A 144,179-nucleotide genomic window follows, 5' to 3' on the forward strand; every position below is an offset into this window, starting at 1 on the left:
GAAAGCCCCCCATAGTCATCACGGCCAGAGTGGGAACCAGCCTCGTCAAGCGCATCCTCGTAGACACCGGGGCTGACTCGAATATCATGTTCCGCAATGTGTTCGATGCCTTGGGTCTGCGGGATGCCGATTTAAAGACCCACCAGCACGGTGTTGTAGGATTAGGTGACCACTTCATCAAGCCAGATGGGATAATCTCCCTTCCGATATCAGTAGGACTGGGACGGGGGCGAAGATCGGTAATGGCTGAGTTCGTGGTTCTGCGAGACTCCACAGCCTACAACGTCATCCTAGGAAGGAAGACCATCAATGATCTCGGGGCAGTAATCAGTACAAAGATGTTGGTAATGAAGTTCGTCGCTGATGACGGATCCGTGGGATCCATAAAACGAGATTTGGAAATGGCAGTCGCTTGCGATAATGCCAGTCTCTCCTTAAGGAAGAAGTCCAAGGAAGCATCGGGAGTATTCTTTGCCGACCTAGACGCTAGAATCGAAGACAAACCCAGACCCGAGCCAGAAGGGAACCTAGAGAAATTCAAAGTCGGTGACACAGAGGAGAAGTTCACCTTCGTGAATAGAAACCTCCCACACGACCTGAAGGAACCTCTAATGGAAATGATCAGGGCTAACGGTAACCTGTTTGCTTGGACGCCAGCCGACAAGCCAGGGATAGACCCCCAACTCATGTCACACCACTTGGCCGTCAAGGCGGAAGCCAAACCGGTGGCTCAGAGAAGAAGGAAAATGTCACAAGAAAGAGCAGAGGAGGTGGCCAGGTAGACGGCCAGCCTCCTCGAAGCGGGATTTATTCGAGAACTCGACTACTCGACATGGCTGTCGAATGTAGTTCTAGTGAAAAAGCACAATGAAAAATGGAGGATGTGTGTAGATTACTCCGATCTCAACAAAGCATACCCCAAGGACTGCCACCCCCTACCCAACATTGATGCACTAGTCGACGCAGCGGCAGGATATCGGTACCTCAGCTTTATGGATGCTTATTCTGGCTATAATCAGATACCGATGCACCGGCCTGACGAAGAGAAAACAGCGTTCATAACGCCGGGAGGGACATATTGCTACAAGGTAATGCCGTTCGGCCTAAAGAACGCTGGGGCCACGTACCAAAGGTTAATGAACAAGATATTTAGTGACCTCATAGGCAAAACGGTGGAGGTGTATGTGGATGATATCCTTGCAAAGACCACCCGGCCTGAGGACCTCATAAGCGACCTGGAAAATGTGTTCGCTTCCCTCCGACAACACGGCATGAGGCTCAACCCACTCAAGTGTGCCTTTGCCATGGAAGCAGGAAAGTTCCTAGGGTTTATGATAACCCAAAGAGGGGTGGAGGCCAACCCTAAAAAGTGTCAAGCAATACTCCAAATGAAGAGCCCGGGCTGTGTCAAGGATGTTCAGAGGTTATCAGGAAGGCTCACCGCCCTATCCCGTTTCCTCGAAGCGTCGGCTGTTAGGGCTCTACCATTTTTCAACCTTATGAAAAAGGGGATAACGTTTGAATGGACCCCGGCGTGTGAGGAAGCATTCAAGCATTTCAAAGAGATCCTCGCAACACCATCCGTTCTCGGGAAGCCCAAGGTCGGAGAACCGCTCTACCTCTACTTAGCCATAACGGATGAAGCGATGGCAGCGGTTTTGGTGCGAGAGGAAGGAAAGGTTCAGCAACCAATTTACTTCATGAGCAAAGCACTGCAAGGAGCAGAATTGAGATACATCAAACTAGAAAAGTTGGCACTTGCACTCCTAACCTCTTCCTGTAGATTACGACAATACTTCCAAGGTCACCAGGTAGTCGTGAGGACAGACCAAAGAATCCGCCAGATACTCCAAAAACCCGACCTATCGGGAAGAATGATGACTTGGACCATTGAGCTGTCCCAGTATGACTTGCAATATGAGCCCAGGCATGTGATTAAGGCACAGGCCATGGCCGACTTCTTGGTAGAAGTAACAGAGGACCCCGCCGAGACAACGAGCATACGGTGGAGGCTCCATGTAGATGGGGCCTCCAACCAGACGTTCGGAGGTGCCTGGATCATCTTGGAGGGTCCCGCTGGAGTCATATATGAACAGTCGATCAAGTTCGAGTTCCCGGTATCAAACAATCAAGCAGAGTATGAGGCCCTTCTGGGCGGCTTAATTTTAGCGCGGGAAGTTGGCGTTACCAGGCTAGAAGTATGCAGCGATTCACAGGTCGTCACTTCACAAGTCAACGGGACCTACCAGGCTAGAGACTCCTTGTTACAGAAGTATCTGGAGAAGGTCAAAGAGTTGAGCAAACAATTCGAGGAGGTCGTGATCCAACACGTTCCGAGAGAAAGGAACATACGGGCGAACCTCCTGTCCAAGTTAGCGAGCACAAAACCGGGGGCGGGCAACCGGTCTCTGATCCAGAGCTTGGTAAAGGAACCAGCAGTCACCCTCCACTTGATGAAGATAAACCCCTCCTGGATGGACCCGATAACCGATTTCTTAGAAAGCGGCAAGCTCCCTGACGACGAGAAGGCGGCCAAAGCGTTGAGAAGGGAGGCGGCCAAATACGTGACCATACAAGGGCAGTTGTTTTGAAAGGGACTCAGTCAACCTTTGTTGAAGTGCCTACACCCCGACCAAACGGACTATGTGCTTAGAGACGTCCATGAGGGGTGCTGCGGGCATCACATCGGGGGCAAAGCCGTAGCAAGAAAGCTCATCAGAGCCGGTTAGTACTGGCCATCAATGATGAGGGACTCCAAAGAATTCGTAAGGAAATGCATCAAGTGCCAGGAGAACGCTAATTTTCATAAAGCGCCGGCTTCCGAGCTAAATCTGCTGACGTCTTCCCGACCTTTCTCACAGTGGGGAGTCGACCTCTTGGGCCCCTTCCCGGTTGGTCCAGGGCAAGTCAAGTACCTCATAGTTGCTATTGACTACTACACCAAGTGGATAGAGGCTGAACCACTAGCCAGTATATCCTCATCCAATTGTCGAAAGTTTATGTGGAGACAGGTGATAACTCGATTCGGCATCCCACAAGTCGTTATCTCTGATAACGGGATGCAGTTCACTGACAAGAAGTTCGTAGAGTTCCTTGCCGGTTTGGGCGTAAAGCAAAAGTTCTCATCTGTAGAGCATCCCCAGACAAACGGCCAAGTTGAGGCCGCAAACAAGGTCATCCTGATAGGTCTCAAGAAGCGGCTTGATAATAAAAAGGGAGCATGGGCTGACGAACTCGCCTCAGTTCTCTGGTCGTACTGAACAACCGAGCAATCGTCCACAGGAGAAACCCCTTTCCGCCTGACATATCGTGAGTAAGGGTCGATCCCACGAGGATTGATGGATTAAGCAACAGTAGTGTTTGATAGGCTTAGTTAGATAAACAAAAAATAGTGTTTGAATATTCAAAGAGCATTAATTAATAAATTTAGATGTTTGAAGACAAGCAGGTGAATAAGTTAGGTGTAAAATATTGAGAAAGCAGTTAAGGTTTCAGAGTTATCTATTTTTCCGGATTAACTTTTCTTACTAACTATTTTAATTATGTAGGATTTAATTTATGGAAAACTATATGTGACTAGACCCTAATTCCTTAGACCTTTCTAGTCTCCTCTAAAATTTATCAACTGCCAATTCCTTGGTCAGTTAATTCCAATTAGAAGCTGCATGATCAAATTCCAGTTTATATGCCACAAAAACTCTAATTACCCAAAAATAAAAGGATTATATGTCACGTATTCTGTTAAATCCAGATAATTAAAATTTATGAGAATATGTTTTCAAGCTGTTGTTCAAGTAAAGAGCTTTTCCAAGTTTTACAAGAACTCAAATAGAAAGAGGGTCATACTTCCGTTCCACCCAAATTCCTAAGATGAAGAGCGAAAATAATTCTTAAATTGTAAATCCATACATTAATTAAAATAGAAAAAGCAATAAAATCAATCCATACAAATAGACAGGGCTCCTAACCTTAACAATGGAGGATTAGTTGCTCATGGTTCAGAGTAGAAAACTATGATTACGGAATGTAAATTTGTATAGAATTGAAAGTCTGGAATCGAATAATGTTGAGGTGGTATCCCCCTATTTATACTAATCCTAATTAATTTAAAATCTATCTTTAAAACTAAAATAATATATTTTCCTATTTTTAAAATTTGAATTTAAATTAGAATTAATTATAGCAATCAGCAAATCTTTAATTGATGAATGGGGACCACTTGGCTTCACTAGGATCCACGCCTAACTTGGGCTTGGAAGCATGAATTGGAGTTTAGTTGAGTAAAGCTGCACCTAAATTAGGCTTTAGTATGCCTAACTTGGGCTTTAGTGCGCCTAACTTGAAGTGGGCAGGACCAATCTCGCGTATTGTTGTTGTGTCTTGCACCTAACTTGAGAAATCTCAAGTTAGGCGCAGCCTTGGCAGCAAGTTCGAAGAAGAAGTATGGACTATTATATATTGTTAGAAAGTTCTGAAAGTTAGCTTTCCAACGCCACTAGAATCACGTCCATTGGACCTCTGTAGCTCGAGTTATTTAGGTTTGAGTGCAGAGAGGTCAAGGTTGACAGCATCATTCGCCTTCATCTCTTCTTCTGCAGAAACTCCATCAAATCCAGCTGAATGCTACCTAAAATAAACAGAATTGCACAAGATTCAAAGTAGCATCCATATTGGCTAAAAGATAATTAATTCTTTATTAAACTCAACAATTTAGATGCAAATTCACTAGGAAAAGATAGGAAAGATGCTCACGCATCACAACACCAAACTTGAACTGTTGCTTGACCTCAAGCAACCAGAACTAATATAAGCTTATGATGTGAATTTGCATGAGAATGAGAGTTAGATTAAGCTCATGTCTCTTCTTATAGTGGGGTTTACAACTGCAATCCTGAATAGTTTTGGCATCTCACTTTATCCTTTGAAGTTCAGAATGATTGGCATCCATAGGAACTCAGAATTCAGATAGTGTTATTGATTCTCCTAGTTCAGTATGTTGATTCTTGAACACAGCTACTTTATGAGTCTTGACCGTGACCCTAAGCATTTTATTTTTCAGTATTACCACCGGATACATAAATGCCACAGACACATAACTGGGTGAACCTTTTCAGATTGTGACTCAGCTTTGCTAGAGTCCCCAGTTAGAGGTGCCCAGAGTTCTTAAGCACACTCGTTTTGCTTTGGACTACGAATTTAACCGCTCAGTCTCAAGCTTTTTACTTGACATCTTCACGCCACAAGCACATGGTTAAGGACGGCTTGATTTAGCCGCTTAGGCCAGGATTTTATTCCTTTGGGCTCTCCTATCCATTAATGCTCAAAGCCTTGGATCCTTTTTACCCTTTGCCTTTTAGTTTAAAGGGTTATTGGCTTTTTCTGCTTGCTTTTTTTCTTTTTTTCTTTCTTTTTCTTTATTTTATATATTATTTTTATATATTTTTTTTCGCAAGCTTCGTATTTTTCACTGCTTTTTCTTGCTTCAAAAATCAATTTTATGATTTTTCAGATTATCAATAATATTTCTCTTTTTTCATCATTCTTTCAAGAGCCAACAATTTTAACATTCATAAACTTCACTATAAAAAATATGCACTGTTCAAGCATTCATTTAGAAAACAAAAAGTATTGCCACCACATCTAAGTAAATAAGACTACTCTTAAAATTAACTCAATTTCTCATGCAATATATCACTTCTGTATTTTTTATTTGAATTCAAGCTCAGTGAGTAATACGTGAGACATCTTTTAAGGCAATTAAGAGAAAACTAAACTAGACCTAGGATTCTAACTAATAAAGGATCATGCAACAAACAAAGCAAAATAGCAGAAAACCGGAACATAATATAGAAAAAGAGGGGAGGAATAAAAAATGAAAAGAACTCAACCACCTTAGTTATCCTAGCGGTCGTTTTATTCTTCAGGTTGTGCTCCTCAGTAAAGATGATTCGCCTCCCTTTTGGTGCCATAGAAATAAACAGAAAACCCGTGAGCGAAGCGTCAACACCAAACTTAAAGATTTGCTTGTCCTAAAGCAAGGAAGAACTGAAAATAGAAAGAGATAAATATTACGATGAAAGCAAAAGAAAAGGATAAAAGAACAAGAGAGAATTAGGATTGGGAGAGGGAGAAAGAAAGTTAAAACTAGGCAGCGAACTAGCGTAGTTGTGCGGCGCAGGCGACGCGTACGCGTACGGCACGCGTATGCGTGGGTCGCGAAATTTACTTAATGACGCGTAAGCGTCAGGCACGCGTCCGCGTGCCCTGGATTTTGTGCGATTCGCGCGAAGCCAACCGCGCGCATGCACAACCCTCTGTTCATTTTTATTTTTCACGCACACCCATCTGACGCGTACGCGTCATCGACGCTTGCGCGTCGGGTGCTCTCCCTCTTTTTTATTTTGTTATTTTATTTTTTTATTTTTTTCTGAAGTGTTTGGTTCCTATGATAAAATAGCTGCATGATCAGAGAAACAGTAAAAACTTAGTGAAAATCAAATAAGGAAGAAAATCACTACTACGAAAACTAACTAAGGATACGAAATTATCGGGCTGCCTCCCGACAAGCGCTTCTTTAACATCACTAGCTTGACACTTGATTATTGAAGTTTCTTCCTCTTCTTCCAGTTGGTTAAAAGAAATGTCTTTAAGGGGGAAGAGGTGAAGATTAGTGCCCCCTGATATGAAGTCCTCCTAACAAGCTTTCTTTTTGTTGTGATTAGCTTGATTCACCTTGCTTGTTGGGGGTAGAGGTTGGATTGCTTTTTGTTGACCTTTTCTTCTTCATGGATATTTTCTTCTATTTCTTGGTCACAATCCCTTTTTCAGTGCTTTCCTTGGTTATCTTCACTTCTTTGATTTCAACATGTGGGTGTTGTGTGATGGCTAGAGTGTACCCTTCATCAAGAACTTCTTGAATTGGTGGTTCAATAAACTCACCCTCTATGTCACTCTCTGCTTCATTGGGGTGTAGATTCCCATAATTATTTTCATCTCTTACAACCTCCTTTGTTTGTGCATCTTCCTCCTTTGTTGGTGCATCTTCCTCCTTTATTTTTGTATTTTCCTCTTCTTCCATGTGTGAGGAAGAAAAGTTCTCTAATTCACTGGAGTATGAACTCCTTTGATTGATTTCCTCACTTTCTCTATAGGATCTTGTATTATATCTCTTGGAAAGGAATTTGCTTGCTCCTCTTCTTGTGACTTGATAATCGACTACACATGTTTCTCTACATTTTTTGACACTCGTCTTTATATCATGTAAGAATTCTTTCATGAGAAGCTCAAGATATGATGGTATTTGAGATGAATAAGGAGGAGGTGATGGTTCTTGATAACAATAAGAAGGAGGTGATGATTCTTGATAAGAGTAAAAAGAGGATGGTTCTTGGTAAGAATAGGTAGATGGTGGCTCTTGATATGGGTAGAAAAATAATGGTTCTTGGTATGTATATGGAGATAGTGGTTCTTGATATGAATAGGGAGGTGGTGACTCTTGATAGTTGGAACATGGAGCACTGAAGTTTCTTTGGTTTTGACCTTGCCAACCAAAATTTGGGTAGTTTCCCCATTCATAATGATATGAATCACTACTCGGGTGTGAGTAGTAACCCATATGATCTCTCTCCATTATTTTTCTTTAGCACAAAACACCAAAAAGGATTAAATGCACCATATGGTAAACAGGAAATCAAAGAAGAAAGAACAGAATTCTAAAAATTAAAATAAGAAAAATTAAAATAAAACTAACTAGGAAACACCAAACTTAATTTCAGAAATTAAGAAAAATATTAATGCTATTTATTTGTTTATATATTTTTTTTCTTAAATTTTTTTTTTTGAAATTAAAAACAGAAATAAAATAAAACTAATAAAATATAAAAAAAATTTAATAATGAACAGAAACAAAATGAAATAAAAAAAATAAAAATAAAAATAGAAAGGAAAAAAAAGAAACGACGTAAAGTTTTGAAAAGAAAAAAAAAATTAAAAGGAAGTGAAACCAAACTCAGGGACAAGGGAAACAAAATGAAAAGTAAGAGAAAAAAAATAAAGAAAAAAAATTTGAAAATAGAAATTAATAATATTAAAATAAAACTAATTAAAAGAAAAATTATCTAATCTAAGCAATCAAACAATGAGTAGTTGTCAATCACAATCAATCCCCGGCAACGGCGCCAAAAACTTGGTGCGGAATTTATAACCCACAAACTAACCGACAAGTGCACCGGGTCGTACCAAGTAATACCTTACGTGAGTAAGGGTCGATCCCACGAGGATTGATGGATTAAGCAACAGTAGTGTTTGATAGGCTTAGTGTAAACCCCGCTAAAATCGGTAAATTATTAGTTAATATATTGAATTTTAATTAGGAAAGTTAAAAATACAAAACTAATATTAAAATAGGATAGAGCTCGTCGAAACGAAAATTTTGATACCAATTTCGATAATTTGGCCCAAAATCAGACCGGAAGGGCCGAACCGGTTGAACCGGGGCCCAAACCGGAACCATGGGTTCAACCGGGCCCCTAACATAAATGAAGCAGCAGCTTCATCTTCTCCATTTCACCACAGCAACGAAAAACACAGCAAGGGGGAGAAGAGAAGAAACCTAACCCTCACCATTCCTTCCAACTACCATAACTTCCTCATCCGGGCTCCGATTGCCGCACCGTTCGCGGCCACGCGCTCAGCGCGTCGAGCTCTACCTTTCTATCCAAACAATTTCTCTGGTAAGCCTTCTATTGAGTTCAGAATCTCTATCCCTCTTTCTTTGGTAAACTTGAAAACCTATAGTGAATCTTGTCCAATTTTTGTGTTCTAGGTTCAAGTTAGATTCCGGAACTTGTGGGCTCAAGCTATTGAGCATATGGGTATGGTAAGAACACCCTAACCCTAGCTCAATCTTGTTTTTGGTAATAGAGAACTGAATTGGAACATATATATGTGTATTAGGTGTAGTTTAAGAGGGTGTTTATGCATTGAACTTGAATTTGGATTACTTGGAGCTTTGTTGGTGACAAGGCTTGCTTTGGGGCTGTTTGATTGAGCTTGGAGGGGCTGTGATTTTATGTTGAGAAGCTGCCTTGGGTGAATTAAGTGATCGGCCAAGGTATGGTTTAAGTTTCGCACGTTTAATATTTACGGTGTTGTGAAAACTTAGGTTAGAGGAACCATAGAATAAGTTGGATTGTTTGTTGTATTTAATGATTAGCCTTGTAATGTTGTTAGAATAGATTTGTTAGTGAATTTATATATTAGAATTATGAGGTGTGAAAGCTATTAATGGTGTGCTCTTATATTTATTTATGATGGATTAGAATTGGTGTTTGTTAATAAGGATGTAGAGTTGTGTTGTGGTGGTATTGTATATGCTGTAACTAATTATGTAATGATCGGAATTGCATGAGACCAAGTTTGGGCTAAACTTGGGAATATAAGGAACTAAACTGGAAATTTTGGGACTTTTTTGTTAAATATACAATTTATGGCAAATTTTTAAAGTTAGGTTGTTAAATCTGTCCAGCAGCAGAAAAGATCAAATAGGCAGCAACTTGTTTGTCTTGCTGCGACTTTTACGAGTTGAGTTTTGGAGCGAAACCAATTTTGTTATAAAATTTGATTAACTTTCTTTAGTTCTCTAAAATTTCAGAATTTTAAGAGTTGAGGATTGGGAGCTGTGAATTTTTGAATATTGGTGGTCAAAACTAAAAAGAAACAGATTTCAGCAAGCTATGCATCAACTTCCAATGCTTGTAACTCTTAGAATTAAATAGAAATTGGGTTGCAACCAAGACACACTTGTTTTTAGATGAGCAAGGGGTTCTCAAATCAAAATTTAGCTTAATTGGAGTTTTGTAATAAAAGTTATTCCAATTGAAAGGTACTAAGCTTGTTGGTTTTTAAAACAGATTTTGTCTCATTTTTACTTAACTTCCAGGTAATGTAACTTTTTCATTAAAAATGGTATTGACTCAGAACCAATTGAGAAAGAAACCTAGATGAGTAAATTTTAACTACATTAATTTTCAAAGTCATTGGATTTAACTTGGATTTTATATTGAATTTTGAATATCACATGCTGCTGCTATTTTTCTGGTTTTATGCACTGCAGAGCAGTCACGGTTTTTCCTTTATTCCTGAGGCTAGAAAAATCAGAAAATTATGATATTTAGTTTGTTAGAAAGCTTATTTCAATATGAACGCCTGGACATAAAGTTTGTGCAATTCCGAGTTCATTTGCTATATTAAAAACAGAAAAGAAAATAGAGTGTCGAGGATGTCTTAGTGATAGTCATGAGTTCGAGAAGTTAAAGTTCAATCCTCGTGTGATGTGATTGATTTAATGTTAGAGTTGGGTTGATTTTAAGATTATTCGATATTAAGAAGGATGAGAAGAGTTTGATAAAAAGTTTGGTCAGGACCCGGAAAGGGTAATCAAGTTGAATTATAAGGGAATGACGATGAAAAATGTGAAAGGGAGGTTGTTAATAAAAGGAGTTAATATGCCATGGCTTGATGAATGATTAAATAATGATTATGACTATGAAATGGCTTATGAATAATGCTATCTGAGATACGAGTTCCCTGGGTAAGAGCCGTGGCTCGCCACCACGTGTTCCAGGTTGAATCTCGATACTCTGTTGACCCTACGTCGTAAGGGTGACCGGGCACGTATAAATTCCCGGGTATGGATAGCCCCCATTGAGTGATTATATGATGATTGAATGTGAACTCTATGCATAGACTCTTGGGGATGCGCGACGGGGGACAGTCTAAGGTTTTCGGACTTGTCGGGTTGGCTGGATAACCGACAGATGGGCCCCATCAGCCATAGGACAGGCATGCATCATATGCATTTGTTTGTATTGATTGCTATGCATTTTTTTGGGTATGCCTAATTGATATATATTATCTGCTATTTGTTATACTTGTTATTTGTACTATTTGATCATTACTTGTGCGTGAACTTGTTTGGTTGCTTGTTTCTGTTACATTCTGAATGATGAAAGGATGGAGAAAACGGAGGAAATGGTTTGATGTTAGGTTAAGCTTGAACTTGAGTAAGTTAGGCAGATTTAGAATACCTACCCCTGTTTATGGCTTCTGTTTAGTACTTAAGTTGGATAATTGAATAACGGAGTTCTAGGATTGCCTATGGCATTCTCAGGACCGTATTTCTTATACGCGTGGCACTTTTACCATGCTGAGAACCTCCGGTTCTCATTCCATATTGTATTGTTGTTTTTCAGATGCAGGTCGAGAGGCTCCTCGCTAGGCGTCTGGATTCTGGAAAGCGAAGTAGTCCTTGGGTATATTTTGGTTTCTATTTGTATATATGTATGTATATGTGTAGCTTACTCTCCAAGTAACTTATGTATGATGCTCCTCTTAGAGGTTGAGGGAGAGATAGGAGTTTACTTTGGTATTTTGGTATATTTTGGGGACACTTATGTATGTTTATATGTATATATGTATCCTCCGGCCAGCCTTAGCTTCGCAGGCTGAGTCAGAGGCTAGTTATGCTGTTCCTTGGCTTTTCTTTATCCCTTCGTTTATTGTTTTATCATGTTCCTATTAGGTTTCTTAGCACGCAAGTAATCCTATTCCTTGAGCGTTGCGCTTTTTATTTTGCGATTTTTGTTTACCCGCTCTGTTTCAAGGCTCCTAGTATATTATTTCTTTCAGTATTATATGTATATCCTTACTATTAAAGGTCTGTAATACCACACTACCTCTGTTCTATGACTTAAGCATAAAACACTGTGTAGTAGGGTGTTACACTTAGCTAGACAAATAGAAAAGAGTGTTTGAATATTCAAAGAGTATTAATTAATAAATTTAGATGTTTGAAGACAGGCAGGTGAATAAGTTGGGAGTAAAATATTGAGAAAGCAGTTAAGGTTTCAGAGTTATCTATTTTTCCGGATTAACTTTTCTTACTAACTATTTTAATTATGTAGGATTTAATTTATGGCAAACTATATGTGACTAGACCCTAATTCCTTAGATCTTTCTAGTCTCCTCTAAAATTTATCAACTGCCAATTCCTTGGTCAGTTAATTCCAATTAGAAGCTGCATGATCAAATTCCAATTTATATGCCACAAAAACTCTAATTACCCAAAAATAAAAGGATTATATGTCACATATCCTGTTAAATCCAGATAATTAAAATTTAGGAGAATATGTTTTCAAGCTGTTGTTCAAGTAAAGAACTTTTCCAAGTTTTACAAGAACTCAAATAGAAAGAGGGTCATACTTTCGTTCCATCCAAATTCATAAGATGAAGAGCGAAAATAATTCTTAAATTGTAAATCCATACATGAATTAAAATAGAAAAAGCAATAAAATCAATCCATACAAATAGACAGAGCTCCTAACCTTAACAATGGAGGATTAGTTGCTCATGGTTCAGAGTAGAAAACTATGATTACGGAATGTAAATTTGTATAGAATTGAAAGTCTGGAATCGAATAATGTTGAGGTGGTATCCCCCTATTTATATCTAATCCTAATTAATTTAAAATCTATCTTTAAAACTAAAATAATATATTTTCCTATTTTTAAAATTTGAATTTAAATTAGAATTAATTATAGCAATCAGCAAATCTTCAATTGATGGATGGGGACCACTTGGCTTCACTAGGATCCACGCCTAACTTGGGCTTGGCAGCATGAATTAGAGTTTAGTTGAGTGAAGCTGTGCCTAACTTGGGCTTTAGTGCGCCTAACTTGAAGTGGGCAGGACCAATCTCGCATATTGTTGTTGTGTCTTGCGCCTAACTTGAGAAATCTCAACTTAGGCGCAGCCTTGGCAGCGAGTTCGGAGAAGAAGTATAGACTATTATATATCGTTAGAAAGATCTAGAAGTTATCTTTTCAACGCCACTAGAATCACATCCATTGGACCTCTGTAGCTCGAGTTATTCAGGTTTGAGTGCAGAGAGGTCAGGGTTGACAGCATCATTCGCCTTCATCTCTTCTTTTGCAGAAACTCCATCAAATCCAGCTGAATGCTACCTAAAATAAACAGAATTATACAAGATTCAAAGTAGCATCTATATTGGCTAAAAGATCATTAATTCTTTATTAAACTCAACAATTTAGATGCAAATTCACTAGGAAAAGATGGGAAAGATGCTCACGCATCAACATACGGGGTGGATGCTATGATACTCGTGGAGGTCGGTGAGCCGAGCCCACGATTACTTCTGCAGGGAGTGGAAGAAGTAGTAGAGAAGGACCTAGTAGATGAGGCTAGGGAGATTGCCCATTTGTCAGAGGTAGCACTAAAGCAAAGAATGGCCCTGCGCTACAACGCCAAAGTACTCAGGAGAGAATTTGAACAAAACGACCTAGTTCTGTGGCGCAACGACATCGGGCTACCGACTCAAGAGGAAGGCAAGCTAGCAACAAACTGGGAAGGCCCTACAGGGTCAAAGAAGTGATCAGCAAGGGCGCCTACAAATTGGAGGGGCTCGACGGCAAGGAAGTCCCGAGAACCTGGAACGCAGGTAACTTAAGAAGATTTTACTCTTAGTTCAAACACGCCGAGTAGGCAATTTGACGAACTCAAATAATTTACTATCAAATAAGTTACCTTTGTTAAGAACTTATCATTGCAATAGACTTGTTCAACTGTCGATTAATGTTCACTTGTCAAATTTGCTTTTCCCCTTTTATACGTCCCACGACAACAAATTTCTTATAATACATGTTAAACGGGACAACGACACGGTACCCCGAGACTGATCACCCTGGAAACCGACCAAGTTAACGCCATAACAAACGGCTACAGCGATAGTGAAGCCACGACTTAGCTTCGTCAAAATTACCAACATGACGGTAAACAAACGCAAGCGACAAGCCAATACCAACAAAACGATAATAAAATGGAACGAAAATACACTGCCAAATAAACAAAAAAGGCAGTAATTATAAGCCGACCTGGCAGCTATCAAAGCAGTTTAGATACAAGTCCTACAAAGTTCATCAAACTCCGCGACAAGTTCTACAACAAAACCACAAATCTACAAAGTTCATCATTTCTTCGGCATATCAACAATCTTGCCATCTTTGATCGTTTTGAAAACCCCGATTGCCGACGTGTCGAAGTCAGGAGCCACAATTTTCACTTGAGTCTTAAGGGCCTCTTCAGTCATCAGGATCGCACTCTTTCCCTACTTCACGGTCTCTTTATGCTTCTTCTTAAACTCTTCAGCTTCAGCTTGAGTGGTCTTAGCCGACGAGACAGCCACATCACGTTCCTTCTCCAAAGAGACCACCCGACCTTGCGCGGCATTGAGCTGGCTCTCCAAAGTCATCTCCCGCTCGGTTAGACGGCAGACGGTAGCATCAGAAGTCTTCAATTTTTCCTCGGCAGCTTTAAGCTTCTCCTCTGCCTTGGACAGCTGCTTCCGAAGTGTTTCAACTTGAGTCTTGAATTGATTATTGGCCTTAGCAGCAGATTCGAGCTTCCTATGCAGCGACTGCATCCCTGACAGCTCAAACTCGACCTTCCGAGCTATGGAAGCACCGCGGAGAAAGGTACGGTACATCCACCTCGCCTGCCCCGCAAGATCGGAGCCATGGAAGTGTTCTTCCATGCCGGGAAGCAGTTGGGAGTCTATGAAGGTCCCGGCATCGAAGTTCCTCTCCATCACGGTAAGGACTCCTTCAGGGCTGGAGGATGACTGTTGAGTTAAGAAATTAATTAATAAAATTGATGATGACAAACATTTGATTAGTAGGCTAATCACCCAATTAGTTTTGATTATTTTTGATAAGTGATGCAGGCTAAAAACAAGTGTTGTAGCAGCCCAACATCAAACAAAAGATATATGCTAATGGGCTGAATGGTAAGTGAAAATAAAGACAAGCCCAAGTCATTCATCTCAAGCAAAAAAAAATCTTCAAAGAAGCAAAGCAAGGCACCAACGGGTTGTTTAATGGAAAACCAATCCAAGCCCGTATCCATCCCACAAAGCTTCTCTTGTAAGATTGAAGTCTTCTCTCTTTCAAAGTGCAACGTTCATCTCTCTATGACCAAGTCAAATCAGCTTCAGAAAAGTAAGAAAGAGAAAGAGAGAAAGAGCTTCTTCACCAAGATAGTCACCAAAGAAGCAAGAAAGAGAAACTAAGCTTGAAAGGCAGAAGTCATCTCAACAAATCCAAACCAAATCAAGCTTAGGTTATAGGTAAATCTTTTCCTCATACATGCAACTTGGTTACATCTCTTCTTCCCAACTCTCTGCTCTATCCGAAATGGGACACAAGGGAAAGAGGATTTCTGTTCTTCCCTGTTGTGTATCTACGGTCTTAAACAAGACTTGGGGACCAAGTTAGTTTTCAAGGGCTCAGATCAAGTTGACCTTTGGAAGATTTCTATGGTTGCTGTTTCATGTATTTCGGTCAAGATGAGGAAGTCAAAAGGAAAGTTTCCTCTCTAAGGATTAAGGTGAAAAAGTGATTCTGTGGGTTAGTGAAGCTCAAGGCTCAAGGTGTTGACCTTGGAAGAAGAACCAAGCAACATGCAAGGAGATAAAAGAAGCTTGCTGCTCATTCAGAAGGCAAGGAGAGAAAACCAGAGTGTGTAAATAGTGTTATGTTTAGAAGTTCCTCTACTTGGATAATGCTTTCTTTCAAAGAAGCATTCGGCCAATACTGAAGAACTGCATCTGAGGTTTGCGAATCTGGTTTTGCACATAGCAAAGAGGTTGCTGATGAAGTCAATCTCCTTCATGTTTTACTGATTGTAATGTACTTTTCTAAGTTTATCTTTCTGTAATTTCTTGAGAGAAAAGGCATTGTGAGAAAGCTTAAGAAAAAGCCATGAGTGGAAAAAGGTTGAGAGATACACTTAAGAGAAAAGCCTAGAGTTATTTTCTGATTTCTTTAGGTTGGTTACGTGTCTTGTATCTTGTACCTGTAAGGTATCCCTTTCTTAGTTGGGTTAGCACTAAGAGGAATAGTTAGGTATTAGCATAGCCAATGTCAAGTTAGGTTAGAACTTGAGTGTGAAAGGATTGGGTCAATCCTGTGAAATTGGTGTATGTAATACTGTTAACTATAGTGAAATTCTTCCATAGTTGTGGAGGAGACTGGATGTAGGTTGCATAGCACAAGGCAACCGAACCAGGATACATGCTGGTGTTAGCTTTTCTCTTATCTACTGAGTTTTGTTTTCTGATATTCATGAGACAAAAATAAATTGTCTCATAAATTTCTGCTGCTGAGTTCAAACAGAACCTGAATTGAAAGTTCATTTTAAAAGGGTAACAACAGAAACTTAAAAGGAAGGCATAGATTCAACCCCCCTTCTCTAAGCCTACCACAACCTTCAATTGGTATCAGGAGCTAAGGTCTCAAGAATCAAGCTTAACCGCTTGGAGCAAAGATCCAATGGCGAACAACTTGGGCACAACCACAGTTGCCTACACCCTCACTGAAGGCCAGTCAAACAACCGGCCACCTTTCTTCAACGGGAAGAAATACTCCTACTGGAAAGAAAGGATAAGAATTTTCATCAAATCCATTGACTACATATGGAAGATTGTTGTGAGCGGAACCAAGATCCCAACAAAAACAAGTGCTGATGGAGTGATGACTCCAAAAGAAGAAACTGAATAGAATGAAGATGATAAGAAGAAGATAGAGCTGAATGCCAAAGCAATCAACCTTCTTCACTGTGCTATCAGCTTTGAAGAGTACCAGAAGGTATCTAGATGCAAGACAGCCAAAGAAATCTGGGAAAAACTCTAGGTTACACACGAAGGCACTAAACAAGTCAAAGAAACGAGGATTGATATGCTGCGAAAAGAGTATGAGATGTTTAGCATGAAGGATGGAGAAAGCATTGATGAAGCGTTTGAGAGATTCTCAATCATAATCAACAACCTTGATGCTATGGGTACAAACTATGCAGAACAAACCTTGGTGAGAAAACTCCTTAGAAGCCTCACAAAAGAATGGGAAACCACTGCCACTGTCCTAACCGAAAGTAACAACCTAAGTCCCATAACCTATGATGAGCTGAGAGGAAAACTCCTTGCCTATGAAGTCACACACACAAACACAGACTAAAAAAAAAGGGAATAGCCCTCAAGTCACAAATAGAACTGAAAGAGAGTGAGTCTAGTGATGGTATTTCAGATGACAAGCTTTTGTTTTTTACTAGGATATTTAGAAGGATGATGAAGAACAAGGGCAAATACAAAGGTTCAAGTTCAAAGGAGCACAAGATTGACTTGAGCAAAGTGACGTGCCATCACTGCAAGGAGGCTGGACACTTCAAGCTAAACTGTCCAAAGCTCAAAAAGGAGGACAAAGGAAAGAAGGAAAGGAAGAGAGTACTTATGGCAGCTTGGAAGGATCTTGAGAATGACTCAAATGAAGAAGAAGAATCTGAAGGAGATGACAAATACTGCTTCATGGCTGGAAACAACAATCTTGATGAGGTAAACTATTATGATCTGACCATTGAGGACTTGCATGCTATTATTGATGATCTCACTTTAAACACATCAAAACTGCTTGATAAATACAATGAATGCAGATCTGAAAGAGATGTGTTAAGAGCTGAAAATGAATTTTTAAAAGAAAAGGTGAAGGAAACTGAATATGCTTTGGACATCATTGAAGAAAACAGATTTCTAAAATCTGAACTTGAAAAATTAAAAGGAAAGCACATTGTGGATCCTTCTCATGAGTTAATTGCTGAAAATAAAAGATTAAATGATATGATTAAAAGGCTTAATGGTGACTTAGCAAAGTTTGCTCAAGGTTCTAGTAACTTGGACAAATTACTTGCAAGCCAAAAACCATTGTTTGAAAAATCTGGTTTAGGCTACATAGCCAAGGAAGATGCAGTTTCTAATATTTCCTCTATAAAGTTTGTGGCTTCTTCATCAAATACCAAAACCATACCAAACAAATCTGGTATTGAAAATGCTCAAACATTTGAAGAAAAATTTGATGAAGTATACACAAGTGAAACTGAACCTTCACCAAGAACTGAACCAAGTTCAAACCGGCCAGGTTTGGGTTACATTTCAAAAAATGAGGCTGTTTTCAAGAAACCACCATTTTACAACAAAACCTCATATTCGAAAGGTAAAAATGTTCAAAGAAATTCTGGTGAAAATGCTTTTGCAAAGAGGAACAACTTTAATAAAAATCAGTTTGTCAAAAGAAATGCATCTCCTCCAAAAACCAGAAAATTTCAACACTTTAATCATTTCAAGCAATATAACTCACCTCAATTTCAGCGACACACATCTGAAATCATTGTGTCAATTGCAAGAAATTTGGTCACTCATATGAACAATGTTTCATTAAAAAAAGAGTTGTTGGAAACAAAGTTTACAATGTTGTTTGTGATTTCAATGCACTTGGGCAACCAAGATGGATTAACTTCAAAGGATCCAAATCAATTTGGATACCTAAGGCTACTTGAAGCTCTTCATGCAGATTTGCCTAGCATCCAAGAACAAAAAGGACATGTGGTACATGGATAGTGGATGTTCAAGGCACATGACTGGAAGGTCAACCTACTTTATCAAACTAAATAAGTACGATGGAGGTTTTGTGACCTTTGGAGATGATGGTAAAGGTAAAATCATTGCTGTTGGAAAAGTAGGTAATGAGCAATCTACTTTCATTGATGATGTACTTTTGGTATGTGGTTTAAAGCACAATCTTTTGAGTATAAGTCAGCTGTGTGATTTAGGATATTTAGTTGTTTTCAAAAGGCTTGAATGCTGTGTTGTTAATGAAAAGACAAATGAAGTGATGTTTGTTGCCAAGCGTTTCAATAATATGTATGGACTTACTCTTGATGAACTAAAGGATCAAAATGTAGCTTGTCTTCACTCTAAAGAATCTGAAAAGTGGTTATGGCACAAGAGATTGGGCCATGCAAGTATGTTTCAAATAAACAAACTTGTAAAGAAAGAATTAGTAAGAGGTCTTCCTTTGATAAAGTTTGACAAAGACATCACTTGTGATGCTTGCCAAATGGGAAAACAAACAAAAAGTTCTTTTAAACCAAAGGAAGACATCTCTACTAAAAGACCACTTGAGTTGCTACACATTGATTTATTTGGTCCAACAAGAACTCAAAGCCTAGGTGGTAAACATTATGGTTTAGTAATTGTGGATGACTACACTAGGTTTGGTTGGGTTTTATTTCTTGCACACAAAAATGAAGCATTTTCGGTCTTTGAACCTTTTTTCAAGAAAATTCAAAATGAAAAGGATTTGAAAATCTCTTCTATAAGAAGCGATCATGGAACTGAATTTGAAAATAATTTGTTTGAATCCTTTTGTGAGGAATTTGGAATATCTCACAGCTTCTCTTGTCCAAGAACACCACAACAAAATGGTGTTGTGGAAAGAAGAAATAGAAGCATACAAGAGATGACAAGAACTATGCTTTGTGAGAGTAATGTTCCAAAATTCCTTTGGGCTGAAGCGGTTAACACAACCTGCCACATTTTGAATAGAACAATCATAAGAAAATTTTTGAAGAAAACCCCTTATGAACTTTGGAAAGGCTACCCACCAAACTTAGATTACTTACACATCTTTGGATGCAAATGTTTTGTCTTAAATAACAAAGAAAATTTGGGTAAATTTGATCCAAAGGCTTATGAGTGTTTGTTTGTAGGATATTCCACAACTAGTAAAGCATATAGGGTTTATCATCAAGATGCTAGGATTATTGAGGAGTCCATACATGTTACATTTTGTGATACTAACTTGGTACAAAGCATTTTGGAAGATTGTGATGTAGAAAATCAATCTCAAAAGGAAGATGAAGCTTCTCAAAATCATAAAAAAGAAAATTCTGGACAAGCTGAACCAAAAACTGCTAATGCTGAAAATTCAAGAGACAATTCCATTTTGTCTCATGAATCTGAAGGAAATCCTGCAGCCAGCAGCGTTCAGAATCCCTTAATGACTGAATCTGCCTCCAAGTCCACCAGACCTCGTGAATGGAGATTCTTGAAGAATTATCCTGAGGAATTTGTCATTGGGGACGTATCTCATGGAGTGCAAACAAGGTATTCCACTAGAAAGGCAAATGAAGGATCAAACATTGTCCTTCTTTCACAAATAGAGCCTCAAAACATCAAGGAAGCACTTAATGACCCTTCTTGGGTTAAAGCTATGGAGGATGAGCTTCTTGAGTTTGAAAAGAACCAAGTATGGACTTTGGTTCCAAGGCCAAGTGGAAAGAAAGTGACCGGCACCAAGTGGATTTTTCAGAACAAGTTGGGAGAAGATGGTAGCATTGCAAGAAACAAGGCAAGGCTAATGGCACAAGGATATGACCAAGAAGAAGGAATAGACTTTGATGAATCCTTTGTCCCTGTTGCCCGAATGGAAGCCATAAGACTTCTCTTAGCTTATGCTGCATTTTGTGGTTTTAAATTATATCAAATGGATGTGAAATGTGCATTTTTGAATGGAGTAATAGATAGAGAAGTGTATGTGGATCAGCCTCCTAGTTTTAAAAATAAAGAGCATTTTAATCATGTTTTCAAATTATCTAAAGCTCTCTATGGTTTAAGACAAGCTCCTAGAGCTTGGTATGAGAGACTTAGCTATTTTCTGTTGAAAAATGGTTTTCAAAGAGGCACCACTGACACAACTCTATTTATTAAGAACTCTAATGATTCTTTTATTCTAGTCCAAATATATGTTGATGGCATTATTTTTGGATCAGCCAATGAATCCCTTTGTTCTAAATTTGGAAAACTCATGACAAGTAAATTTGACATGAGTATGATGGGTGAACTTAATTTCTTCCTTGGGCTGCAAATTAAACAAACTGAAAAAGGTATTTTCATTCATCAAGAAAAGTATGCCAAGGAATTAGTTAAGAAATTTGGTATGGATAATGCCAAACCCATGGGAACTCCCATGCATCCTAGTTCTAAATTAGATAAGGGAGAAACTGAGAAAGATGTTGATGAGACTAGGTATAGAGGAATGATTGGTTCTCTTATGTACTTAACTTCCTCTAGACCCGACATTGTGCAAAGTGTTGGATTGTGTTCTAGGTTCCAATCCAAACATAAAGAGTCACATCTTTCTGCAGTTAAAAGGATCATTAGATATGTTCATGGCACATCCAATTTTAGTCTATGGTATCCTAAGATTGATGATTTTTCTGTAGTTGGTTATTGTGATGCAGATTTTGCTGGTGATAGAGTTGATAGAAGGAGCACTTCAGGCCTATGTTGCTTCCTTGGAAAGTCCTTAAATGTCTGGTCAAGTAAGAAGCAACCAACAGTGGCCTTATCCACTGCAGAGGCTGAGTATATAGCTGCTTCTTCTTGTTGTTCTCAGCTTTTATGGTTAAAAACACAGCTTGCTGATTACAAATTAAATGCTAAAAATATTCTCTTGATGTGTGATAATATGAGTGCCATTAATATTTCTAAAAATCCAGTTTTGCACTCTAGAACTAAGCATATTGAAGTAAAATTTCACTCAATAAGAGAACATGTCTAAAAAGGGGATATTTGCATTCAATTTGTTAAATCAGAGGAGCAATTAGCAGATACTTTTACAAAACCATTAGCTGAGGATAGATTCTGCATGCTTAGGGATAGTCTAGGAATTCTGAGTTATGATTCTTTGTTTGAAAAATGATGATGTATTTGCTGGAGCTTTTTGTCTCATAAACAGGCATGAGACAATTCTGGGCAGGTGATGAACGTTTCCCTCAAGTCAGCGTGTTCTGGGCTTGTTTCAAGTGAAACTCAATCGGGGCCAACTTCAAAATTCAGATCAAGAATGGTCCAAATGTGTTTCATTAAATCCATATCACCTCAAGGCCCAAATATGAATGTTACAATTCTTTGCTAAAATTTTTTTTGGTTGGCCTGTGTGTTTAATTTTGTTTAAGGGTTCTTTTAATATTTTTGTCCAAAAAAATTTTCAGTTTGATTTATTTTTAATTTTAAGGATTTCGAAAATTTAAAATTAAAAATTTCCTTGTTTTTAAAATCAAATCAAATCTTTCTTTTATGAGATCATGTCTTTTCAAGTCTTTTCAAATGGTGATGCATTTGCATGGTTTTGGAAATCCACTTTTAGGTACGGTTACCAACACTCCCTCTCTTCCCTCCATAACTTCTCCTCACACTCTTCGGTTTCTTCCCACTCACTTTACTGCTTCTCTTCCTTCAAAAGACTGAACCTAACCAAATGAGGAAGAAAACCATTGCTAAAAGGCCTCCTCGTGAAAAAGTTTACAAACTTCCCTCAAAACCTTCCACTCGCTCCCAAGACCGGACCTTTACTCCATCTCTTTCTCCTCCTACCTCTCCTCCTCGCTCTGTTCCCATGGCGCGAACCAAAACCACTCCAAGGTACCCTGCTCCTGCCAAGCCGACGCCACCACCTAAGACGACGCCCTCCAAACCAAGCTCTTCAAAATCTGGCTCATCCAAGGGGAAGCGTCCTGCTGTTGAAGAACCTGATCCTGAGACAGCAAAACCTAAGTCAAGGTCTGTCCCTGTTCGATCACAAAGAGGTAACCCTCATCGCCCTCTCAAATCTGTTAGAGAACCAGACATTGATCCTTTTGCTCATAAATCACACTACATGACTTCTCACTCAGACTATAACCCCCATCGTTTCAAATCTGCTATGAACCACGATTTTTATGAGGGAGTTATTCAGTATCGTACTTTATGTCCCTCTTTTCTTGCGGATTTACCTGAATTGAAAAAGAAAGGTTTTCCTTTTGTTGAAAATTTAGAATTTTTAGACTGGAATCACCTTTTCAAAATCAAAAAACCTATATATCCTCAGTTGGTCAAAGAATTTTATGCAAACATGACTAACCATGAAGGAAGTGTGCATTCTTATGTTAAGGGCAGAGGCATTATCTTGAAAAATGAAACTATCAGTGATTCCTTGAAGTACACTGATGTTGGGCCGTGTGCTTATACATCTGTGAAGTAGGATGAAGGTGTTGGTATCTCTTACCATGATGCTCTGGCTCACATTTCTGAACATGTTTCCTTAATTGATGGCATCACACCCACTCACAAAGCCCTAGGATATGAACGTGCTCAGTTGCACCGAATTGTTAATCACATCTTGATTCCTCAAAGTGGTTCATATCAAAGGGGCTCTTACACAGACACACTTGTTTTGTATGCCCTAATCACTAAAACAGAAATCTCTTTTGCCTATTTGATGGCTAGATACATGTTTGATTCTGTTAGAAGTGTGAAAGATAAAGCACTACCTTATGGCATGTTTTTTAACTTGCATATTTGAGAATTTTGGTGTTGATCTGTCAAATGAGGCTTATGAAAATAGACATTCATGCCTAAAAGGGGGTGGTTCAGTGAAACAGCAAAAAGGACCAACTAGATCTGAGAGAGTGGTTCTAGATGATGATGATGAAGAGTTCATTCCAGATGACTCTCCTCCTCCTTCCACCGAGGGTACTTCCATCTCCACTGGAAAGAAATATGCTCTGCTGAATGTGGTCAAGGATGTCGCTCAAGAGTTTGTTTCCCAATCAAATCACATGATTGCCATGAGCAAGGAACAAAGGAAGCTAGCTAGCAAGCATGAGAACTTTCTGAGAAAATCAAGGGACAGGGTGGCTGTGCTCATGACCTTCACTGATAACCTTCACAATGATGAAGACATTGCCACTGATGTTGAAGAGGAAGCTGCTTTGGAGGGGAATGGTTCTGATGCCTAGGATTTGTCTCATAAAAACTGCTGCTGCTACTCTTTTTTTGTCTCATGAATTCTGTTTCTTTAGCTACTTTTGAACTGTTTCATTTTGGATGACTGTAATAACTCTAGATATTGCTGCACCTTTGGTAGTTTAGTCAGTACTTTGCAGTATGGACTAACTCTTTTCTGCAGGATGCAAGACTTTGTTTTTGTTGATCTTACTTATTATCCACCCTTGATGACAAAAGGGGGAGTAATAGCAATAGGATAATAGATCCTAGTACTTCTTTTGGGATTTTTGCTGCATTAATACTTGAAGTTTGCATGCTGAATCAGATTGCTGATGGTATTAGCTTGATGTTGGGTTGATTATGTGATGTTGTTTGTTTGATATCCCTTAGACAAGATAATTGTGAATAGCTCTCTATTGTGTTATCTTTTAGTACAATGTAAAACAGGAATAAAGCAGAAAGCATAATTTCAGGGGGAGCTAATCTTGAAAAGGAAAGGGGGAGCAACACTAAAGCAAGAAACATCAAAGGGAAGTTTTCTAACCTTACTAAAAATTTTAATTCCTTTGATCATTGATTGATTGTGTTTGTCATCAAGGGGGAGATTGTTGAGTTAAGAAATTAATTAATAGAATTGATGATGACAAACATTTGATTAGTAGGCTAATCACCCAATTAGTTTTGATTATTTTTGATAAGTGATGCAGGCTAAAAACAAGTGTTGCAGCAGCCCAACATCAAACAAAAGATATATGCTAATGGGCTGAATGGTAAGTGAAAATAAAGACAAGCCCAAGTCATTCATCTCAAGCAAAAAAAAATCTTCAAAGAAGCAAAGCAAGGCACCAACGGGTTGTTTAATGGAAAACCAATCCAAGCCCGTATCCATCCCACAAAGCTTCTCTTGTAAGATTGAAGTCTTCTCTCTTTCAAAGTGCAACGTTCATCTCTCTATGACCAAGTCAAATCAGCTTCAGAAAAGTAAGAAAGAGAAAGAGAGAAAGAGCTTCTTCACCAAGATAGTCACCAAAGAAGCAAGAAAGAGAAACTAAGCTTGAAAGGCAGAAGTCATCTCAACAAATCCAAACCAAATCAAGCTTAGGTTATAGGTAAATCTTTTCCTCATACATGCAACTTAGTTACATCTCTTCTTCCCAACTCTCTGCTCTATCCGAAATGGGATACAAGGGAAAGAGAATTTCTGTTCTTCCCTGCTGCGTATCTACGGTCTTAAACAAGACTTGGGGACCAAGTTAGTTTTCAAGGGCTCAGATCAAGTTGACCTTTGGAAGATTTCTATGGTTGCTGTTTCATGGATTTCGGTCAAGATGAGGAAGTCAAAAGGAAAGTTTCCTCTCTAAGGATTAAGGTGAAAAAGTGATTCTGTGGGTTAGTGAAGCTCAAGGCTCAAGGTGTTGACCTTGGAAGAAGAACCAAGCAACATGCAAGGAGATAAAAGAATCTTGCTGCTCATTCAGAAGGCAAGGAGAGAAAACCAGAGTGTGTGAATAGTGTTATGTTTAGAAGTTCCTCTACTTGGATAATGCTTTCTTTCAAAGAAGCATTCGGCCAATACTGAAGAACTGCATCTGAGGTTTGCGAATCTGGTTTTGCACATAGCAAAGAGGTTGCTGATGAAGTCAATCTCCTTCATGTTTTACTGATTGTAATGTACTTTTCTAAGTTTATCTTTCTGTAATTTCTTGAGAGAAAAGGCATTGTGAGAAAGCTTAAGAAAAAGCCATGAGTGGAAAAAGGCTGAGAGATACACTTAAGAGAAAAGTCTAGAGTTATTTTCTGATTTCTTTAGGTTGGTTAAGTGTATTGTATCTTGTACCTGTAAGGTATCCCTTTCTTAGTTGGGTTAGCACTAAGAGGAATAGTTAGGTATTAGCATAGCCAACGTCAAGTTAGGTTAGAACTTGAGTGTGAAAGGATTTGGTCAATCCTGTGAAATTGGTGTATGTAATACTGTTAACTATAGTGAAATTCTTCCATAGTTGTGGAGGAGACTGGATGTAGGTTGCATAGCACAAGGCAACCGAACCAGGATACATACTGGTGTTAGCTTTTCTCTTCTCTGCTGAGTTTTGTTTTCTGATATTCATGAGACAAAAATAAATTGTCTCATAAATTTCCGCTGCTGAGTTCAAACAGAACCTGAATTGAAAGTTCATTTTAAAAGGGTAACAACAGCAACTTAAAAGGAAGGCATAGATTCAACCCCTCTTCTCTAAGCCTACCACAACCTTCAATGACTTCTGCCTCTTGGGATTGAGGATAACCTTCAAATCATCCTCCTCGACTTGTCGAGTGGAGGTTGAATCCCCAGTACCGGCCGCCTCCTCATGAATAGGAGAGATGCGTGCCCCATCAGAATTTTTGTCCGACATCTCGGTGTCACGAGGTGAAGGCACTGCCTGATCATCCTTATTCTCGGGATGGGTCTCCGGCTTCCCGTCAGCCTTCTCTTCATTGGTTTCCTCCAAAAAAGTCTTGTACAGACTCTCAAGGCCTGTCACCTCGGCAGACATTCCCACTTCAACAAATAAATAAATAAGTTAGCCGTGAAATCGGCATAGCCAATCAAAACAACAGTAATGCAAGGAATACAAGTTAGAGCTACTCACAAATATAATTTCTAACGACCTCCCGGTCACCCATCAGAAGGTGGGGATTCACATGATTTCTCCCAAAAGCGGCCAACAACACGTCGGCAATCTTTTTGTCCACAGCGAACATCCCTTGTAAGTCACCTTAATAAAGGTATTGGACCCCGCCCCGAAACTCCAATACGTCGGGATGAGGCGTTCCCCCTCTAACGACAGCCAGAAGGGATGGCGACCTTTGACTGGACGCACCTTAAAATACTTGTCCTTAAACCCATGGTAAGAGTCCTCGAACAAGCCAAAAATCCTCGGACCCTGGGCAGATCGGAAGGACATGAACCCTTTCCTCGCTTTCCCTTCTTTGGAAGGATTCGTGAGGTTGAAGAAATAAAGAAAAACATCGACGGACACCGGCAGCTCTAAGTATTCACACACCATCTCGAAACAGCGGATGGAAGCCCAACTGTTCGGATGCAGCTGCGACGGCGCCACGAAAATTCGGTTAAGGAGCGCCATTTGGAAAGAAGAAAAAGGAATGCGAACCCCCCACTTGGGTGAACATTGACTTATAGAACCAAATCCAATCGACAACCCGGGGAGAGTTAAAGTTGAGTTTGTATAGCCGCTCGCTGGGGGCGGGAACGAAAACGTCGTAGTTGGCCTCCTCATCAGTCCCGCCGCACAAGTACTCGGCTTGGCGGAACTCGGTAAGCTCCTCCTCGCCCATCTGGTTTGGGGAGTCTTTCACGTCGGAGGTCACCCAAGCGTACGGGTCGTAACCCATGCTTGAGGTGGAAGCTCGTGAGACGATGCGAGGCATACCTACAGTGGGGCACCACTCGGTTAGCCTACGAGGTCGGGAGTTCGAAAAAGGCCCAGAAACTACATTTAGCCTATTTCAACAACTAAAATTAAGCATGGCTGAAGTAGATTCCAAGTAAAGCCTAAAAAGCTAAATTCCCTGGGATGGTAACCCCCTAACGCACCTACTTAACACTAAGGTCATCTAGCGTACAAATCAAACTAGAAAAGCAGCATGCACACAGAAACAATAGTAATAAAGGAAAAATGAACATAAAGCAGAGAGCGAGGAGATGAGCGCTTACCTTATTGATTGTGATGGCGGGGAGGAAAGCAAGAAGGGGCGAATGCTCAAGGACCCAGAGATTACTGAAGGAAATTCGAGAGGAAGGAAGGAGAAAGCAAACAAATGGAATGAAAATGAAGCGTAAAACTAACTGGGGATTAAGAAACTGACTTGAAGCGCGAAAGGCAAGGGTAAAAGAGTCTTTACCCGCAGGATTTGAAATAACCCATTATGAGCATTAAATGTCCAGCGCGAAGAACGAGGCGACAAACGGTTATCCCCAGCAACGAACAAACACGCGCGCGAGAGGCACGTCCTCTCCACGAACGGCCGACCTAGCGACAACACACGAGAAAGGACATAACACGCCACCAATGGCCCTCACGATCATTGCTGGCGCGTTGGGGGCACTGTTATGGCCTGGCCCAAACAGCTTGCGGGCCGACCCGACCCATAGACCACCCGACCAGAACGGTCGGGTGCGAGCAACCCAACCACCGACCCGGACACGCGTCCTTGACAGCTCTCCACTACAGCTGTATGAGGAAGCTTCGAGGAAGGTCTGCTCTTGTGGGACCCACTTCTGACACAGTATATATAGGGAGGGTCCTACCCCTCCCCCAAGGTACGACACACATCACTTTACACCTTTTTCGCCTGTACACCTGACTGACTAGAGCGTCGGAGTGTCTTTGCAGGTGACACCCCTCTTCTCCGTACGAAGAGCTCGGAACGTCGGCTACTCCACCTCCAGTCCAGTAACTCGGAACTAGGCGACCCCGTCTCACCAACTGAAGCTTCACTCCGATCCGTCCGATATCCAAACTACCGAACAGTATATATTACGTACTGTTCAAACCTTTTACTGTTGAACTTTATAGACTAATTATAGTGGTTTTTTAGCTTTAATAAAAATGAGAATCAAATAATCTTAAATTAAAATATTAAATTTGACGGTGGAAAGAGATGTCAACAAACAAAGATAACAAATGGATGCAATGGTAATAATATTTTCAAATTAAATTCACATTCATTATTAAAATAGAATAGAATTAAAAAAAATTATAGTACTGGTTAATTTTTAATAGTTTTGAACATTTTGATTATTCTATAACAAAAAGTTAACACTAATTTTATTATGAAAAAATTATTTAAAACATATGTAAATATAGGTAGATGTATGATGACTAGTTTTTTCTACAGGTCATTATAAATTTATTATTAGTAAAAAAATTTAAATTTTTTTATTTAATATATATAAAATAAAGGGTGAATACCCACATCTCGATCCCTGATAATTTTTTTGAAGGATTATGAAGTTTTTAAGGAAAAAAAATCCATTTCGATCTCTGATAATTAACTTTGTAAGATTGATAATTTTTTCTGTCAATGATCTCTTTCCAGAACATGCTTATGTGACTCATTAATCATTAATATATCCTCCATTTAAATTTTATAAGTAAAAATAATTTAAAATTACTAATATTTCTTAGTTTTACAACAATAAATTTAATCTATGTATTTAAAAAAGATAACAAAAAAAAAAACTAACAATTATCCCTAAAAGATAACAAGATTTTCAACAAAAAAAATTATCAATCCTAGTTGACTCTTAACAGATAAATCAACAGTTTAACATGCTATATATGGACTTATTCTATTAATACACAGAGAAAATATTGACAGAAAGACTAATAAATCTCACACAAATAAAGTTTAAGGGTCGAAATGTTTAGGATCTTGTTGAGATAATTGTCATGGATCATTTAAAATTTTTTCTCTAAAATAAATGCATTTAAAATTTAAATTTTTTGTATTTTTAATAAAAAAAATTTTAATTTGTAGTATTAACGTATGGTATATGTTTTTAAGGTACAAAATAGATAAATTTTTCTTCTATTTATAAAACATTTTTATTTAACATTTAATAATGAGAAAAATAATAATTTCTTAAAGAGAAAGTATGAATAGTTAATGTATGTTTTATATAATGTGTACAATAGGTTAAATTAAAAATAAAATTAAATTATAGGCAACTAATTAATTTTAAATAATTTTCAATTTAAAATTTGAATCAAATTAGGATTACCGTCATTTATAGAAATAAAGAAACTACCTCCCTCTCTCAATACGGTGTGACCTTTTTCTCTCCCTTTCTCCTTGAATCTCGCCGGTACAGTGTCGCCACAGTTACCAACCGCCGTCGGACATCGCGCCGACATAATAACTGGATGTTCGATTCAACATGTATTTGGATGGTTAATTTATAAAAACAAAATGGATGGTCATTCTGAGTATATGATCCCACTTATTGATTATACGATTATCTCTAACCACAAATAATGGATGTTCGTGTCTACAATTAACCGGATGTTCAGTTGCGAACGGTGCGTCGGGATTATTTCCAGCGACTGGGTATTCGCACGGAGCAGCTCGCGTCGGAGGTGACGGCTGTGCCAGGTCGCGCGACAACGCACCTGGTCGGATGTTCAACGCCGACGGTGCAAATCCGGTGCTGCCAGCGACGGTGGACATTCGCAAAGACGGAAGGGCAAAGCAATTCTCGTCGAAACTAATGCACATTGCAGGACAGGCGGCGGCACAGCGAGGGGTTCTTGAGCAGCGACAGTGGCGTGTTTTGGGGTTAGGGTAACCGACGGTCAATAAAAGTGAATGGGGATAATTTGAATTAGAGGTTGAAATTAAGGTAAATGAAGGTTTATTGTCATTTTTAATTTAATATAGGCCAAATAAACCGTCTATTTTATATATTGTATAGATATCTCATTGTCTCGCTAACAGAATTCTTTTTTAAATATCAAATAAAAAGATCTTCGCAGAAACCAAGAACTAATATGGGCCGCAACCCACTTTATTACATTGAGTGATACAGGGAAGGTCTCCAAAGACCAAATCCCTTCTAGAAGCCTTCCCTACAATCGCGTTTGCATAGCGCCACGTCACCATGGTCAGTTTATTGTCACTCTCTTTTTCACCCCACGCAGCTACCTATCTCATCCTCCGTGGCATACAAAATGACACTTTTACCCCTACTCCTTTGACTACTATATAAACATAAACCCCTATACTTTTTCTTCGCTCATCCTTCATTTGCAAATAGCCAACACACTCTCATACAGTCCCAATATTTTCATTTTTCCCATTTTACCCCTCGCCGGAAAATCACAAACCTCAACATTTCTCCGATCTAACCCTCCGATGCCGGCAATACTCAGCCTATCCACCGTTCCCGCTGTCAACTTCTCCTTCGCTAGCAACAACCGAGCTTCCAACGAAAGATTCCGCCGCCGTAGTCCGATCCGCGCCGTCGCTTCTCCGGTGCCGGCCACATCGGCTAGCCTCTACAAGGTTTTGCGAGTCGAGCAGGATGCGTCGCTGACGGAGATCAAGTCTGCCTTCCGGAGTCTGGCGAAGCTCTACCACCCCGACGTTGCGGCCGTGAGGCGGTTGCCGGATTCTGACGGCAGTTCCGGCACGGACGACGGCGACTTCATCGTGATACGGAACGCATACGAGACGCTATCGGATTCTTCAGCGAGAGCTATGTACGATCTGTCTCTGGCCTCCCGGCGGCGGAGGTTTCCGGAGCCATTGAGCGTGAAACGGAATTCCGATCATTACTCGACCCGAAGATGGGAAACGGACCAATGCTGGTAGATAGAGTTAAAAAAATAAAAAAAGGAAAAAAAGATATTAGGTAACAGTTCAGCCGTTCAGGGGAAGGAGGGGGAATTGTCTTGTTATGGAATCCAAACTTGTCTTTTTTTTTGTTTTTCTTTTGGAGGGGAAAAACTTGGCTTTACTTCTGCTATGAACGAAAGAGAAGTAGTGGATTTCTTAAGGACAAAGAGAAGGTGTTCGTTGCTTTGAGAGAGTGATGGTGGTGGTAATGGATGTAACTAACGTTGTAAAAAGTTAAAAAGAAAAAATGGAATATAAATATTGTTTTGCCAATTTTGGCTTGCTTCTTTTTTCTTCCCCTGTGCGTGATATCTGCTGCTGTTTTGCATAAACCAACAAAATGGTAGAACGAATCTGAAGCACAAAAAGAAATTTTACAGTCACCCAAAAAAAGAAAAGGAAATTTTACACGAGATTAAAAAATTAAAATAATGAATTATTTATTGGGCTTTTTTCACTCCCCACTATATGATTCTAATTCATAATTTTTTTTGGATGGAGTTGAGTGAGCCTCCACTGCTCCCGCTACTCCATTGATACCTTTGTTGATGGATTTTATGTTTATTTAATTTAATCAGCTGCTGAAAACTTCTCAAGAAACATGAGATTTAGTTATATGATGGCTAAAATAGTTCTGATAACTTAAAAACAAAAAACTATACCCAATGAAACCAGAGATAAATCATAATAATAAGTTAAAAGTCTAGAAACTAATTCTTTATGCAATCAACCAGCCAATTTTTTAAAGACCGAATATCATATCCGACCCGTGACAATTATCTCGAAAGGATAATGAGGTCTCCAAAAAAAAAACACCTAATTTGGCTCCTGATGTTTTGTTTTGGGACTAATTAACCCGTGTGCAAAAAAAAATAACATTGACTTTTTTTTGGCACAAAAGTTTCGTTGTCCTTTCGAGGTAATTGTCAGAAGCCGGGTTGAAATTTTTTTTTGTCAAAGACTTCGTTGTCTTTCGAAATAATTGTCAGGGGTTGTTTTGGATTTTTCTCTTTTTTAAAAGATCTAATTTTAAAATTTTGAAAGCTAGTTTTATATTAAAAAACATGAGAGGATGCTCAATTTTAAGATGCGGGTTTTTTTAGCATAAAACTAATGTTTCAAATTTTTATATTTTTTGAACGTAAAACTGGTTTTTAAAATTTTAATATCATAATTTTTTAAAAAGTTGACTGTTTAGTTAGATATAGAGTTGATTTTCTAAATTTTTTTTTTTTTTTATCTTCGTCTTGATTTTAATAGGTCCCTCTAAAGTGTATATCGTTAATTCTCATTTAATCATTCATAATAGATGCAAGAGTTTAAGGCCTACATTTGAACTTTTAAACACTTGTATTGACAAAAATTGGTGGCTGTATAGTTACAGTTAGTATAAACAATACACCTTGATTGTTTTCCTAAATAAATTTAGGGCTTGAATGGTGTATGTTTTATGTTTAGATAAAAATTCAAACCAAATATGGCCTCTTTTTTTTTTCCGTTACAAATAAGAGCTGTTAGAAGCTTAGGATATGTCCCTAAACCTTGATAGAACATTTCAGTCTTTGCGTGAACTACAAGGTAAAACGTACAATTGTAAAAAATAACATTTTAATCTACTGTTTAGAATCCTATATCTCCGTGGGCTCTCCAAAATCTAAAGGATACATAAATTACTCTTCATGTAAAATTCGTGACACGATCATGTTCCGAACATTTTTACATTAGAAAAGGCACTTACAATGTGACTAATGAACCCCCTAATTGGGAAATATCACTACTTTCTACATGGAGGGTTAACCTTTTAATGATAACGAATACACAACATCACAGGTGCTGGTTCATACCAGATTTTGGCCTGATAAAAGGAGTAAATCTTCTTTTGAAATACAATATATAAGACGGAAGATGCATTGCCATTTTTTTTTACCTGTATGCATAATGAAGATTGAATTTTGTAACCATCATTTTGCTTTTGTTTTCTTTGTTTATTTTTATATAACTATGACTATTTTGTAGATTTATCATTTATACATATATCTACTACACTAATAATTTCGAAATGGCTATTATGGATAATGAACTTGGTGCTTTCGAACTGTAGAACTTACACAACTCTTATGTCGTTAACCATTAGATTATAGTTAATTTTTTTAATTTTTGTATCATAAAATATATATCTATATCTAAATATGCAACTTGATGGAGACACTGCTCAACAAGGTGCTTGTATTATATATATAATAATGATGCTTCTCTCTAATAGCAAAAGATATCAGAATTCTTTTATAAAGGAAGAAACTCGCGTCTTTAATGTAATTAATTATTCATGGATGCATTCAAAACAAATCCTAAAAGGAGGATTAAAACTACCCTTGTCTGTCAGATCATTATGAAGTTAATAACAAAAGGTACAGTACTGAGTACACATATAGTATATACACTCCTCTATATTTAACTAATGTTGGGAGGACAAAAAATAACCAGAATATTTTGAGCCCAAAAACAATTTCGTTGCTGCAGAAATTTTGATAGAAGAATCACCTCTTCAACACTACCTTGATTCACAGTCAACTACCTACCAATATGGATCCTTTAATGAAACTCACTGAGCTTTGTACAAAATTGCTGTAATATCTGAAAGTTCAAAAAGGCTAATTGCACACTTCCAGAAATGAGGAAAATCATTTACATGTCATGAGCATAGAGTTGATGACATGCAATAAAAGACGGATGCTTGAAAGATCAGGTCCAGTCATTGTAGGCAAGCTACGTTGATGATTCAGTATCTGATAAACTTGCTCAAATATGGGTCGCACATGCATCGCAATCATGGCGTCTGCGGGATTAATGGCGGCAGCCACATCCGTCATCCATGCAATCTTTCGTGAGGTATCATTGTTAATATCACATGCCAGTTGCTGCAGAAGTGAAAGCACTACTCCTTGGGTCAAAGGAAGAGGAACCATTGACAAAAGTCCATGTAAATCAACCTGCTTTGCAGAAATGGTGTGGTGCTGTTAATGCTCAATATTTTAATCCCCGACATCAACAGAAAGGAACTTTAGTTGAAGGCTAAAAATTTAGAATCTGGAAATAAGGTCCAATGAAACAACTTCATGACAAGATATTCTTGACATGTATCAAACGACCAATTCCAATGTTAGATTGAGCATCAGTGTAGAATTAAAGGTTTAAGGTGACTCTAATGATTCTGATGACAACTAGTCAACTAAGATAATATGCCCCTTTCTAATTCATACCATGGTATCAGTCACAAAGATCAATAGTCGGGTTCATAAAGTAAGCATAGTCTCTGGCATACCATATAGGAAATCCATTTCAACATTGCACCAGCTGAAGTACCACTTTTTTAGTTATACTTTTGAAGATATTTATAGAAATGTTTTTGGCATACCTGAGAACATAACCAAGATACAATCGACACATCACTTCTTTGTAGAGCCCCGGTGAAAGCTTCCTCAAACTTCCGTTCAGCTATCAACCTTGCTAGCTCTTGTTTGGGATCGAGAGGCACTTCAACCTTATATGCGACACAAATTGTAAGAAATGATTACGATGCAAACTCAAATATGAAAGTCAATCATCCTGCAAGTTAATAGGACTTTTACCCCACCTTTTCACGAAGCAGAGGTCCATTGTTCAGCTGAATGGGCAAAGGATTTAGTGTGCCAGAGTTAGCTCCTGCAGTTGCATATGCCATTAGCTTTCTCTGTCCCTCTAGCACTTCTCTACTCAAAGTTTGAGTAACTGATGAAGCTGAATTAATGGATTCCTGCAAATTGCATAACAGGGAACATCAACACTGGGAAACAAAGAGAGTGGGCAAAGCTAAACTAAGAGTAAAATATGGCATATCTGTAAATTTTCTTTTGAACTCACTACCAGTATGAATTAAGCAACAAAGATTTTTATCTCTGGTAAATATATTATCTACATTGACATAACATAAAAGCATACAGAATTACAATCGAGAAAAATACAAAAGTTTACAAGCTTCCTGCAGTAGGTTTGATGGTATGACCAAACTAGCGCACAGCAAGTGCGAGGTCCACACAGAGAACTTTAACTAGTATGTTAGGATCCAATTGCAAGGTAGATATTAATTGCTACAGGAAAACTCATCTACCCGAACCGTACACAATTTCAGTTTGGAACAGGTACGAGTGGTCTATTTGGGTTGAAGACTTTTAACCCTCTTACTCATCGGGTTGGGTATTGGGTATAAAAATGATAATCATTAACCAAATATATCACACAAACCCATTTTCTTTGAATACCCCGTGTTTTGCACCATTCAATCTCACGACTTACCAGTGAAATCCCCATCACTGCCTATATTTGCACTCACTTCCCTATTGCTACTGGCTAGCACCACCTCTTCCAACCTCCCTCTATTTCCTGCACCAAAAGCCACCAACCGTCGCCTCTCACTCCTACAGATGGTGTTCACCTCGAAGTGATTCATTCCACATTCACAGCAGCTGTATCATCAGATTACGATTCAGAGGTCTCCATTACTCCATCAGCCACAATCTTGCAGCTACACTCCTGAAAAACCTTGCTGCAGAACTTCCCCTTTCCCACTATGTTATAACCTACTAAGAGCAAATACTAACATGTACACTTGACACGACACGACACAACATGTAGACACAACTTTTAAAATAGCAGGTCACTGACACAAATATGAGGTTGCTCAGCTGTATCAGTTTCAAACACCTTGCAATGAGAGAGTCCCTCTGTTCAATATTCGACACAATTTTTACATCCATCCCTCATTACCTTACCAATGCTGATGTTTTTCTTTCACTAAATAATGTCAGTGATTCCTTTTCATGGCTACTTTGGATCTCCAGTGTAGGTTAATAGGGCTTTCGTATGCTGTTTTGTGGTTCATTATTGCATGCACAGGAAACTTTCATTGCCTTCATTGCATCACTTCCGGCCTTTACTGTTGGATCATTTAAGTTTAGTTTAAATGTTGTTTGGAGACTCTGTTGATATATGAGTGCCTCTTCTTCCAAATCATACGATTATCCAAGAACTGTTCAAGCTGAGGGTCACTCCAACTGGCTTGTAGTGCTGTCTTTTCCAGGCATATCCCTGATCCTAAGTTGACTTGATAATCTTAATGGAGGTCATTTTATATTTGTAACAGTTTACTTATAATAAGCTTAGGCTTAAAGCTATAGCTTGAGAGGAATTGTTACAATTATCATATATGGTATCTAAAAATATGAATGAATATATCTTAGGATCAGTTTGTTATAACCTTTATTTCCATAAATGTTTACTTATTTAATTAGGATTTGGACTTTGTTCAGCATGTTTTGCTTCAGTATCTAAAACATGAAATATAAAAATACGAGGTAACCCAAAAAAAAAAAAAAAAAAAGTACACGGCCAAACCCAACCTGTACAAAATTGATTGGGTTGGTTCTTATTTTACTCCATACCTAATCCAAACCAAAGGGCGAACACCACTCACATCAGATGTATGGGATTCCAATGTGGGTTTATATGCAAGGTGAACAATGGCTAGCTTTTGTTGTAGGGTTGTCCTAAGGTTTGTATCATACTATACTATCATAATACAACCATTGAAATCGTCCACAGGCAAAATTTTAGAATAAATAGCCATTTAAAAACTTAAGCTCATAAAATTAGAAAGCATTTTAGTAAGTGGATTCAGATCCTCTCCTAAGCATGACACATCCAAACAGGAGCCGATACAATTCCACTTAAAAGTAATTTAACTTTTTCGGGAATTCACAGGTACAGACAGAATGCATTTATGCAAAGGTCAACCCTAGATCTCTTTGAACAAACAAGCCCTTTATTTTAAAAATGTCGAAATGTTTGGTGATCCAAGTTAACTCTGTTTTCTCATACCATTATTCTCACTGATCCTAGATTCTTCAACTCTATATCAATAACTTTCTTGAATACTGCTGACCCTGAACTTTTTCCTTTAAAGAGAGTAGCAACACAATTTCGTCCAAATGCAAACGAGAATGTTGCTACAGAAGACCAAAGGAACAAGAGAATATCAATAAGTACACTTACCCTTAGAGTCATTGCCAGTGAAGTATGCCCAGATTCAAGGCGTTGTTGCACTGCAGTTGAATGTTCAACCATGCCCTTTTGAAATGTAGAATCAACTTGGTCAAACATTGCTTTGCATGATTTCTCAAATGCGGGAACCACTGATATTTCAAAACTGGATTTGAGTGCATCCTACAGAAGAAATTATTTTACAATGGTGAACATGATGAAAATTTTTTTTACAAAGAAAAATGCCAGATTGCCAGATTGAATGAATATACAACATAGTTCAAGTGAAAGCAAGTGAGACACCTGAAGCACTTGTTTTCCAGTCGTCTGAAACTGTGCTTGAATTTGCCTGGCAACAGTGGCTTCAAGTTTTGCATTGACTGATTTATCAAGTTGATTTACTGCCTTATCACCTACTCCTCTCTGGTAAAAAGTGTCTATTAGATCCACAATACAACTTCATTGAGTTCAATCTAACACCCAAGATATATATATAAACAATTCACTAACCTGGAAAGACTCTACAATGGCTGAAGATATTATTTTCTCAATAGTGGGGGTCATTGCACGGACTGCAGCTGGACCCACTGAAGCTATTTCCTTCTTTAGTATTTTCTCCAATATTGCTGGTAGATCCTTATTCATGAAGTTACTAATCAAACCTGTAACATGCTGAATACGATCTCGTAACAACTTTTCATTTTTTGCATTCTCCTCTTGAATTCGAGCCCACAAAGCATCCATGTTGGCCTTGACAGCTTTTTCCATAGTTCTCCCCAGGGCTGCCTCAAGCCTTCTACCTTCTTTTGTAACTGGAACTGTAACCATCATTGTCATTTGCTTCTGCATCTCTTTCTGCATAGTCAATAACTGCCAAGCAAGGAGAAAAAAATCTTCAGCAAGTAAAACTACCAAAATATACTAAGTACAATCCTGTAAAATACAATTTCTTGGCTTATCCTATATTGACTTGGTTAAAATTCAATAGGTGTACAAACATATACATCCTACATGCCCTTAAGCTCCTAATATATGAAAATATAAGCTTTAATTTAGACGGTCACTTTTCGATGAACATGTACTACAAAATCTTGGCATCGTGAGGCTTTTTCCTAAAAATATACAAAATGCATTACAACCTCCACATATTAATACATTGAATATAATACAGTATTAGTTATTCATGTGACCAGCACAAAACTCCTGAACGATACCTGATTAATTGATTCTTGCATTGCTAGAATTTGATGAAATGCATTTTCAGCAGATGGGAGGTTTGAACTTCCACCTAGTTCATTTGACAAATCAACTGAATTGCATGCACTTGGAGATGGGGAAGATGGACCAGATGCTTGAGAATTTTTTCCCTTCTGTCTCTTCCCTTTTGTGTTAGGTGCAGGTGAAGGTGGTACTGTCATGGATGCAGATGAGTCAGAAATCTTTTCGTGCACATCTTTTGTTGAGTCTTGCAGTCCATCCTCACCAGCATTAGAAGTTTGGGAAAGTGATTCCCCTAAACTAAGATCAACTTGCCCTGGTTCCCCTGTAATATAAGTTCCCCCTGATATTGCACAGCATTCTCGCGTCATCTCAATACCGAGATCTGAAGCCTGAGAGCAAAAGTATTTTTCTTTAGCATCAGAAACTAGGTTTTGTTGTGATCCCTGATGATTATACTCATCGCTTTGATCAGGTGGAGCCTCACCGACCACTTTCACTTCTACTTCAGCATTACCCAAATCAACCACATCTGGGATCTTTGTATCTCCTTCACTATTTCTATCAATTATATTTGTCTCAGGGGGAGAACCGGCCTTAATGATTTCAGAAGGAGTAACCAGGTGAGTTGGTTGCTTAAACATAACAGAGGGATTAAGTACGCTCGAAATATCATCCTGTTTGACTTTCTCATCATTCTTCAAATCATTATTCATAAGTGGTGCATCAGACAAGTTCCTATGAATAGTAGGCATTTGTCTGTCAACTGAATAATCATTAATGGATTGGTCCCCAACATGGTCACCCAAATTAGATTGTGAACTCCTGAAATCAGACAGTTTCCTAGACAACCTTGGGCTCAAAGGAAGAGGCGGAGATGGAACACAAACAATATCAGCATCACTACTGGATGGAGCCGAAGTAGGTCCCCCAATATAGCCAGAGCTTAAAGGGTATCTTCCAGCAAGTGCACTCTCAGTGCCACCAGCTTGTGACATTGTTTTGGGAGCAGAACTGGCTGACGACATTTCAGATGCTCTAACACCAGATGAGTCCACAGTACTGAATCCATCAGCATCACGGGAAACAGAGGAATCTGGCTTCTCTAGTCCCACATTTTCAAATGGTGGTGGCAGGCATTGGGCTAAATCCAAAGCATACTGCTGAATGGCCTGTGTTTGAACACAATAAACCTGAACAATATGTTCACCATGAGGTAATATATCACTTGTCCCAGTAAAACTCAGAATGGGCATGGTCACAGTAAACTCAGCTATATAATCCATGCGTGTTGATTCAGGATTAGAACCATATTCTAAGTGTACAGCATATATAGCATTCCTCTGAGCATTTGCAAGTAAAAGCAGACCTGCATGAGACAATGCTGCAACCTGGTTAAAGAATGAGTCCTTAACAGATGGTTGAGCTGAACTCCTCAACTCCAATGTCTGCGTGCATTTCCACGATTCAGCATCACTTGGAAGTAGCCAGCCTTCTTCACTTGCTGAGACCCAAAGCTTAACTTCCCGATTTTGAGGTCCCTACAAACAGTTCAAATAAAACCACATAATATAAATATAAGTAGATTAGAAATGTATAATAAAAATCACAACCACAATGTAAGTAAACTTTATATGCTTTTAGACAAAATAATATGAAGGTTCCCCTGAATGAAACTATATATTTTTCAAATAAATTGCATATCGCATACTTCTGGACATAGCAAAATCAGCAATACCTAATCAACATGTTAAAAAACTTGATGAAAGAACTTACACCAGTTATAAGAACAATATGATCAGGTCGGTGGGGAGCAGTGAAAAATGTAGCAGAAAAAACAGGATGCCCATCATGTGGTCTCATCACCGCAAGTGGCTGTGTCTTGCGATCTTCCCAGATCTTTATCTGTAGTATTTGACAATTGCAAAAAAATAAAACTAAGACATACTACAAACTAAACAAAAATATAAACTGAGTACGACATAGGAATAATGAGGATGGTGCACTCAATTGTTTTGTCATCTATGCAAAAGTATCTCGTTATGTATAAATGTTCCTCAACACAAACATAAAAAATTAGTAAATCACAAAGAGAAAGAAATAGAACTGAAAGAAACAACACATAGTAGTTAATTAAGGCAAGAAAATACAAACCGTGCCATCATGTGATGCAGATACCAGACGATTTCTCATCCATTGGCACATTGACAAATCAGTCACCTCTCCATCATGAGTCCCCACCAGCTGAACACCATCTATGAGCTTGTCAAGAGGACACCTCAGAGTGTCCTCTGTCACAAAGGCCTCACCATTTCCAACTTTTGTGGTGTCAATTCTTAGAACATGTCTTCCCATACCAATTATCAAAATTTCCTATAAGAAAAGGCATGAATTAATATGACAGGAATGGAAGGAATAAGGGTTCAATCATCACTTCTTCAAGCTTCATGGAAGAGAACTATGAAGCAGGATATGGAGCATTTACTTGTTTGTGGCAGTGCCAGCAGATTCGAGGATTTTCAACTTTCTCCTCTCCCACCATTTGGATAGCGATAACAATATTGGCAGTAATTTGAGGCTTATCTTCATCATCAGGACCTTCAGAGATCTTCCACACAAAGACACGGCCATCTGTTCCAACACTGTAGGAAAAGCATGTTAACATAAACCACTGACAAGAAAACTAGGTCATTTAATTATTTCAGGTAACAGAAACTACCTAGCCAGGAGATGAACATCTTCAGCAAAGAAAGCCAAGTCTGTGACCCTCTGATTAGAAAAAGAAGAAACAAATAAGGGAAAGATGGACTATCATCATTTTAAGGGGATCAACCTAATACACATGTATAGCACTACAATACAAGTTGCAAGTCAAGAGGCAGCAAACCAGCAACAACCAATAAATAACTACTAGAACTTTGCTGCAATGAACAAAAGGCAATGCTACCTTTGACTCTTTGATCTAAAAGCAGATCAGCTCTTGAAAGTAAATCTCCCTAATAAGCAAATCAATGCTAAAATGGAAGTCCAACAAAGAATTGGGTCCTGCGCCTATCGATTTATTATTCAGCAAGATAACATGGTTGTACCATGACTGTTATTCAAACTCCAGATTCATCCATTTAAAATACAAGTACATCACTAAGGCACAAATCCTCAACCTTTTTTTTTGGGATATTAAGTCTTTCATTTCATTTCAATCTTTAACCATGTCTCTTCCCCTCTCATTACAAGCGCAAGAGTAACCAAAAGAGGAAACGAACCTGATTGTGGCCTTTGAGAAGGGACCTAACAGCTGTGTGAATATTAAGCACTCTAATGTTCCCTTGCTTCAACCCATAGCAAATGTAAGACTTGTTAACAGCTATTTGCCTTCCAAGAACCAAGTTAGGATCCGAACCATATTTCGTTATTGGCGCCACCTCAAGCTGCGGCTGCACCTCCCCGGGAAGCCTCACGTCCACGTCATACACCACATGGTCCCCCGCCAGGCGCCTCCCTCTCGGCACCTTACTGCTCGCCACGCGATTCAGCGCAGCTGCCGCAGCGTTCGCGGCAGATAACATCCCCATCGAGGAGATAGGGGCGGAAGCCGCAGCGGAAAGCGGTTGAGAAGATTGTTGAGGCAGTTGCGGTGGCGGTTGCAGTTGTTGTTGGTCGTGGTTGGTGAGGAGGGCCATGAGGCGGGCGCCGGCATTGGGGGAGGAGACGAGGGCGGAGGAGGAGGAGGTGGGAGGTGGTTGGAGGGGAGGGGTGGGGAAGGAAATGGAGCGGTGGTGGTGTTGGAGTTGGTGATGGTCGAAAGGGAAGGGAGGGTGAGGAGGGTGGAGGGGGAGGGGGTGATGGTGGTGGAAGGGGGTTGTGGCGGCGGAGAAGGGTGGAGGGTAGGAGGCGGAGGAGGAGGGAGGGGCGGTTAAATTGTTAGGGTTAGGGATTGGGTTTGGAGGGTTGAAGAATGAGTGCATATCGAAGGGTGGTTGTTGTTGTTGTTGTTGCTGCTGCTGCTGGTGTTGGTGTTGTTGAGGGTGATTTGGGGAAGACATCATTTCTCAGATTGAAATTTTTAGGAATTTGAATCTGATTGGAATGGAATTTGGGGGGAGGGAAAAGAGAGCAAAATTGATTGTTGCTGTTGGTGTTGGAGAGTGTAGTGTGTGATGCGAGATCTGCTATGGTGGGCAAGAGGAGGAGAAGAAGTGAGATCTGAAACTGAGATGTTTCGGTATATTGGGAATTACAAAGAAAAAAAAAAAAGAAGAAAATGAGAAAGGAGCTAGGGATTTTTGTTCTTAATTCTTACTTCTGACTGTTCATTTGTTTTTGCCATTTTTCTTTTATGTTCTTTCATAAAATCGGAAAATAATTTTTACATGTTTGTTTCTCATGGGTATAAAAAATTAGTACAAAACAGATTTATACAAATATTTAATTATATATTACTACTCAATAAATATAAATAATTTATATTTGTTAAAAATATTTATATTAGTGTATAATTAATATTTCAATTATCTTATAAAATGTTTACTTAAATTCTCGGATAATAATTTATATTTTGCGTTAATAAAGTCATGGAGAGGAGATTACTATGACGATATTATTTAGTGTCTAATAATTTATATTCTTTTGAGTATTCTATTTTAAATATATGGTTTGGAACATAAAATATTTTTGAGAAAAAAGTGAAAAGGATGATCTAGTGCCGCAGAGCATAAAAAAAGCGAAGCCGAATGAAAATGAGGTTATTATAGAGGCAAAGAAGAACGATGCGAGGTAATGGTTGACGACGAAGCGCATGATAAAAACAGTTTTGATGAGGCGATGATTGAGCAATAAGAAAAATTCCACTCTCCCTTAAAAATGGGTATGAAAAACATTCAAAAAAAAGAACAAGGAGAGCCTAATGTAATATGATGCAGGTATGATTCTCTCACTGGATGAGACCGTACAAATGATAGTAGAGAATTGAGTTAGAGGAAGTAACTGTGATATACAATGACGCCAACTCTATTAAATCTAAAACTAGTAGTAAATGTCTCGCTGGAGTACAACATGTGGTGTATGTAGACTTTAGAAATGTTCACTAATTGTCAAATTGCTTGGAAAGAATATTGGTTTTAGACCAATTGAATCATAGATGAGAAGAGTGTGGGTGCGGAGAAGATATGAAAATAATGGATTTAACTCGAGATTTTTTCCTAGTTTGCTTCATGTATGAAGCCAATTATCAACATGCACTCTTTGAGGGGTCATGGCAGGTGGCAGATCACTATCTTCCTATACAAAAATGAAGGCTGTTCTTTCACCCTTCAGGTCAATAAGTTCAAAAGCTTGTTGTGTGAATCCGAATCCTAGAGTTTTCGGGGGAGTTATACACGGAGCAGTTTCTATGGAGGATAGGAAAAAAGCTTGGTACAATGCTCAAAATTGCTCAAACCACATCCATCCATTCTAGGAGAAATTTGCGTGTAATGATGTGTGAAGGTTGATCTGAGTAAGCAACTGGTCCTAGAAATTCAAGTTAGAGGAAGAAATTTTAAGATAGAATATGAGGGATAAATGGAGACAATGAGTCGTTCCTCCACAAAAGCTGAGTATCGTTGCTTGGATGACACGGCAATAGAGTTTGTGCATGTTTGGGCGCTATTATTTTGTTAAAAAAAGATCTTTTTTCAATGAAAAAATATCTTTTTTATTTTTTAACGTGTTTGGCAAATTTCTAATAGTAAAAGTAAAAGCACTAGTAAAATTAAAAAAAAATCTTTTTTGAGAAGCTGTAATTTACATCTTTTTTTAAAAGATCTTTTTTTCTTAAAAAAAAGATGTTTTTTATGTAATAAATAAACAAAAAAGTACTTTTATATTGTTATACCCAAACATAATTAATTGATAAAAAAACTTTTTTACATGAAATATCCAAACATAAAATTACTTTTACTTTTCTATAAGATCTTTTAAAAAAAAATAACTCGAAAAAAGATCTTTTTTAAAAAGCTCAACCAAACAAGCCCTTTATCTAAATTCAAAAGGTTCTTCAGAAACTTCGCATTCAATCTTCAATTGCCCCTATCATATATTGCAACAATCTTGGGGCTGTCTTGTTATCAGAGAATCTAGTCCTTTGTAGTAAAAATAAATATTTTAAAGTTGATCTTCATTTTGTTCGAGATTGTATATGCAAGGGCCAATTGCATATTGTTCATATTCCCTCACATGCTTAGGTTGCTGATATCTTGATTAAGGCTCTACCATTTGCATTGTTTATAGAATTTATCACCAAACTGTAGAAAATGTAAAAGTTTCGAGTGTTATTTAGTGTGTAGTTTCGGATGTTACTTAGTGTATAAATAGATATGTGTGTATGAGCCCAATAATAATATATAATAATAATTAAGTGTTTATTTTCTCTATATATTCTCTTTTTCTCTTTGTATACCTTATATAGTAGGGTTCTCTTGTTCATCGTCTCCTCAGAAGAGCGTTGAACTCTTCTTCCAATGCCTAAAAGACCATATTTTACATTTTGGATATCACTTATATATAATATTACCTCCTTGTCTTTTTCCTTATTTTGTGGCCAATATTATTGGCACATCCTTTCCTAAAATAGTTTTTATTTAGTTTTTTTAGACTTGTTACTTATAATATTTTTAAAAATAAAATAAAATGAGAACAACCATGCGAAAGAATAAATAGAATTTTGAGATGGAGGAGAAAATGATACCAATGTTGTTGTAAACTTATAGGAGTGTCATATTCTATTTGCATATACAATATTATGCGAATGATTTTAAATTATTGATGCAATATTTTAATTTTGTATTTTATTAATACTTAAAAATTAAATAAGATTTGAATGGTATCTCACATAATATAGTTAAGTTCCACTTTAATTTATGAGATTGTCGAGTTACATCGATTTAATCCTTAGTTTTTTAATTGTTATAATTTAATTTTTTAGATTTAATAAAGTGCATCGATATAGTCTTTTATATATTTTTCGTCACCGAAACTCAACGCCGTAATATGACTCAACACTCTTTATCATTAATCACCGTAGACAAACGCAGAATTCTTAAATCCCTTTTCAATCTCTACAATGTCAATACACACTTTGTAAAAATTGAAAGGTGACCACAAACATTTTTTTCTCGAACAACCTTTAATTCTTTTCATCCCATAGAAGAGTTAATTTTTGTTTGTTTGAAGTTCAATAGAAAAGGAGAAGATGAAGAGATAAAAAAGAAGAGGTGTAAAGTTTTAGTTTTGTTGAAACTATCAAACGACGTCGTTTAGTACATTTTTAGCCCCAAAACGTGTATAATTTTGTTTTAGTATGTTCACTCTGACAAGAGTTGAGCCACGTTACGACATTGAGTTTCGGTGATGGAAAATATACAAGAGATTATATTGGTGCACTTTTTTAAATTTAAACGACTAAATTATGACAATTAAAAAATTAGAGACTAAATCGATATAACTCACCAATCTCACAAACTAAAATGGGACTTAACTCCACATAATAAATTAGTAACTACTCAAAAGTTAAAAATAGTATTTATATATATGATTATTTAAGTGTTTTTAATATTTAATCTTTTCACTTTCTCGTGAAATATAAAGATAAAAATCATTTAATTAACTAAACTTTTTATAACAATAAATTTTTGTTTGCACTATTTTAGTTTAATATATGAACTACTATTTATTTTAAAAAATTTGAGTTGAATCAAACATCTTATTACGACAATTATAATAACTGATTTGGATGTATTAAGTTATTAAAATATAATTTTTATTTTTTAACGTATTTAATAAATTTAAAAAAATAAAAAATAATCAGGAAAAAAAAAACTCTTTCTAAAAGTTAAAATTTACATATTTTCTTATTAAAAAATATTTTAACATAACAAATAAAAATATAAAAATACTTGTTATTTTTTAAATATAATTAATGAATAAAAAATATTTTTTACATAGAATATTTAAATATAAAATTATTTTAAAAATATCTTTTAACAAAAATCACTTAAAATTTTTTTTAAAGATCATCCATAGACAGCAATTAATATTTTCGATAAATCTTTTTAGGTAACAGAAAAATGCAAAAAAAAAAAAAAATCTCTTTTAAAAATATAATTCTCATCTTTTTAAATATTTTTATATCATCATATCCAAATATAATATATAAAAAAATAATTTTATATGAAATGTTTAAATATTAAAAAATAAATTACTTAAAAAAATTATTTTTTAGAAGCTCGCCACTTGATGGGTTGATCCTGAAAGCACACTTTCCGTCTCTTCTAAGTTTTAAAGGCATTCGACCAAAGCCTAGTCATTGAATAGTCTTCTCTCTCTTTGCACCTTCAACCCCGGTTTAAAATTAAAAATTCAAATTAAATATTAAATACATAAATATAAATATACTAACCTTGATTTTTTTTTAAATAATCTTCTCGTGCGCAACAACAGCAATATCGTAATTCGTAACACAAATCTAGTGATAGAAAGAGAAACAGGCGACTTGTGAGTTGTGAAAGATGAAGATCACTGTCATGACTGCTGATGAACAAATTCTCACTTTGGATGTCGATCCTCACGAATCTGTAACCATCAAAGATCTCATCTTTGCCTTTAATCTTCTCCTTTCATATCACTTGCTTTTTCATTCTTTCATTCATTATTGTTATTATTTTTCTTTTAAATTCTTGGTTTCTTTTTTCGTATGTTAATTGGTAGGTGGAAAACGTCAAGGCATTGCTGGAGGTTGAGGTGAGTTTCATTATTTCCCAGCCTTTTGTTTTTCCCAAAATTTGATTCTGCTTAGGTGGGAGCAAATTTTTAATTTAGGAATTCTGCGTCTCTCTCAGAGTTTTATTTTATTATTTGATAAACAAAATCTCGTGTGAGAGTTTGCTGTTATTGATTTTTGGCATGGTGTTGTTGGTTGATTCATGTGTGCAATGAGATGATGGATCTTATATGAGTTTAGTTTTTGAGTGTTGTTTTTAACTCTTCTTGGCACATTGTTTTTCTGGTTGGATTTCTTATTGTTGTTGTGTTGGTTTTGGTGCTAAAACTTGTCCTCATGAGAAGACAAGTGTCCCTATTCAGCAACAGCAACTACTCTTCAATGGGAAGGAGATTAGGAATTCTGACAAGTTAAGTGCCATAGGCGTGAAGGATGACGATTTGCTTATGATGGTCTCCGGTGGTGGCAGTGGCGGCGGCGGTGGCGGCGGTGCTGCTAGGTATGACTCTTCATTTATATGACATGTCACTATTAGGAGATAATACTGAGAAGTGAGAACCTCAGTAGGGGACTTTCCCTCCCAGACATGTTGTGAGATAGGAAAGCTTTGCTTTGTTGATTTTCTTTTTTTATTTTGCTTTTGTATAGGGGATCCCTTATGCCGCAATCGTTATCCTTCTCCTCATCTTAATGAGATTCTTTTTTATCAAAAAAGAGAAAGAAAAAATGTACTGAGAACTTCAAACTTTACCTTTTGTTTTACGTGGAAGCTGTCCTATGCGTTTTCACTGGCTTTCGAAGTTGTCACACAGTAGGAATGCCTTCTGCATACGGTATAGTTGTTCTTGGGGTTTAAGTGTGAAGTGAGGCTGTGGTTGGAGACTGTCTTGGGATAGAAATATAGAGAAGTTACATTGTTTAGGCACTTGAAGATAGAGAAATAACGAAAATTTGAGATTCATCTGGAAATAAGGATGGAAGATGTTTAGGCACTTGAAAATAGGCAGTTGCCTGCTGGAGAACTATTTAAATACTATCCTATGAAGCTTGCCTTTGTCCTTTGACTTTTGTATTCTTTATTTGTGGATATATATACTTTATTTGAAATGTAAACTATGAATAACATGGTATACTTAACATGATAAATTTAAATTATTTCAGTGGAACTGCCAATGAATTGAGTTTAAATGCCGATGGATCCGCTGTAAACCCCAGTGCTTTCCAGCAGCACATAAGACGTGATTCTAATTTGATAGGTCAGCTCTTTCAGGTAATTCAATGTTTCTTTGATTATAAAGTTTGGTCATTTTTCTTTATCAATATTTGAAGCATATACATCATATGTTACTCTTATGATTACTAAATATAGTGAAGCACATTCCTTTGTTTCTGTTTAGTGGTGTAGAATTTCAGATTTAAGTGCAATTATATTTTAATTTTCAAATCACTTGATTTATTTTGGACAGTTTGAATCACTTGATGGCTTGCTTGTTCTTTGGTTTTATGTTGATCCTATTTCTAATGGAACATACAGAGTGATCCGGAGTTGGCGCAAGCTATTCTTGGGAATGATCTTAACAGATTGCAGGAAGTTTTGCGAATGCGTCATCGCCAAAGGGAAGAACTACAGCGTCAGAAAGAAGAAGAGCTTGTAAGTTTCCTGTATGGTGACCATATTTTCTTCCATTTGCCGAATTTTCTGTTTTTGCTCGACATACTTCTATTGGTATACTCTGTTCCTAAATTTGTTTGACTTCCTTTCACTAGGCTCTTCTCTATGCGGATCCTTTTGATGTTGAAGCCCAAAGAAAGATTGAAGCTGCCATTCGCCAAGTTAGTTCCTTTTTTAACACATGAAGTGCATTATATAATGCTCGTCTTATGATGATTAATGTTGACCTTTTAACAAATTTCACAGAAAGGAATTGATGAAAACTGGGCAGCTGCACTGGAACATAATCCTGAAGCCTTTGCTAGAGTGGTATGTACAGAATTTTAACTTCTGTTTTACATGCTATTAGCCAAGATTATCGAACTTTTGTGTTAACTTGTAAACTTGTAGTTTTAGGTCCCCAAATCAAGTTTACAAGTAAACTCTTATGAGTTCATGAGTTGAGTTTAGGTGAACCATTTTGATTACCATGTTAATAGCTTCATTGTTATGCATACTAAAGTGCTTTTTCATGTAATTTTTCAGGTTATGCTTTATGTTGATATGGAGGTTAATGGTGTCCCATTGAAGGTAAGTGGCTCATCACAACAAATGCATTCTTCATAATGTTCAGTGTTTTATATCTACACTGATCAAGATTCTATTTCTGTTAGCCTCGATGCTTCAATTATTATTTTCTGATTGTACATTGATTTTCACTTTGTTTTCAGGCATTTGTCGATAGTGGAGCCCAATCTACCATTATATCAAAAAGTTGTGCCGAGCGCTGTGGGTATGTTAATCTGTTCAACTAGATTGTGCATCCAAGACTTGTATAATACTGTGGTATGATGATTTAACTAATTAGGTAGCACATTTGAATGGCTATAAATTTACTCTACTTCAACACTGATATATAGATGGATAGATAGATGATTAACGAGGGAAATAAAATTCTTAATTCCTTATTGTATTATGTTCTAGATTATATTGTTTTATAAGTTGCCAGATATTAAAATATTATGTTTTAGATAAGTTTTTTAATAGTCACGTTATCTTCCAGATTGTTGAGACTCTTAGATCAGCGATACAAAGGTATTGCTCATGGAGTTGGTCAATCAGAAATATTAGGTCGAATACATGTAGCTCCAATCAAGGTAATCTTTTAACAGGACCAATATTGAAGTCATGTCTATTTGTTCCTGATGGTGTTTTCAGATAATGATATTTTGTTTAAATTCGATGCCTTGGTTTTTGTCATGGACATGGAGACAAATTATATTTGGTTATGTATTTTGCCTTTGAAAGCAGAACTGCAGATTTTTCTCTTTTGGTTATGCGCGCGACTTTTTTTTGTGTAAATATTAATGTTGGTAATTATCTTCCTGTATTGCTGTTATCCATTATATATGACTGTTTTATGCTATTGACTTTAGTGTGTTCATCGTAAGGGTGAAACAATATTTACATGATTGAGTTTAAGCATGCAGATGCGTTAATGTCTCATGGTTTTCTTGTGAATATCTGTTTAGCAAGTGATTTTTCTCCACCTGACCTCTCTGTGATTGTGTTAGTGATAGAGAAATCCTGATTTTTTATGAAGGACTTTGTTTCGTCGGTTGAGATTGATATCTTAATACACATTGAAATTACTGATCATTGGCAGGTAAAGTTCCAATATGTTTAATTCTAATATTCATTTTGTGCATTTGTTGTTGTTGTAGATTGGGAGTATATTTTACCCTTGCTCATTCTTAGTTCTGGATTCTCCCAATATGGAGTTCCTTTTTGGGCTTGATATGCTCCGAAAGCACCAGGTATCATCCTTGGTTGTAACCTTCGATGTAGACGTAGCTGCTATTCTTACAATTTTGGCTCATAAATGCAGTGTATAATCGATTTAAAAGATAATGTTTTACGAGTTGGTGGTGGAGAAGTTTCAGTGCCATTTTTGCATGGTTGGTTTTCTAATCTCTGGATTTTGTAGCCATCCCATTTTTTCTCCCTATATTTTGCATGGCTCTTCTTTAAACTCAATCGAGTGGATGATTTGACAAGTAGTTAACCTTGTTTGTTCTGTTCAGAGAAAGACATACCGTCACGGTTTCTTGATGAGGAAAAGTTTAAGGAGGCTTCAAGCTCTGGCGCACAAGTAAGCACCCTTGAAGTTATAAGATTCTCCTTTTAAGCCATGTGTTTATTTATTTGCAAATGATATTGTAGAAAACAAGGTTTCTAATGAAATTTTAATAGTCCCTTAGTTTTTTCTTTTTCTCCATAACGCATTTGATATTCATTTAAAATAAGCATACTCTTAATCTGCTTCAAGACATGGATTGCAGTCATTGTTTGAATAAATTTTTTGATTACTTTTTTTACCTTCAGGTTACATCAGGGGGCAATAATCCATCACCAAGGGGCCAGTCTTCTGGTTAGTACTGGGGATATTTTTGTAATTTTATAAAAGGGAAAGTCCCTTTTTTTAGTTTATTTTTTATCTTCTAGCTTTAGATTTGAACAAACTGAATTTATAATTTTTATGTCTTATTTTGTACTTTTCAATTGACTAGTATCTCATTTAAATACAACCCGAAACAAGTCTTTTAAAAGCTTGCAATTTATTTCGACAACAATTATTTTAAGTATTGGAAAGCCTTTTACTCTTATACGTTGATAATGAGGTAGATGTCTAGATAAGTGATCTTATTTTATTTCCCATCTCAAATTTCACTCTTCTAGACTTTGTCAAAAGGCTTAGAAACTTACCTATTTTATGATCTTCCAAAAACAATTTCAGGGGGAGCTTCTGGCGACAAGTCTAAGGTATGTTATGAAGCTTCAACCAGCTGATTCAGCTTTGTACTCTTCGTCCCTATCCTTTACAAATCTTGTACTTCATTGTTTTCTAGTATAAATGTTTTCAGTTGGATTTTTGTTGCAACGGTTGCGTGCTCTCCATTGAGGTGCTTGCATAAGGAAGTATCAAGTTAGCTTGCCTATGTTGCACCCAAAACCCGTTGGGTGCGGCTCTTCTTGGATCTTGCATAATGCAGGATGTTTTGAACCAAGTTGCCTTTTTTCCCCTTTATGGAAGAAATTTGGAATATGGACAAGTTTTTTAACTATTGTCATGTTAGTCCATAATGCAAAATGTAGTACCTAGAGCTTGTTTGGATGAGCTTATCTAAAATGATCCGTTTACCAAGTTTTTTCCAATGGAATAATGGCGTCCACACAAGCTCTTAGGATGTTTGATGAAATGATAAACAAGCAAACAAAGAAATCCCTTATAGTCTCAATTATTAGATAAACTTTATTCTACTCTCCCAAAGACCAGTTTCTGTTCTTTATATTCTACCTAGGACTTAATGGCGTCGTTTGATTCATGTAACCGACCCACCTAGTGGGATAAGGCTTGGTGGTGGTGGTTGTTGGTGGTAGTGGTGTCTAACTTTGTGGTTATAAATGTTTGTTTCTTAGACTATTCAAAGATATTTAAATAAAAACTTGGTATATAGCACTTCTGTTCTATTCATAGACTGGATTTCATGTAGTGAGATGGGGCTTAATTAATGTTGTTGGTGTATATTCTCTAAAATAATCTTTGTTGTTGCAGGATTCTGAATTTGAAGCCAAAGTTGCAAAGCTTGTTGAGTTAGGATTTGGAAGAGCTGCAGTAATAGAAGCTCTTCAATTATTTAATGGCAATGAGGAACAAGCAGCAGGATTTCTTTTTGGGGGCTGAAAGGAACAGTTATTATTAGAAACGATTGATTTCAAATTTTAACTCATTCCATTTACAGGATTTATAAAATTGGAATTTTAGACCTGATGACATTTACTGTGAAATTGTTCATACTGTAATGGAAGTTTCTTTTTATTTGATAAACCAATTTGTGGATAACTATGTATCCTTCGTTTATAGGTTGAATGGGTCTAACCTTACAATGCTAAATGCGAATAAGGAAATAAGAATGCACCATTAAACCATTGCTTAGTTTCATATTCAAAGAGTGTACTCGAGACAATCCTTGAGTAAATTGAAAGAGTAGTTATATCAAAAAGGAAAATATGCTGCTATGATGCCGGATTTGCATGGGTTTTTAATTTATTTTATCCTTTTTTTGTTGGATATAATGCAAATGATTTAAAACAGCATTTGAATGGTTAAAAAGGACTGGGATTTAATGGTAAAGACTAAAGAGCCATAAGTATGAAATAGCTAGTCCCAATAGAAGATTTGAGTTCGTTTGACTAAAATACTTCAACAAAACATGACAAAAATACCCAGAACATTCAACGAAGTTACCCAATAAATTATCGATGTAGAGTAATTTTTTGAACTAGCGCTCAATTCCTTTATATTTGAGTTTGAATTACGTTAGCAACACAAATTCCGACTTAAGATCTAATAGCTTTTATGTGCAGAGTCCAGATTCCGGAGAGGATATAAAGAGGAGTATGTTTACATCCTTTTCTAGACCTGTAGAACATAAAATTTTTCTAGACCTGTAGAACATAAAATTATTAACTTTTCAATTTCTACCCGAAAGCTATGACATGCCTAATTCGAAAACAAAAACCATTTCAACTTTCTGCTACCAAGAACACAAAAAAAATGGAAAAAGATTGAAGAACCTTGGAAATAACTACTTTATAATCGAACAAAACTTTACAGCTATTCCATTACACTTACAATTCTGATTTCAACTTGGACAAATAGCTGAATTAAACAAAAAGGATTGAAGAACTAACCACTTACCAAATAACTCATCCTCATCACACTTCATCTCATAATATAGCTATAGAATTAGACCCAAAAAAAATCCAGTATCATGACTAGGAAGATCAAAACCTCTCTGCCAGTCTAGCAGTAACTGCTCTTAGTTTGGAATATACCTTTCCTGCTGGTGATCCCAGGATAAGGCTACAAAGAGAATCCCTTGCAATTTTGATGTTGGAAAATGACCCTAAAATGTGTATTTTGGTGTCAGCAATCACAATCCTTGTCTTAGTTGCATTTTCGATTGCAAACTTAGTTTTACCGCCTTTACCAGATAATCTTCCAATAGCGCGAGACAAGTGATCACCTCTAAGTGTCTTAACATCCTTGATCTCAAAGGACTCGACATAGAGTTCATCCATACGGAGTAGAGCGATGGCATCTATGACGTCGAAGCCCATCATGAAAGCATGGACAAAATCAGCACATTTTTGCAGGTTACTAATATCGGGTGTATCTGGCCTTGTCTTCAGTTCAACCTTCCGAGCCTTCAAATTCATGCGGATGTCAATTTTCATCTGTTCATATATGGGAGTATAGATGTCCATCCATGCTTTCTTGAGAGGGTTGTAGCGATGCTGTGGAACAGACACCTTCCTGAACTGAACCTGACCATCCGACATCTCATGAGGCTTCAAAGGCTCGAACTTTGGCTTTGGAGGTAATGGTTTTGCCTCAGAAGGGAGAGCTTCTACTTCCATCGAAGATAAAGCCATTTTTGACTGCATTATGTAACTGTTCAAAAGACCCAAAAAAAAAGTAAGTTGAATCTAAAGGTTCACGAGTAAGAAGACATAAGCAAAATCTACTCCAAGGTTTCCACCCTAGATACCAACAGTTTGTAAACATTTAAGGGTATATTAAACAAATTTCTATCAGCATACTGATCTTTGCTAATTACAAAATACACAAATTTGGACAAATATCAGCACAACCTTCTACTAACTCAATCTGCTAACATGCTAACACAGTTATCGACATACACACAACACAAAAATCTGCCAAGACCTGAAGTGCCCTATAATGTTTTTATTAAAACAAAAAGGCAAAAAATCCCAAACTCAGAAATTCCCTATAATCATTTCAAGTTTAAGGTTGAGATCAAAGAAGTCAATTCGCAGTTTTTACTTGAACTCAGAAGATAGTGCAAAATCGTAATTTGTAAAACGAATTTTAAACATGACTCATAATTTATAAAATATATTCTACCAAAAAATAAAATAAAATAAATATATACTTTTTTACAAGAATAAACAAAACTAAGCCACAAACAAATAAAATGAACATAGGCAAATTTGAAATAAACTAAATCTTACATTCTAACTAGGGATAAGAAAAAAATAAAAAGGAACAAAAATCCAGTGAACAATGACATCTCAATAAACTCAGTATTATAATCCAATGTTCCAATTTTTCAGTTAAAAATCCAAACCCTAAATTTAGTTTCACAGCAACAAAATCTAACTCTACACCCAAATTTATCGATTGACAGAATCCAAACCCTAAACCTAAACCCAATTTCACGTTAAGAGAATCCAAATCCAAAACCTAAACCCAATTTCACATTAATAGAATTCAAAACTTAATCTCAATTTCATAGCAATTTCATCAAATAAAAATCAAAACACATATATTCTCAATTAATAGAAAGTCAGAGACATCTAACTTATTGCAAGGCGGCCGGCTACAGAGCAGAGGCGTTGCTGAAGTAGAGTTGCCGTCGAGTGAGCGGCGGCTGCGACGGAGGAAGGCCAGGGACGACACCGTGAGGGACTCAGAGAGAGGAGGTGGCGACGCAGTGAGAAGGAAGATTGGAAAAAGGAAGGAGGAGGTGGCGAGGTGCTGGAGAGATTGAGTGGAGAGGAGGCTCGTGCTCGTGTGATAGAGAGGGAAGTGATAGAGAGGCGCAGAGACTGTGATCTGGGTTGGGGTAGGGTTTCAACTTTCAACATATCATATATATATTTATATATTTAAGTTACTAAAAAAAGGTAGATAAATGATATTTAATAAATTTTAAATAATATATTTTTTATTTTAAATATTTTATTTTTTATTTTTAAAGATAAATTAGACAATTTAAATACTAAAACAAAATAAGGTTATAAACACCGAACCAATCATCGAACCATTCTAGTTATTAATTTATTGGTTCATAAGTTTAATCAGTTCGATTGTAGTTGAACCGAAAAAACTGTTTTATAATAAAATAATAAATAAAATATAAATAAACACATTAAAATATAATTATAATTTAATATAAACTTTAAAATATCATCTAAATTAAAAGTATTATATAAACTAGAATGTTATGATCTCATTCAAATACAAACACAAAAGTCAAATAACAAAAACAACCAACTAAACATAAAATACCAACATCCAAATTTGTCATCAATCATATTTATTCATATTCACAATTTTATCACATTCATTCATATTCAAAATTCCTTGCCTTATTCAACAGCACAAAAATTGAATGAACATCAGCAACACCATCCTCTGCTGATTTTGCATACTTTTAATAGCCACTACATGTTACGATTTAATATTAGGAAGGGTACTAGTTATGCCCATTAGAATTACTTAGTCTTTTAAGAGTATAGACAAGAGACTTTTATCAATGTATTAAAGAAATTAATGAATTGATATTAAACTTGGGTTCAATTTGGAGTTTCTCTCCCTAACTCAAAGAGGGAGTTCTAACATTGGTGCTCTCGTTGGGAGGTTTCTTCCATTTTTCATGGAAAAACAAATAACTCAACAATTTGAAGATACATTTCCAATATTCGATGAAAAAGATGGTTTTGGATGGACAATATGCTCTGAGCAATACTGGAATGCTAGAGAAACACCCGAGAAGTAGAGATTCATAGAGGTGGAAAGAGGTTTGAAAGGTAAAGTTCTAAGATGGTTTTAGTTAAGAAAGGCGCTCAATCCATTTGCCAATTTGAAAACATTCGAAATTGCATTCTATCATTGCTACCAACCGAATATGCGTCCAAGCTTGCCAGAAATTTGCTGGAATGAAGTTGCAGAATGGAGAATTGAGTGGAAAGACATTAAAGTTAGACTAAGCAACAGCATCAACAGAAATTCAAGAAAAAAGAGAGGCCGAAATCGATGCAAATTCAGATTCAACAAACAATTTAGCAACAAATTTAACAACAAAAAAACAACAACAAAGCCTTGTCCCACTAAGTTGGGTCGGCTACATGAATCAAACGACGCCATTGTGCTCTGTCATGTATCATGTCTACAGAGAGACCGTTTACATGTAGATCTCGTTTGACCACCTCATGGATGGTCTTCTTAGGTCTTCCTCTGCCTTTCGCCCTTTGTCCATCTTCCATCTCATCCACCCTCATAACTGGATGTTCTATCGGTCTTCTTCTCACATGTCCAAACCACCTGAGACGCGATTCAACTATCTTTTCCACAATGGGTGCTACTCCAACTCTCTCCCTTATATCTTCATTCCTTATTTTATCCAATCGCGTATGACCACTCATCCATCTCAACATCTTCATCTCTGCCACACTCAGCTTATGTTCGTGCTCCCCTTTAGCCGCCCAACACTCCGTACCATACAGCATAGCCGGTCTTATAGCGGTGCGATAGAATTTACCTTTAAGTTTTAAAGGCACTTTTTTGTCGCATATAAAACCATATGCACTCCGCCATTTTGACCAACCTGCTTGGATCCTATGATTTACATCCTGTTCAATCTCTCCATTATCCTGTATGATGCACCCAAGATACTTAAAACTTTTAACATTTCGTAAGATGTTTTCTCCAATCTTCACCTCTATATTGGGGTTTTCCCTTCTCAGACTGAACTTACATTCCATATATTCCGTCTTGCTACGGCTTATGCGCAGACCATACACTTCTAGAGCTTCTCTCCATAACTCCAACTTCTTATTTAGGTCTTCCCTTGACTCTCCCATAAGGACGATATCATCGGCAAAAAGCATGCACCATGGCACAGGCTCTTGGATGTGCTCTGTGAGTACTTCCAAGACTAATGTGAAAATGTATGGACTTAAGGATGATCCCTGGTGTAATCCTATACCAATAGAAAATTCCTCTGTCACACCACCTTGAGTCTTCACACTAGTTGTGGCCCCATCATACATGTCTTTAATTGTCCGAATATATGCGATCCTTACTCTCCTCTTTTCTAAAACCTTCCATAAGACCTCCCTTGGTACCCTATCATACGCTTTTTCCAAATCAATAAACACCATATGTAGATCCCTTTTATTATTACGATACCTCTCCATCATCCTTCTTAATAGGTATATCGCTTCAGTGGTAGATCTGCCTGGCATAAATCCAAATTGGTTCTCTGTTACTTGTGTCTCTTTTCTCAACCTCCGTTCTATCACCCTTTCCCATAACTTCATAGTATGACTCATAAGCTTAATCCCTCTATAGTTTCCGCAACTTTGTATATTCCCTTTATTATTGTAGATAGGTACCAAGGTGCTCTTTCTCCACTAATCAGGCATCTTCTTTGACATTAAAATCTCATTAAAAAGCATGGTTAACCAGTTGATGCCTTTTTCTCCAAGACCATTCCAAACCTCAATCGGGATATTATCAGGTCCTACTGCCCTGCCATTTTTCATCTGCTTTAGAGCCTCTTTTACCTCGAAGTCTCGAATCCTTCGATAGTAGTCAAAGTTTTGATCTTCCTCCCTTGTGCATAATCGACTAAGGCTCGGAAGAGTCTTCTATCCCTCATTAAATAACTCGTAGAAGTAGCTCTTCCACCTTTCATTAATCTTCTCCTCTTGAGCCAACACCTCTCCATCCTTATCCTTTATGCACTTAACCTGATCCAAATCTCTCGTTCTTCTTTCCCGGCTCTTTGTGATTCTATATATACATTTTTCTCCTTCTTTCGTGCCCAAAGACTGGTAGAGACCCTCATATGCTCTTGTTCTTGCTTCACTTACAGCCACTTTTGTCTCTTTCTTAGCCGCCTTATATTTTTTCCAGTTATCTGCATTGCGGCATAAAGACCACTCTTTAAAGCATTCCCTTTTTATCTTTATCTTTTATTGTATACTCGCATTCCACCACCAGGACTCCTTATCTCTTGGTCCTATTCCTTTAGATTCACCAAAACTTTCTTTTGCTGTTCTTCTAATAACTTCTGCCATCTCCCTCCACATCTCTTCCGCGCTTCCATTCCCATCCCACTTTGCCTCTTCTCCTACCCGTCTTAGGAAGCTTCTTTGTTCCTCACCTTTCATCCGCCACCACCTCGTCCTTGGGTTCTTCGTATGATGTCTTTTCCTCAACTTTTTCTCAACGCGAAAATTCATGACGAGCACCCTATGTTGTGTTGTCAAACTCTCTCCCGGGATAATTTTGCAGTTAATGCAAAATTTCTGGTCGACTCTCCTCAACAAGAAGAAGTCGATTTGAGAGCTTGTCATGCCACTCTTATAGGTTATAAGATGTTCGTCTCTCTTTTTAAAACATGTATTTGCGATGAGAAGATCAAAGGTTGAGGAAAAGTCCAAAATAGTTTTACCCTCGGAATTGATCACCCCGAAACCATGGCCTCCGTGAATACTCCCATATCCAGTCACTTCTCTCCCAACATGGCCATTTAAATCTCCTCCTAAGAAAATCTTATCTCCCAAAGGTATGCCTTGAACCAAACTCTCTAAATCCTCCCAAAACCTTATCTTGTGTTGTTCGTCCGAACCCACTTGCGGTGCATAGGCGCTAATCACATGGAAAGCACCTCCCTCCACCACAAGTTTGATAGAGATGATCCGATCTCCCACCCTTTTGACATCCACTACGTCCTTCTTCCACTGCTTATCCACAATTATTCCAACCCCATTCCTATTCTTCAACTTTCCTGTATACCAAAGTTTGAAACCAGAAGTATCCAACTCACGAGCCTTTGCACCAACCCATTTCGTTTCTTGTAGGCACATAATGTTAATCTTCCTCCTTGTCATGGTGTCCACCACCTCCATGGACTTTACTGTTAGAGTGCCTATGTTTCATGTCCCAAATCTCAACCTTTTGTCGCTTCGACCTTTGCCTTTTACTTTGTGAACTAGCTTATTTACCCTCGTCCGTTCACGAAAACGCGAGAACCCTTGCTCATTTAACACTACATCCGGGCACCGATGCAGCAGCTCTTGCTTTGACACCGTACTCGAGCCATATGGCGCGTTGCTTCCGGGCAACGACCTAGCTTTAGCGCAATAATGTCTTTGATTCATGTCATGGGGGGTTCAGCTATATTTTTATGTTGGTTGCCGAAGACCTAACACAACCCTCCTCCTTTATCCGGGCTTGGGACCGGCTATGTACCGCAAGTGTAACATAGGCGGAGTTAGCAACAAATCACAAATTCAATTTCACAAGATCAGTTCACAAATCAACAAGTTCAGAATATGAAATTGTCGAAGAAGAGGAATCAGATTTCAATTTTGAATTTCAACCACAACAACAACAAGAAGAATCAAGCAGAAATTGCAAATTAAGCATGAATTCAAAATTCAAATATAGAAATTCAATAAAAAATAACTCTAAATCCAGAAAATCAAGTACGCTTAGAGACAATTGCAAAGAAAGTAGAATTATAAATGAAGTACGCTTAGAAATTATGATACTACTAAATTGTACCTTCTGATTTGGCAACTAAAAAAAAAATAGAATAAAAAATTTAAAGTAAAAAAAAATAGAATTAACAACCCAACCAAAGAATCAAGAACAACCCAACCAAAGAACAAATTAGAATCAACAATAGGAAGGACCACGGAAGAATAAAAGTAACTCAGAATCAAATCAACAATAAGAATAAAAAAGTTCAGAATAAAAACAAATCCGAATCAAAATCGAACATAGGCTCCGTTACAGATTCAAATGCAGAAGGATGACGACGCTGGAAACGGAGAGCTGGCGATGGAGGCAGGAACAGAGATAGCGCCGGCGACGGTAGAACAGAGCTTCGCGACGGTGGCAGGAAGCAGGAGGCGAACCCAGCGACTATGCTTCCACTGTTGAGAGTCTGAGACGTTAGCTGAGTGAGGGACCGAGTGAGCTTCGAAGCTCCAACCAGCGACGACGTCAGGAGGTCCGGCGGCTGAACGAAAGGGAGGGACTGAGCTCGTCGGCGTTGAGAGGAACGGCTAGCTCGAGGGTGATGGGAGGGACGAGGGAGGGTGTGCGTTGGAGAGTTGGAGTGAGTTAGGGTTGGTAACTGATAAGGGTTGGGGGCTTACTGAATGCTAAACGGCGCGTTTTGAGCACTTTTGGGCAAAAGAAAAAAATCGGCCGAATTTCGGTTCGATTCGACTGACCGGTTTAACAATTCAACAACAGTTTTCATTTTTTTCGATTTTAGCATATAATCGAATTATGATTCTCATCGGTTTGCGATTTCGACTGGTTCAATCAGTCAATTCGAACTGATTTTCAAAACATTGCAACAAACACACCATAAAATTTACCTAGATATATAAAAATATTTTTATAATTTTAAAAATAAATAGATAGCCACAAAACGAGTATCTATCTCCCCACCCGTCCCGTTTATTACATGGTTATCCATATTCACCCCCAAAATCTATACGGATAAAAAAAATAGAGAAAAGGACAAATAGCCCCCTAACCTTTTGTCCCGCGGACATTTTTGTCATTAACCATTGAAAAATACTTTTAAGTCCCTGACCTTCACAAAATTTGGACGGATCAGTCCCTCCGTCCAAATGCCTCCGTCAGGGACTGATCCGTCCAAGTTTTGTAAAGGTCAGAGACTTAAAAGTTTTTTTCAATGGTCAGGGACAAAAATATTCACGGGACAAAAGATCAGGGACCTATTTGTCATTTTCTCAAAAAAATATCATTCCTATTTCTAACTCACCAAAGTACCAAAAAATTAGAGTTCCCAAAATTCTATTTTATAGAATATCAGATACACACTAACCCCATTTTCTCAACAAAACTACACACCCAAATTACTTTCATCAAAAGCGCATCAACTTACACCCAACGGTAACAGACACATTAGGACCTCCAACAATCAAAGTCACAAACATGGAAGTACCCAAATCCCCCACCCCCTCCCGGAAAATACATAACACTAATGACAGAAAAAAAATACCTATGATACGAAATTAATAGGGGTAGCAGGCGGGCCAGTCCGGCCAGAAGCCTGATTGTTGGCAGGCACCCCGCCCCGCCTCACCCCACCTAGGGTGAAGGTCTTGTACCTCTATAATGCCCTGCCGTTTGTGGGCTGCTTTGTTAGTTTAGTTTAGTGTTTTTTGTATGTATACTAAATTCAGTCACTAATGTATTTATATATATTGTATTTATATATATATATATATATATATATATATATATATATATATATATATATATATATATATATATATATATATATGGCTTAGTTTGTTAACTAATTTTAGAGTATACTTAATTAGATTAGCTGTGAAGGAACATCCACAGATATTCAGATTCATAACCTGTTGGTTTTGATTCTGAAACTAAATTACAATTATTATCCAATTGCATACCCAGTAGATTGATAAGCTGCTCAGGAGGTGTTGTCGGCTTGCTGCTTTCGGAGCTTTGTTCTGAGCAGATAAGTTGATCACACCTCGACAACATGCCGTATTATGTTCATAGACTTTATAGGTTATGCAATACATCCCTTTCATCTGATGGACCTGTGTCTGACGAAGCTATTGAAAAAGTTCGCGAGAAGTTAGGTATATTGCCCTTTCCCTTTTTTTTCTTATTATTTTCTTCTCTGTAATTTAGTTTCTGATCTTTTTTAGGACACTTTATTTTGTTGTTCATGCAAATAATTTGCATATAATCATCATATTCACAATGAATTCAATGAGTTAACATCACTTATGAGTTGTGAAAAACTTGTGAAAATGTGAAATACATTTGCTTGATTAGTTGTGATACATATTGATGAATAATTAGGATATGAGTTAAGTGTAATATAATTCATTGTTCTCAGTTAAATTTCTAGGGCTAGTAAAGACAGTAACAGTTTGTCAGTAATTTTCTACTTGAGAGTTGAATATGAGTCTCCCTTGAAACTTTGAATGATCTAGTCTTCTTTTCGAGTGTGAAAGAAGGATCCCGATTTTCTGTTTAAATTTAAGAAAGTTAAGACGGAAATAAATATAAGTTTGTAGTGAAGCTATTTTTGTAAACTTCATTTCCATTTGTCATTCTTGAATTAATTTACTGGACAATTTGTACTTTAGCATAAAAAAGGTTGAAATTTGGAGTGAGTTTGAAATTGATCAGCTGGTTACATCCTAAGTTTGCATCATACGTTTTCATTTCCTTCAAGTTCCTCGTCACTTTGGAATATAGGTCCAAGTTCTTAAACCATGCAACTTATGGTATCATATGATTTATGTTAGATTATCTTTATCTTACCACATAATATTTTTCCTTTCCAACTGACATTTTCTTAATGCCTTTTAACAAAACCTTTCAGAAAAAATCAAGCCATCAGATGTTGGTCTTGAACAGGAGGCACAAGCGGTTAGGAACTGGTCTGGAGCAATGCTTGAGCGTAATGGGGGCATTCAACCATTACCTCCAATCAAATACTTGCATTTACATGAGTCCAACAGCTTCTCTGTAAGTATTAAGTCCCATAGCTCCACATCAACTTTATGTCATAATCAGCAATTTTATAATATAACTACATGAAGTTTGATCAATAATTTTATCCCTTGTAGATAGGAATTTTCTGCATGCCCCCTTCATCTATTATTCCTCTGCATAATCATCCCGGAATGACAGTGTTCAGCAAGCTCTTATATGGATCAATGCATGTTAAATGGTATGACTGGATCGATCCCTCTACCCCAAATGATCCAGCTGAAGGTTTGTTCTCTATGGTTTTCCCCGCTTTCATGTTAACTCATCCAATTTTTAGTTGGCCATACCTTGAAAAAAAAGTGTCAAGTGTTGAATGTGGTGACTATACAACACTTGTTATTGAGGTAAGACAAGATGAAAATATGTTATCATTTTTCAATATTGTTCGTGGCTGCCAACTACTAGAAAAACACCAAAACTTTGTGCAAAATAGTCCGAGGTCTCACTTATTAGTGAAAAATATTAAAATCATGCACAACAATATATAATTGTCTAGGAACTGTAAACTGGCATATAGTGTTATGATCACTCGTATGAATCTTGCTGTTCCTTTTTGGTATAAACACTGGTTCATTGGCTTGAGCTACTAGATATTTGCAATAGGGCTTGTCCTGTGAATTTATAGGCTTAGTAATATCAATATGCTTTGTCACATCGAATAATTTTGACTGAATTCTAATATATGTTCTAACTATTGATTTAATTGCCTTAGAATTCCTTTGTTCTTGTCAATTTAGCCGCAACTTGCCTTGACTTGAATCTAGATTTTTAAATTCTTATCAGATATCAGTTTTCTGAACTAGAAAAACTCACTCCTGTGATTGTTTCCTTAATTTGTGGTTGGGTAGCACAACAACAACATTAATCCTTTTCTGCTTAGGAGATATGAAACTAAACTTGTGACTGTGATACTGCGATAGAGATAATTTGTTGTTAGCATGCCAAGTAATGGACTAAGTTTATAATATCTTCAACTTTAAACTTTAACTACTAAAATAGCCTAAAGTTGTATTTGCATTTCTTGGGAATGGTTTTTCCGTTTTCTAAAGCTTTGTCAATTCAAAGAAATACTGTCTCAGTTATGTATGTTATTTTGTTTTAATATTTGTATAAATCCCTGGAGTAAGAGGTATATGAAGTTCTGCACTTATCACTTTAAAAGGATTGGAAATGCTTGGTTTTTCATGTGAATCATCATCATGCCCATCAGAGTAAAAATATACCAACTTAATATGAATCAACCTTTCTAATTTATCTCTCACAATGGACCGTATGTAGTTGTTTTGCTTAAATTAGAATCTTATTTAGGATTAGAGTTCTGATTTTGGAAGATACCGTTCATTGGGTAGAATTCTCCCACACAAATCTTTTGTTTCCACGGACTTATCCATACCCATACCCAACACAACACCTAGTTTAATATAAAATTTCTTGAGTGGGTCACATATTTATTCTTCAATGTTTAACTTGCAGGAAAACATCTACAAACCAATTTGACTTAATTGACATGAAAAAATTTGTACCAATTTAAACTTCATTCCGTTTTTTTTTTTTGGTAATTTTGTAACTACCGTAATCTTTGTAGTAATTTTTATTTTAATATTTACTCAGATTTAACAAAAACAAAATAAAATATAATATAAATAAAAATTGGAATTTGATGTTAAAGTTGAAGATCTTCATTTGGGTCTCTATCATCGTTACTATTTTCACCTCTTTCTCTTTTTAGGTCTTCTCTTTCTCTTCCTTTTTAACTATCGGATCCTTTTTCTCTCTTTTAAATCTTCCATTATTGCTGTACCACACTCTCAAGAACTTTTCCTTCTTTCCTTCACTCATGGGTTCCCCTGTTACCTTCTTTCACTTGTGGGTTTCTTTGATACCTTCTTTCACTTATTTATTCATTCTCATTTGTATTTGTATATATTAACAACGGGGCACTCTACTATACAGATCGAGTGATATAGTGAGAGAAAATAAATTTCTTTTATAGTTATTTTTTATTATTTTATTATTATTCAAAGTGTAGATTCTACATTTTTCAATCTCTCTTTCATCCCATAAAAAGAAAAATCTGTAAACTTACATCTTTACCATATAATTCACCATTAATAACACAAGATATAGCTGCTTCTAATAATAATATTAAATATTAACAATGGCCAGGACAAGTATCAATTAAATAACAGAACAAAAATTCAGCTATGAGTGATGATGTTCTTGCACTTGGAAATAAGACTGCCATCAGCGGCACAAGAGGAAGTCTCCAAGTAACTCCGAGGACAAAAATGAAAGAGATGACAGAGGATTTCAAGTGGAATCACGTGAGAAGGATTGAGGCCATTTGCTATTCGTTCAGATACCACATAGCATTGATCTCCAACAAGGCCGACGAGATTCCGGAGAGCAGTCACAAACAGCGTCCACCTTCAAAGGAGTAGCGCCCAACCTCAAACAAACAGAAAAAGAGGAGAATCGAAATAATTGATAAAATTGTAATCGAATTTATGTATTCTGTTGGATTGAATTTGTGGGTCACGAGACTTCTTTATTCTTGTCATGGGCTAAGGTGGAAGAGTAATTTAATACGCCTCCGATGGAAGATGCCAATGAAATTATTGAGAAAAGCGGGTCTGACGTGGTGACACGGAGGAAGATGCGTGCGGCGGAGCTTGACCTGCTGGCGGTAAAAATATAAAAGGAGATGCTATGCTTGAGCAGCGATCTTCAAAAAATGCGTATGGCGGAGCTTGAGCTGCCGGCGACAAAAATATAAAAGGAGAGCGCAATAAGATTGGTCTTCAGAGGGGGTGCATATGGCGCAATAAGATTGGTAAGGGCGCGTAGAGCGCAATAAAAGAGGGCGCGTGCAATAAGAGTGCATATGAAACTGCTAAAATAGATGCAGATTGAATTTGCTAAAATAGAATGCAGACGAAACTCTCGGAAGAAGGTGCAGATGAAACTGCCGGAAGAAGGCAGGCCTATTCCATGAATGATAGTTGTTTCCTGTTAGAACAGGTGTAACCAAGACTGATGTTAGATTTTTACTTGGATGGATGTAATAGAGATTGGTTCTGAGCTGAATTGAAAGATTGATTATTCATCAGGTTGAAAAAGAAGTAGGATGATTTCTCGCCGGAAAGATGATAGCTTATGTATCCTCTTCAAGGAGCATACCAAGGCTCTGATACCATGATAAAATTGTGAAAGAATAGAAAAAGAAAAGATGAAGAAATTTTATTAATTGTTGATTGATTGAATTGTATTGAAGTGTGTTGCCGTATTTATCTTCGTAGCGAGGCATTGTTGATTCGTTATATCTCCGAGGAAGAAAAGAAAACCTAACCTTCTCAAAGTGGATCGGCTCCACCCTTATCTAACTATTTATACAAAAATCGGTGTCTATTGTTATCTTTTTTTAGGGTAAAACTAAATATATATAGAGTATTGTCCTATGAAAGATAAAAGCAAATAAAGATAAGATAAGAACAACTAAAAATAAGATAATAAAGACTAAAATTGTAATTGAATTAATGTATTCTGTTAGACTGAATTTGTGGGTCACGAGACTTCTTTATTGTTGTCATGAGCTAAGTTAGAAGAATAATTTAATAATAACTAGTGATAGGAGAGTTGAGAGAAGAATGAGAGGTCGGACGGAAAAGGAGCGTCCAAAGCCTTTGACGGAATAGAGCGCCGACCAAGAGCTCTTGGAAGAATGCGACGAGTGGTGTGTGAGACTGACGGTTGTATAGGGGAGGGATTAGTGTTCCATTCTTTGTTTAAAGAACACAGGTTGAGGCTAAAATAGTTATTGGATTTGGGCTGTTTTGAGTTGTTTCTATATAAAGAAAAAAAACTTGGCGGGTCGCTGCTGGAGCTTGTCCGGCCACACTAAAATCCACAATACTCTCACTTATTCAATTTTTTTTTTAATATTTGATTACTTTAGTTTTACAAAATTTATTATTGAATTGAAAATTTATATATTATAAATTCAGTTTATTTAACATATTTTTCACATAAATTAAATTTGGTGTAACATAAATGTTTAACTATACGTGAATAGAAATAAAAATGAGATATTTTTATTTTTTTATTGATATGACAAAATATATATGAATCCATTGGTAAAGCTATAAATACTTCAGAGAAAAATATAGTTTTTTTTGTTAATGTTTGGGTGATTTCCATTTATTTTTATGAGGTTTTTGAAAAAAAAAAATGGTATCCTCTGAAAAATAAAATTTAAATAAAAAACACTACAGTTAATTTCTGATATTAATGATCTTTTTACACAACACCAATAGATATTATTTGTCTGCAATTATTTAAGAAAGAAAGAAACTAGTTCGAAAATAAAATTCTTGAGAAATAGAGCCAGTAACATGAAGCAGAGGCAGAGCCTAAGAAGTGTGAAGTAAGAGGCGATGAAGGAAGAAAATATCTGGATTCAGTAGGTATGAAAGGTATTATATGTGGACATGAGAAGGTAGTAGGGGCTTTTATGATGCGCACTAGTAACATGGCTGAAAGAGGTTTGAAAGGCAGGAATATATAAATATATGCAGGGGACTGTAGTGGACCTTATACTCAACGTGCATGCAATAGGTGTTGAACAGTTGAAGCATTCAAATGGTATGCAGGTGTGGTTGAAAATGAGTGTTGTATTATACTATTATTCCTTATTTTTATTGTGTCTCGTAACTATTTGAGAATTTTGCTTTGTATCTCTTGATTATGACCCCATTCTTGATGGTAATAATGTCGAAAAGAATGGGTTAATAATCATCGAATGTTCTCTTTTGTACTCTGTTAATAGGTCGAATGTAATGAAAAATTAAAAAAAATATATATTTAAGAAGAAAAGTTGTGTATATACTATATAGTATGCTTGAATGACAAAAAAATTAATTGAGCATTAATAAACATATATACACTAATATTATAAATTGACATTCATATTCTTTTTTTCATTTTTAATTTAAATATCACAATAACATTCATATTGGTAAAAAATGCTTTTTTTTTAATATAAAAAAATGTAAATGGCCCACCCATTTATGGCGTAGACTAACTTGTTTAACCCATTATTTTTTTTTGATTAATTAGGCTCAGTACGTTTTAATTTTGCAAAATTAAAACGGGTTAGTTCGATGGGTTTAATTTATTTTGACGGTACTAATTTTTTGTTTAAAAACCTATATGAATGATTTTTAGTAGGGGTGAATGCGGATCGGATCGGATATAACAAAAATCTCGATCTGATCTGAACTAAAATCATCATATCAGATCCAATATTCGCGATTTTTAAGTTTAGATCCGATCTGCACATTTGCAGATCAGATAGTATCGAATCTCGGATATATCCGCAAAATATAAAAATATTTTAAAAAATTTATTTTTATTAAAAAATATCAATAAAATATTATTTTTCTACTCTTTTAAATATGTTTACTCTTAAAACATTATTAAATATACTTTTTTAATAATAAAAATAAAATAATACAAGATATATGATCATTATTAGTTGAAATAGAACATAAAAAGAGTACTTATTTATTTATTTATTTATTTTTGCGGATCTATGGAATGCAGATATTTTCATAAAATTCGCAATCTGATCCTATTAGTGTGCGGATCGGATTCGATCTGATAGCCTTGCGGATCGGATCGATATTCGTAATTTTTAGATTGGATTCGAGTAAATATCGTGAATATGCAGATCAAATTCGATCCATGAACATCCTTAATTTTTTGTTTGTATTTATGTAATGTTTTAGTAGATAAAATTTTAGAAAGTTAAAAAAAAGGAGAATAATTATGAATTTCATGACACAGTAACAAATATGGAAAATTATCTGTATATTACTATATTCTATTATGCTCCTTTAGTTTAGATTATCTATCACATACTATCCTACTGATCAAACACTCGAGAAAAATATCTTACATATATATATGATACAATGAGACCAAAAAATAAATAAATAAATTAGCCTCCTTCTTTGACATTAATATTAGTGGAGAATGGAGATTATTGACTAGATAGAAGCTTAAGAGGATAAGAAGGTGACTTCACCTGTATCAATGTTAGCAATAATTGCACCCTCCCCATATTTTGCTTTCTCCCAAATTGAGTCTTTCGGAACAATTCCATTGCTACTTTCAAGCCCCAAAAACTCCCACGACCTTGTAGTCATTAATTTGTGCCCTTTGTTCTTAAAAACAGACACCACATTTGGATTTTCTTAAAAAAAAAAAAAAAAAATCCTTTTTATCTACAAAATACCCTGTTTAATTTATAAATTAAAATTTTATTTAAAAAGTTCATAACTCTAAATAAATACTATTATAATAATTTTAAAAAGATGGGAAGATGTAGAAGACAAGCTAAATTGTTTAAACAACACTTAGTTTAAGAAAGGATGATTAATGATTATAAATATGATGATTACACTTACTTGCTATCTCAGCTGCTTTTTACTCTTCAAGTAGAGCAGTAAAACCATTGATGTGTTTGTTGTATGAGTAAAATATTGCTTCTTTTGCATTCTCATGGCTGCCAAGTATAGCTAAATATATTTTACTACTTGTAACTTGTAATAAGTGGTCAACTTTAATTTATCGAATTTTATCTATATACAAGTTTAATCACCCGTGCCATGCACGTGATAAGATTGAAATTATAATTTTAAGTTGTTATGTTAAATTTTATTTTAATTATAATAATTTAATTAATAAAAGAATAACTTGTATGCGTTGTTTTTCTTTTCTTAATATAGTGTTAATTGTATTAACTATAAAATAGTTATTTAATCTATTTTTTTTAATAAATCAGGCATATATACTCAATATGATCATAAATAATCTAGTAATACTTAAATCTACCAACAAAGTTTTATATGTTGGTTTACTGTGAAGTAAGAAAATACCAAAATCAGCTCAAAATGAAGAACAATTAACCCGTGCCATGCCATGCACGTGATAAGATTAAAGTTGTTATTTAAACTTGTATTAACCCATGCATGGCACGTGATAAGATTAAAATTATAATTTTAAATTATTTTGTTAAGATTAATTTAAATTATAATAATTTGATTAATAAAAATATAATATGTTATGATTTATTTATTTTTCTTAATCTAGTGTTAAATATATTAATCCTAAAATAGTTATTAATTGGTTTTAGTAATCTACTTTCATCAATAAATCAAACATATATACTCAATGTGACCATAAATAACTTAATAATACTTAGACCCACCAACAAATTTTTATATGTTATTTTACTGTCAAGTAAGAACATATCAAAATTAACTCAAAATAAATAATAAATTATTAGAGAATTCTAATGCACAAAATTCTCTAATAAACAATAAATAATTTAAATCTACTAAAAAACAACTCAACACTTTTCTTTGATGCCTGCAAAACATATACTTAAAATAATATTATATCAATATTAGCATACAATTTTACAATCATCGACCGTATTTACTGTACATGACTCCTTCTTAAAAGTTATTCTACACACGTGTGCAGTCGGAAGATAAATTACTGGACTTTATTTTTCTAAATTATTATAATTATGTATTATTCATTAAATGCTAATTGTAATATTGTAATAAAATTATAATAAAGATATTTTTCTAAAATAATTTAGAAGAGAGAATAGTGCTTTCATTTTGGAGGAAAAATGAATTCATGAGGAATTGTACCTCACTTTTATTAGTTGATAATGTATTAAATATTGATTTTATATAATTATAATAAAAATATTTCTCTAAATTAGTATAATCATGCACTATTCGTTAAATGTTAATTGTAATATAATTATGATAAATATATTTTTCTAAAATAAATTTAGAAAAGAAAATAATGATTTCATTTTAGAGAAAAAATGAATTCATGAGAAATTAACACCTCACTTTTATTAGTTGGAGAAAAAATTCAATTTTAGTATATTTTGTCATTATTATACATTTTTCTCTAATCATATATCCACCGTTTTCTTTTCTTTGTTTCAACATTTTGAACCTAGGTTTAACTTCTCGTAGTTCTCACTTCTTAGTTATTCTATTAGATGTAGTTGATAACTATTAAAATTCTTCGATTAATATAGGAGAAAAATATATTATTATATGATAGAATTAATATGAGTATATTTTATTATTAAATAAACAAAGTTAATATAAAATAAAATTATACATAAAAAAGCAAAAAAAAAAAAATTAAAATAACAAAAATGATAAAAATATTATTTTTATAATTTTGTTTTGTCATTTTTATGTATAGAAGATTAGAAAATAGTAAAATTTTAACTAAATTAATTTATATTTATTGTATTCAATTTAAATAAGTAATAAATTATCTTATTTTAATTTATTTTTTAAATTTATATATCATAAAAATTAAATCAAATAATTAATATACCTAATTTTAAATTGTGTGATACTTAAATATCTATTCAAATCAATTAGTTGATATAATTAATTCATCATAATGAATTATTTTTAATGAGTTAAACAAAATAAAGTAGAAGCATGTTATGTTGATTCTATCATTAAAGGTAAAAATTCGATTTTTATATAATAGAATAGATAGAATAGATAATATAATAGACGGCGAGAAAGAGAAAGATAAACATTTTAGATTCTAAGTTGTTTTATTTAGATGTTGCAATGTGGGTATCACATTATTTTACTTATTCTACCCTATGGACCCTTTTGTAACTTTATTTCAGTATCAATGGAATTTCACTACCTTTGTGTACTAAATTAAAATTCAAAATGAAACTGAAAAAAAAAAGAGTATAAAATTATTGATTGAAAAACACTCTAAATAATAAAAAATCAAATTAATTTTAATATTAAATTTATTAATACGATTTTAATTTTATATAATAGTTAGATAATAAATTAGTAAAAGCAAATAGAAGAATGACTTTAACATAAAATTATAATATAATTTATTTATGAAAAAATAATCAATAATTAATATTAATAAATATAAAAACTATCCAAATACTTTGATCAAAAGTATGAGTGGTTAATTATTATTCATTATTAATAATATTTTGTTCATAACAAAAACTGAAAATATTAATAATTCAGATTTAGATTTTAGAAAAATAAACGTATAAGTAACAAATGATCTATTTTATCATGTATATTATAAATTAATTAATTAAACTAACTGATATAATGAATTATAATTAATTAATTGGTATAAATTATAATAAATTATATGATATTAAAAAAATAAATGAATACAAAAAATAAAAAAGAAATAAAAGAATAGAAAACTACAATAAAATAAATTGAATGTGAGTTTTTTTTTCTTTTTACAAATTTTATATCACATCCGCTTCAATAATAATAAATAAAAATACATCAACTTAATATCTAAGAGAAAATGATGAGATAAAATCATAACACAATTCTAAAATAAAAGCTTAAATTAAACCATAATATCATTGCACAACACAAATTAAAAGTAATTTCACACTACAATATACCATACAAATAGGTAAATAACTTAAGCTTAATTACGAATTTTTTACGGATTTTTTTTATTTACGTATACATGATAACACCATGGTCTATAAATACTTAATGGATAATATATCATATATTGCTCTGAATGATAAGCACATGAGTTGAAGAGTGTGTGCTGATTTGTGTCCATGATAGTTACCTTGTGACGACGCCTCATAGGAAGAAAAAGAATTGTTGTAAAAGCTACCCAACAAAAGAGTAATTGGTAAATGAATAATATTTTCTTCTAGTATTTTTATAGTGGTAAAATAAAAACAGAAGGAATAAAAGTTTGTATTTTTATATTAGAAATAGAATTTAATATTTATCCTAAAAAAATTAAATAACTAATTAACTATATTTAAATAAATAAAATAAATTAAATAAAAATATTTTTAAGAATTAACCAAATCAATTAGTCGATACAAATAATTAGTATAATTAATTTTATTTGATTTATTGAATTCAAAAAAATAAATTAGAAAATAATTGATTGAATTAATTAGTTGATATAATTAATTTATTATAATTGATTGGATTTAATGAATTAAAAAAAATAAATAGAAAACATAGGAGACAATGATTTTTTTAACTAAATTAATATATATTTATTGTATTTAATCAGTATAAGTAACAAATCATTTATGTTATTATGTACCTTATAAATTAATGAATTAAAATAATTGATATAATAAATTACAATTATTTGATTGATATAAATTATAATAAATCGTGTGATATTTAAATACCTAATCAAATCAATTAGTTGATATAATTAATTTACTGTAATAAATTGTATTCAATGAGTTATAAAAAATAAATTAAGAAACACGCTAAGAAGTATCCCACGCCCATCATGAAGTACAGAAATTCAATTTTTATATAATAAAAATATACATTTTTATATATGTTATAGAAATATGATTTGATTCCATTAACTTGCTTATTTTTTTTAACTTGCCACCTATATTCAACATGGAATTTTTATTTTTCTAAAATAAATTTAGAAGAGAGAATAGTACTTTTATTTTGGAGAGAAAATAAATTCATTAAAAATTGACACCTCGCTTTCATTAGTTGATAATGTATTAAATATTAATTTTATATAATTATAATAAATATATTTTTCTAAATTAGTATAATCATCCAATATTCATTAAATGTTAATTGTAATATAAATATAATAAAGATATCTAAAATACATTTAGAAGAGAGAATAGTGCTTTCATTTTAAAAGAAAAATGAATTTATAAAAAATTGACACATCACTTCAATTAATTAGGAAAAAATACAATTTTAGTATATTAAGTAGAAGTATATTATTATTATTATTATTATTATTATTATATTATTATTATTATTATTATTATTATTATTAAAAATATTTTCGATTGATAATTGATAAGTAGTTTAATAATGTATTAAATATGAATTTTATATAATTATAATAAGGATATTTTCTTAAATTAGTATAATTATGCAGTATTCATTAAATGCATTCATTTTGGAGGAAAAATGAATTCATGAAAAATTCATACCTCACTCTCATTAGTTGAGAAAAAACATAATTTTAATATATTAAGTAGATTATATAAATAGAAATACTTGCTAAGTATATATAAAAGAGGAGATATATAATTATATATAATATAATTGCTATATATGTAGCAGATATAAATTGTTATAATTATAGAGACTTACTATAATTATATTAAATTTAATTATGAATGTAAATAAATAAAAGTGATAATAATTAATATTATTTTTTTCTTTTCTATATTTAATATTTACCGTAAATATAAAAAATATTGAGAAAAAAAGTAGATACTGACTTTATTTTATTTTATTTTACGTCATGGATTTCTTTACTAAAATTAATGGAAGAAAAAAAATATTTGTTTATATATCAATCTCAATCACAATAAATAAGATGAATCGATTGAACAACTAACAAATTTAACGGATAAATGTTATTTTCCATTTATGGAAAAAATGAGGTAATATGCATGCGTATATTAATATAAAAAGAATATATACTCACAACTTTAAAATCTTCAAGAATATTCGATTGTATTATCCTTCAAACCAAAAAATTCATCCTTTATTTTCATTAAATATTTATATTAATTCAATTAGATGAATGTTTTAATTAAAGAAAAGATTATTATTATTATTATTATTATTGAATAATAACGATAATTATCGTTATTAATATTAAATTGGTTATATATATATATAATACATTGTTACTTCTACAATTGTGCAATAATATTTCTTTTTATTTGTTAACTAATTAAACTTAGTTATTTATATTAAATATATTTAATGATTACTAAAAATTAATCATATAATTATCATTATTAATAACCAATTTATAATTTTCTAAAATATTATTTTCTATATTATTATTATTATTATTATTATTATTATTATTATTATTATTATTATTATTATTAATGTATAGGTCACCATTAAGATAATAACTTGTCACTAATAAAATTTTAGGATAATGAATAAAAAATAGAACTAAAACAATATAATTAAAATAGTTAAAAATATTTCTGATTGATAATTAGGTTAATAATGCATTAATTTTTGATTTTATATAATTATAGTAGAGATATTTTTCTAAATTAGTATAATTATGAATTATTCATTAAATACTAAGTATAATATTGTTATATAATTATAATTAAGATAATTTTTTGAAATAAATTTAAAAGAGATTAATATAATTATAATAAAGAGATTATCTTAAATTAGTATAATTATGTATCATTGATTAAATATTAATTATAATATAATTATTTCAATTAAAGATAATTTTTAAAAATAAATTTAAAAGAGAGAAATAGTGCAATCATTTTGGAGGGAAAATGGATTCACGAGGAAATGACATCTCACCATCATAAGTTGGGGAAAAATTCAGTTTTAGTATATTAAGTAGATATATTGGTATAAATTATAATAAATTATATAATATTTAGAAAGAAAATAAAATGAATAAGAAGAAAATAAAAATAAATAGAATAGATAGAAGAATACAATAAAATAAATTGAATGTGAGAGTTTTTTTTTTTGGTACATTTCATATCACATCCGTTTCAATAATAATAATAAATAAAAATACGTCAACTTGATATCTAAGAAAAAATGATGAGATAAAATCATAATACAGTTCTAAAGTAAAAGTTTAAATTAGAACATAATAATATCGTTACACAACACATATTGAAAGTAATTTCACACTATAATATACTACAAACAGGTAAATGACTTAAATTTAAATACGAAACATTTTTTATTTATGCATACATGATAACACCATGGTCTATAAATACTTCATATATAACATATCTTATATAGCTCCGAATGATGAGCACGAAAGTTGGAGAGTGTGGTAGTTTGTGTCCACGATAGTTGCCTTCTTGCAACGACGCCTCATAGGAAGAAAAAGAATTGTTGTAAAAACTATCAAATGAAAGATTTATTGGAAAACGAATGATATTTTCTTCTAGTATACATGGTCTTTTATAGTGGTAAAATGAAGATGGAAGGAATTAAATTTTATATTTTTATATTAGGAATAAAATTTGATATTTATTCTAATAAAGTTATTATTATTATCAATATAAATGGGTTAATAACTTGCCACTAATAAAATATATGTTCTCAAATTTAGATTCATGTACCACAGGAAGACACTATATATAGACTTTAGTAAAAAAAATAAATATGTAAATTACCTATTATTAAGGTAATTTTTTAATAATGCATTAAATTTTGATTTGATACAATTATAATGAAGATATGTTTCTAAATTAGTATAATTATATATTATTCATTAAATATTAATTACAATATAATTATATTAAAGATATTTTTTATAAAATAATTTAAAAAAATTATTTGATATACGTGAATCGGGCAACAAAGATTTTTTATTATTATTATTACTATTATTGATATTATTATTATCATTAAAATTATTAAAAGTATTTTTAATTGATAATTGATAAGTAGTTTAATAGTGCATTAAATATTGATTTGATATAATTATAATGAAGATATGTTGCTAAATTAGTATAATTATATATTATTCATTTAGTATTAATTATAATATAATTACAATAAAATAATTTAGAATAGAAAAAAAATTTTATTCGTTTTGGAGGGAAAATGGAGGCATGAGAGATCGACACGTCACCTTTAGTAGTTGGGGGAAAACCCAATTTTAGTATATTAAGTAGATATAAAATAAGTTCAATGGATGGATATTATATGGACCTTCCCAAGTGTGAGCTTAACAATCGTAATGGTAATTTGTGGCAGATTTGAGATCACTTATTGAGGGGTTTGGATTAAGGGTGTATATGATTTGGTCCGACGTAAAGATCCAACTCAAATTCGAAGTATTTTTGTATATGTTGGTTTGGGTTTGAAGTGGTATAAATTTGATCCGAAAATAAAAAATAACATTTAAAAAATATTTTAATTAGATTTAAACTATAGTTCATTTTACATGATCCGGCTCAGTGACGATATATATTTTAAATTATTGTTTTGTGTTTAAGAAATATAAGATTTTAGACTAATATGTAATGTTTTGTGTTGGATTTGAATTCTTTAAATTTTGAATTTTATTTTAGAAGGTAAAGTATGATTTATCATCATATATTTTATAGGTGGAACCAAGAGAAAATATGAGGGAGAAAACATTCAATGATGGGAGATCTCACTTTATCCTCTAAAATAAAAATCTAAAATTTAGAGAATCTAAATTCTTTTTATGTTATTTGTATGTGACTTGCATATTTGGTATTATTAGTATTGATTCATGATTATGCTTTAATTTTAAAATTTAGTTAGTATTTATTATATTTTTTAAGTGAATTTCATCATATGAAATAATAGTTTGAGATTTGGAGTTTCTTCTTGTTAGAGTATAATTAGGATCAATTAGATCAATTAGCATTATTTAGCATATCTGAATATTTATTATAGGATATTACGTCTTTATTATTTCGATTCTTTTAACACCTATAAATACTCTTCTATATTGTATCATCCAGATAACTTGCATAGATATAAACTTTTTTTTATTGTTTTCTCTTATCCTTTCTAATATGGTACCGGAGGCATGGTATCCTCCTTGAGGAGGATAGGTTGATTTTTTTCTGGTAAAATCACCGTATTTTTTATACTTTTCTTTCGTGCAATTTTTTTCTCCTTTGTTAATGTTTTGATACTTTTCATTCTCGACAATTTGAATACACTCAAATATTTTTTCTAAAAAAATAAAAAGTTTTGTGTGTATTCAAGTTATCTAGAATGATATAATATAAAAGGACATTTATATGTGTTAAAAGAATCGAAATAATAAAGACGTAATATCTTATATATAATAAATATTCAGATATGCTAAATAATGTTAATTGATCTAATTGATCCTAATTATACTCTAACACTCTCATACTAACATTCAAGAAGATAATAAGTTTTGTCTTGAATTTATGTTTTTTTAACTAATATCGTGTAATATTACTTATAAATTAATCCATTTATTTTTAATAAAAATAATTGTGAAACTAAAAAAGATATACAAAGATGCATGAAATTATGATTAAAGATCTAATTTTTATTCAGCTTTTATTTGATTTTTATCCGGTATAATTATAGCCAAAATATGTATAGATTTTATTAAATTTAGGATTGCATTAGAATCTAAAAAATAAATTCAATATATATTTAGAGCCAAATCTAAATTAGGACAAATCTAATTTTATTCCATCTATATACGCTTCTAGTTTAGACTATAAAAATATGATCTTAAGTACACAATATAAGACTGCCATAATATTAAGTAACCAAAAATAATATTTGTAATTAAATTCAATTAATTAAGCATTTCAAATGAATTTTATCCATTTTTTATTATGTGCTTCCAGTTCTAGTTTTCCATAAAAAATTTGCTATTATCAATAGCTTTATTGATGGCGAAAGCGTTGGTAAATATCACCGTTTCCTCTTCGATAATTTTTGACCAATATTACTGTAGCCAGATTATAGTAGAGTAGATTAATAGTTTAACAGCATGTATAACAAGCTGTCTCATTTAGTAAATTAACATCAGTATTAGTTAGAGTAGAGTAAGGAATTTATTCAGGCAGTTATCAAATGTGTGGCTCACATTGAGTGTATATATATCAGTTTACAATAATGAAATCACACTTTTTGCCTCTCTTTGCTATTTCACATTTTCTGAGTCTCCCTCTCTTGCGTGGAGTAACTCCTCTGCCTCACCACCACGCTCTGCAACCGAACAGAGTTTTCACATGGTGCGGTGAGCGTGGAGTTGCAAAAAGAGTGTAACCACCCTGCGCAAGATCACATCTTTGAGGAGATTCGTGTGAAGTAGTGCTTACACGATTCGATCATCAATGGAATCGAACGTGCATGACGGAGAGGCGAATTCGGAGAACCAAGCATTCTCGGCGAGCGATATGCAGAAATTCGCACGCATGATGGCCCAATTCAACGCGTTTCAAGCACAAGCGTCAAGATCCAACACGAATTTGCTGCAAGATTCGTCTAGTCACTTCTATTTGCACCCTAGCGAAACTCCTGGAATTTCACTCACCGATGCTCCATTAACCACCTCGAACTACCATTCGTGGTCAAGGTCAGCGACACTTTCACTCAATGCGAAGAACAAACTCCGATTTATCGACGGAACCCTAGTGAAGCCAGAGAGGGACGACCCTTCCTTCGGAGCCTGGGATCGCTGTAACACATTTGTTCTGTCATGGCTACACAGATCTCTCAGTCCAGAAATTCTCCAGAGCGTCTTATGGTGCAACAACGCTTACGAGCTATGGATGGACCTGAGGCACAGATTCGATCAAGGGGACTTGTTCAGAATAGCAGATCTGGAAGAAGAATTGTTTTCGTTGAGACAAGGTGAACTCACCATCACTTCTTACTATACTAAGTTGAAGAGTATTTGGGAGGAATTAGATGAGTTTAGACCTATTGCAATGTGTTCTTGCCTTCATAACTGTGAATGTGGAAAGAATCTAAAAATGATTAAAGAGTACAGAGAGCAGTCCCATGTAATTAGGTTCCTTCGAGGATTGAATGATCAATACGCGAATGTACGTTCCCAACTCATGCTTGTAACACCCTTACCAACTGTAGCAGCAGCCTTCTCCTCGCTTTTACAGCAAGAGAGACAATTGATGCACTCAATGGATCCTGAAGCAAGAATAATGGCAAATGCTGTCAATACGAATGCATTTGGAACTTATCAGAATAATGGAAGTAGTTCAATTAGAGGAAGAAGTAGGGGCCGTGGGGGCAGAGGTAAAGGACATGGCCGAGGAACACCAAAATTGTGCTCTCACTGTGGCAAGAATGGTCACCTAGTAGACACCTGTTATTACAAGCATGGATTCCCACCACACATGCAAAGGAATCAATTCAAAGGGAATACTGATGGCCCAAGTGCCATGAATTCAGTAAATTCCATAACTGCTGCGTGTAATGAAGAGAGCAGCATTGAACCTTTAATCCAAAAGGATGAAAGAGTCAGTCTTGATGGGTTGTTTTCGGATAAGCAAAAGGAAGCCCTATTTGCCTTGTTCCAACAACAATGTAGTGACCCCCTAAATAATGGGAATTTGGCATCTGTACATGCACCATCCGCAGGTACCTTCTATCTTTTATCAATTTCCAGCCATATTTTAAATTGTCAAGACTGGATTTTGGATACAGGAGCTAGTGCTCATGTGTCATTCTCACTCAATTTCTTTCAATCTGTTAAAACAATAAAACCTGTTCAAGTCATAATGCCAAATGGTTCTAAAGTTGTCACAACCATTTGTGGGACAATTTTCTTTTCAGCAAGCTTCTACTTGACTGACGTCTTATATAACCCTACTTTCAAGTATAATCTCATTTCAATTTCAAAAGCAGCTGATGCACTTTCTTGTTCCTTTTTGTTCAATGCACATGATTGTGAGATTCAGGAGCGACTTACCTTGAAGACGATTGGAGCTGCTGATCAAAAGGGGGGATTGTATACAATGCGGATCAAACCTGTTTTGGCAGCAGCACCGGAACTGATGCATACAATAAAGGGTGATGTAGCTAAATCTGTGACTCCTATACACACACACAATATCATTCATACATTAGATGATGCAACACTTTGGCATCATCGTTTAGGACATATCTCATGTAATAAGATACAACAAATGAAAGTTGCATATCCATTCATTACATATCATAATAGTGATGTACCATGTTCTCCATGCCACTATGCAAAGCAAAAACGCTTGCCATTTAATGAAAGTCACACCAAATCTGAAAATGTTTTTGATCTAGTGCACATGGACATTTGGGGACCTATAGCTATACCATCTATTTCAGGCCACAAATATTTCCTCACAGTGGTTGAAGACAAAAGTAAATTTACTTGGCTATTTTTTTTGAAAAACAAATCTGAAGTCAGAAAATTGATTGAAAATTTTGTCAAACTTGTTGAAACTCAACACAATAAAGTCATTAAATGCATTCGATCTGATAACGGTCAAGAATTTTTGATGCCCTCATTCTACCAAACCAAGGGTATTCTACACCAAACCAGCTGTGTGGAAACTCCACAACAGAATGGGGTTGTAGAAAGGCGACATCAAGAAATCTTGAACGTAGCCAGGACACTCATCTTTAATTCAAACTTACCACTTTGTTTTTGGCACTATGCCGTGGCTCATGCCGTCCACATTTTAAATAGAACACCTCACATTAAGATAGCACCTTGTAGTCCCTATCAGATCTTATATAATACCTTACCGGATATTAAACACCTCAAGGTATTTGGTTGTTTGGTTTATGCATCAACTTTGGTTTCTCATAGAAGAAAGCTTGACGCTAGAGCTAGAAAATGTGTTTTCTTAGGATTTAAGTCAGGAACCAAAGGATATGTTCTGCTAGACACAAAAACCCGAGAAATAATAATCTCAAGGAATGTGAAGTTTTATGAATAGTTCTTCCCTTTCAAAAATACCGCTGATCCCATTTCTTTAAAAACGACTACTAACTATCAGTCACATGAACATGATGATCCTTTTCTCTACCATGATCCCCCTTCGCATCCCTGCACTAATACACAGCGGCTGGATGATATGGTGCTGCCAGCAGCTCTATATTCGCCCCCTAATCCGTCCCCGGATTTTGCTTACACTCACACACCAATGGCAGCACCTCAACTCATTCCTCATGCATCATCACCTACCACTAATTCACATTTTTCACCACATTTACATTCACAAGATTCTGCACACAGTCGCAATTTAGATACATCACACTCACCTATGCAGCATTCAGCGTTGCCTGATGTGCAGCCAGAGGTGCGTCGATCCACTCGACTTAAACACAAACCTGCCTATCTTCAAGACTACCATTGTATGCGATTCACCACCACTGATCAACAGTCCTCCAGTCAATACCACAAAAAATATCCTCTCTCCAATTATGTGTGCTTGAATTCCCTTTCAGCAGGTCACAGGGCCTTCTCGACTGCTTTATCCGCTAACATTGAACCACGAAGTTATGAGGAGGCAATCACCCATAGTTGTTGGAAGAAGGCAATTAGAGATGAACTCAATGCTCTTGAAGAAAACAAGACATGGACACTGACTCCTCTACCTAAAGGAAAGAAGGCGATCGGTTGTAAGTGGGTCTTTAAGACCAAGTTTAAGTCCAATGGTGAAGTTGAGCGACATAAAGCCAGATTGGTGGCAAAGGGATTCACCCAAACTGCTGGGTTCGATTTTTTCGATACGTTTAGTCCTGTGATTAAACTAACTACTTTGAGAGTCTTGCTCACCATTGCTTCGACTAAAAACTGGTTTGTGCATCAGCTCGATGTCAATACCGCATTCTTACACGGTGACTTGCCCGAAGAAGTGTACATGAAGCCACCCTTAGGTCTTCAAGCCCCACTTGGTTCTGTCTGCAAACTACAACGCTCTTTGTACGGCCTCAAACAAGCCAGCCGCCAATGGCACCAGAAATTATGTTGCGTGCTCATTCAGTTTGGGTACTCTCAGTCCAAGGCCGATAGTTGTTTGTTTACTAAGTCCACCGCTGCATCATTCACTTGCATCCTTGTCTACGTGGATGACTTGGTTTTAGGCGGGAATGATCTTAGAGAGATTGAGAGAGTGAAACACTTGCTTGATGACAAGTTTAAAATCAAGGATCTTGGAGAATTAAAATTCTTCTTGGGGCTCGAATTCGCTAGAAGCCATAGAGGCATAGCAATGTATCAAAGAAAATACACATTGGACCTCCTTGAGGAATTTGGACTACAAGATGCAAAACCAGTCACCACACCTATGGATTATACCACAAAATTGTCAAAGTCATTAGGGAATCAATTGCAGGATGTTTCTACATACAGAAGACTGATTGGGCGGCTGATCTATCTGACAAATACTCGCCCGGACATATGTTTTGCGGTAAGTAAGCTAAGTCAATACCTGGACTGTGCAACTGATACCCACTTCAAGGCAGCACTCCATGTCCTGAGGTATCTCAAAGGTGCTCCAGCCAAAGGTGTTCTATTCTCAACTTCAGACAACCTCAACTTGACAGCATTCTCTGACTCCGATTGGGCAGCTTGTCCCGATACTCGCCGGTCTGTGTCTGGATTTTGTTTTTTCCTTGGCAAGTCCCTGGTGTCATGGAGATGCAAGAAACAACAAACTATTGCGCGCTCCTCTGCTGAAGCGGAGTATCGAGCAATGGCGCTCGCCACATGTGAAGGTACCTGGCTTTCTTTCCTTCTTCGAGATTTCCACGCAACACCTCCGAAGCCAATTACCTTGTACTGCGACAACCAGTCTGCACTACATATCGCAGCCAATCCTGTGTTTCACGAACGAACAAAACATATCGAGATTGACTGCCACACCGTGAGAGAGAAGGTCCAAGAAGGCATTTTGAAGCTGCTCCCTGTTTCATCAGCAAATCAGGTTGCTGATATCTTGACTAAGCCTCTAGCACCCAATCCTTTCTTATCTTGTGAAGTCAAGTTGGGTCTGATCAATTTTCACACTCCCAACTTGTGGGGGGATGTAGCCAGATTATAGTAGAGTAGATTAATAGTTTAACAGCATGTATAACAAGCTGTCCCACTTAGTAAATTAACATCAGTATTAGTTAGAGTAGAGTAAGGAATTTATTCAGGCAGTTATCAAATGTGTGGCTCACATTGAGTGTATATATATCAGTTTACAATAATGAAATCACACTTTTTGCCTCTCTTTGCTATTTCACATTTTCTGAGTCTCCCTCTCTTGCGTGGAGTAACTCCTCTGCCTCACCACCACGCTCTGCAACCGAACAGAGTTTTCACAATTACTGATGTTCACGACCGTGAATAGCTATTTAACATTATCGATGAACCCTCTTCTTTTTTCTTGAAAATAGAAAATAGAACGAAAAAAAAAAGAAGTAAGAACAATAAAGAAAAAGAAGGAAGAAAAAAAAATCCAACAATATAGAAGGGAAAAAAAAACGAAAAAAGGAAAATGTAACACCAACAAAAGAAGATGATGAAAAAACGTGAGATTCATTGAAATGCTTGATTTATGTGTACTCTCCTTTTCATGACCACCCCTTAAAAAAATAATTGTATTTTTGAAATACTTACTTTATCTTTTGAGGACAATATTTAGACATCTAAATACTATGATTTGACTAAATGATTAGGGGATACTTTTAATACCGCAGTTTGCTTAAGTTTTTTCTTTAACAATTGTGTTTTGTTTCACAAATTTAATTTTAATTTACTAAATTGTGTATCATCTTGCAATAATATTTATTCGTATAAATAATTATTTACGTGATTAATATAAAAAATAAAAAACTTTAAATATTTTACTCTTGATGACTTATTGATCTCTCAACTCATAAAGTAGTAGAAAAATTATTACATCAAATATTCATATAAGATAATGCAAACTCACAAAACACAGAAGATTCACAATGACTTATATTATATGTTTCACCTTAAAGAAAGTACTAACCAAAATTAGAAATGCATTCCGCAATGCAAAAGGTTCCTTCTTTATCGGCTTAAGCGCATACAGCATCTTACATTCCTTGATGCACTGAAAAAAGTTATGTGCAATATGATAGGATGGAGTCCAAGGCTGTTCACTAATATTGTTTTGAAATTCAGCAATGGCGGAATAAATAACTACTTGAATAATCAATGTTGCAATTGCAAGTGCTACACCATTCCTAGCCATGGATCTCTATTTCTTTTAATTTTGTCATGTAATTAGAAGTTTGTAACAAAACATGTTTTATACCAGCTTATTAGAGCCTTCCTTAATATTATTATATGCAACATAATTCTCGGACGAGTTATTAGGATATTTCATTTTTAGTTCGTATCCCTACATCACACTAAGAGCTACTTATTATCAACGTAATAAAAAGAATTTCAATTTAGCAAAGTGTTGCTTAGAGTAGCTTCTTATCTTAGTAAAGTTTGACTGCCTCTTAAGCTTAACATATTAGAATGTTAATACTATTTGATTTTGTAGGTATGTCTAAAATGAGCTCAACAATTATGTGCTTATTGAATAAGCCATATTCATATACATCATTAGATTTTATTAGATGAAAATCAAAGGCTAATATAAAAGAAGAGTATTGATGGACTCTAATAAATATAAAATATCTTAATATATAAATAAATACTTTAAATGACAATACTTTAATACACAATACTTTATATGGCAACAGAATATTTTATTTTTAAATAATTAAATATAAAATATATAAATATAAAATATATAAGTATTTTTTATTTATTAAAATTAATTATTATACAAAACTTTTTTATAATATTAAAAAATTATATTAAAATAATATTTTAAACTGTAACATAAAAATATAAAATAATTAAAATTTTATTTTATATTACTTGACAAATAATTAGTTTATTATATTTAAAATTTATTAACTAACTATTTTTATTAAAGATATTATTATATAATATAATTTTTTATAAAAATATTTTAAAAACATAATTTATTTAAAATATTATATATAATATATAAAAATATTAACTTTTTCATTTTTTTAAATTTTTTTAGAAAAACAGAATAAATTAAATACATATCTAAATAAAAAATTAATATTTTTATGTATTATATATAAACTTTTTTAAATTTTATTTTTACAAATATTTTGATAAAAAATTATATGATATAATAATATATTTAACAAAGTAATTAATAAATAAATTTTAAATATAATAATCTAATTATTTGTCAAGCAATATAAAATAAGTTTTAATTATTTTATATTTTTATATTATAGTTTAAAATATTATTTTAATATTATAAAAAAAATTTACATAATAATTAATCTTAATGAATAAAAAAAATATTTTTTGTATTATTTATTTTATATTTTTTAGAACAACAAATTTTCTACTTTTATATAATAAAATGTGTGATAATATATATATATATATATATATATATATATATATATATATATATATATATATATATATTAGGGATGGCAAAACGGATCGAGTCTGTTAAGGCGATCCGTCGAACCCGCTACAAAAGGTGGGTCGGGCTAAAATTTGAAATCTGTCAAATTAAAAATATTCGTCAAATTCGCAAAATTTTTATGCAAAATATTTTTATAATATTAAAAAATCATATTAAAATGATATTTTAAATTGTTATACTGTAACAGATTTAATATGTTTTCTGATTTTAATGTTATTATATGATTATAATTATTTAATATATAAAAAAAATATTAGATAGTATATATATTAGGGGTAGCAATGCGGGCCGTCCAGCCCCAGCCCGTCCCGTCCCGCTTAGGCCCGCACCATAAATGGAACGGGCCGGCCCACCCCGCCAACTAAAGTGGGTATAAAATGTTAGTCCGTTTGACTTTTTTTTTTTTTTGAAAAATAAAATTAATTAAAATTAACTAAAAAAGAATAATTAAAAATTAAATACAAATAAAAAATAGTCAAATTATAATATAATTTTTTACTATCTTTTTTTAAATTTTTAACTTCAATAAAATTGTTCAAAATAATATTTGTCAATAGAACCATCTTTATTTTAAAAAATAAGTCACATAATTTGAACATATATACGAAATTGTAAAATAAAATAAATAAAGTCACATAATTAGAACATATATACATAATTTGGCGAATTTTTTTTAATTTGAAAAGTTTCAAATCTTAGTCCGACCCACTTTTTTAGTAGGTTCAGCGGGTCGGTCCGACGGATTCGATCCGTTTTACCACCCCTAATATATATATATATATATATATATATATATATATATATAAATAATAAGAAGATTATCACATATTTTACTATATAAAGGTAGAGATTTTTGTTCTAAAAAGTATAAAATAAATAAATACAAGAAAAATAAGTTTTTTTATTCATTAAGATTAATTATTATACAAAATTTTTTTATAATATTAAAATAATATTTTAAATATAACACCCTGAATTTTTGAAAAAATTAAATAATGATGTATTATTTTATTTAAAGAATATTATTCTTCTAAAAATAATTAAATTAAATTTTATGATAATTTGAGTTTAAAATCTATTAAAATTTTTAAATTATTTTTATTATTATAATAAGATACTTAAAAATATATTATTATTATTATTATTATTATTATTATTATTATTATTATTATTATTATTATTATTATTATTAATGTTTAAAAGAAAAAAGAAGAAGTGGCCGAAGGCATTTTAGAGCAAAAGATAGAAAGGAAATGAAGCATAGCTTATATGTATATATACATATATATAACCAATTCCACCAAATCACCATTTATTATATTCATTATCTTAGTTCCATATATATATAACCGTGAGCCTTTAAGGGAATCAAAGAAAAGAGATTGAAACGTGGCTCATATGCATACCTCTACACATATATAACAATGACACCTGACCATCCTCACTAATCAAAATCTCTACCTATCTCCTTTCATTAATTCATTATTGCCACGGACAGGGAGAAGAAAGAAAGGCCGCGAGAGAGACCGTGGGTGAGGGAGGAAACTATGACTCCTTTGATATTTCGGTTTCGATTTTTTGAGATCCGTAATTCTAATAAAAAATCTAATCCAGTAAAAGTATTCGTATTCTCCTTCTCTACATGTTGGCGTTATTTTTTTTCGGTAGAAATCGATGGTGACGTAGCTTTCCTGCCCCTTGAGTTCGGCCAACTGGAGTTTTAAGAAGCACAGATGATTTCTGACGCTTTTCTCTTCAACAGCTCGGTCAGAAAGTTTTTCTGGAGCTTTCGTTGATTTTGATTTCATACGGAGATAGAGGATTTCGTTTTTAAAATTATAAGTTTTTAATTTAAGAATGTAAAAAAACTTATTGAGTGTTTGCAAACAATTTACACGTATTTTGTGTGTCTAATTGATGAGAATTGGTTGTAATTGTGAGTGTTGGTCAATTTGGTGTTGCTTACTAAATTGAAATGTGATTGAGTTTATAAATTGGGTTTGAATTGAGACTGTGTTTGATATTGGGATTTATGGTTATGGAAGTGGATGGTAACTAATTTTGGTATTAGTATGATAGTGAATAGGTGCTGATAAATGGCTGGTAAAAATACGCAAGAAGGTGATTTTGGTTAGTATTAAATGTTAAACGAGTATGATCGGAGGAATTTGTAAAGTTTGAATGAAGAAATGAATTTCCTTTAATTTCAAAAGCATAAGATTTGAAACGGGCTAATTTTATTGAAATAGAAAGAGGCTTAGCTTTAAAGAAAATGATTTGATTCTATTTGATATTTTGAACGGTGTGAATATTGAAAATGATTTGTTACTTGAAAATGTTTTGAAAAGGGTTTGAAAGGTGGTTAGGTTGGGATCCTTGAAGGGTGGCAAAACCCGGATTTTAAAGTAATTGTTGCCAAATTTTTATAAAACTCTAAGACTTTATTTAAAGTGTTATTTAAAAGCAAATTTAATTTAAGAATATTACTTGATTTCGATTTATTACGAAAAGAGTTTTGTTTTCAAACCGATTTATTAAGAAAAGTATGATGTTTTAAACTCAATCTTTTGAGAAGGAATTTTACTTTAAGTTATGTTTTGGGTTCGGTTTGATAAGAAAGAAAAGAAGAGGAAGAACGAAAAGTAAAGGAAAGAAAGATAATTAAATGAATCTCTGCCACAGGAGAGCAGAGAACAAAGATTAAAGGAATATATGAATTAATGAAATGACTGCCACAGGAGAGCAGATGTGACATTGTTTGGGCCTTAGTGCCAAATGTAAAGTGGGGACGCCCACACACTGAGAACTGTTTTCCAAATGTACGCTTATTGATTTAGAAAGTCACACTGTATGCGGCCTAGCCGTACGACTTATAAGCATAGTTATCAGAACTAAACCGGTGATCGAACCGGTTAAGTTACTGGGTCACTGAGTTACTGGTTCAACCGGTGGGTCATTGGTTGAACCGGTCAATCCGGTATATATATTTATTTTATTATTATATTATTATAGGTAAAAACTCACATACAGTTTGTTTTCATGTGAAGTTGATATTTAAGAACTGTTAGATGATTTGATAAATTTGACTAAATATCATCTAAAAAATTTCAACTATCAACTTCATATGAAAACAACTCTGCATGTGAGTTTTTCACCTATTATTATATACTAAAAGTATTTATTGAAATCATGAAAAAAAAATAAATTATGATTAATAAATTTTTTTTGTTTATATTTTTAATTTGTATATATTTAATAAAATTTATTGTTAAATAAAATATAATTGATTTAAAAATGAGTGGCTTTAAAATTAAAATAAATTGAATATAAATAAAATAAAAACTTGGTATATGTATTATAATATGTATATATTTTAACAAGAAGTGTGTTAGCATGGTGGTACAACCTTCCTCCCTACATCCTTAAGGGAGGGAGTTCGAATTCAGACTTGACCGGTTCGGTTCGGTCCGATTTTTATAGGATTTGACCGGTTTTTACCGGTTCAGATTGGGTTTGACCGGGTTAATGTCTTAAACGGTCCGAAGGTTAGACCGGACCGGTATTAGGTCCAGTTCACCGATTTTCCAGTTGAATCGGTCGGTCCGGTCCAATTTTGATAACTATGCTTATAAGCACACTGTATGCGTCTGGAAAGCCATATATGGGACTTGTACCCGGGTAATGTCGGGAGCGGGTAGGCAACCGACACATGAGCTCATGGCCTGCATTAGGAATAGACATGCATCATGTTGTTTGTACATTTGTATTTGGTTGAGTTTGCTTGTATTACTTTTCTGTGATTGTGCTGTTTGACTTGTTTGTATGTTGGTTTGAATCCCTTACTTGTGCTGTTAGTTCACGGATGTGTTGAGGGGAGATGTTGTGGTTGAAATATGATTATGTGGCTGAGAGATGGTTAGTATGATTAATTTTGTGATTAAAATCTATTTTGAGTTTAGAAATTTAGAGAAAATTAATTATTTATCTAAAGTAGAAATAAAAGTATTTTCAAAGGTTTAACAAAATAGTTTTACTAAGTAAGTTAATTATTTGCGTTAAATTCATTACTTTTACGGCATTCCCATTCCCTACTGAGAACGTGTGGTTTGTTCTCACCCCAAAATCTTCCACCCTTTCAGTGACAGGTTCGGAGACTTAGTTTGAAGCCGCGGGCGATTAAGAGTTTTATTTAAGTTAAATTTATGTGTGGAGTTGTTTTCATAGAGTTCCCTCGCCTCTGTTAATTAGGAGTTTATTTTACCCAGAGGGATAAGTAATGTTTTCGAGTTTTATATTGAATTTGTTTGTATGAAATTTATTATTAGTAATAACTATGTGATTACTATTACTTGAAGATCTTTGATATGTGGTTTTAATTAATAAAAACACATTTTCTAGAATTTTCTTAAAAATCAAAACACGATATCGACGTAAAGGCTCAATATTAAATAGATAATAAAGGAAAACAGGTTAGTAACCCCTTATTTATGGTACGATCATAACGTGCTAAAGTGAGGGTGTTACATTAAACTACAACATAAAAATATAAAATAATTAAAATTTATTTTATATTACTTGATAAATAATTAAATTATTATATTTAAAATTTATTAACTAACTATTTTGTTAAATATATTATTATATAATATAAGTTTTTATCAAAATATTTGTAAAAGTAAAATTTATTTAAAACGTTATAGATAATACATGAAAATATTAAGTTTTTTATTTAGGTATATATTTAAAATTATATTATTTATTCTGTTTTTTTTTAATTTAAAAAAATAAAAAAAATAAATATTTTTATGCATTATATATAATATTTTAAATAAATTATATTTTTAATTTTTTTTAAATTATATTATATAATAATATCTTTAATAAAAATAGTTAGTTAATAAATTTTGAATATAATAATCAAATTATTTATCAAGTAATATAAAATAAAATTTTAATAATTTTATATTTTTATGTTATAGTTTAAAATATTATTTTAATATAATTTTTTAATATTATAAAAAAATTTTGCATAATAATTAATTTTAATAAATAAAAAATACTCATATATTTTATATTTATATATTTTATATTTAATTATTTAAGAATAAAAGATTCTGTTGCCGTTTAAAGTATTGTGTATTAAAGTATTTCCATTTAAAGTATTTATTTATGTATTAGAATATTCTATATTTATTAAAGTCCATCAATGCTCTTCTTTTATATTAGCCTTTGATTTTTATTTAATAAAATCTAATAATCTATATAAATATGACTCATTCAATAAACACATAATTGTTGAGCTCGTTTTAGACATACCCAAAATCCTTATATAATATATTTGTCGTTAGATGATGTTCAAAATAAAATATACCCTATAAAAAAATGGGAAAAGCTTCCTAACTAATAAAACTATTAAAGCATAATATGGATGTGCTTTTCCATGTATAATAATACCGGGGGAAGAAAAGGAATGTTCTAATTATTTATAAAAATTAACATTGATACAGTATTAGCGAAAGTTACTTATAATTAGGATAAAGCGTATGTTTTGTTTGAAGTTTATAAAAAATTTAAAAAATATTCTTAATTTTTATTTTATTTTAATTTTATCTCAAAAGTTTTTAATTTATATTAAATGTATCACTAATAACTAAATTTCCAAGAAGTTTAGGACCAAAACTAGAAGTTAGTGCCAAAAACGGTTCTACCTTATTCATGTTGAATGTTATCTTTATGAAGTTATTGTGAAATCAAAATTAAAATTTGTTGAGATAAATTTAAAATAAAATAAAATTTAAAAATATTTTTAAATTTTTTAATAAATAATGAAGACAAAAAATATATCTTATATATATTATTTACTTTTTTTTCTTTAATAATTTATTGATCTCTTGACAAATATTCATAAAAGTTATACCAAAAACTCAAAATAATTTGCAATAAATTAGATACTTAATTAGGACTACATATGAATTGGATAATATCTGCATATTCATGGTAATTATTCACATTCGATCTGAATTTTGCGGATATTATTCGATCTGCAGAGTCATCAGATCAGCTTAGTTTCAATCCGCATTATGGTAGAATCGGATTACAGATTTGACAATGATATTCGTGGATCCGATCCACAAATCCGTATATCCGCACGTCTCATATAAATAGCATAGTTTATGATATCTTGTTATTAATTTTTTATAAAATATATTATTAAAAAATGTTAAGTACACATAAAAGAGATACAAAGATGCATAAAATTATGATTAAAGATCTGATTTTTATTCAATTTTTTTCCGGTATATAATTGTGACCCAAATATGTATAGATTTTATTAGATTTAGGGTCGTGTTAGAATTTAAAAAATAAATCTAATATATATTTAGGGTCGAATCTAAATTAGGACAAATCCAATTTTATTCTGTCTATATACACTCCTAGTTTAGACTATAAAAGTGTGATCCTAAGTACACAATATAAGATTGCCATAATATTACGTAATCAAAAATAATATTTGTAATGAAATTCAATTAATTAAGCATTTCAAATCTTATTTGATCCATTTTTCATTATGTGCTTCCATCAGTTCTACTTTTCTGTTAAAAAATTTGCTATTATCAATAGTTTTACTGATGGCGGAAGCGTTAGCACAATCTTTTACTATTGGTCAAGACGTTGATAAATATAACGGTCCCTCTTCGATAATTTTTTACCAATATTACTGACGTTTACGATCTTAAATATAGCTATTTAACATTAATACATTATCGATGAACCTTCTTCTTTCTTTTTTTTTTTTCTGAAAATAAAAAATAGGAAGAAAAAAGGAAGTAAGAACAATAAAGAAAAAGAAGGAAGAAAAAAAACCAATAATATAAAAGGAAAAAAAATAAAAAGAAAAAGGAAAATGTAAAACCAACAAAAGAAGATGATGAAAAAACTTGAGATTGATTGAAGTGCTTGATTTATGTGTACTCTCCTTTTCATGATTACCCCTTGTCCTAGCTTCTATTTTCTCTTTCACCCACCTCATAATATACCACTTAATATTAGATGCAATAAAAAATAATTGTACTTTTGAAATACTTATTTTATCTCTTGAGGATAATATTTAGACATCTAAATACCATCATTAATAATTAGGAGATACTTCTAATACCACAATTTGCTTATAAGTTTCTCTTTGACAATTGTGTTTTGTTTCGTGAGTTTAATTTTAATGTACTGAATCGTGTACCATTCTACAATAACATTTATTCGTTTGAATTATTATTCATGTGATCAATATAAAAAATAAAAACCCTAAATATTTTACTCTTTATGATTTAGTGATCTCTCAACTCATACAGTAGTAGAAAAATTATTACATCAAATATTCATATAAGATGATGCAAACTCACAAAACACAGAAGATTCACAATGACTTATATTATATTATATGTTTCACCTTAAAGAAAGTACATACTAACCAAACATAGAAATGCATTCCCGAATGCAAAGTTCCTTCTTTATCGGCTCAAGCGCATACAGCATCTCACATTCCTTGATGCACTGATAAAGGGCATTACGTGCAATATAATAGGATGGAGTCCAAGGTTGTTCACTAATATTGTTTTGAAACTCAGCAATGGCGGAATAAGTAACTACTTGAATAATCAATGTTGCAATTGCAAGTGCTACACCATTCCTAGCCATGGATCTATCTCTATTTCTTTTTGTCATGTAATTAGAAGTTTGTCACAAAACATGTTTTATACAACCTTAGAGCCTTCCTTAATATTATTGCAACATAATTCTCGGACGAGTTATTAGAATATTTCATTTTTAGTTCGTATCCCTACATTACACTAAGAGCTACTTATTATCAACGTAATAAAAAGAATTTCAATTTAGCAAAGTGTTGCTTAGAATAGCTTCTTATCTTAGTAAAGTTTGACTGCCTCTTGAGCTTAACATATTAGAATGTTAATACTATTTGATTTTGTACAAAATCCTTATATAATATATTTGTCGTTAGATGATGTTCAAAATAAAATATAGCCTATAAAAAATGGGAAAAGCTGCCTAACTAATAAAACTATTAAAGCACAATATGGATGTGTTTTCCAAAATAAAAGTAATGTGATTAAGTGTAATTTATTTAGGTGTAATTAAAAAATAATTGAATACTATGTACAGTAAAAAATTAATATTATTGAAAGATATAATTAAATCAAAATTTATTTCTAGGTATAAGTTTTTGTCCCCAACGTTTTCGTTCTATTTAAGTCCCCAACGTTTCAAAATCGTCTCAATTTTGTCTTACTGTAAATTCTGTTAACGGATCCCTAACGGCAGGACAACATTGAGTCAATTTTAGAACGTTAGGGACTTAAATAGGACGATTAAAACGTTAGGGACAACTCTGGGACTTATCCCAAATGTTGAGAATAAAAACGATACTTTACTCTTTATAAAAATTAACATTGATTCGGTATTAACAAAAGTTACTTATAATTAGGGTAAAGGATATGTTTTGTTTGAAGTTTATAAAAAATTTAAAAAATATTCTTAATTTTTATTTTATTTTAATTTTATCCAAAAAAATTAATTTATATTAAATATATCACTAGCAGCTAAATTTTCAAAAGATTTAGTACTAAAACCAAAAGTCAGTGCCAAAAATGGTGTCTGGCTTATATATGTTGAATGTTGTCTTTGTGAAGTATTGTGAAATCAAAACTAAACCTTTTTAAAATAAAATTAAAATAAAATAAAATTTATTTTTTTTTTAATTTTTAATAAATTTTAAAATTAAAAAATATACTTTATCTTATATATATTATTTACTTTTTTTTTTCCTTAATAATTTATTGATCTCTTGACAAATATTCATAAAAATTATACCAGGCCAGAAACTCAAAATAATTTGCAATAAATTAGATACTTAATTACTATATGTCTAAGGTACTAGCTATACATGCATATGGCATTCCTACTACCTTTTTTTTTTAGCGAGACAAACTCATTACCTAGTCCTAAGAGAGGGAAGTGAAGGGGGTGTATAGTGGATTAGTGGTCAAGAAATGTCTCAACAAACCAACGGTTTAAACTATACATGCATGATATAGTCACAAAAAAAGGGAATAATGTTGGGTAATCAATAATTTTCTTAAACAATATGAACAACCACCAATCAAATCAAAGTACATTATACTTCTAAATTATCCATCTAAATCTTAATATTAGAATAACCATCCGCACACCTAGTAAAATAAATATCTGATATATCTATTATTCACATTGTTTAATATTTTTATTGTCTACTTATACTTTTTTATTATTTAATAATGTCACCACAGAGAATCAGAATCAATAAAAAAGTTAGCAAAATGTTAGTGTTGTTGGTGATGACGATAATAATAATGGAGGAGGAAGAAGAAAAGGAAAGAGAAGATCAAAGAAATTCAAAAAAAAAAAAAAAAAAAACAGAAATAGGAGGAGGAGATGGATGTGGTGGTGGTATGATGGTGGTGATGATAATATTGAAAAAAAGATAAAAAAAAAAAAAAGAGGAAGAGGAAAAGGAGAAAAAAAAGAAGACAAAGCCTCACTTAGCGTAAACTAAATAACTTAATTGCTTAATTGCATAAATCACTTAAATGTGTAGCAAAATTCTAAATTAAGATAATAAATATATATTTTATAAAAATTACAAAATTAATAATAATTAACTCTTTACTTTACTATTTTATTAAAATTTTCACTTAAAAAGATTCAAATTTTTTATTTCTATTCTCGCAATAGCAATAAATACAAAATAATAGACCCTCTAGCACTTCGTCTCCTTCAAAATCACATTTTTCTGCCGTTGCCAGACAGTCCATAACGCATTAAGAGTTTAAGACATTTATTAATGCATTTCTCCCTCTTTCTCGAATTAAATATATAGTATTTCCAACACTTCTTGACACATTGATAAAGCTGAGCCGAATTTGAAGGTTTTTCTGAAACAACATCTTGAAATTCAGCGACGATAGAAAAAATAAAAAATCCAACCATCAATAATGTAAGAGTTGAACAATTCCTGTCCATGGCCCCCTAGTCTATTTTGTGTTGCAATTAGAAGTTTACAAAAGACTAGGGTTTATATACATGTTTAATTTTTTAAATATTATTATATGCAATATGATTCTAGAATTAGGATATTCCAGCTCTCTTAGTATGTGTTCTCTCCTTACACTAAAGAGTTACAAGATACAAATACAAATAAATCAAAATTTCATTGCTGCGAAGTGTTGTTATAAAGTTTATTATTTTGGTTGAACTTAATTGTCTTATGAATATGACAAATTTTAGAAAAATAATCTAGAGTTAACTATTAATTCGGTATTTAAAAAATTTAACTGCAGATAAAAAAATCTTTAAAAAATGTTGTCTGATAAAATGAATTTTGGAAGATTTGAAAATGTAATAAAAATAATCAATAAATATTATATTTTTTGTAAATGACAAAAAAATTTGCGTATTTAGTTAACATATTCATTTGATTTGGATTTTTGTAACAATATTTGAATAAATATTTAGAAAATACATAAACAATGACAAAATTTGATCTCTAGATTTTTCTTTTTATTTTTCAAAAAATATAGTAATTCATAATTACAAAATTTTTAAAAAATTTATTTGACATAAAATTAGTAAATTTTAAGGATGAAAAGATCTTATTTTCTATAAAGTATTTTTTTAGAATATATTTAATATTTATATTTTTTTGTCACATTTTTAAATCTTTCGAAAACATATTTGTTGTTAGCATTTTTTAAGGTTACTTTTATTAGTGATATAAACTTTAATTTCAGGATACTTGTAAACCCCGGTTAAATTAGTGGATAATTAGTCAATAAATTAGTTTTTAATAAGAAAGATTAGAAATACAAAAATAATATTAAATTAGGATAAAAGCTCATCGAAACGAGAATTTTGACACTGATTTCGAAAAAAACGGTCTAAGATTGGACCAAACGGTCCAAGATTGGACCGAATGGGCCGAACCGGTTGAACCGGACCCAAACTGGGTTGTGGGCCCAATCAATCCAATAATTAAAAAGAGCCACGGGCTCTTCTTTCTCTTCATTTCCCACAACGACGCAGCAAGGCTCCCAGGGAAGAGAAGAAGAGAAATACGTTTACGGTGAATTCGATTTTCCGTAACTTTTCCGTCCGAGCTCCAATCGCCGCACCGTTTGCGGCCACGCGTTCACCGCGTCGAGCTCTACGTTTCTATCGGAGCAATTTCATAGGTAACTCGTTATTTTATACTCAGCCTTCATTTCCCCCAATTTTCGAATTTGAGAAGGAATATTGAATTTCTTTGATTTCTTATGTTTTAGGATCCAATTAGCTTGACGAAAATGTTCACTCTTGCTTATGTGAAGCTTGGGTAAGGTGAGGATACGATAATTCTATTTTATTTTCATTGAATTCGAGCTTTGAGTATTAAATTGGATATATATGTGTTATGAATGTGTATTAGGTTGTGAATAAATAATTGGAGCTTGAAATTGTGAATACTGGAACTTGGAAGAAGTGGATTAGTTGAGTTTTGAGGGGCTGCCTTAGTTTTGAATAAATAACTTTGGTCGTTACGTGGAAATCAGCCAAGGTATGGTTTAGGTTTCTTGCATTTAATATATAATGTTCTGTGAAAACTTAGGCTAGATGACCATAGGATAAGTTGGAATGCAGGTGTATGTTTAATGTTTAGTAATTTGTCGATGAATATATTTGGTTGAAGTTTATTGGATAATATATTTGGTTGAAGTTTATTGGATAATTAGTTATTAATTTTGGATGGTGAATGTTGTTATGTTAATTTGGAGAGAATTATGGTTGAATGTTATTGTTGATGAACATGGTTGATGAACATGTTATTTTGTATCTTTGGCACTCTATTCCTACTTCTGTTATCATATGTTCAATAGTTACGGTTTCCTTAGCATGCAAGTTAACTCGTTCTTTGAGCGTTGCGCTTTTATTTTGCGATTTTTATTTCCTCTATTCTTCAAGGCTCCTAGCATATTATAATTCTTCTGCTATTATATGTACTCATTTTATTTTAGAGGTCGTAATACCACACCACCTCTGTCTTACGACTTAAGCGTAAAGCTTAGTGTGGTAGGGTGTTACATTATGGTATCAGAGCAGTTCGTTCCTATAGAGTCTGAAAGACGGACTGGTTGTACTTCTGTGCATTCTCTGTATATGTGTTTATGTGCTATTAGGATATTTGATTGATATATATGGCATAAACGTTTGTGAGCATGCATTTGGAACTTAAAGCATTAGACCTGCGATATTGAGACTGATCAACTTAATATCACTTGTTTGGTGTGTATAGGGACCAGATGTCGACTCGCGGACGCGGTCGCGGGAGAGGTAGAGGTAGGACAGGCACTGTTACTCCTGCTCCCATAGGGAATGATCCAGTAGACTTTATGGCTGCCCTGGGAAATATGGCTGCAGCTATGCAGGCAACAGCCGAGGCACTGGGTAATCAGATAAATCAGGGTAATCATGGAAACAATAATGATGAGGATGGTCCTATGACACTTGCTACATTTCTGAAAGTTCGTCTTCCGACCTTCAGGGGAACCTCAAATCCCACTGATGCAGATAATTGGATTCAAGCTATGGAAAGGGCGTTGCAGGCCCAACAGGTTCTTGAAGAGCAATGGGTTGAATTTGGAACTTATCAGTTGCAAGGTGAAGCTCAGTATTAGTGGCAGGGAACACGACGTATCCTGCCGCCTGATGGTGCTGAGATTCCTTGGGAGGTTTTTCGGATAGAATTCTATAAGAAATACTTTCCTAATTCAGCTAGAAATGCCAAGGAACTTGAATTAATGCAGTTAAAGCAGGGAGAGATGACTATTGCTGAGTATACTAGTAAATTTGAGGAGTTATGTCGCTTTTCTCGTATCTGTCAAGGTGCGCCTGAAGATTTTGCTAAATGGAAGTGTATTAAATATGAGGGAGGTCTTCGGAGCGATATTCTGAGCTTTGTTGCCCCAATGGAGATCATGGTGTTTTCTGAATTGGTGAATAAGAGTAGGGTGGCTGAGGATTGTGTGAGGAAGGCGACAGCAGAGAAAGAAAGTTTGAGGGTGCCTTTCCAGAGGCCTTCAGGGAGGAACTTTGCTCCAAGAGGTAGGAATTTCAAGCGTGGAGGCTTTGTTCCACAGCAGACTCAGGGTCAAGGTAATTACAGAAGGCCGAATACTAATGCTAGTCAAGGAAAAAAGGTTTGGGAAGCAGCCACAGCAAGATCTGAATTGTCAGAAGTGCGGAAGGATAGGATCTGAGACTGGTAGAGTGCAGCAGCCGGGGAGAGTATACACCACTTCTACCATCAGTGCTGAGGGATCTAAGACACTGATTAGAGGTAATTGTGAAATGGCTGGTAAAATCTTAAATGCTTTATTTGATTCAGGAGCAAGTCATTCATTTATTGTAATTGAAAAGGCCAATGAGTTAGGATTGAGAATGGTGGTCTTAGGTTATGATTTGAAAGTATATAATGCTACTCATGAAGCTATGGTGACTAGGATAGGATGTCCACAAGTTCCCTTTCGAGTACAACAGCGTAAATTTGTGCATGATTTGATTTGTTTGCCTATGACTGGTCTTGATCTCATCTTGGGATTGGATTGGTTATCCAAGAATAATGTTTTGCTTGATTGTTCTGAGAAGTCAGTACAGTTTATGCCGGAAGGGTCAGAAGCACCGGTTGTGGTGAATAGTTACTATTTGAATTCTATGATAGTAAACTGTTCTGGAACTGAATGTCAGGGTATTATGTTATTAACTGCGGGAGTATCAGATGATGATCAGAGTTTAGAACAGATTCCGGTTGTATGTGAATTTTCAGATGTGTTTCTGGATGATATCAATGAATTTCCACCTAATCGGGAAGTGGAATTCACAATTGAGTTGGTGCCTGGAGCCGGGCCGATTTCAATTACTCCTTATAGGATGTCACCTTTAGAAATGGCTGAATTGAAAGCTCAGTTGGAAGATCTGTTGGGTAAGCATTTTATCTGACCAAGTGTTTCTCCGTGGGGAGCGCCAGTGTTACTGGTAAAGAAGAAGGATGGGAGTATGCGGCTGTGTGTCGATTATCGGCAATTGAATAAGATCACTGTGAAGAATAAATATCCGTTACCTAGAATCGATGATCTAATGGATTAGTTATAGGGTGCCGGTATGTTTTCTAAGATTGACCTGTGATCCGGGTATCATTAGATAAGGGTTAGAGACGAGGATATTCCGAAAACTGCTTTCAGTACGTGTTATGGTCATTATGAGTATACAGTAATGTCTTTTGGGTTAACTAATTTCCCGGTAGTATTTATGGATTATATGAACAGGATTTTCCGACCGTATCTGGACAAGTTTGTTATTGTCTTCATTGATGACATTCTTGTTTACTCTAAGACTGAAGAGGAACATGCTGATCACTTGCGAACTGTGCTGCAAATTCTGAGAGACAGGAAGTTATATGCTAAGTTATCTAAATGTGAGTTCTGGAAAAGTGAAGTGAAGTTTCTTGGCCACGTGGTGAGTAAGCAGGGGATAGCTGTGGATCCTGCTAAGGTGGAGGCAGTGATGAATTGGGAGCGACCAACTTCAGTGACAGAGATCAGGAGTTTTCTAGGTTTGGCGGGGTATTATCACAGATTCATTAAGGGATTTTCACAGCTCGCCTTACCTTTAACTAAGTCGACTAGGAAGGATACACCTTTTGTCTGGACTCCGAAATGTGAAGAGAGTTTCCAAGCATTGAAGCACAGGTTGACTACTGCACCCGTGTTGGTATTACCTGAACCAAGCGAATCGTTTGAAGTGTACTGTGATGCATCACTGAAGAGTTTAGGGTGCGTTCTGATGCAGCACCAGAATGTTGTAGCATACGCATCACGGCAGTTAAGGCTGCATGAGATGAACTACCCGACACATGATTTAGAACTTGCTGATGTTGTGTTTGCTTTAAAAATTTGGAGGCACTACCTCTATGGCGTTAAGTTTCATGTTTTCTCAGACCATAAGAGTTTGAAGTATCTTTTTAAGCAGAAAGAGTTGAATATGCGTCAGAGGAGGTGGATGGAGCTTTTGAAAGATTATGATTTAGAATTTGAATTATCATCCAGGAAAAGCGAACGTTGTGGCGAACGCCTTGAGTCGGAAGTCTGTATATGCAGCTTGGATGATGCTACAGGAGGAAGAGTTACTGAGGGCATTTCAAGGTTTGAATTTGGGAGTTAAAGAAGAATATGGAATTCTATGTTTGAGTCAGTTGCAGATCTCAAGTGATTTTAAATCAGAACTTCTGAAGGCTCATCAAGATAGTGAAGCGTTACGTAAAGTATTACCAGCAGTTGAACACGAGAAACAGTGGAGAGTGTCAGAAGAACATGATGGTTTGTGGAGGTTCAAGAACCGGATTATTGTGCCAGATATCGGAGACCTGCGACAGAGTATTTTGAAGGAAGCTCATAAGAGTGGATTCTCAATTCACCTGGGGAGTACTAAAATGTATCAGGATCTAAAAATGATGTTCTGGTGGCCAGGTATGAAGAATGATGTGGTATTGCATGTATCTAAATGTTTAACATGTCAGAAGGTGAAGATTGAGTATCAGAGACCATCAGGGACCCTTCAGCCTTTGGAGATTCCACAATGAAAATGGGAGAGTATCGCAATGGATTTTGTGATAAGTTTGCCTAGAACCCAATCTGGTTGTGACGCTATTTGGGTGGTTGTGGATCGACTGACAAAATCAGCTTACTTTTTTCCTATCCGAATAAGTTGTACAATGGAAGAATTAGCTCGAATGTATATTAAAGAGATTGTCAGGTTACATGGCGTACCTTCTACCATTATATCTGACAGGGATCCTCGCTTTACATCAAGATTCTGGGGAGCTTTCCAGCGTGCATTTGGGACTCAGCTAAGCTTGAGTACTGCGTATCACCCTCAGACAGATGGTCAGTCAGAAAAAACTATTCAGACCTTGGAGGATATGCTAAGGGCTTGTGTTTTGGACCAGCCGGCGAGCTGGGATCGGTATATGCCATTAGTGGAATTTGCTTATAATAATAGCTATCATGCGAGCATCGAAATGGCTCCATATGAGGCTTTGTATGGCAGAAAATGTCAATCTCCGTTGTGTTGGTATGAAACTGGAGAAAGGAGTTTATTAGGGCCTGAGGTGATAGCTGAAACGACTGAGCAGATAAAGAAGATTCGTAGTCGAATGCTTATAGCCAAAGCTGCCAAAAGAGTTATGTTGATCAGAGACGAAAGCCTTTGGAGTTCGAAGAAGGAGAACATGTCTTTCTTAAAGTTACACCAACCACTGGAGTGGGAAGAGCTATTAAGACTAAGAAACTGAATCCCCGTTATATTGGGCCATTTGAGATCCTGAAGAGAATTGGACCAGTGGCTTATAGAATTGCCTTACCGCCATATCTTTCGAATTTGCACGATGTGTTTCATGTGTCACAGCTTCGGAAGTATACTCCTGACGCAAGTCATGTTCTAGAACCGGAACCAATCCAAATAAGAGAAGATCTAACACTTCCAGTAACTCCACTGAGAATTGATGACACCAGTGTTAAACGGTTACGCGGGAAGGAAGTATCATTGGTAAAAATAGCTTGGAGTCGAGCTGGTATCGAGGAACATACCTGGGAACTCGAATCAAATATGCGAAAGGACTACCCACATCTCTTTTCAGGTAACTGAATTTGAATTTTGAGGGCAAAATTCTTTATTAGGTGGGTAGGATGTAAACCCCGGTTAAATTAGTGGATAATTAGTCAATAAATTAGTTTTTAATAAGGAAAATTAGAAATACAAAAATAATATTAAATTAGGATAAAGCTCATCAAAACGAGAATTTTGACACTAATTTTGAAGAAAACGGTCTAAGATTGGACCGAACGGGCCGAACCGGTTGAACCGGGCCCAATCAGTCCAATAATTAAAAAGAGCCACGGGCTCCTCTTTCTCTTCATTTCCCACAACGACGCAGCAAGCCTCCCAGGGAAGAGAAGAAGAGAAATACTTTTAATGGTGAATTCGATTTCCCGTAACTTTTCCGTCTGAGCTCCAATCGCCGCACCGTTTGCGGCCACGCGTTCACCGCGTCGAGCTCTACGTTTCTATTGGAGAAATTTTATAGGTAACTCGTTATTTTATACTCAGCCTTCATTTCCCCCAATTTTTGAATTTGAGAAGGAATATTGAATTTCTTTGATTTCTTATGTTTTAGGATCCAATTAGCTTGAGGAAAATATTCACTCTTGCTTATGTGAAGCTTGGGTAAGGTGAGGATACGATAATTCTATTTTATTTTCATTGAATTTGAGCTTTGAGTATTAAATTGGATATATATGTGTTATGAATATGTATTAGGTTGTGAATAAATAATTGGAGCTTGAAATTGTGAATACTGGAACTTGGAGGAAGCGGATTAGTTGAGTTTTGAGGGGCTGCCTTGGTTTTGAATAAATAGCTTTGGTCGTTACGTGAAAATCAGCCAAGGTATGGTTTAGGTTTCTTGCATTTAATATATAATGTTCTGTGAAAACTTAGGCTAGATGACCATAGGATAAGTTGGAATGTAGGTGTATGTTTAATGTTTAGTAATTTGTCGATGAATATATTTGGTTGAAGTTTATTGGATAATATATTTGGTTGAAGTTTATTGGATAATTAGTTATTAATTTTGGATGGTGAATGTTGTTATGTTAATTTGGAGAGAATTATGGTTGAATGTTATTGTTGATGAACATGGTTGGTTTGGTGCTTGTTGATTAACTAATGATTTGGTGAATTATTGATTTGAGGTATAACTATTGTGGAGGTTATTGTGATAATGAGGTATTTTGTGTTAAAAGCCTAGAATTTGTGAGCTATGATTCTTAGTTGAATTTTGGTTGTTGGATTTGAATATTGTATGAGTTTAATTGTTGATCTGAGGTAGATTTATTGTGGTGATTGTTATGATGATGAGGAAGGGTATGTTGAATTGAAAAGAATGCAGGTTTGGACCCGAAAAGGGTGGCAAAGTCTGAATTTTAGAGGAGATGCTGCCGAAATTTTATGAAAATTAGAGATTTTGTTTATATGATTATTTAAAAGAATTTAGATTCAAAGGTTATATGGTTTAATTTAGAGTTATTAAGAAAATGAGCATGTTTTAAGTTTGATTCATTTAGAAAAGAATGAATTATGTTTTGAATTGGAACTATTGATAGACGGAATGGGAGGTGCGATAATGAAGGATAAGGATTGAATATGATTGACGTATAATGATGAATGAGATGCAATTGAGAATGATGTGGATGTTGATGAATTATAATTGAATTATTTATATGGCTTATGAATTTGAATGATCTGAGATACAAGATTCCCTGGATTAAGTGCTGTGGCTTGCCACCACGTGTACCAGGTTGAAAACTCGATACTCTGTTGACCCTACGACGTAAGTGTGACCGGGCACTATATAAATTCCCGGGAATGTTACCCCCATTGAGCAATATTGATTATTTGAAAAAAAAGCTATGCATAGACTCTTGGGGATGCACGTCGAGGGACAGTCTAAGTACAATTCAGACTTGTCGGGTTGGCTGGATAACCGACAGATGAGCCTCATCAGCCATAGGATAGGCATGCATTATATGCATATTATTTGAACTACTTGCTTGTGCTTTAATTGGGTGTGCTTAAATGTATTTGTCATGTTAAATGTGTATTTGTTACCTGCAGTATTTGTAACCTTCTTGTGCTTGTCTTTATCTGTTTATCTGTCTGTGAAATGCATGATGGAGTTGGAGGTATGGAGGAATGGCAGAATGGGATTTAGATTTAAGGTTAAGTTAAGTTATGTTTAAATATCCTTAGAAAACCACCTTTTATGGCTTCTGTTTAATACTTTAAGCTCTATAATCTGAGTGTCGGCGTTCTAGGATTGCCTCTGGCATTCCCAGGACCTTATATATTATGTGTGTGACACCTTTACCATACTGAGAACCTCCGGTTCTCATTCCATACTATGTTGTTGTTTTTCAGATGCAGGTCAGGAGCCGTCTTGTTAGGCGTCTGAACTCTTAAAGTGGAGGGGTTACTGGATAGTGTTGTTGTATAGTTTTGTTGTACAGTGATGTATATATATGTACTTAGCTTTCTCTCCACATAACTTGTCCTTTTTGGTCCTCTTAGAGGTTTATGGAGAGGCAGGATTGTGTATATGTACTTTTGGATTTTGGATATGTATGTATATATGTGTAGATATTCTCCGGCCAGTCTTGACTTCGCAGGCTGAGTTAGGAGCTTGTTATTTTGTATCTTTGGCACTCTATTCCTACTTCTATTATCATATGTTCAATAGTTATGGTTTCTTTAGCATGCAAGTTAACTCGTTCTTTGAGCGTTGCGCTTTTATTTCGCGATTTTTATTTCCTCTATTTTTCAAGGCTCCTAGCATATTATAATTCTGCTATTATATGTACTCATTTTATTTTAGAGGTCGTAATACCACACTACCTCTGTCTTACGACTTAAGCGTAAAGCTTAGTGTGGTAGGGTGTTACAATACTATTTTAGTAGTTACTCCTATTTTATATGATACACTAGTTGTTAGGTGGTGTTAAATATTACATATAGCCTACAAGAAAATGAAGAGTTACATGTAAGATTAAACATAAAACCATGTCATTTTATATGATTCAATTTTATTTTTAGAGTGAACTATCAATTTTGTCTCTGAATGATCAGGACAGCAACAAAAATAACTTTTACTTTTGTTAATGACAAAAAGATTTCATTACATAAGAATGAACTCATATATATTTGTTTAGATTATATTTGCCGAGATTATCTGCATGGGGAATTATTATTTGGTTTAATTATTCTCTCGGTCCTTATAGTTTTATTGAATTTTCAATCAGGTCCCTATACATTTTTTCTTTTCGATTGAGTCCCTATACGATATCAGATTTTGTAATTAAGTTCCTGCTGTGACAAAGACGCTGGAATTAACAAAATATTATGTTAAAGAAAATGAATATGCCTAACATTTGACTGAGTATTATGTATAGTTTAACATAATATTCTGTTAATTTCAACATTTTTATCACGATAAGAACTTAATTATAAAATCTGATATGGTATAAGGACTTACACTACAAGAAAGACGCTGAGAACCGTCGGATTTAGCATCTACGGTTACCGGTGGAGTTAGCGGCGGATTTTGCATCGGATACAAGGTAGCTTAGATTTTCTAAAAGGAAAAGTATAGGGTACTAACATATTATCTGTCAACTTATGCCAACTCTTATTTATAATTGTGTTTCATGGAAGTGTATTCGTGGATGTGTCTAATAATTAATATATTTTAAATACATATATAAAAAGACACATCCAGAAAATATATCTATAAAGATACTTCTATTAAACACAGTTATAAAAAAGACATTTTTATTAGACACATCCACGAACACACTTCCATGAAACACAATTATAGATAAGAGTTGGCAGAAGTTGGCAGATATGCTGTTGGTAACGTAGCGGAACCATTTCTAAAAATGTTTACCGTCAGATTCTATATTCCGACGATAAATCCGACGTTGATTAGGGGCGCGAAATATGATTTTGTTGGCGCCACAGTTACCGGCGAATTTACTGTCGATTTTAGCCAACAATAAATCGATTTAATGAAATGCTGCGTTTCACCTACTCCGACGGTAAATTCGACGGTAAATTAGTTTAAAATTCAAATGTGAACCCCTCCTCCCTCACTTGTCCGAGTTCTCTCTCTCTCCTATGGCACTCTCTCTCCTCTCGTGCTCCGCCATCGGAGGAGGTGTTGTCGGCGTTGCCGTCACCTGCCGGAGCCTCTGGTGCCACCGCCGCTGGACATTGTTGCCGCTAGAGCTGTCGATCACTACTGGGGACGTTGGGAATGCCGCCGTTGTTCTTAGTGGCCACTGCCGTCGGTGTCGCCGTTACTACTGGTACCACCACTGCTCTAGCATTCTGCAGCCAACATCAAAGGTAAGTTTGGTATAGTTTTTTTAATTTTATTAAGATTTTTATGTGAGTTTAGAGTTTTTTTTGTTAAATAGTTTATAAAATTATTGATTAAATAAATTTGTAATTAGAATTTGGTATAATTTTTTTTATTATTTTTCATATTTTTTTGTGACTTTAGGTATTTGTATTTCACTAAATTGTTGACTAAATGATGGTAATGAAATTTGTGGTTAAGGTTTGATAAATAGTAGAATCTGTAAAAAAAAAAAGGACTACATAGCTGCAGCCGAAGAATAAATTTTTTATGTTTATTTTCACAATTTTTTTGGTTTCTACTTTTTAAAAATAAAACACATAAATTTTTGAATACAGAAATTTGTGGATGAAAAAATAGAAATTCTATGTTTTTTTTAATAAACACAAATTTTAAAAGAAGAGAAGAGAAAAAAGACAAAAAAATAGATTTCTAATTTTATTAAAATATAATTTCATATTTAGTTAAAAAAAAAGGACTTATTCACTTAGTAGTTAGTACTATTTTAGGACCTCCATCTTATATCAGTTATATTTATTTATTTAATTATTTTCTGGGGATAAGATTATTAATGTCGGAAAAAGAAGCCGCGCGTGTATGTGTATATATAACTACATATAATATCAAGCGGTAAGTAGAAGATTCTCTTAATATTCCATATTCTGCCCCCAAGCACCTACCATAAAGCATAATGCATGTCATTTCTTGATATGTTTTTGCAAGCCACCTACTTCTGATCAAGACTTAACATGAGGACTTTCTATTAAAGGTGCGCCGTTCGTCAACCTTCTAGCTGTTAATCTGTCTTCATAAATTCCATTATGTTTATGATCAATGAGTTTGTTATTCATATTCAACTTCTATAGAACTTTTATACTTTATTAGACTTCAATTAACTCAAGAAGTTAACTTAGAAAGGATTACTCCTCTCATTTTCAAGACTTGGATTTTTGGAGTTTGAAATCTGTAGTATGAATATTTAGGGACGGCCCAAAACAACGAAAAGAAAATTAGAAGCTAGTGTGAATCTAGAGATTAACTCAGCTGAGGTTTTAGTTCAAATGATAAATCATGTATCTTTTAAACTTGACGAAGACCAAGTAATGGATATGAACTCTGTGTTAGATGTGTGAGTGTATAATGTGAGTGAGTTTATGCTTTTATGGTATAATGTCTAAAATTGGGGATTGTCCAATTCATCTGACACATTTTATATTTATTATTTTTTAAAATAAATTTATTCACTCCTTTTTTATTTTCTTCACATAAAACTTGTTCGTCATAAAATTATCCCTAATCTAAATCTGTTATGTTACATTGAATGTGAGCAAACACTTATAATTCATCTTTGCATTTTGGTGCAAATTATTAATTAGAAGGAAAACAAAAATATGCATTCAAATGGAAAATGGTCTTTTATCTTATTTTGAGGGGCGTAGTCTATCTTCTTTGCCATTATAGTTGTTTATTTATTGGGAGACAGTGGGTTGAAATTTCTTAGCTTAGATTCCAAGGATCTTCTTTCTTCTTTATATATATAATATTGAGTCTAATATATTGTTAAGGGGCTCTTTCTTCGGTTGGAAAGAGTATTAGGGTGCTTGAAGCTCCAGGAATATTTTAGGGATTATGAAAAACATAGGGGACTCTTTTTATAATAAATTTTCTTTTAAAAAATCCCCTACAAATGGTATATTTTACTCGAATTTAATTTTGATTTACTATCATTGTAAAGTAGTTTTACACGTGTATCCAATTACGTAACGCCACATCAATAAAAGTAATTATTCAAAAGAACGAATATAATTGTACGATTTTGTAAAATGTTTAAGTGCATCAAAATTAAATTTTATTTTACCCTCGGCTAATTTCAACTTAAAGAATATAAATGGTGAAAATAGAAAAGACTTTGTTAACCAATACACAAGAATAAGGTTTTTGATAACGAAAACCTTTCATTTTCTAATATTGGTTGCTCAAAAACCTTTATTCAGAAGTTTTCATTTTGAAAATCTTAACAAGTGCTCTTAATAAAATCCAATGAAAAAAAATCCACTTCCTCAGTTCTTCTCATGATGCTACTTGTATTAATAATACACAAGTTCTGCTTTCTTGTATCTATTAACCATAATCAATACATTTTCACCTTCATACCAAACTCAGAAACTCAATACAACAATATCAAGTATCATCAAACAATCTGAATTCATGAAGGTATGTGTTTTTTATACAATGTACAATTTTTTCTCATAGTTTATCTATGAAGAATAAGATATATTTACAAGAAAAGGGAAAAAAAAAATCATCCTCTGAGCTAAAGAATTATATTAATCAATTCAAATCTTGCGGAACAAATTCAAACAATCTACTTTTGTGCATATGTTAAATAACAATCAAGTCTTCATGTCCTTTGAAAAATGGAAGGATCATTTCTTCAGAATCCTTTCCATGCATCAAGAACTTCATGGAAGACTTCAGCAATCAAATCCCTATCTGCATTTTGCATAAAGCAATTGAAATCATCGCGAATTTCGAATACCTTACCAAATTTCACAAGATATCTAATACAGCTCATCTTCAGTTTCATCAGCCGATACAGCGACGCATTCTGGAGCCTCTCGAGGACATTTTTCGTGTCAATGTCTTCTAGAAGACTCTCATGACATGCCTCTCTCAAGTCAGATATGTCATATTTATCAGCAGCATGTAGAAGGGCTAATCTATGCATCAAAAACTCGTCATTCTTAATGATCCCATAGAGATAATTTAGAAGTGCCTGGCAAGCTTCAATCGACATGTCTTGGATGTTGACAGTTGACAGCTCTTTCTCCTTGAGATCATGCGAAAACATGCTGCAAAACACAGGCGACTGGGCAGCCAGAACTGCCCTGTGAGCTCCTATGCTTCCGTCCGAAGCATTGATGGTTATGTCTGTGTGAATCCCTTCTGTTAGCATTTTACCCAGAGTCTCAAGCGCCGTCGCATTTGATCTTTGCTGAGTAAAACCCGCAGCCCAAATAGAACAAGGTTCCTCACCCTGGATTCGATAAGAATGATGCAGGTAATAAGGTAAAATATGATTTGAAATTGAAATTATACTGTTAAATTAACACTATTTATACTAATATACCTTATACTAACATGTACACTACTTAGTATACTACTCTCAAATTGGTAACTATCACTTAGTATACTAACATGGTACAAAATTTGTATCCAAATACATTACTATAAGGCTATGTACATTAAATTAAGTAATTAATACTATGGAGGTAATCACAGGGTACGTACGTTTGGGGATGCAGTCTTCAAATCAAGGAACTCAACGTCGATAATGAATTTCCCAGTTAGTGGAACCTCAATTGCCCAAACAAAGTCCTCGTTGCTCTTTATCAGCTTATCTCTTATCTCTGCATCATGGTGAAAAATCAGTCAATTTTAGATGCAAAATAAATACATTAATTTTTGTTATATATATAAAAAGGCTAAAGTACAATTATTTTGAAAGGGTGGGAGTATTCAAATGTAATCTAAGGTATTTTGGTTTTCCACAGTATTTTTTGTCTCGACACACTAAAAACTAAATCATCATGGATCAAAACTCTATTTAAGAGTATTATATCATGGAATTTGTAATAAGAACAACTCCATGCAACTACATGACAGAATCAAATATTGATAATTTTCTATGAAAACAAATAAAATAAAATCTGAATAAAGAAAATTACAAAAGAAAAAATATTTCCGTTACCTGGATGAGTGAGGGACTTGCGATCTCCAACAGAACTAACCACCCTAATGATGAAGGACGCAATCGGGGGGTTATCTCGTGTTAGATTCGAAATTTCTGGATACAATTTAACAAACAAAACCCTGTTCTTCTCCACAGACAAATGCCTTCATTTCCATAATCCAAAAAAAAAAAAAACACACACACACACAATCAAAATCCAAAAGCACAGTACATATTGAAGGCTTTGCGGGCACAAGTAAGTGTAACTAACTCAACTAACTTTTACCAGTTCCATTTTCCGATCTTGAAAGGATCGGATTTGCGGTAAGTGCAAGAGGCCAAGTTGTCGATTCGCCATTGAGCAAGGCGGGAGGTGGTGTCGACCTTGTAAGCAGAATCGCTCATCCTGTCAGCGAAGGCCAGTGCCGTTGTGATTTCATGGATGCAATCCAAGATTCCTTCCAACAACAACTCTCCGTGCTTTCCCAGGTTGATCAATATTTCTCTTCCTCCTGTAACTGTTATACTCACTCTTCATATGAATCAATCCTTAATCTTTTCTCTTTTCTTCTTTCTTCCCCCTGTTTTTTCTCACTCTCTCTCTCTCTTCACTACTACTTAACAACTACTTTATTTTTTCTTTTCTTTTTGTTTTTTTTTTTATTTCTAATGATAAAGAAATGTGAAGGAACAGAAATATAATACTCAATTGGTTTCGGACACGCAAGGATTTTAATTAAGCTGTTGCTTTACTCTTTTTGATATTATTACATGGTGAGCTTTTTTTTTTCTGCATTGACAAAAAAGAAAAAATTATAAATTAAATCAATTTTTATTATAAAAATATGCAAGTATATATTTTTTATAATTGTAAAAAAATGTTCTGTTTTTTTTGGTTTACTATTTTGAATTGAGTTTACGTGAATGAATGAAATGAATTAGATATTTTACTGTGAACTTTTTTAATAATATTTTTTTATATAAATAAATTTAAATAGTTCTTGTTACTAGCTACTTGAATTAGTGATCAACAAACAGGTGAATATAATTAAATGAGAATATGAATAAATTCACTTAAAAACACTAGAAATGATGAAATCCTGATGTAAAAAAGAGCAAAAGGTGGGTGATTTTGTTGGCTTACCCAGCAGTTTTGATTGGTATGGGATGGTGATATTTGATGACAAAAAAGTGTCTTGATTGGATTGTTTTGGTTATGGAAAGTCTTATATTTAAGGGCTTATATTAGAAATTTAGAACATTAATGTGAAAAAAAGCATGGGATATGATGCATACGTGTTAGGTGATGTGTGGAGTATGAATGATCCTAATTTTGTTGTGCTTGGAAGGGAAAAGAATTTCTTTTTTTAATTTTTGGTGCTTTGAAGCAAAGTATATGTTCCTTGAAATTTTGACTAACTTCCTAAACTTCCTTCATTCTTGGATTGTAGAAGCAATATACTCATTAAAAAAAAAAAAGAATAAGTAAAATATTTTTTTAAATGCCTTTTTTTATTGAATTTAATTTTAATATATAATCACATTTGTTTTTTTATGATCATAGTCAATAAAATAATAATTATTTTTAATTATGTGACATTATGTGATTGAATATACGTGTAAAGTTATTTATACAGATAATGTATTAAAATTAATTTTTTTTATTTACCACTTAATTATATTAAAGAAGGAGTATAGATTATTTATGCTCAGTTAAATCTAAATTTTCTATTTTATAATAATAACATGATGAATATTCAACAGAGAAATTTCACCAAAACATTTCTTATTAGAAAAATACATGTGTATTAATTTATGAGGTTGCCCAAAGATTACCGTCTTTGATTCTCTTTCCAGGTGTCCAAGGTTTTGTTATTTAAATACGTGTGACTCTTGACCTGCTTGATTGATGCAGGAAATGAAATTTTCAAATTTTTATTTAATATTTTAAAAATGTAATTTTTTATTATATAATATTTGTTTTTACATTTTTTCATTTAATTTTATTTTAAAATAAATAATGAGAGACTGACTTTACAACATCAATTAAGAGAAAAATTAAAATAACTCATTCCCCTTGATGCATTGATTAAAGAAGAAAAATGTTAAATCTTTTTCACAATATTTATTTTTAATATTTTCCCCTTTTTCCCTAATTATTTGATAGTGTTTTTCTTCTGATGATATGGCATCCTTAGTTTCTATACCCTTCTGCATCACTTTCATATAATAGATGAGTTGCAATTTATCTTCTAAGCAAATGGGCCAGGATAAAATCTGCTCTTGCAAGTGGACCAATAATATAATTTCACTTGCAACTTGACCAAGGTTAATCAATTTTTGGTTATACCTGTATTGTTAAACTGAAGTTGATTTTATGCTTTTCTCTTTAAAAGAATTTTTTTTTTCTTTCTAAGTGCATCTAGGTTTCATTCTTCGTCTAAGCACTCCTAATAATCCTAGGTAGGTAGTGTGAGTTTAATCATGACTTAAGGGGAGGTTTTAATTTGCAAGCAATATAGCATATACAAAGTGCGTTATCATAGCTACCATTCATATCAAATTTCAATTATTTGTGCATTATTTTAGGACTTCGTCAATGGTAGGTGATTATTAAGTAACCCGATTGCTTAGCTTTGCTTCCCCTCGTATCCAAAAGTTGATGCAATTCATCTTGATGATTACTCCACATCTAGTAGGGGAAAAAAAGGTTAAATTGTTGTCTTTTAATTATCAACATACATATATAATGTTACATTAAAATACAGAAAATGGGACATGGTGTATGTTGAGGTTGATTGATTGAGAAGGGTGGAATCTTGCTTAAGATTCAATTGCTTTTTTCTTCCATGAAAACTCCAATCCGAACCAAACTTAATTTTCCCTTCACCAACAAAATAGACAACTTGGTTGGAAGGTATATGGTATGGTGAAAAAAGAAAAATATTGAGAGGAGATGGAAACTTTTCATCCATTCTGTGTTATTGGAAGTTCTGTTTTATATATATATGGTCAAATTGGCCACATAACATCAAGGGGATAGGTTGGCTACCATTCAATTTGCCCATCAATAACCTTATCTTTTCTTTCACTCTCTAATTTATTTTAAAGTAAAATATATTTTTTGTTTTTAAAATTTATCAAAAATTTTAAAAATATTCTTAAATTTTATTTTATTTTAATTTTGTTTCTAAAATTTTTTATTTAAAACAAATATACTCATAATAGTTAAATTTTCAAAAAATTTAGATGTAATCTAATAATAATACATGACAATTGTTTGATTTATTTGTATTGAAAGTTGTTTTTGTAAAATTGTTAATAAATTGTTCTAATTCTTTAAAAAAATTTTAAAGATAAATATATTTTATTTTTTATTTTATATTAAAAAATAGTTTAATTGTTTTTACATGAACACCAAATTAGATATTTATATTTGTACAGTTGTAAATAATCAATAATTCAATGATATTATTTACCGATATATGTAGTAATACGTATATTTGTGTACAATTTTTTACGTTGACATTGAACAAAAAAAAAAATATTTTTTAATTTAAAAAAAAATCTGTTTATCCTACATCAACAAATAATGGGAGACAAGTAACATTAGAATCTCACTATATCCAAGGCATGCTTAAATGTTTCTTGTTGGTTTGCTTCCTCTGTAACATAGACAACCAATAATGTAATAAAAATATATATATAAAAAAAACTGTCATAAAGTAATCTTGTAGAGTTAAATACTAAATCAAACGATCATATTACGACAAAATTATTTATAAAAAGATTGTTATATCACAAAAAGTATTTGCATTTTAGAAAAAGTAGTATCAAACATAAACCAAGCTTTTTGAGTAAAATATATTGTGAAAATTTGTATGGAATTGTTTTTATATAAAATTGTTAGTTTAGAATGTTAAATGATTTAATATATTTGATTAAAATTATTATTAAATAATTTTAAATTATTAACTTCACACAAAAACAATTTGCATACGAATCTTTGTTTAAAATATATTTTCTTACAGTTAACTTAATTACCTACATTTTTTTTGTTTAATTTTAGTATTTTAGCACTTTGATTTTGATTCATTAAAAAAAAAATTACCTACATTTGAAATACTAGGGTTAAATATTTTTTTCGTCCTTAAGGTCTTGGGTCAAAATCAAAATTTTTCCTGACTTTTTTTTCGTATTAAAATCATCATCAACGTTACAAAACGTTATAAAATCGTCATTTTGTCTATAAACGATATTTTTTGAATAATTTTACCCTTAAACAAAAATTAAAAAAAAAAAACCCCTTCTTACCCTCACCACTAACTTCTCTACATCATCATCGCTATGCATCTCTCTTCCTCTCCCTCTCTCTTTTCTCATCGCCATCACCATTGCCACCATAACAATCACACATTCTTTCTTTCTAAATCACTATCATCCAGCCACAAACTAAATTCAGCAACAGCAACAACCAAGTTTAGTAATTTCAGTAAATTTAGCAATAACAACAACAAAATGAATCAACAGTAACAGCAACATCTATAAAATAAATGAACAAAAATTTTATATTTAACAACAATTTAGCAATCATCAATCGCAACTTCAGATTCAAAATCAGCAACAACAGAAATTTAAAAAAAGTTAAAAAAAAAAGAAACGATGGCTATGTTTTTCAAAAATTAAAAGAAATATAAAAAAAGAAGAACGAACAGAGAAGGAAGAAAGTGATGGTGCGGGAACCTACTGCCATCAACCTCTGGCCGCCGTTGCCTTCAGTGCGCCGCTTCTACCCTCCTTCTTCCTCCCTTTCTTTTCTTCTTCCTCTTCATTCCAACTGCCACCCATCGTCGCCGTCTGTCGAAAGCTAGAAGCCACTACAAGCGCCGGCTCTCTCTTTTCCAGAACTCGATCCCAAACCTGCACCCTCCGATCTCCCGAAACTGCCGCCCACTACCTTCGATTTCTGGACAAGGATGAATTCGAAGGCCTCCCATCGAACACCCCTCCTCCTATCACAATGCTTCCCACTCCAATTCCACTTTCCCTCTCACCCATCCCGATGCCATCTCGAATCAGATGGTGATAATCGCTCTGATGCAGAACTGCTGCAGTGCTTCGTCGTCTCCCCCAAAGAGAACGAACCAAAAACAAAATCCTTCTTCTCAGTCCTTTCTCTCACTTATCCAAATTTCAGAGGAAAAAAAATAAAAATAAAATTTTTTTGCATAATCATGCTCCCATTCAGACCTAGATCGAGTTTCTTCAGCTGCTGAATCCTGTTCCATCAAAGTTACAATCTTTTATGCGTTTCTGAATCATGGAGAGTGAAGGGAAGGAAAAGTTTGGTTTTGATGATTTGGTGAGGGAGAGCAGGAGTCTGGAGAAAGAAAGAGAGAAATAGGCTTGGTGATAATGATGAAGGGGGTTGGGGGTTAGTGGGGAGGGGAAGGGGTTTTTTAAGGGCAAAATCATCTGAAAAAGATTGTTTATGGACAAAAGGACGATTTTATAATGTTTTGTAACATTGAGGATGATTTTAATACGAAAAAAGATCTGGGGCGATTTTGATTTTGACCAAAGACCTTACGGCCCGTTTGGTTGGTGTCCATGTCCATCAGAGACATGGACACAATGACACATGTATATTATTTGTCTAACGAGACACAAAATTATCATAGACACGGTGACACACACATGGACACAAAATACATATTTTTAGTGTCTCACCTTTAACCTGTGACACACATTTGAAACACAGACACTTTTTTTATTTCCACTTTTATCCTCATTATCTCTCTTTATTTTCATTTATACCCTTCTCCTTTTAACCCTAATCTACTTCTTTTTCTCTTCTTTCCTACCTCCTTCTTCACTGCCTCCTTTCTTCCTCCATGCCTCCCAACCCAACCGTAGCCTCACCTTCTCTGTCCCTCTCCACTGCCTCCATTCCTTTATCCTTTTTTGCCGCCTCTCCTCCTCCTCCTCCTCCTCCTCCTCCTCCTCCTCCTTCACCGCCTCTCCTCATCTTCCATATCTCCACTGCCTCAACTCTTCTCTCCCTCCCTTGCTCCCTCATCTTTGAGCATTCCTCCGCTTAGATTCGTCGTCGCCTCTGCTTTGCATTTGCCTTTGCCAAATCCACCGCCACCGCCTTTGTCACACCTCCCTCTCCCTCTCTCAATCTACCTCATAGATCTACCTTCGTCTCTCCGCCTCTTTCAGTTTCGACTCCGCTTCTCTTCTACAATTCCTTCGTCTGTCTTTCTCATTGTCAGATCCATCTAGTTCTCTGTTTTATTTTTTAATTTCATATATTATTTATTTATTTATTTATTATTTAGATGTTGATTGAAAATTGTGGTTATATATTAAATTGGATTGGATCTGAATTTTTAATTTATTCTGTGTTTGCTATTATTAATAGTCGTAATTTGTATTAAAATGGTCGTAGAGAGGTGGTTATGGTGGTTTTAATGGTGGTAATTTGAACTGAAATAATGGTAAAGAGGTGGTGTTGATGGTTTGTGGCAGGGATAACATTGTCATTTTGTTAGAATGATAAATTGCAAGTAGTGTTATGTCCGTGAGTACCAAACAAGTTCTCAAATTTTATGTCTCATTGTGTCTATGTCATTTTGTATCTTTGTGTTTGTGTTTTATTTATCTCTACCCACTAACCAAACGAAGCCTTAAAGACGAAAAAAGTACTTAACCCAAATACTAAAGAATGGTAAATCACACAAAATACACCTGAATAATTTTGTTATCGAGAAAAAGTCCTCAAATAATTTTAAAACGTGACAAAAATACCCAACATTAAATATGTATTCTCAAAAAATATTTTAGAGATTAAATTTTGATGCAATTTTTTTACAAACATGATTAGAAAAATGAGATATTTTATCTATAAAATTTGATAATTTTTCACTAAATATATATTTTTTTTGTAATTTTTTTGTCAACAATCAATAATACGTTTTGTTCTTGTGTACATAACCTGGACGTAACTTGGTGTCTGAGAATCAACACCGAGTTGTTTCCTTCAACGTCGAGTTATAGACTTGAAAAATCCGAGCTTGCATCTAGAGAGATATCATGTCTTGGGAGAGTATGAACAAAGGGAGAGTGTACCTACAAAAGGCACTCCGATACTTAAATTAGTATTGTGTATTTAGTATATCCAAAGAAAAGTAGTTTACCTTCTTTATATAGGAAGAAGTGTTTTTTTCGTTTTATTGGTTGTGATTATGCGCATTAAAAGGAAATCACATTGTATTCGGCCGTTATAATACTCGGCTAGGCGTTTTGTTATAATCTGTGTCATTAGGACGAGTTATGGCTCATTAAGCTGATTTGTAACGTATAACGCCGAGTTATATATTCGGATTGTAACTGTCATATCACTTTTAAAATTAAAAAAATACCGAGATCAATTTTTTATCTTATTTTTTGTGTGTAATAGTTATTTAAATATCCCTACAAAGTTTTGGATCAAATATATAAGTGGTTTATCAAATACAAAAGTTATTTGTCACTTATAAAGAAAACAATATTCTTTTTGGACATTTTTGTAGAATTTTTAAATTGTTTGAGAGTATTTTTGTTGATAACAAAATTCAGATGTATTTTTGTCGACGAAAAAATTATTTGGATGTGATCCGTCACTAGAGGTGGCAACACTACCCGAACCCGTGGGTACCCACCCCGCCCCTACCCGTTCGAGGCGAATTTTAACGGGGCGGGGTGGGCGGGATTGGGTTTAGGTTAAACCCGCCCCAGTATATATATATATATATATATATATATATATATATATATATATATATATATATATATATATATATATATATTTTAATATATAATATATGTAACATATATAAAATAATTAGTAAAATGATTAATAATATTATATCATATTTAAATTTTTACTTTAATTTATGTTATGTATGTAAATGGTGGTTATATAATTTTTAAAATTTAATTTTATTTGTTGGATTTAATAATTATAGGGGCAAGTAGGGACGGAGTGGGTTAAGGTTTAACATTTTACTACCCGCGGGTAGGGTGGGGCGGGTTTGATGCGGGTTTTTTTGTAAGGCGGGGCGGGATCGGGTAGAGCAAAAACTCGCCCTTACCCGCCCCGTTGTCACCCTTGTCCGTCACCTTATAACTCGATCTTTATTGTGCATTATGAGTTATAACTCGGCGTTAACTATTATTCATTCTTTACTTGTAACCGACACCTTCATTACCGACTTAATGACCATCATTTCTATCTTAATGACCAAACGGTCATAACATCAATTCTATTCATCAATTTTATGCCTATAAAAAGAACCTTCTATATCTAATCTCAGAAACAATACATGATAAGTTTTATTTCATGTCTTACATTTTATATTCATACAATTATTATAAACACAACACAACAAATGATAACTTCCATTTCATGTCTTACCTTCTATATTCATATAATTATTATATACCTCTTAAACACTTACTGACTTGAGCGTCGGAGTGTCTTTTGCAGGTACCCACCCCCTTGTTCTTTCATTGCCGACGTATACCTCATCTGGACAGAGAGCTTACAAGCATTCTCCGGCGGACGCAGGGACGGATCCATTCCTTAGGGTGTGGGGGCAAGCGCCCCCACTACAATTTAGAATTTTATTGAGTAGTATATAATAATAATATTTATTTGTCCCCACTAAATTATTAAATTTGACCCCACAATAATTTTTTATTCAACTTTCGACACTTGATAGTCAATTTGAGAACTTCATATTAGATGTCCATTATAATTATCAAGTTTCAAATTTAAATAAGATTGATGTTCCTTCTTAAAAATCGACTCGAAATAATATTATCTATCTATTTGTATTTCTTCTTTTAAAATTAGCTTTAGTTTTTTTCATAATAACTACACTAATTAAATGAACTTTTTCAACTATGAATATCATCAAAAACTAATTGTATGAAAGTTGAGTTTTAAATGATTGTTTAACGACATATACAAAAAAAAGACATTTTAATTATATTGTCAAGATTTTAAAATATAAAATATAAAAAATTAAATTTTAAATTTTAAATTATATGTTATTATTTAAATTACTATTTTAGTATTTTAATTTGTAATTAGATATTTTGAAACCTAATCATATTTTACAATAACAAAATATAATTATAACAACAATTATGTTACGTATACATAAAATAATCACTTGTATAGAATAAATCTTAAAATATAAATTTTAAAATACAAAATACACATTAAAAATAAGTTAAATGATATATGTATTTATACACAAATTTATAGTAAATAATTTGATAGCTAATTTTTTAAGTAAATATAATATTTTTATTATAAAAATTATTATCATATTATATATATTTTGCCTCCACTATCAAAATTTTCTGGATCCGTCACTGGGCGGACGAGTTATACACCGGCCAATCTCAGCAAGAACAATTGGCGCCGTCTGTGGGGACGAGTAAAATAATTCCTACTCTCTTTAGGTTCATAAAACTTGATTTACATTCAAATTTTTGAACCATTCTCAACAATCTGGTTTAAGATTTTATTTAATACCTCTTATCAAATTTTAATCTATCGTAACTTTTTATAAAGTATGTACTTTATACATTCGAATTGCTTTACTTTTACTAATCATAATATTTCACATCTCATAATTGATCAATAAATCAATTCGAGAACAAACTCGGCTTTCAATCAATCCAAACACAAACTCGCTTATCAATTTTGCTTACTTTTTCAAAGTTTTCTATTTACACAAATAAAATTATATATTTTATTCAACATACTTTTGCATTTATATTTTGTGTAACTAATATTTACTAATTTATTAGTTGTACTCAAATATCAATATATGTTCTATACTTTATGCTATTTAATTTTATGTTACTATTTGTTTAATGCAGAAAGTTAAGCAAAAAATAGTTACAAATATACAAATTTACTATTTTTGCACAAAGAATATACTTCATAGTTAAACAAAATTTATTATATTATCAAATGACTAATCATTTTATTATTTTATTAACAAGTTAATGCAGATTCTATGAAATAAAGTTTAAATATTAACAAATAAAATTAAATAATTCACATTTGACATGTATGACATTCATATATGTCTTTTTCGGAAATGGATCCTCTCCAATTCTTTTAACACTTGACAAAATACATTGTGATCTCTCACCTTTGATTCTATAAGTAGAGCCAAAATTAAATAAGAAAGAGAAAGCAATGAATGGTTAGATTACACACTGGATATCATCCAGTTTTTTTTTTATTGGAGAGGATCCACTCCCTGTCTTCTTCTTCTCTATAATTATCAACTTTCAAGGTATATTTTTCTACTTTGAACTCTTTTACTTTTACAATATATATTATTTAATATATGTTGCGACTTTGTACATATTCATTTTCTCAATTTATCTTATTCATGTCAAACCTTCTCTATTAAATTGTAAATATTCAATAACTAATTGCTTTGAGCGAGAAATTCATCAATAAATTGTTGTGTGACGAAAAAATTCCCAAGACAATTAACCATTATATCCTCGTATCATACAATCGATTCCATCAATGGATATCTATTTATGAACTTTTCATTTCATATACAATCAAATGCTGTATGTTAAAATTGTTCTTAAGCGAAAAAATATCTCCCACACAATTATCTTGATTGAATGACTCTTATCACTCAATTATTTTTTGAATAAGTACCGACATAATAACCCAACTAAGCTTGGGGGCTCACCATATCATTATTCACTTATCTTTTAACCGAGTTATAATTCATTTTATTTTCTAAGCTTAGCCTGGATCATATGATCGGCGGACAAAGCTTGGGGGCTGTGATCCGTCAACTTATAACTCAGTCTTTATTATGCATTATGAGTTATAACTCGGCGTTAACTATCATTCATTTTTTTGCTTGTAACTGACACCTTCATTACCGACTTAATGACCATCATTTCTATCTTAATGACCAAATGGTCATAACATCAATTCTATTCATCAATTTTATGCCTATAAAAAGAACTTTCTATATCTAATCTAAGAAACAACACATGATAAATTTTATTTCATATCTTACATTCTATATTCATAGAATTATTATAAACACAACATAACACATGATAACTTCCATTTCATGTCTTACATTCTATATTCATAGAATTATTATATACCTCTTAAACACTTACTGACTTGAGCGTCAAAGTGTCTTTTGCAAGTACCTACCCCTTGTTCTTTCATTGCCGACGTATACTTCATCTGGACAGAGAACTTATTACAAGCATTTTCTGGCGGACAAATTATATACCAGCCAATCTCAATAAAAATAGGATGTATTTTTGATAGTTTACATATATCACGAATATAAATGATTATTATTATTATTATTATCATATAAAAATATTTGATAATAAAAAATATTAGTTAAAAATTATTAAAATTTATTATTTTTAATTTATTTAATATATTTTATAATAAATAAATATTAAATAATAAAATAAATTTAGACTATTTGAATGGATTATTTTTTTTTATTTTTTTAGCATTATATATGATTCATATGAATGATGATTATTTTATATGGAATCTGGATTTTTTACCGCGCGCGTAGTTACTCTAAGCTGGTTGAATTTAGACGAGCTTTCTTATTTTGTAATTATTATATTAATGAATACTTTGCTTGATAATTATTATTTTACTCTCTTAATATATGGAGGCCTAATGCCGATGCAGTTGTCTCAAAGTCATGATTACCCTTATCAACATATATTATGCCTGGGTCCATTCCTAATGGAGAGGAGAGGAGAGGACACGCAAAATATCTAAGGTCTTTGAAAAATAATGAAAAAGGGGTTTAATAATACTAATAGCATGCATAACACATATAATTATATGTAGTCTTTGACAATGACCTTTTTATAAAATAACATGAATAGACAAAAGAATTTTTAAGAAATGTTAGGGTGAGTAAATTTTATAATTTGTGGTTATTAATTAATTATTATTAATATTTTTAATAATATAAAATTATTTATTTTTTTTATTAGTTAAATATTAGTCAAATTTTTATTGACCTCCTTAACTTTCTCTTAATAAGACGGGACAATGGCAGTATTGCAACTTATTATATCAGACTTAAGGATTAAATTGCTCCTTCAATTTTCATCCGATGATTAAATTAGCCTTTCAATTTAAATGGTAAATCAAATTAGTGTTTTTGTTAAATGACTTAATTAATGGCATTCATAAAAAACTTATTTGAATAATTAATCGTAAGACCTAAGAAAGTGTTAGAAATGTTTAGAGTTTTTAAATTGATGTGTTTGATCTGAGGCAAAATTAATTTTTAAAAAAGTGAGATAATAATATCTTATAATTTTTAAATTAATTATAATATTATATGAGTTATCTTAGTTGTGAGAATATTTAAAAAATATATTTTATAGCACTTATTTACATAATGATGAAACTTTGATCTTAGTTGAGAATTGGATGTAGACATAATTAACTAAATTAGTATATATTTTTGTGTATCTCCTCTCAATTTTATCTCTCTTTATCTATCAAATTTGGGTTGGCTTTATACTTCAAAAATTATTTTCAAACCGTTCTGATATATCATAGAATGTGCCTTGTCTAGGCATCAGGTTAATGAATAAAACTAATATTTTGATCGTTTTGTCATAAGTTGACAATGATATATTAATTAAACTCGTCAGTTACAAACTCAATATTAAGACAAATAAAGTTGTATTATGATAACAATTTTTCTGTTTTGTCGATCAATTATATGGTCTAAGCTATATTTAAAAAATAAAATAAATTAAATATCATTTAAATGATAATATGAATAATGATATGATCGATGAGTCTCTGACTTTAGTTAAGTTCTTATGTTAATATACTTATTATTTAAAAAATAATTTGTCTATAAACTTTATTTTTTCGAATAAATTACATAGGAAATATTTATCCGCTTAAAAAAGTTATAAGTAATTATTGGGATATTTTGTGTTTTACCAAAATATGACGTTTTGTAAGTTAAGAAATCGTAAGGGCGTTTGTTATTTTATTTTATTTTTTAAATTAAAAATTGTAACAAAACGGTGGAGACGATGTCAATATTTAATCAATTAAAATTTATATAAATAGAAATCGTTTGGGGCAATTTTTTTAAATATAAATATTATATAATAAGGAAATTGTTGCCATCGATTTTCCTTAGGAAAAAAATGAAAATAAGAAGAAATAGGCGATTTCAATTCACAAAAGATAAAAATTATTTTTAAATAAATCGGTTTAGGCGATTTTTATTTTAAAAAGATTAAAAATTTAAAATCAAAGAACTCGGCACTAAGTTTTTTGCGTCCAATAGTATAACCACATTGCTGTATATCACCATTACTGCTCCATTTTCTTACCAATCACCATCTTCAGTACCATTTTAAAAATAAAAATGGGTTCACTTTCATCTAGCTTACATATAATATTTCACTCTATCTAGCAACCAAAATATCATATAGTTCCTTAGACAAAATCATTGTATAATGACTTTTTTTTTTTTTTAAATTGTCGAGAATTTTTTATTCTTTATTTTTATATTGGTAACTTGTAGCTGTTAGTATCACTTGGGGGTCATGGACTAAGAGAGGAATACCCGAATTTTATAATCATGCTGCATATAATAATGCTAAGAATTAAATAGTTTAAGCATGTATTAAAATGTTAAAACCTAGTTTATCTGAACCTTCTAACTGTAAGACAAAAAAGAATAGAGAGCAATGACTATTGCTGAATTTGATGGCATTATTTTTGAACAACCTTGGACTCCATCATATTATGTTGCAATTTCTTAGCTTTCCACAAGGTTCCCTGGAGAACAATGTGTTAGGGAATGCTATAAGAAGAAGCGTGGATAGGCTTTAATCTTTTTTAGTTTATATTATCTTATATGGATATTTGATGTAATAATTGTCTTACTCTTTTACAAGTGTTGAGAAATGAATAAATTATCAAAAAAAAGTTTAAGCAAATCTTAAAACTTAGAATTGAAGTAACCCTAATAATATTCATAGAATCCAAATTGTGGAATAATAATTACATTTATTTGCTAGATTTTGAATCAAGTTTTTCATCTTTTCGTGTAATTTTATTTGGTTTGTTGAATAATAAATGTATGCGATTTCTTTTTTAACATAAGGGTAGTCAGACATGCAATCTGCAAATAGTTTTCCTCCAAGAGAAAATGATAGGACAATGTTTTTCTAAGACAGACTTTTAGAAAGAAAATTTTTGTTGTTCCTCTGGTGAGATGAATGACCACGACTATGCTGGTAACAGTTACCGGATATTATTAAGATATGAATGATGATGGAATTTGGATTTTGTACTGGTTAGTTACTCCATAATTGAATTAAGGCAAGCTTTATTATTTTGTAATTAATTATATTGACGAGTACTTTGCTTGATAGCTATTATTTTACTATCTTAAAAATAATAAAAATATTATTTATATATTAAAATTAATTATTAACATATTTATATATAAATATATATAATTTAATTTATTTTTAATATATATTTATATTTTAATATATATTTTATATTAATAATAAATTTTAATAACTGATTTTAATATACGCATCACATCATTATAAAAATAAAAGCCTAATGCTGATGCATTTGTCTCAAAGTCATGGTTCCCTTGTCGATATTTGTGGGTCCATTCCTAATGAAGAGAGGAGATGAGACGACACCTAAAATAACTAAGGTCTTTTCAAAAAAAATATTATTATCTATTTTGTAGTTTAAAGATACATATTAAATTTATAAATTAAAATTTATTTTATTAAAAATATAAAAAATTTACATTTTTAATATATTTATTTTATATTTAATAAATAAAAATATTTAAGATTTTTTTATTAATAATAAATTTGTTAAGTATTTTTAAAGTACTAATTCTTTGAATACTGTAAAAATATAAAGTAAACACTTTCTTAAATAAATATTAAGTAAGTTCTATTTTCATTTTTTAATTAGTGAATTAAGAAGAAATTGTTAAGAAATATAGAACCTCATTCATTTACGTTGTTATGAAATTATTCAATGGAATGAGATGGGCCAATGGCAAGTTGCAACCTATTTGTCTCCCTTAAATTGGGCCTCAATGGTTTTTGGAACTGAATTGAAGTTCAACTCATGCTGCCACGTATTAAAAATTATAGTTTTTCCGTCCAAAAAACAAACTGTAGTTTTCAATGACACGGCAAAAATAAGATTTTTTTTCTAAAATAAAATAATAAAAATAATTAATTCTCTAAATAAAATATTTTAATTTTAATTTTCAGATTACGATTTTTTTAATAATAAGGACAAATTTGTCGCACCCCCGACGAACTCTATATAAATTATGGAGTTCGCTGCACTCCGGCGAACTCTAAGTGGAGTTCGACAGAGTATATAAACGTAGTTGGACCATTTTCATTTGTTCCTTTCCTTTCCAATCTCTCCTCTAAATTAACTTTGTTCCTCTTTTCTGTCTTTCGACGTCCGTGAAATTCGTTATCCATGACATCCTCAGTTTCAGGTCAGTAAATAATATGTCAGTTAGAGTTACTGTTTTCAAGTTAGTTGGAATTACTGTTTACATGTTAGTTAAAGTTATTGGTTAGTGGTTGCATGTTAGTTAAAGTTACAAATTTACTGTTTACATGTTAGTTAAAGTTACTATGTAAATGTTATTTAGAGTTACTGTGCATTGTTTACATGTTAGTTAGAGTACATAACATGTTAGTTAGGTTTTTTATCTTATTGTTTTCAAGTATAGTTGTTGTTTATTGTTTATAATATGTTAATTAGTATAAGTTGTTAGTCAATTCTTAGTTAGTTTAGTCAGAATAATTAGTTTAAGTTGTGAATTATAAGATAATTAGTAGAATAATTAGTTAGGTTAAGTTAGATTAGAAAGAATCATGATTAGTAAAATTTAGGGTTCAGTTAGTTATTGATTAGGGTTGTTTAGGGTGTTAATTGACGGCCTCATGTAGTTGGGTTAAATTTTAATTAGTAAGTTTATAAACTGAAGTAAGGTAGACAATTAGTAGGTTTAAATATGTTTTTTAAGAATTTAGTTAATGTGAAAGGAACGGAGTTCAGTATATGTTATTTTATTTTACTAGAGTATGGTTAGATGGAGCAGCAGTTATTGGGTTACGAGGAGACACTGTACAGATTGGATCAGGCTAAGTACATTGCTGAAAGACTTGATCGAATGGTACACTTTTATCACTGTTGTTTATTTTTTATTCTAATTAATAAATAGTGAACTTGTTATTTTATTTGTTCACCGTCTTTTTTTTTTTTACCGTTTGGTAGGCACCTTGGATCTTGCGCACTAGGCAGAATTCGATGACACGGCCGCTGGAGCTGATTAGGCCATATCTCAGACAAGCCAGGTTTGAGTATGTGGCCTATATGATTGAGTTCGAGCACGACTGACCACTTGCCTCGGCGTTGATAAAGAGGTGGAGGCTTGAGTTCCACACGTTTCATCTACTATGCGGGGAGATGACTATCACCCTGCAGGACGTGGTCTATTTGCTGGGACTCAGGATCAACGGTGATCCTGTGAGTGGATGCATAGGTGGTTGGGAGTAGCACCATCAGGGCGGACCATTGAGAACTTATGTCAGCAGCTACTGGGTACTATTCTTGGCCCAGATGACAGACAGTCACAGACTAAGTGGACTGTCAAGCTCACATGGTTCCACAACACAGTATGCAGAGAGTTGGAGCAAGACGCCACTGCGGAGCGCCTATTGAGGTACACAAGAGGATACATCATGCAATTGATAGGGGTATCCTATTTCTAGATGTATCTGACTCTCGGGTGCGCATCACGTAGCTCCCCCTCCTAGAGGACCTTGAGACATGTGGCGGGTTATCGTGGGACTCGGCTGTGTTGGCATGGCTGTACCACCAGATGTGCCGTGCCACGGAGCATGGTCAGCGCAATTTAGGTGGTTGCATCAGCTTACTGCTGTCCTGATGCTGATTGTTGGATCCGCTTTGACCGTTGTGAAAATATGTTGAGCAATCACCTTCAAATCCAACCTACAATGGTCTTGACCCATTGATGTTTGCATGTAGGTATGAGGACCCGTGTATCTCCTAACCTCTCACTTTTCTTGCTTTTGGCGATATGATATGAGTATGCTCCAAGAACAACCGGGCCCGAACTGGATATACTGTGCATTATACCTCAACTGGTCACTCTCTACTATTTTATACTTAGCAACCCTCCTGATGCTGTACCTCTTAACTGCCAACATGACTTCTTCCTTGTTCTGAAATTTTTGTCCAACCTCGAACTCATTTCTCGGATCCTCTTTAGGGCCTCTTTGGGTAAGTGACTAATCCAAAGTCATTGCATCAAGATTCAATCGGGAGAAGTGATCCGACCGGTCATATGTTTGAGAAATGGCAGGCTGTGTCAGAGTGATTTATGTCTCACCATAGTAGTTCATCTCTTTTTTCTTATCACTATCATCAGGAATTTCGGGTGGTTCATCATCAGCATCATTTCCGTCATCGGGGTTAACTTCATACTGATCCATCATCGGATCCCTGATAGCAGAACCCTCATGACTTTCAACATCGTCACCCATCATGTCAGCATTACGAACTTTAACATTAAACCCCTCTTGACTACCTTCAGGTGGCATATTTAGATCGACCATCGTCCTTCTAATATTTCGTCTAACAACTCCACTCAACGGACTATCATCGACAGTATCTACAGATGATCCCCGACCACCCAACTCAACGAGGAACACGAATAATTCCAACAAATGAACATTTATCCATCAGTTGTGCCACGACTTTATAAGACGTACGTTCTCGTCGTCACGTAAACGAATCCTAATTCAAAACAACAGAAATATTTCTCACAACCATGGTCTAATAAATATACTATCAATAGAGCCAAGACAACTGTGATATACCTTTTATAAAACAAGCTATCATCTACTTCGGTCGAATATCTATAGAAATTTTTTTTTACCTTTTTTGTCTCTTGCTGTCCGACGGAATGCAATATCAGATTCTTCAACGCTATTAGACTGTCGACTTCCGGTGTCATATAGGTAATTATCGGTTGTCCCGATCTAAAAACAATAAAACCTTCTTCATCGTATACTATTTTACCATCATAATGAATGAATAATAATGGATTTCTTGACATTAGAGAAAAAAATGTAACAATTAGAACGAAGGTGGAGAATGAAATTATGGTACTTAATTCCGCTCTCCAACAGACATACTTTTATTTTTAAAATCCAAACCCAAAGTTCTTTAAAAGTGCGGCAAACTTGTCCTTATTATCAAAAGAAAAAAATAACTATATTCTGAAAATTAAAATTAAAATATCTTGTTTTAAAAATAAATTATTTTTATTATTTTATTTAAAAAAAATCCGGCAAAAATAAGTTTCAAATTTCTCTGATTTTGGTGGTTGAAAATAAATCCACCAATATATAAGTTACACACGAATGTATTTATTACGCATGTATCTCTTGGTAAGTATTACGAATGAAGGAAATAGTGTAGATATTTTCTAACATGGTAAGTAATTTTATTTATTATATATTATTAATTTTATAACTAAAATGTGTTATATATTATTTTTTATTATAATTAAAATATATATTTTTTAAATTAAAGAGTTATTTTTTTCTCTTTTTTTATCTCATTTATTCATTTATTCTATCTTTTATATATATCATTATTAATTATTAATAATTAATTATAAATTTGACAGTCAAAATATATTACATAATATTTTCTAATTGTAACTAAAATTAAATTAAAATATTAAAATTAAAATATAAATATATTATATTATTTATTTAACAATTAAAATGTATCGTATAACACTCTTTCATTAAAATTGGGATAAAATATTTTTTTTAAAATTAATAAATTCTCTTTTTCCATCCTCTTAGTTACCCCTCTCTATCTTTTTTACTCTATATACAACTTATAATTTATATTTTATATTATTAATTCAACAAACCAAAATATATCATGAGATATTCTTTTATTACAATTAAAATAATTTTTTTCTAAAATTAACAAACTTCATCTCTCTTTTTTCTTTATTTTTCTCTTTCTTTTCTCTCTCATTCTCTATCTCTCTTTACCTTTCTATTCTACAAAAAATAAAATTAATAAAATAATATAATTCATATAAATTTTTAAAATTAGTAGAAATACATTAAATTTATAATTAAATATAATTAAAATATGATCTTGTAATATTATTTACATAAAATATATTATTATTATTATTATTATTATTATTATTATTATGCATGTTTTTTTAGTATTTTTTATTTAATTTCAAATTTTTACTATTTATTTTAATTTATATTTATATTTTTTTTCTTTCAAATATTTATTACATATAATTTGATGTTGGGATCAATAATTCGAATAAAAATACAACTGTTTAAAAAAAATTAATTTTAAGTTAATTTTATAATTATCAATATAAATTTTTTTTTATACTATAACAATATATCTACTATTCTGTTAGCTTATAATCTCATTTTGTATAACAGAACTAAGCATTTTGAATTGGACTTGTATTTTGTGAGAGATAGAGTAACAAAAGGACTGGTTGCAGTAACACACATCCGCAGAGCAGAATAGGTTGCGAATGTTTAACAAGCCCAGTTTCATCTTCTATCTTTGACAAATTTTTAAGCAAATTCAGGTTGTCCTCAAAGCCACCAGCCACCATGAGTTTGTGGAAGGAGAGTGTGACAAGTATATCAGTTGTCACTATAATTAATAAATGTCAGAGTTAGAATCAAGAAAGTCAAGAATTTGTTATAGTTTGTTATCGGTGAATTGAGTAATGACTACACTACTTAAGGCACTACGCTAGCTATTATATACATATTATGTATATGAGCTTTCTACAATTAATGCATAATTCAGATGTTACTTCACAAATTTTTCTTTTTTTTTTTTCATTATTATTTTTACATAGCCTATCTATGAATCAATATACCAAACTATTAAGCTACTTAGACAAATTCACTATATAATTTTTTTTTTGAAATTCGTTGAATCCAAAAGGCAATCAAGATTAACCAAAATAATAAATGATTATTCTAAATCCACACTTTGGTAAAATAATAATATTTTGTTTTAGTTTGTTTATGTTCTTGTATGATAACATCTCTGGGGTATATCTCGCCTTAGAGAAAATCGAGCTTGTCTTTTCATCTCTAAAAAATGTATATTTCGGCAAGAAAAACAAGGAGGGTGGGTACCTGCAAAAGGTACTTCGACGCTCAAGTCAATGAGTATTTAATTAAGAGGTATATAATAATTCTACGAACATAGAATTTTAGACATGAAATAGAACTTATAGAACTTATCATGTGGGTCTCCTTTGAAGTATAGAAATAGGTGTCTTTAAATAGACATAGAGTTGATGAATAGAGTTGATGTTATGACCGTTGATCATTAAGTCAGAATAATAGTTATTAGAATAAAGTATCGTTTTTGTCCCCAACGTTTGGGGTAAATCTCAAAGTTGTCCCTAACGTTTGAATCGTCCTATACGTTTCAAAATTGACTCAATGTTGTTCTGCCGTTAGGAATCTATTAACGAAATTGATGGCGGGACAAAATTGAGACGATTTTGAAACGTTAGGAACTTAAATAGGACGAACACATTGGGGGACAAAAACAATACATAAAAGTAAATTTTAATTTTATCCTTCAATAATATCAATTTTTTACGGTACATAGTTATTCAATTATTTTTTAATCACATCTAAGTAAATTACACTTAATCATATTAATTTTATTCTAAATAAATTTAATTTTTTTATAATTTTACTCTTAAAAATTTTTACTCATCATAAAATATTTGTAGAATGACTAGTACATAAACTTGTGGAGAAAAAATGATGCATATACAATAAAGTAATGTGATTCTAGTCATTTTACAAATATTTCATGACGAGTAAAAATCTTTAAGAATAAAATTATAAAAAAATAAATTTATTTAGAATCATAGTAATGCGATTAAGTGTAATTTACTTAAATGTGATTAAAAAATAATTGAATAACCATGTATAGTAAAAGATTGATATTAGTAAAGGATAAAATTAAAATTTATTTCTATGTATTATTTTTGTCCCCAACGTTTTCGTCCTATTTAAGTCCTTAACGTTTCAAAATCGTCTCAATTTTGTTCCGCTGTCAATTCCATTAACAGATTCCTAACGGCAGGACAACATTGAGTCAATTTTGAAACGTTAGGGACTTAAATAGGATGATTCAAATGTTAAGGACAACTTTGAGACTTACCCCAAACGTTGAGGACAAAAACAATACTTTACTCTAGTGATTAAGATCATCCGTTATAAACTTAAAATGAAGGCAAATAAAGTCGAGTTATGACTCATAATGCACACTAAATACTGAGTTATAAAGTGATAGTTCAGTTTATATTCGTAACTTGTAGCCCTTAATATCATGAGGGGACACAAACTAATAAGAGATGAATATTGTAGTTTTAGAATTATGTTGCATTCGATGATGTTAAAGAATATTTTAAACATGTATAAAACCTGGTCTATCATAAAATTCTAACCACAAACCAAAATAGAATACAGAGAAATGGTTAAAATTGGTGTGACCCATGCGCTCATAATGTTGATTATTGTAGTAGTTAATTGTTATACTATTGGTAAACCTCATGACAATATTCCTAAACAACCATGGACTCCATCTTATTATATCGCAATTACGGCTAATAAAGAGCTTTCCAATTGTATCAATGAATGCCACAAACTCTATCTACCAAGGGGTTCACTAAAGAACATGCAATGCGTTGGAGAATGCTATAAGAAGCATGGCTAGACTTTCAGTTTTTTTGAATTCATATTATCTTATATGAATATATATTTTATGTCCTACTCATTTACAAGTGTTAAGTGATTAATAAATTATCAACAAAAGTATCTAAAGTATTCGTTTGTATGAAATAAAACACAATCTCAAAAAGTGATTTGAATCTTAGAAGTAGCCCATCTAATACATGAAATCAATACTTCCAAAGTTTATTTAGTTTTGAAATTTGTTAAAACTTATATTGAATGCTGCTATACTTGCTTTCAATTCTTTATGAAATTCGGGTAAAATAACATCGACAATGTACAATCAAATGAGATAGGCGAAGTTCAAGTCGTAACCTATATTTTTTATAGGAGAATGATAAATAAATGTATTGATGCATCCACGGTTGATTTTGTGCTTTTGGAGCTTGTACTTGTTCTCTAAATTATCGACCTTGTTCTTGTACATACTACTGTCATGTAAAACATTTCATTAATTATTTAACTTTGACATCACGGTAGGACTACATTAAAACTAAATGAAATTTTTTTAGATTCAAATAGGACACTTTAAACTTTAAAGATCAAAACAGGATTATGTCCAAACGTATAGGATTAATTTAGTACTTTACCCATGTATATATATAGTAGAAAGCTAAAAAATTAACAATGCATTTATAGAGAGGATTACCTTAAGCTTTATTTTAAGATATTACTAATAGATGGTCCAATAGTAGTGATAAGATTTATTCTTAAGTTTTAAAGATCATTTTTGTAACATACAACATTATCTCTACATTACATTTTTAAGGTTTTTATAAAAGCAAAAGGTAGTTTATATTTAATATTAAGCATTATCTGACAACCAATCATATAAGTTCTTATGTAACGTCAAAGAAACATTTTCGTGTAATAACTATTTCTTGACATGTATCAAATTCAAGAGGCAATTCAATTTAATCAAAATAATATATAAATCATTCTAAAATAAAACTTTGCTATAATGAAAAGTTTTTGTTTTGTTTTGATTATATTGATAACTTAGCTTGTAGCTCTTAGTATATGGAGGGGACACAAACTAATTAAGAAATGAATAATGCCCTAATCCTATAATCATGTTGCATATAAAAAAATATTAAAAAAAATTCTACACATGTATATAAGCTGGGCTATGTAAACTTCTAATCCCAAGAGAAGAGATCCATATGGGTAGATACGGTGTCAAACTAGTACTTGTAATATTAATAATTGAGATGGTTATTTATTCTGCCGTTAGTAGTGAATCTAGAAACATTATTTTTGATCAACCTTTGAATCAAATATATTATATTGCAGAAAAGAATACGCTCAGGAAGGAAGTGTATTGATGATTGCAACAAACAATATAGGAAGGGGACAACGGAGATTATACGTTGCGTTAAAAAGTGCTATGAGAGCTATTTACTATTTTATTTTGTGGGTGTTGAAAACTAGTACATGTATGACGTATTTTATGTGCATATTGTGTAACATCCTCATTGTATGTTTAGTTTGTCATGTTTAAGTTACAACCAACAAATAACAAGAACATCATTATCCCACTTGATTTTTTACACAACTGATATATCTAATAATTACATTACACAAACAAGGAACTTTTTATTTTTGATATTGGAGTGATAAGAGTATTTTTTTTGAAATATGGATTGTTGGGATGTTATTCTTAAATATGAAACCGTTTAATTAGAGAAGTAGAAATTGGACTATTCAATTTGTTAGAGATACAGAAATTAGACCGTCCAATTTATGAGAGATATAAAAATCGGACCATTCGATATGTATTAAAAAAATAAAAAAATTTGGGGTACAGAAATCGGATCCTCCAATTTATGTATCTTCCACAATTTTTAAAAAGATTTAATTACTCTATTGGTTCCTATAGTTTTGCGAAATTTTCAATTAGGTCCCTATACTTTTTTTTTCTTTTAATTGAGTCTCTGCACCAATTTTTTTTTAAATTAGGTCTCTTTTGGTAGTAATTGGCTTAATTGTATAGAAACCCAACTAAAAAAAAAATTTGATGCAAGGACTCAAATAAAAAGAAAAAAAGTGTAGGGACTCAATTGAAAAAAAATTTGTACAAAGACCCAATTAAAAAAAAAATATAGGAATCTAATTAAAAATTTTGCAAAACTATAAAAACCAACAAAATAATTAAACCTTTTAAAAAACACCTAAAATTAAAATATTAGAATATAACGTTACTTTTACTTTTATAACCAAATCAAAGTCAACAAACAAGATCATGTATAAATTTTATTTCCTATTAATGGCACAAAACACACAAATCGTTGTCAATTTATCGCACCAATAAATAACAAATTGAAGTCATAAATTAAACTCATACAGAGTTGACATTATTATTAAAAGAAGATGGTTTTCTCTAAGCCAATATATATCTAAGTACAATATAATATTATTAAAAGAAGATAGTTTTCCTAAACCAATATATATCTAATGCTAATTGGCTGGTAAATATTTTAGTCAATATTTTGTAATAATTTAACATATATTTATAAAGATTTTATACACAAAAATATATAATTTATATCTATATTTATCAGAATTTTACACATATAAATCAATACAATTTATATTCATATTTTTTCATAATTTACATATATAAATTAATAAAATTTATTTATTAAAAATAATTTAATATTTATGCTGGTCAAATAATAACAAAAAATAATAAAAATTATTGACCCGTAAAAATTTTTCAATACAAATCATACATAAATAATACCGAATCTTGACCAATAGAAATACTATCTAAACTAGATTTCAGACTAGCATAAAATAATAAAATCCTACCTGGCTGACAATCTTCTATTAAAGATCAAATCAAAATTTAAGATATACAACTAGTTTAATACTACTAGAAAAGTTATTTTTAGTGATATTTTTTTTTTGTTTTTAACGGTAATCAAAATAGTCACTAATACTTTTATCGGTAATTAAACATTAGTCGTTTTATACTTTGTTGCTAAAAGGTTTTAGCGGTAATTATAACAATTGTTTGTAAAGACTCTTTAATGGCCGCAAAAACTCTACCACTTGTAGTGACAATTTATATGGCCACTAAAACTAATTCTATAATTTTCATGTTGTTCATTTTTAGTTGTTGTTATTATTGCCATTAACACCTTAGGTGTTCTTTTAATCATAATCATTATTATTGTTACACAATCAACAACCACCTATTTTTTATGGGTAATGCTAGGTAGACAAAAAAACAGCCAGAACTTGCTTTATTTAGTATTAATTAATTGTCGCAACAATTAATGAATGCTAAATAAAGTAAGTTATGGCTGTTTTTGGCTGATTTTCTTTGGTTAACAAACATTTTCGATTTTTATTTTAAAATTATTTTTCCAACACTTATATATTATTATTTATACATAATACATAATTCCAACAAAATAAAGCATTTAATTACATTCATAATAATAAATCTTATTACAAATCTTGTTAAATCTCAACTCAAAATACAATTTTGCTCGAACAAATTAGCCATTAAATATTCTAATGACAAATCTCAATAATTACATCAAGGAAAATCTTCTCTTAGTAAATTCCACATTTATAATGTGGCGCATAATGTAATACATGATATATATAGACACAATATTACAAATTATCTAATAATTCATACTTTATGATTAGTGTTCTCTAAAATTTGGCCTACCACAAAGATCTATAATCCAAACAGAGAATTTAAAACAACCAAAATTTTAGCACTCTTGTTCCTCCCTAAATCTTATTCATTGCCCTCCCTGATGCCAAATAAACTACTCATACAATGCATGTTAGCTATAAGATCTTGCTTTTCACAAGCTGCAAGTGTTGAAACTTGGGTTAATAAAAGAGAACTAATTCTGACAAAATTCCTAATTTATTGATGTATAATCTTTTTTAGAAATTGTGAAAAAAAAAAATCAAAACACGAAGAATAAGATATATAGACTCATGTTTATTTAGAGTTAAAATCAAAAGTAAGTTAAGTTCTACCAAAATTATTTAATTAATCAGCAATTCTATAAATTACATAGTTGACTGACTATAACAACATCAAAATAGTTGATCCATTAGTTAAAATTACAAATAATTGTAACATTTTGAAAGAGAATCTGCATCTAATTAGCATACATGTATATTGTAAATTCTGCTAAATTAGTAAATAATTAGTAAATAAATTAAATTTAAAAAAATTAAAAATGTGAATATTATATTAAAATAGGATAGAACTTTTTAAAACGAAATTTTTGACACTAATTTTAAAGAATTTTGCCCAAGATTAGGCCGAACGAGCCAAACCGGTCGAACCAGATCCAAAATAGGCCCAAGGCGCTTCAGCTCATAACATTTCCATTCATTCATCATTTACGTTCTAAGACCAGGGAGGAAGAAGGGGAGAAAGCAAAACCCTAACCTCCACTTCAAACCACCATATCTCCTCCATCCGAGCTCCAATCGCCACACCATTTACGGTCACGCGTCCACCGTGTCAAACTCTACGATTCTATCGGATCAATTTTATAGGTAAGCTTCAATCTCACTCCAGCCTCTTGGTGCACGAAATTGTGATCATCAATGGCTCCAACAGCTTGGTACGCACAATTGTAATCTCAACTCTTTGTCACAACTCTGCACAACTAACCAGCAAGTGCACTGGGTCGTCCAAGTAATAAACCTTACGTGAGTAAGGGTCGATCCCACGGAGATTGTCGGCTTGAAGCAAGCTATGGTCATCTTGTAAATCTCAGTCAGGCGGATTCAAATGGTTATGGAGTTTAAGATAATTAAAATATGAATAAAACATAAAATAAGATAGAGATGCTTATGTAATTCATTGGTGAGAATTCCAGATAAGCGTATGAAGATGCTTTGCTCTTCCTGAACTTCTGCTTTCCTATTGTCTTCATCCAATCATTCATACTCTTTTCCATGGCAAGCTTTATGTTGGGTTTCACCGTTGTCAATGGCTACCTCCCGTCCTCTCAGTGAAAATGGTCCAAATGTGCTGTCACCGCACGGCTAATCATCTGTCGGTTCTCGATCATGTTGGAATAGGATCTATTGATCCTTTTGCGTCTGTCACTACGCCCAACACTCGCGAGTTTGAAGCTCGTCATAGTCATCCCTTCCCAGATCCTACCCGGAATACCACAGACAAGGTTTAGACTTTCTGGATCTCAAGAATGCTGCCAATTGATTCTCGCCTATACCACGAAGACTCTGATCTCATGGAATGGAAGGCTCGGTTGTCAGGCGAGGCAACCATGCATCATGAACCAGGAGGCTAAGAGATACACACTCAATCGAAGGTAGAACGGAGGTGGTTGTCAGGCACGCGTTCATAGGTGAAAATGATGATGAGTGTCACGGATCATCACATTCATCAGGTTGAAGTGCGAGTGAATATCTTGGAATAAGAATAAGCTTGAATTGAATAGAAAAACAATAGTGCTTTGCATTAATTCATGAAGAACAGCAGAGCTCCACACCTTAATCTATGGTGTGTAGAAACTCCACCGTTGAAAATACAAAAGTGATAATAGTGGTCATTGGCTTCGGCCCCAGAGAGGGAACTAGAAGAACCAAGATGAAAATACAATAGCAAAATATCCTATTTATAGAGAACTAGTAGCCTAGGGTTACAGAAATAAGTAATTAATGCAGAAATCTTCTTCCGGGCCCACTTGGTGTGTGATTGGGCTGAGCATTAAAGCTTTCACATGCAGAGACTTTTCTTGGAGTTAAACGCCAGCTTTTGTGCCAGTTTGGGCGTTTAACTCCAGCTTTTATGCCAGTTCTGGCGTTTTGACGCCAGAATTTTTATGCTGACTTGGAACGCCAGTTTGGGCCATCAAATCTCGGGCAAAGTATGAACTATTATATATTGCTGGAAAGCCCAGGATGTTTACTTTCCAATGCAATTGAGATCGCGATAATTGGGCTTCTGTAGCTCCAGAAAATCCACTTCGAGTGCAGGGAGGTCAGAATCCAATAACATCTGCAGTCATTTTTTAGCCTCTGAATCAGATTTTTGCTCAGGTCCCTCAATTTCAGCCAGAAAATACCTGAAATTATAGAAAAATACACAAACTCATAGTAAAGTCCAGAAATATAATTTTTATTTAAAAACTAATAAAAATATAATAAAAAGTAACTAAAACATACTAAAAACTACCTAAAAACAATGCCAAAAAGCGTATAAATTATCCGCTCATCACCTCTCTATCCCTCAATTTTCAAAATTAAAGAGAATCCAAGTTGAGGAATTGTTGATTTTGGTTCTCTAAGTTCAATCTAACTTGTGGAGCTTGTTGGACTTGGCTCTCTTAGTCCGTAGGTACGTTAAGGATTATTAACCCGAGTTAATTCGTTGAATTAGTATATGAGTATTGAATTTTATATATGGGTATGTGAAATTAGGTGTGTATACATATATTGGAGTTTGATTTTGGCCATTGAAAGGCTTGGTAGAGGATTAGTGTTGATGCTTTGGTGATTTTGGACTTTGGAGCTGTGTTTGGCTTAGTGGGTTGCCTTGGACAAACGTGAAAATCGGCCAAGGTATGGTTTAGGTTTCGCGTATTTAATATGTAATGTTCTATGAAAACTTAGGCTAGGTGACCATATGATAGGTTGGAATGTATGTGTATGTTTAATGCCTAGTAATCTTGATAAGAATCATGTGTTGGTTTTGGTGTGTGTGGAATGAATGATAAGTGGTGAAATGATGGTGATATGTGTAAACATGTATATTGAATATGAACATATTGAATTTATTGATGTATATGAGATATTGATGCATGAATTTGTTGAGTTAAGATATGGTAGGCTTGGAAGGATCATTGTGGTAATAGTAAGGTTATGTTTTGTTGGTTTTGGGGTATGGTATATTATGGAGATTGTTGTGGTGTTGAGGAAGAGATGATTGTAATGATTTGCAGGTTTGGTATTGAACTGGGAGTAACTTTTAATGAAAATGAGGTTTTGAAGTTTTGTGAAATTTTGATTTTTGGCCGAACTTTGGCGAGGCATAACTCGGCTTCCGAATCCCAAATTATTTCAAACTTATTTTAAATGAAAATTGGGTCTGTGAAGTTTATGCTGTTCAAAGAACGGATGAAAAATGTTTTAAGACGAAAAAGTTATGCACTTCGGAAGTTTGGGGTTTAAAATGGTAAATCTGCAAGATTTAGACTTAGTAAAATTTTTGGTAAAACGTACGCCCACACGTATGATGGGTTGAAAACAGAATTTCAACACCAAAAACTCACCGGCAAGTGTACCGGGTCGCATCAAGTAGTAAAACTCACTTATAGTGAGGTCGATCCCACAGGGATTGATGGATCAAGCAACTTTAGTGGGTGATTAGTTTAGTCAAGCTAACATTGATGTGAATTGAAGTGAAATTGAAGCAACCAGGGATTTATTTAAGAGGGTAAAGACAGAAAAAATGCCATAATTTCAATCTTATGAGTAGTTACTCACTGATGGAGGAGTAGCATCCAGTGAAGAAAAATGAGATTTTGGGATAATAAGGGAGTGCCTGGTAAACAAAGTGCATGTTAGTTGACAAAACAATGATATGCAGAATAGTTGAATAGATAAGCAGAAACACAATTCTTCTAATACTCCAAACGCAAAACTACCGAGAAGAAGCCATTAACTTAATTAAATTTCTGTTCTAGACAACATTCACCAAGCTCATATTAACAACGTTCAGCAATGTTCAGCAATCTAGATTAACAATCTAAACATTTCTCAACTATTCAGAATCAAAACCTAATCTAATCCAATTTTAACAACCTAAAAATCCACTAATCAGAAAACAAATCTAACTAAACTAATTACTAAAATCAAACTAACTAAACAAAATTAATTGAACCCAACAGAAATTAAAAGAATTTTGAAACCAAAACCTGGACGCAGAGACAATCAAAACAGCATAGAGGGAAAGAAGGATGCCCAGGTCTCTACGGTTCGAACAGGAGGAAAGAGAGAGGTGGAACCGCGGCTAACGGTGGAACCGATTTTGGTCGCCAGGGAGCTAGGGCTTGTGCGAAGGTAGCCACGACATTGACTGGAAGAGATGATGGCTGTAGCGCTGGAAGAGATGATGGCTGTAGCCAGAACTGAGGAGGATAAAAGGAGAGAGAGAGAGGCGCGGCGGTGGTGGAGCTTGAGCTTGCTTTGTTCTGCGAACTAGAAAGAACGAGAGAAACAGGGGCTGTGTTCTACTGGTTCAGTGTTTAAAAAAGAGGAGAAGAAGGAGAAGGTAGCTGCGGCGGTTAGGGTGGCCGGTGGTGGCGCTGTGGGTGGGGAGAGGAGGAGAAGAAGTAGCCGTTGACAGAAAAGAAGGGTGAGGAATGCTAGGTTTAGGTTGTTTGATTTGTGTGCTGTGAATGGAGCTCGATGAATGCTAGGTTTAACTTATTATTTTCGACGGATTATTTTAAATTACAGACAGATTTTTTGTCTATATTAATTTAATGAAATGTAGCATTTTTATTCATTTAATTACAGACAGATTTTTTATTGGTAACCATTTTTCACGAAAAAAAATTAATTTTTCTGATAAAATTATCGACGGATTCTATTTTCTAGCTGTAATTTATACTAAGTCATTTTTTTTATTTCGACAAAAAATTTCTTGCAAATTCCGTCTGTATTTCCGTGGGATAAAATCCGTCGAAAATATCCGTCTGTAATAACTAGTTTTCTAGTAGTATAAGAAAAACATAGAGAATGGGTAATAATTCTATAAACATAGAAGATTAGACATGAAATAGAACTTATAAAACTTATCATGTGAGTCTCCTTTGAAATATAAAAATAGGTGTCTTATATAGGCGTAGAATTGATGAATAGAATTAAGTGATTAATAAATTATTAACAAAAGTATCTAAAGTATTCGTTTGTATGAAATAAAACACAATCTCAAAAAGTGATTTGAATCTTACTAGAAGTAGCCCATGATAATACATGAAATCAATACTTTGAAAGTTTATTTAGGTTTGAAATTGTTAAAACTTATATTGGAAGCTGCTATACTTGCTTTCAATGCTTTATGAAATTCGGGTAAAATAACATCAATAATGTACAATCAAATGAGATAGGCGAAGTTCAAGTAGTAACCTATAATTCTCGCTAAATTTGAGCCACAAGGTTTGTTGAATTGAATTGAAGTTCAGTTCTTGATAGCACATACAAAATACCATGGTGATCAATATATATAAATGTCTCGTACTTTATACTATATTTGATTTTGGGAATAGAATAAATTAAAATAATAATGTCTTCAATCTCACTTGACTATTTTGTGTAGAGCCATTTTTTAACTTCCTCTATTGATAACTTTTTAGTAAGAATTATTTTTCATTATGTTTGTAAGAAATAATTATATTGATTTTGCTAAAGTTTTATAAAATAATTTTTTTCTTCAACTTTTTATTTTTATTTTTATAGGTATAATAAAAAAACGCATAAATCGCATAAAAGCATCAATAATTATAGTACATTCTATGTCAGTTCATATGACTTCATCATTCTTCGAAATTTATCACTTTTCATTAAAAAAAAATAAAAGAGAAGGAATGACAACTACTGATTAAGGCATGGAACTTCATAATACATGTTCTACCTATGGAATTATAAATGGCCAACCAGGTAAAGTGTGAAGGGAATATGATGTGAAGTGTGGTGTGTAGTAATGAGAAATATGGGTATTCACGGGGCTGGGTTGATTTGAATTGAGAGAAAAATAAGAATCATCAAATTGATTAAATTTTAATTGGTTCGAATTATTTGTAGTGGCTATGAAAGGAAAAGAGAAGGAATTAGATTTTAATTAAATTTATACCTATTAAAAAGAACTAATATTAAAAGCAATAGTGTAATTTAGATAAAAATAAAGGGTAAGAGATAAAGAGAATATGAAAAGTTAAGGTTGAAAAAGAATCTTACAATATTATATAAAGATAAGTTATTATGAAGAAATAAAAATACAATAAAAATTCTATATCATAAAGTAAAGATAGAAAATTGTAGTCAATTTATGTGAATTAGTCGCTTAAACTGACATGTCATAATATATAATAGAAAACTAAAAAAACTAACAATGCATCTAAAGATTACTTTAAGCTCTATTTTAATATATTATTAATAGATGATCCAATAGTAGTGCGATAAGATTTATTCTTGAGTTTTAAAGGTCATTTTTGTAACATACAACATGATCTCTACATACATTTTTAAGGTTTTTATAAAAGCAAAATGTAGTTTATATTTAATATTAAGCATTATCTGACAACCAATCATATAAGTTCTTATGTAACATTAAAAAAACATTTTTGTATAATGACTATTTCTTGAAATGTGTCAAATTCAAGAGGCAATAATTCAATTTAATCAAAATAATATATAAACCATTCTAAAATAAATCTTTGCTATAATGATAAGTTTTTGTTTTGTTTTGATTATATTGATAACTTAGCTTGTAGCTCTTAGTATATGGAGGGGACACGAACTAATTAAGAAATGAATAATGCCCTAATCCTATAATCATGTTGCATACAAAAAATATATTAAAAAAAAATTCTACGCATGTATATAAGCTGGGCTATGTAAACTTCTAATCCCAAGAAAAGAGATCCATGGGTAGATACGGTGTAAAACTAGCACTTGCAATATTAATAATTGAGATGGTTATTTATTCTGCCATTAGTAATGAATCTAGAAACATTATTTTTGAGCAACCTTTGAATCAAATATATTATATTGCAGATAGTAGTACTGCGCTCAAGGAATGTATTGAGGATTGCAACAAACAATATCACAGGGGGACTATGGCGAATATACGTTGCGTTAGAGAGTGCTACAAGAAGTA

The 144,179-nt window shown here is 33.3% G+C and overlaps 5 protein-coding genes and 1 long non-coding RNA gene across 9 annotated transcripts; 3 read left to right on the plus strand and 3 right to left on the minus strand.

Moving 5' to 3' along the window:
* The first annotated feature begins 8,562 nt into the window (after positions 1-8,562).
* Positions 8,563-11,531, plus strand: LOC140176305 (uncharacterized). The gene is made up of 4 exons (XR_011867230.1): positions 8,563-8,732; positions 8,825-8,878; positions 8,956-9,112; positions 11,253-11,531. It is a non-coding gene; the product is annotated as an uncharacterized lncRNA (long non-coding RNA).
* Positions 11,532-33,407: 21,876 nt separating this feature from the next.
* Positions 33,408-42,804, minus strand: LOC112720092 (enhancer of mRNA-decapping protein 4). Its single transcript, XM_025770907.3, has 12 exons — positions 41,683-42,804; positions 41,139-41,188; positions 40,905-41,061; positions 40,574-40,792; positions 40,196-40,324; positions 38,416-39,960; positions 37,712-38,071; positions 37,505-37,624; positions 37,214-37,384; positions 34,761-34,919; positions 34,542-34,667; positions 33,408-34,116 (listed from the first exon to the last, which is right to left on the minus strand). Exons 1-12 carry the CDS (start codon positions 42,463-42,465, stop codon positions 33,808-33,810), a joined length of 4,128 nt encoding a protein of 1,375 aa, XP_025626692.1. The 5' UTR covers positions 42,466-42,804; the 3' UTR covers positions 33,408-33,807.
* A 3,930-nt stretch (positions 42,805-46,734) lies between these two features.
* Positions 46,735-52,729, plus strand: LOC112720093 (protein DNA-DAMAGE INDUCIBLE 1). 2 transcript variants are annotated; one of them, XM_025770908.3, is made up of 16 exons: positions 46,735-47,028; positions 47,162-47,194; positions 47,519-47,673; positions 48,336-48,444; positions 48,709-48,825; positions 48,942-49,007; positions 49,093-49,155; positions 49,372-49,416; positions 49,557-49,618; positions 49,889-49,982; positions 50,550-50,642; positions 50,714-50,783; positions 50,910-50,977; positions 51,211-51,256; positions 51,623-51,648; positions 52,442-52,729. In XM_025770908.3, exons 1-16 carry the CDS (start codon positions 46,963-46,965, stop codon positions 52,568-52,570), a joined length of 1,242 nt encoding a protein of 413 aa, XP_025626693.1. In that variant the 5' UTR covers positions 46,735-46,962; the 3' UTR covers positions 52,571-52,729. The 2 variants fall into 2 exon arrangements, with proteins under 2 accessions (XP_025626693.1, XP_025626694.1); XM_025770909.3 differs by lacking the exon at positions 50,714-50,783.
* A 725-nt stretch (positions 52,730-53,454) lies between these two features.
* Positions 53,455-55,579, minus strand: LOC112720094 (uncharacterized). Of its 2 annotated transcripts, none has more exons than XM_025770910.2 (2): positions 55,275-55,579; positions 53,455-54,343 (listed from the first exon to the last, which is right to left on the minus strand). In XM_025770910.2, exon 2 carries the CDS (start codon positions 54,334-54,336, stop codon positions 53,674-53,676), a length of 663 nt encoding a protein of 220 aa, XP_025626695.1. In that variant the 5' UTR covers positions 54,337-54,343; positions 55,275-55,579; the 3' UTR covers positions 53,455-53,673. The 2 variants fall into 2 exon arrangements, with proteins under 2 accessions (XP_025626695.1, XP_025626697.1); XM_025770912.2 differs by having other exon boundaries at positions 55,268-55,564.
* A 6,455-nt stretch (positions 55,580-62,034) lies between these two features.
* LOC112720095 (plant cysteine oxidase 4) lies at positions 62,035-66,536 on the plus strand. 2 transcript variants are annotated; one of them, XM_025770914.3, is made up of 4 exons: positions 62,035-62,364; positions 63,120-63,265; positions 63,367-63,514; positions 65,456-66,536. In XM_025770914.3, exons 1-4 carry the CDS (start codon positions 62,262-62,264, stop codon positions 65,473-65,475), a joined length of 417 nt encoding a protein of 138 aa, XP_025626699.1. In that variant the 5' UTR covers positions 62,035-62,261; the 3' UTR covers positions 65,476-66,536. The 2 variants fall into 2 exon arrangements, with proteins under 2 accessions (XP_025626699.1, XP_025626698.1); XM_025770913.3 differs by lacking the exon at positions 65,456-66,536 and having other exon boundaries at positions 63,367-64,003.
* Positions 66,537-109,608: 43,072 nt separating this feature from the next.
* Positions 109,609-112,542, minus strand: LOC112720096 (BTB/POZ domain-containing protein At1g55760). Its single transcript, XM_025770915.3, has 5 exons — positions 112,422-112,542; positions 111,564-112,067; positions 111,296-111,441; positions 110,836-110,954; positions 109,609-110,581 (listed from the first exon to the last, which is right to left on the minus strand). The coding sequence occupies exons 2-5, from the start codon at positions 111,680-111,682 to the stop codon at positions 109,979-109,981; spliced, it is 987 nt and encodes a 328-aa protein (XP_025626700.1). The 5' UTR covers positions 111,683-112,067; positions 112,422-112,542; the 3' UTR covers positions 109,609-109,978.
* Between the last annotated feature and the right edge of the window lie 31,637 nt (positions 112,543-144,179).

Source organism: Arachis hypogaea, chromosome 11 (genome assembly GCF_003086295.3).
Source record: "Arachis hypogaea cultivar Tifrunner chromosome 11, arahy.Tifrunner.gnm2.J5K5, whole genome shotgun sequence".
In the NCBI taxonomy this organism is placed as follows: domain Eukaryota; kingdom Viridiplantae; phylum Streptophyta; class Magnoliopsida; order Fabales; family Fabaceae; genus Arachis; species Arachis hypogaea.

Coding starts and splice junctions, on each gene's coding strand:
- LOC112720092 (XM_025770907.3), bottom strand. CDS start 42,465: ATGATGTCTTCCCCAAATCACCCTCAACAACACCAACACCAGCAGCAG. Junction 37,625..37,711: donor CCATTGTAGAGTCTTTCCAG/GTTAGTGAATTG, acceptor ACTTTTTACCAG/AGAGGAGTAGGTGATAAGGC. Junction 37,385..37,504: donor CTGGAAAACAAGTGCTTCAG/GTGTCTCACTTG, acceptor TTTCTTCTGTAG/GATGCACTCAAATCCAGTTT.
- LOC112720093 (XM_025770908.3), top strand. CDS start 46,963: ATGAAGATCACTGTCATGACTGCTGATGAACAAATTCTCACTTTGGAT. Junction 49,156..49,371: donor CTGAAGCCTTTGCTAGAGTG/GTATGTACAGAA, acceptor GTAATTTTTCAG/GTTATGCTTTATGTTGATAT. Junction 50,643..50,713: donor ATATGCTCCGAAAGCACCAG/GTATCATCCTTG, acceptor TCATAAATGCAG/TGTATAATCGATTTAAAAGA.
- LOC112720094 (XM_025770910.2), bottom strand. CDS start 54,336: ATGCAGTCAAAAATGGCTTTATCTTCGATGGAAGTAGAAGCTCTCCCT.
- LOC112720095 (XM_025770913.3), top strand. CDS start 62,262: ATGCCGTATTATGTTCATAGACTTTATAGGTTATGCAATACATCCCTT. Junction 62,365..63,119: donor AAAAGTTCGCGAGAAGTTAG/GTATATTGCCCT, acceptor AAAACCTTTCAG/AAAAAATCAAGCCATCAGAT. Junction 63,266..63,366: donor ATGAGTCCAACAGCTTCTCT/GTAAGTATTAAG, acceptor TATCCCTTGTAG/ATAGGAATTTTCTGCATGCC.
- LOC112720096 (XM_025770915.3), bottom strand. CDS start 111,682: ATGAGCGATTCTGCTTACAAGGTCGACACCACCTCCCGCCTTGCTCAA. Junction 110,955..111,295: donor CAAGTCCCTCACTCATCCAG/GTAACGGAAATA, acceptor ACCATGATGCAG/AGATAAGAGATAAGCTGATA. Junction 110,582..110,835: donor TGAAGACTGCATCCCCAAAC/GTACGTACCCTG, acceptor TATCGAATCCAG/GGTGAGGAACCTTGTTCTAT.